At 43.1% G+C, this 144,179-nt stretch overlaps 3 protein-coding genes across 31 annotated transcripts in view; all 3 read right to left on the bottom strand.

The window, feature by feature from the left end:
- hmgcl (3-hydroxy-3-methylglutaryl-CoA lyase) overlaps nt 1-16,681 on the bottom strand; it is a 23,133-nt gene extending 6,452 nt beyond the window's left edge. For 2 of the 9 annotated variants that reach the window (XM_078237858.1, XM_078237859.1), the window contains exons 1-5: nt 14,922-15,035; nt 7,379-7,462; nt 5,659-5,766; nt 3,317-3,412; nt 1,470-1,618 (exon numbers count right to left, since the gene is read on the bottom strand). In XM_078237858.1, the coding sequence (XP_078093984.1) occupies nt 1,470-1,618; nt 3,317-3,412; nt 5,659-5,766; nt 7,379-7,462; nt 14,922-15,005 (521 nt within the window). In that variant the 5' untranslated portion in view covers nt 15,006-15,035. Of the gene's footprint in view, nt 1-1,469; nt 1,619-3,316; nt 3,413-5,658; nt 5,767-7,378; nt 7,463-7,630; nt 7,661-7,979; nt 8,196-8,313; nt 8,334-12,856; nt 13,241-14,921; nt 15,036-16,573 lie in introns of those variants that run through there. The other 7 variants (XM_078237863.1, XM_078237862.1, XM_078237857.1 and 4 more) reach the window with 7 other exon arrangements.
- Nucleotides 16,682-23,133: 6,452 nt separating this feature from the next.
- Nucleotides 23,134-97,913, bottom strand: LOC144509258 (bone morphogenetic protein 7-like). Its single transcript, XM_078237855.1, has 7 exons — nt 97,402-97,913; nt 55,137-55,329; nt 39,834-39,982; nt 36,606-36,803; nt 33,806-33,882; nt 26,564-26,674; nt 23,134-23,826 (listed from the first exon to the last, which is right to left on the bottom strand). The coding sequence occupies exons 1-7, from the start codon at nt 97,790-97,792 to the stop codon at nt 23,677-23,679; spliced, it is 1,269 nt and encodes a 422-aa protein (XP_078093981.1). The 5' UTR covers nt 97,793-97,913; the 3' UTR covers nt 23,134-23,676.
- Nucleotides 97,914-132,541: 34,628 nt separating this feature from the next.
- Nucleotides 132,542-144,179, bottom strand: part of macf1a (microtubule actin crosslinking factor 1a) — a 496,134-nt gene continuing 484,496 nt past the window's right edge. For 14 of the 21 annotated variants that reach the window (XM_078237840.1, XM_078237846.1, XM_078237833.1 and 11 more), the window contains 4 exons: nt 141,043-141,254; nt 139,153-139,263; nt 135,897-136,005; nt 132,542-133,665 (listed from right to left, as the gene is read on the bottom strand). In XM_078237840.1, coding sequence (XP_078093966.1) covers nt 133,418-133,665; nt 135,897-136,005; nt 139,153-139,263; nt 141,043-141,254 — 680 coding nt within the window. In that variant the 3' untranslated portion in view covers nt 132,542-133,417. The remainder of the gene's footprint in view (nt 133,666-135,896; nt 136,006-139,152; nt 139,264-141,042; nt 141,255-144,179) is intronic. The other 7 variants (XM_078237851.1, XM_078237849.1, XM_078237854.1 and 4 more) reach the window with 1 other exon arrangement.

The raw sequence follows: 144,179 nt of genomic DNA, 5'->3' as shown, positions 1-144,179 counted from the left end.
GTACAATTCTGTGTGCCACATTCTGCTGCCTTACAGCACCAAGGACCTGGGTTCAATTCTGGCCTTGGGTCAGTGTGTGTGGAGTTTGCACATTCTCCGTGTCTGTATGGGTTTCCTCAGGATGCTCTGGTTTCCTCCCACACTCCTAAGATGTGCGGGTTAGGTTGATTGGCCATGCTAAATTGATCCTAGTGTCAGGGGAATTAGCAGAGTTAATATATGGGGTTACGGGAATCGGGCCTGGGTGGATTGTAGTTGGTGCAGGCTTGATGGACCAAATGGCCTCCTTCTGCACTGTAGGCATTCTACGATATTAGGAACGATATGAAGGCATTGGAGATGCAGAAGAGGTTTACGAGAATAGATTCAGGTATGAAGAACTTTAGCTATGGAGGTTAAGATTGGAGAAGCTGGGATCTTTTCCTTGGAGAAAAGAAGGTTGAGCGATTTGATAGAGGTATTCAAAATTATGGGGAGTCTGGGCAGATAAGAGGGGGCAAAACCGTTCCACTTGTAAAAAGGATCAAGAATAAGAGGATACAGATTTAAAGTAATTGGCAAATGAAGAGGAGAAAAAAACTTTTTCTGCAGAGCGAGTGGCTGGGGTCTGGAATGCCCGAGTGTGAGATGATTATTCTGCAAGGTTATGGAGAGAAGACAGGAGAATGGGACACGGTGAAATGCTCATTTGGAGAATCAGTACAGACACAATAGGCCAATTTGCCACCTTCTGCACTGTAACAATTCTGTGATTCTGAAGTACTGAGCTCACCACACCAAGAGGAGAATTCATAGAATTCCTATAGTGTGGAGAGGGGCCATTCCGTCTATTGAACCTGCACCGACAACACTCCCACCCAGGCCCTATCCCTGTAAGTCCACGTATTTATCCTGCTAATTTCCCTGACACCAAGGGGCAATTTAGCACGGCCAATCAACCTAACCCGCACATCTTTGGGCTGTGGGACGAAACCGGAGCACCCGGAGGAAACCCACGTAGACACGGGGAGAACGTGCAAACTCCACACAGACAGTTGCCCGAGGCCAGAATTGAATCCAGGGCCCTGGCACTGTGAGGCTGCAGCGCTAACCACTGTGCCGCCCTGTAAATCTTCATCTGAATTTAATGTTTCAAGCAAAGCAGGACCATTTTGGGATGATCTACCAGAATTCAAAGGACCATAAACATAATTCACAATACACATTATTTCATAATTGTCTTCATTCAAGGGAAATAAAAAAAGACTTGTAGCAAAGGGTGGATTACCAGACCTCAACAACTTTCCTGGTATATTTTCAAATCTTCACCTATATCAGCTGAGGATGTACATCTGATTCATTTAATTGCTAAAACATTTGGGAAAATAAATTAATTTGCAGCTCCCCTGTGATGCAGTGCATAAACTCACCAACAGAAGAATGCAAAAAATGTTTTGCGACATAAGAATGAGGAGGATTTGCAATCATACCCTCGGACTGGAATGCTTAAATCCTTTGCTGCTTTCATCACCTCTTCAAATCGCCGTAGACTCTCATCAATAGAACAGTTAATGTTTCTTTTGCTGAACATTTCTGAGGCAGCTCCGAAGATAGCTACCTCTTTTGCACCTGCTTGGAGCTGTGAGAAACAGTACATTATGGTACTCATGACAGAGATATACTAAAACAGAGCAAACACCACCTGATCCCAGTGAAATATGAATCCACAGAGTTCAGTGATAAAGAAAATTAGTCACATATGATAATCTAATTATGAAAATTGGGAAGAGGCAGTTATAGCAATACCAAATTCTAATAATTGACTGTGACAGGAGTCACAATAGTCAACTCTACGCCCAATAGTTTTTGCTTGTCCCTTTTTTTGTTCAGTCCTGCAAGATCTAAAAGGGACTATCTAGTTTCTAACCACAAGTATTAACCCATCCCTTGACATTTCAAAATTTAGGAATGTATAATGCATTTCCAGCATTTTCTGAGATCAAAGCTGATCTTGAATTTGTCAAATATTTAAAAAGCCATAACCATCATCTAAGTAAATTGCATTTTATGGATATTTATAATCCAGGAATGATCTTGAATAAGATTTTACAATGTCACAGCTGAACACTGTTTGCATTTGGTAGTTCTGCAGCAGCTTCTACTGATCTGAAATCTACATCTTCCGCATAATCTGCCTTTAAATCATAGAAACCCTACAGTACAGAAAGAGGCCATTCGGCCCATCGAGTCTACACCGACCACAATCCCACCCAGGCCCTACCCCCATATCCCTACATATTTTACCCACTAATCCCTCTAACCTACGCATCTCAGGACACTAAGGGCAATTTTTAGCAAGGCCAATCAACCTAACCCGCACATCTTTGGACTGTGGGAGGAAACCGGAGCACCCGGAGGAAACCCACACAGACACGAGGAGAATGTGCAAACTCCACACAGACAGTGACCCAAGCTGGGAATTGAACCCGGGTCCCTGGTGCTGTGAGGCAGCAGAGCTAACCACTGTACCACCGTGCTGCCCCATGATTTGAATGTTGGATTAAAGAATAGAAGGCTTACCTGAAGGCTTGAGCGCATAAGCTTAACAATGCAAGGCAGGTTGCTATTTTCTATCCTATACATACCTGGCAAGCTATACTACTGAACCAAGTGCAGTCCCGTATCACAGAAATTGCTGGAGGATACAGATTTTAGGCATCGTTTTAAAATCAAATGTCAAAGTTTGCAGATGGTTTGATAGGAAGCAATCAGGATTGAAATGACTTTTAGCACACTGTCTAAATTCACCACTAACCCGAATGAGATTTAACTCAGACAAGGAACAAATCTTTTTTTGTCTGAATCGTCAGTGCCTTATGATGATGCATTTACTCACTGGCCATAATAAAAGTGCTCTCACAAGGAGCCCTGAAGGAATACACCTGAAATGTAAACTTGTCTTTCTCCTCGTGCATTCTGATGGTACTGTTGTGTTATTCTAGCATTGCAAGATATTATTCCACTTAATTTAGCAAGCATTTATCTAAAAATGTTTGCACCTATCAGAATGATCAGTCTATAATCAGAATTCAAAATATCTAACTAATCTAAGTGTTTACTGTGTCAAATATGCAAACATTTGTATTTTACTAACAAAAAAGGCTTAAATTAATTTGCACGATTAAGTTTATCAATAGAAAGGATTATTGTACAAATCCTGTCATGTATAACTTTAGGCTATGCTTGTGGCCTAGAATTCTCTTAAAAAGGTGTTAACAAGGAGTTTTGCCCATTAAATAAACAATGGAAAAGTGCAAGTCTAGGAATGGACACTCACCGCAGTCTCAAACCCTTTCAGGTTTGGAGTCAGCACCGGGTAGCTCACATTTGGATATTTCCGGATTCCTTGCATCACTTCCTTCTGGTCAGCCATCTACACAGAAAAAGGCAATGGGTACATTTCAACACAGCACGTGTAGAACACTTGGGTGAATCATCAGGGCTTCAGTCCAACACTAACTGACTAACGTCACAAAGTGCCATGTCCAAAGTAAAATAACGTAACAATAACAACAAGGAATCAATAAAACGACTTGCACGTTTAATGCAGCAAATAAAACATCTCAAGGCACTTCACAGTATCAGAATTTAACACCAAGCCACATAAGGACAGGTGATTAAAAGCTTGGTTAAAGAGGTAGGTTTTAAAGGAGCATCTTAAAGGAAGAGGAGAGGGGGCACAGATTCAAGGAGAGCGAGAGAGTGGGGGGGGGGGGGGGGGGGGGGAGAGAGAGAGAGAGAGAGAGAGAGAGAGAGAGAGAGAGAGAGAGAGAGAGAGAGAGAGAGAGAGAGAAGTGCAAGGGAGATGAGCTGGGGAAGTTTTTCACGCAGAGAGTGGTGGGTGCCTGAAATGCGCTACCAAAAGGTGGAGGTGGAAGCAGGCACATTAGCAACATTTAAGAGGCATCTGAATGGGTACATGAATAGGGAGGGAATAGAGGGACACGGATTGAGTAAGGGCAAAGGGTTTTTTTAAGTTTAGTTAGGGCATCATGATTGGCATGGGCTTGGAGGGCTGAAGGGCCTGTTCCTGTGCTGTACTTTTCTTTGAATAGGATTGAGGTAGCTGAAGGCACTGGGAACTTGTTTATTTTTTTAAAAACGACAAAGTGATCAACATTGGATGTATTTTCTCCCAAGTTCTAATGAACTCAACGCACGGTAGCACAGTGGTTAGCACTGCTGCTTCACAGCTCCAGGGTCCCGGGTTCGATTCCCGGCTCGGGTCACTGTCTGTGTGGAGTTTGCACATTCTCCTCGTGTCTGCGTGGGTTTCCTCCGGGTGCTCCGGTTTCCTCCCACAGTCCAAAGATGTGCGGGTTAGGTTGATTGGCTAGGTTAAAGAAAATGCCCCTTAGAGCCCTGGGATGCGTAGGTTAGAGGGATTAGTGGGTAAAATATGTGGGGGTAGGGCCTGGGTGGGATTGTGGTCGGTGCAGACTCGATGGGCCGAATGGCCTCCTTCTGCACTGTAGGGTTTCTATGATGATTTCTATATATAAAATGGCTAAATCCATTTTATATTTACACCAACTTTTACATTTATATTAACAACTGGACAAAAATATATCCAAAATCTGTACCCTCCAGCAATATACTGAGACACTGGACAAAAACCTGAGTTTACATAATACCTTTAAATTAATAAAATGTCCCAAGGTGCTAAAAACTCAAGTAACTGTCTTTCAGGTCAGCCAATTGCCTCAAGTTTAGTCAACGATCTCAGACATATGGAAACAAATTAAATACTGAAGATCTCCACACAAAAACAGGGGTCAAAATCTTGCTGTTGTTTATATCAATGGGATCTTATGGTTCTACCGAAGGTGCACCCCTACTGCAGGTTTCCCAGCAGCAAAGGGTGCATTCAATGGGAAATCCTGTTGACAACGGCGGGACCATAAGAAGGTAAACAAAACACAGGATAGTAGTAAACAAATTTGTTCACTCGCTCGCCACCACTCGCCCAGCCCACCGCCCCCCCTCTACTCCTACCCCCAAAACAAAAGAAGTGACAACATTGACCCTTATCTACATTGTAATGAACATTACCTTTAAAACAGTGTGGCAATGTATTTTTATTTGCAAGTCTGAGCTGAGGTTGTGATGCCACCAAGAATAGATATCTCAGGGCTGATATTCAGGATACGGCCATGGTCTGACTCGGATGACCATAGTTACTACTTGAGCTGTTTCTCATGTCACACTTTGGAACAAGCGGTCACAACTTTCCTGGCCTGTCCTCAAGCAGTTGAGGTTTGTCTAGATTTTCAGTGGAAGATTGAAACCCGGGACTTCACCATTTTGGTCAGTTACCAGATTGTGGTTGATGGTGCTTGCAGTTAGTCAGGAAGGTGCACCATCAAGAGATGGAGCTATTGTCTGTTTGTAGTATTGTGTGGAGTGTGTTCCAGTTGGCACTACAGGATTTCAGATGAGTGCATGAAGACTTTGAGGTCCTGCATCAAAGGGAGTGCTTCATTAGCTGTCAGTGTAGCATATATCCTGCATCATGATCGTATCCCTTGTGAGTCTATGTCCACAAGCTGCTCAATACTCAAGTCTGACAAACAGAATTGCAAATTATTCAAAGCTCGTTCCAATTTCTAACCTGCTTACCTGAGGGACCCATTTTGGAGAGACAAAGCTTGTGGCTTCCACAACAGATAATCCAGCCTCAGAGAGAAGATTAATTAACTTAATTTTCACATCAGCTGGAACAATGACCTGCAAACAGAAGCATTTAAAGTAGGCAACTTGCAGGATAAAAAATTCAGTACTAAAATGATACACAAAATCCAGAAACAAATATCAAGAGGTTTTAAACAACAAATCCATCAACAATAAGACTTTTCCTTTGCTTGCAGGTTGAATTCTGCTCAGTTATCAAGCCAATTTAATTTCAAAAACGGTCTCCAGATTTTTACTGAACAGAAGTGAGACTTTGTAATCTCTATACCATATTTCACACTCAGTAGGACCAATGCAATCTTTGGTAGTGTTAGTTAGTACAAGAATGGTTTAATGCTTCATAAACTAAATTAGGCCAAAAATAATCTACACTTTTTGCATGGAGACAAAACATTTTTAATAATAAATTAAGACTTTCCATCCAATTTCTGGACTATCACTTATCCTCAATCCAATGAAATTAAAAATCTTACGTCCAAAGGCTTGGTATCATTGGAGTTAGATGCCAAACTCAACTGTGAATGAGAAGACTCACAAAAACCTGAGTTTATATAATGCCTTTAAATTAAATGTCCCAAGGTGCTAAAGTCTCAAGTAACTGTCTTTCAGGTCAGCCAATTGCCTCAAGTTTAGTCAACTACCTCAGCCATAAAAAATAACCAACAATTTACTTACAGTAAGTTTTAATTTATAGCAGTTTAGTTTTATTGACCTGATCGTTAACATTTCCAGAGCTAGGGAACAAACACAATTCTGAAAATGCCAAGTTGGGGTTGATTACTCATACATGAACTTTGAGAAATCAATTTCATCAGCGGCATTCATCTCTAATGAGCATTACAGCTGAATCTTATTTTGTCCTTATCTAATTTCCACACCCTTACACTTAAGTAGAACAGGAAGAGGCACAAAAAAAGGGCTAATTGTTAATTATCAGGAGCAGAGACTGTGGACAAGGCTCTTCTTTCTTACCAAAGGAAACAAGGCCATTTATACTGCACCCTGTTCTAGTCGGAATAGAACAATAACTTACTCGATCTATTTACTAAAGTGCCGAAAAAGTTGAAATGGACATTTTAGAATATGATCTCTAATCAGGCCTTATTTGTAGCGTCTCTGTTGATAGTTATTAGAAAGCACAGAAATTCCTTTTTCTATGATCTTTCCTCAAACTGGCGCAGTATTGGATTAATTCTGCCCGATGGCAATTCTTCCCCATTACCTCGATTAACTCCTAATCAAATGGAAAAGGTGAATTTCCAAACGCTTACTGTCTGTTGTTAGAGCTAAAATAAAACAATTTATTTGCAATTGAAAGTTTGAATTTGGCAACTTTTGTAAAGCAAGCTCTTCACACTAAGCGAGTCGGATTCTCCCAGTGCCGTTTTAATGGATTTCCCAAAAAAATAGGATGTATCGAGATTAAGAAATTGAGAAATAAGATTTGCGTGCTGCAAACCGAATTGCAAATCAACCATAGAAATGGAATAATATTTAAAAGCCATTAACTGTTGATTGTACATCTTTTGTTGAGAAAATGGCAACACAATTAAGTTCAGCTTGGAAGGCAGTAAAGCCACTTTTGGAAGAAGTAAACAGAATAAACTGTTTCAAATCTGTATAAAGTTTTGGTACATTGTGAATTTACCTTCTCATTCTGCAGTCCATCTCTGGCTCCAACTTCCACAATTTTCACTTCCTGAGGCAGAGAATGCACCACAGCCACATTCGTCTACATAACGTTAAGAAAAAAAAAACAACTGTCAATATCTCCAGTGTTATTTACTGCTTAGAAGATTTTAGCATTGCTTGTGTCACATCATCATAAATATCCCAACAAAAAAAACAACCAATTGTCAAAACAGCCTCCAAGCATAGAATAGAATCATAGAATGATTACACTACAGGAGGTCATTTGCCCTGTGCAAGTAAGTGTTCTCTGACCCATCTGCCAAGGGAACTCAATAGTCCCATTCCTCTGTCCTTTTCCCCATAGACCTGCAAACGTCATTCTTCAGATCACACCCTCAGGCAGTGCAGTTCATATCCTAACCAACCACTGCATTAGGAGATTTCCCTCACATTGCCTTTGTTTCTTTTGCTATTCACCTTAAAAATCGGTGTTCTTTGACTCATCTGCCTAAGGGAACAACTTCTTTCCATCTACCTTGTCTAGACTTTTCCTAATTTTGAACACTTTTATCAAATCTCCTCTTTAAAGGCAGTCTGTTGTTCCATTACTGTTTTACCTGCTAATCTTTGTCCATCTGTATCTTTCCAATAGTTGGTAGCCTATAGAGTATACTGCACTGTGCCTCTTTAGTTCTTGGCTTTAACCAAATACATTCTGTCCTTTACTCCTTTAGGAAATCCTCTCTCTCCAGAACAGCAATGCTCTCCTTAATAAATGCAGCCACCCTGCTTCCTATCTTTGCTGAATACTTGGTATCCAGCAATATTTAGTAGCTAGTCCTGCCCCTTTTCAATCCAGATTTCTATTATCACCACAACATCATATTCCCACGTCTGCTTCCTGCGTCCATAGCCCACTAACCTTATTTACTACACTGTGTGCTCACTTACATGCACAGTAAACCTAATCTAGACTTATTGCATTTCCTCTTACTCTGACCCTACCCAACACCTTACTGCTATCGGTCTTGTTCAATTCTTTCTGCACCTGTTTTTCCTCTTTAAAAGTTACCTCATGGTTCTTATTCCCCTGCCAGCTTTAAACTCTGCCCAATAGCACTAACAAACTCACAATATTTACTCAGGTTTGAAATTACACAAAAAATTGTTCCCCTTCGAACTCCAACATGCACTTGGTTCAATGCCATGTTTTAGCCACCAACCATTATGTGCTATGCAAAGAAAACAAGAAATTAGCTAACACACAAATATGCGTTATATGCTCAAGGGTTTGTAAATGTGTGGTGGTGAAGGCAAGCAAAAAGTGAAACTTCAGACAATTATTGAAATATTAATTATTGAAATATTTTTAATTTTGGCATAATGCAGGATAGAACAACAATTTTACATTGTATGTTAAAATAATCCAGCACTGGTACCTGCCCAACTGAACATGTATCTTGTGCCAATGAGCCAATTTAAAAAAAAAATCAGTTTTGTACAAGAACAAACAGTGACACAATTCAACTTTGTAACAGAGGCGTATCTGTCAACAGGGTCAAAGTCACGGTTGCTACATTTTCTTTACTTACTGCTCAGATCAGCCGCTAGCCTGTTTTTGGTTTTGAACCACATACATCACAGAAAGGGGCCATTCAGCACATCTTGTCCATGCAGAACAAAGGACACCCAGGTGCTCTTTCTAATCCCATCTTCCTGCGCACAACCCATAGCCCTGCAGCTTGCAGCACTTAAGGTGCAGATCCAGGTACTTTAAAAAAAAACATTTAGGGTCTCTGCCTCCACCACAACTCAGGCAGTGAATTCCAGACACCCACCACCCTTTGCATAAAAAAGGTTTTTCCTTGTGTCCCTCTAATTCTTCTGCCACTTAGCTTGAATCTATAGCCCCTGGTTTTTTGAACTCTGCCTTGGGAAACAGGGTCCTCATGTCTACTCCATCTCTACCCCTTAATCATGTCACCCCTCAGCCTTCTCTATTCCAAGGAAAACAACCCCAAGCTCTCCTCATAACTACAATTCCCCAGCTGTGGCAACATACGAGTAAACTAGAACAATAACGTCCTTCCTGCAATGTGACGACCAGAACTGCACACAATACTACAGAATAATATTAGCCACCCTCCAGTCTTCCGGAACTGACAAAGTTCTGGAAGACTGGAGGGTGGCTAATGTTTGTTCCTTTGTTCAAGAACGGTAGGAAAGACAAGCCAGGGAATTACAGATCGGTGAGCCTGACATCAGTAGTGGGTAAGTTACTGGAGGAGATTCTGAGGGACAGGGTCTACCAATATTTGGATAGTCAAGATCTGATTAGGGACAGTCAGCACAGCTTCGTGCGTGGGAAGTCACATCTGATGAATCTTTTAGAGTTTTCCCAAAGAGGTAACCAAGAGGATGGAGGAGTGTAGGGGAGTAGATGTTGTTCATCTGGACTTTAGCAGGGCCTTTGACAAGGTCCCGCATGGCTGGTTAGTCTGGAAGGTTGGGTCACATAGGATCCAGGGAGAGCTAGCAAATTGGATTCAAAATTGGCTTGATGGTAGGAAGCAGAGTGTGGTGGTTGAAGGTTGTTTCTTGGACTGGAGGCCTGTGACTAGTGGTGTGCCCCAGAGGTCAGTGTTGGGACCCTTGTTATTCGTTATTCATATAAATGATTTGGATGTGAATGTACAAGGCACGGTTATCAAGTTCACAGATGACGCTAAATTAGGAGGCAACGTTGATAGTGAAGGTTATCAAAAATTACAGGGGGATCCTGATCAGTTAGGGAAGTGACTTTTGATTTTAATGGTTTTAGTGTGAGGCTTGAGTTAAGCTACGTTGACAGGTGAATGTGACTTTATTTGTGGCTTCTCTGCAGCTGGATTGAAATGTGCATCTGTTTAATGTAAGCTTCTGGATTTTATGACCCATAAAGCAGGGGTTGTTGCAAAAGTGGGGTGACATGAGATGAATTACGTCCTAAAGCTAATAGCAGGAGTGAATTTGGACCATCACCAAAAAAAGAGGAATGGAAGACTGAGGGATAAAAGCTGTCTTCGCTGCTTGTTATTAGGTACATGTAAAACATTGCTCAATAAATTACACTTGATTCATAAAATACTAGTTACTCACACCTTGTAGGTCAAGCACAAATGAGGACCCTGTTAGAAATTAAATACAGTAAGTCTCACAACACCAGGTTAAAGTCCAACAGGTTTATTTGGCAGCACAAGCTTTCGGAGCACTGCTCCTTCATCAGGTGAGTGAGGACTTGTGTTCACAAACAGGGCATATACAGACACAAACTCAATTTACAAGATAATGGTTGGAATGCGAGTCTTTACAGGTAATCAAGTCTTTACAGGTACAGACAATGTGAGTGGAGAGAGGGTTAAGCACAGGTTAGATATATGGATTTCAGTAAGGCATTTGACAAAGTCCCACATGGCAGGTTGGTTAAGAAGGTTAAGGCTCATGGGATACAAGGAGAAGTGGCTCGATGGGTGGAGAACTGGCTTGGCCATAGGAGACAGAGGGTAGTGGTCGAAGGGTCTTTTTCCGGCTGGAGGTCTGTGACCAGTGGTGTTCCGCAGGGCTCTGTACTGGGACCTCTGCTATTTGTGATATATATAAATGATTTGGAAGAAGGTGTAACTGGTGTAATCAGCAAGTTTGCGGATGACACAAAGATGGCTGGAATTGCGGATAGCGAAGAGCATTGTCGGGCAATACAGCAGGATATAGATAGGCTGGAAAATTGGGCGGAGAGGTGGCAGATGGAATTTAATCCGGATAAATGCGAAGTGATGCATTTTGGAAGAAATAATGTAGGGAGGAGTTATGCAATAAATGGCAGAGTCATCAGGAGTATAGAAACACAGAGGGACCTAGGTGTGCAAGTCCACAAATCCTTGAAGGTGGCAACACAGGTGGAGAAGGTGGTGAAGAAGGCATATGGTATGCTTGCCTTTATAGGACGGGGTATAGAGTATAAAAGCTGGAGTCTGATGATGCAGCTGTATAGAACGCTGGTTAGGCCGCATTTGGAGTACTGCGTCCAGTTCTGGTCGCCGCACTACCAGAAGGACGTGGAGGCATTGGAGAGAGTGCAGAGAAGGTTTACCAGGATGTTGCCTGGTATGGAGGGTCTTAGCTATGAGGAGAGATTGGGTAGACTGGGGTTGTTCTCCTTGGAAAGACGGAGAATGAGGGGAGATCTAATAGAGGTATACAAGATTATGAAGGGTATAGATAGGGTGAACAGTGGGAAGCTTTTTCCCAGGTCGGAGGTGACGATCACGAGGGGTCACGGGCTCAAGCTGAGAGGGGCGAAGTATAACTCAGACATCAGAGGGACGTTTTTTACACAGAGGGTGGTGGGGGCCTGGAATGCGCTGCCAAGTAGGGTGGTGGAGGCAGGCACGCTGACATCGTTTAAGACTTACCTGGATAGTCACATGAGCAGCCTGGGAATGGAGGGATACAAACGATTGGTCTAGTTGGACCAAGGAGCGGCACAGGCTTGGAGGGCCGAAGGCCTGTTTCCTGTGCTGTACTGTTCTTTGTTCTTTGAAGGGGGGGAGGTTTAACACAGATATCAGAAGGACATATTTCACACAGAGGGTCGTGGGGGCCTGGAATGTGTTGCCGGGCAAGGTGGTGGAGGCGGACACACTGGGAACGTTTAAGACTTATCTAGACAGCTATATGACCGGAGTGGGAATGGAGGGGTACAAAAGAGTGGTCTAGTTTGGACCAGGGAGCGGCGCGGGCTAATTGTTCCTTGTTTCTCGTTTCAAGGCTTCATTCTATGATCATCTTGCTGGTGCCAGTACAGAGCGAGACTGCGGATAGTTGGGAACCTGTCTCGGGGGCAGGGAATTCATATGGTGTTCATGGAAGTGGAAATGACTAGGGTTGGGAAGCATTTTCCGATCAGGGCCATTGTGATCTCCTGGACTCGTTTCGATCGCCTCAGGGGGTCGGAGAGGAATTTCCCAGATTTTTTTTTTTCCCCATATTGGCCCTGTGGTTTTTCACTCTGGGTTTTCGCCTCTCCCTGGGGATCACATGGTCTGGAATAGGGGGGTGGGGGTGAGTTAATAGGTTGTAATGAACAAAGCATCGTAGCTGTGAGGGACAGCTCGGTGGATAGGATATTGGTATGTAGATAGGCTGGAAAATTGGGCGGGGATCCTGGATTCAGGATTCAATCCTGGACCGGGGAGCGGCGCGGGCTTGGAGGGCCGAAGGGCCTGTTCCTGTGCTGTATTGTTCTTTGTTCTTTAGAGAGATGTGTATTGTCTCCAGCCAGGATAGTTAGTGAGATTGTGCAAGCCCAGGCAAGTCATGGGGGTTACAGGTAGTGTGACATGAACCCAAGATCCCGGTTGAGGCCGTCCTCATGCGTGCGGAACTTGGCTATCAGTTTCTGCTCAGCAATTCTGCATTGTCATGTGTCGTGAAGGCTGCCTTGGAGAACGCTTACCTGAAGATCAGAGGCTGAATGCCCGTGACTGCTGAAGTGTTCCCCGACTGGAAGGGAACACTCCTGCTTGGTGATTGTTGAGCGGTGTTCATTCATCTGTTGTCATAGCATCTGCATGGTCTCCCCAATGTACCATGCCTCGGGACATCCTTTTCTGCACCATATCAGGTAGACAACGTTGGCCGAGTCGCGAGTGTATGTACTGTGTACCTGGTGAATGGTGTTCTCATGTGAGATGATGGCATCCGTGTCGATGATCGGGCACGTTTTGCAGCGGTTGCTGTGGCAGGGTTGTGTGGTGTCGTGGTCACTGTTCCTAAACACGTTAAAGAAGCCATCCGTATACACAGGATCTGCTCAGATGAGGAGGATCGCAACAGACACCTACAGACGTTGAAAGACGCCCTCATAAGAACAGGATATGGTACTCGACTCATTGATCAACAGTTCCGACGTGACAGTGAAAAACCGCACCGACCTCCTCAGAAGACAAACACGGGACATGGCGGATAGAGTACCCTTCATCGTCCAGTACTTCCCTGGAGTGGAGAAGCTACAACATCTTCTCCGTAGCATTCAACATGTCATCGATGAAGATGAACATCTCTCCAAGGCTATCCCCACACCCCCACTTCTTGCCTTCAAACAACTGCACAACCTCAAACATACCATTGTCTGCAGCAAACTACCCAGCTCAGGAGAACAGTAACTATGACACCACACAACCCTGCCACAGCAACCTCGGCAAGACGTGCCGGATCATCGACATGGATGCCATCATCTCACGTGAGAACACCATCCACCAGGTACACCGGACATACTCGTGAGTCGGCCAACGTTGTCTACCTGATACGCTGCAGGAAAGGATGTCCCGAGGCATGGTACATTGGGGAGACCATGCCTACGCTACGACAACGAATGAATGAACACCGCTCAATCACCAGGCAGGAGTGTACCCTTCCAGTCGGGGAACACTTCAGCAGTCATGGGCATTCAGCCTCTGATCTTCAGGTAAGCATTCTCCAAGGCGGCCTTCACAACACACGACAACGCAGAATCGCTGAGTAGAAACTGATAGCCAAGTTCCACACACGAGGATGGCCTCAACCGGGATCTTGGGTTCATGTCACACTATCTGTAACCCCCACGACTTGCTTGGGCTTGCACAATCTCACTAACTGTCCTGGCTGGAGACAATACACATCTCTTTAACCTGTGCTTAACCCTCTCTCCACTCACATTGTCTGTACCTTTAAGACTTCATTACCTGTTAAGAATCACATTCCAACCATTATCTTGGAAATTGAGTTTGTGTCTGTATATGCCCTGTTTGTGAACACAAGTCCACACTCACCTGATGAAGGAGCAGTGCTCCGAAAGCTTGTGCTGCCAAATAAACCTGGTGTTGAGACACTTCTTACTGTGCCCACCCCAATCCAACGCCAGCATCTCCACATCAGAAATTAAATATTTGGAACTGAGGGTTTATTTTAATTAGAAGGGTTTTATAGCTCAAAACGTTAAACCTTAAACAAGATCAACAATGATTGTATTGACTTGATGGGCTGCCTGGTCTACTCCTGCTCCTGACTTTTGCGTGCCTCAGCTTAATATCTCATTCAAAGCAGCTGCCACAATATAGTTATACCTCACAGATACACCCAGTTTACGTACTCAAGTATTGGGTTGGTCTTAAAGGCCAAATCTTGAGTAAAGAAAGAAAGCACAACCATCGAAGGTAGTGAAGAGAACAATAATAAACAAATATAAAAACTTTAAAAATGCCGGGCAACCTTAGCAGGTCTGACAGCAGCTGTGGATAGAGAAAACGGAGTTAACGTTTCAAGTCCATGTGACGCTTCTACAGAAGTCTCAGGTCCCTTTTTAATATTTTACTGAACTCTTTGCACCAGGTAAACAACGCAGCCTCACCTTTCTCCGCCCTCACTTCCCGTCAAAGGCACCATGAACAAAATAAACTTCCCCCTTGACAAACAGATCACAAATACAACACCCCTGTCCCCTACAGAGTGCTTAGCCTGTGGATTTATCCGCCGTCACTCACCGTTGTAGCCAGTGCTCGGTGGAAGGCAGTCGCTGCAAAGATGGGCAACCGAGGCACCAACATGGCTGCCGCCCGCGCCGGCATTTTGACCCCCCCCACAGCTCGGTCTGGATTGAACCCTGACCCCCGTCAGTGACCTCCCCTCCCCGATCTCGGGCCGCTCCGGCGGGCTCTCGCGAGATCTAATAGCTCTGGTTCACAGACCACCCACGAGGATCGTGACGTATTTAGCCACGCCTCCTCTCAGCTGGAGCCAGCCCCCCCCCGAGGGCGGGTATGCTTCTGGTGAGTCTTTACAACGTGTTGCAAAGTGGAGTGGGGAATGTCACAGTATCTATCTCCTTCTATGCCTTAGCGTGGTTTAATTTCACCCCTGTGAAGAAGTTTTACTTAGTTAAAGGCACTATATAAAATTCAAATTGCTGTTGCATCCTGAGAAAAAAATGGGATAAAATTGAGTTCAATAATTTAAGTTACTCTACTCCCAGATGTTGTCTTTACAGCGCAATAGCAACAACTCACTTCATTCAGAGCCCCACAATTTACAAAAAAATTATAACAGACCTCATAAGGACCCAAGTTAAGTGCATATGAACATTGCAGAGACATTTAGAAGGAATAGTGGCAGAATATTTTGCTGCCACCATTGTCTCGTTTGACTGAATCAGGTAGCTTGATGTTCAGTAGATGGTATACCAGAAAGTGGAGTGAGCATTCAGCCCAGAAAATTCCTGTCAGAAAGTGCAGGGTTTGAAACCCCCAACCCCAAACTGAATGGAGACTCCAAGTCCAGATCTGAGTTCTGGCTTCATGTTCCATAGGACACTTGGGTCTGACTGGCCATAAAACTCTCTTTTCACAGAAGTCTAACCACCATTTCGGCTGGTTGGTTATGGCCATAGGGAGCATTCATTGTTGGCCTCTCATAAGCAGCCTGTGAATTTTCATATTCAGACGGTGAAGCAGAAAGTCACGCAAAAGGATGGGAATGTGTCAAAAGCAATTTCTAATATTTTTTTCTGACATATCCCACCCCCACTACCGCTAGAAAACTAACGTGTAAAAAGAATAGCCTCTCATATTTCTAAAACGTAATTTCCTTCACCGACAACGACGTTTGCATTATAGCAAAGTCGAACAGACTTCCGCTGTAGATAATTCCTTCAATATAAGTGGTGAATGAACTAGTCCTGCCGCTTTATTACCCAGCGTCATAGGGCATTTAAATAATTTTACAGCAAGACCAACACACGTATCGGAGAAATGAAATACTATATACAACCCACCCTTCGAAATTGACTAAATCTAACTGTTTATTTTAATGCAAAACGGGAAAGAAACACATTCGAAATAGCTCAGATGAAACAGAAGTAGCGGTGGAAATATTTTGGCAGCCATTATAAGCTATTTTCACTATAAATGATAATAAAGTGGCAAAGTTAGTTCTCCAAAGGAATGCTAACAATTGTCTAAAGTCACAAATATGTAATTATAACCTCGTTCTCCAGCAACCTACAATGCTACATCCACTTGGTGCTCACTGTCAAATGCAGTGTATGTCTGGACTCCATAAATGCCAGTGTTGTGCCAACTCGATGTAAATGTTACCTCCTAAAAAAAATCTCCTTCTCGGGGTTTTCCCGTTTCCTCACCTGTGTACAGATCGCTCCCATCCTTCCCGCCACATTATTCCGGCCGAAAATTAAACACCATGTAACACCCGCCCCAGCAAACAATTAAAAACAGAGGTCCCTGACGTCAGGGAACTAAATCAAGCACTTCCTTCCTATTTCTTCACTCGCACGAGTAGGTCGCCTTTTCTTTACGTTCCTGTATTTCCCTCGACATTTCATCAAAAGTATTCTTCTGTTAATTGGTCAGACACGGTACTTTGAGTTGTTCCCTGCTTTTCACCGAATCGGTAAAATGTAATAGAAATACAAATAAGGTAAATGTTTATATAACAGCATGTGAACTGGAAGGCAGAAGCCTACTGGAGACGAACAAAGCAGACATATTATCATGACATGTCAAGTGAAGTTTTCATTGTTATCGAGAAGTTGACTTTTGTAAAGTTTTCTGCAATTGTTTTTAAGTCACCTTTAATTAAAAGTTTCACCTCTGAGTGCAGGTCCGGAATATGAAACCTGGCAACACAGGTCAAAATAGAACATAGAACATAGAACATTACAGCGCAGAACAGGCCCTTCGGCCCACGATGTTGCACCGACCAGTTAAAAAAAAACTGTGACCCTCCAACCTAAACCAATTTCTTTTCGTCCATGAACCTATCTACGGATCTCTTAAACGCCCCCAAACTAGGCGCATTTACAACTGATGCTGGCAGGGCATTCCAATCCCTCACCACCCTCTGGGTAAAGAACCTACCCCTGACATCGGTTCTATAACTACCCCCCCTCAATTTAAAGCCATGCCCCCTCGTGCTGGATTTCTCCATCAGAGGAAAAAGGCTATCACTATCCACCCTATCTAAACCTCTAATCATCTTATATGTTTCAATAAGATCCCCTCTTAGCCGCCGCCTTTCCAGCGAAAACAATCCCAAATCCCTCAGCCTCTCCTCATAGGATCTCCCCTCCATACCAGGCAACATCCTGGTAAACCTCCTCTGCACCCTCTCCAAAGCCTCCACATCCTTCCTGTAATGTGGGGACCAGAACTGCACACAGTACTCCAAGTGCGGCCGCACCAGAGTTGTGTACAGTTGCAACATAACGCTACGACTCCTAAATTCAATCCCCCTACCAATAAACGCCAAGACACCATATGCCTTCTTAACAACCTTATCTACTTGATTCCCAACTTTCAGGGATCTATGCACACATACACCTAGATCCCTCTGCTCCTCCACACTATTCAAAGTCCTCCCGTTAGCCCTATACTCAACACATCTGTTATTCCTACCAAAGTGAATTACCTCACACTTCTCCGCATTAAACTCCATCCGCCACCTCTCGGCCCAACTTTGCAACCTGTCTAAGTCTTCCTGCAAACTACGACACCCTTCCTCACTGTCTACCACACCACCGACTTTGGTGTCATCAGCAAATTTGCTAATCCACTTCGCTCTACCTCACATCACCACTCTCGACCCTGCCTTTGGCTGGTGGTAGCAGTTGGTGCACAAGAATGGACCCTGAGTCTTGAATGCTGAGTGGGGGTTGGGTGGATGGGAAGAGGGGCATAAGTATGTGTGATGAGGGGAGAGGGGCTTCACTGAATCTCCCCTCAACAGGGAATATGGAGAGAAAGGCTGAAACCTACACCACTACCCAAAATACTTTTTAAAAATAAGTACTTTAAAAAGATGTTTTATATTTACACACAAATGGTAGTTTTATGATCCTTTGGAGCTATGTTTTATTTTAATTCCTTTTGTTTTCAACTTCATTAAATATTGATTCCTCCCAAATAGTTTTTGTCCTTTATTTTTAATATAGTGTATAAAGAACCACAATTAAGATTCATTTGACCCATTCAATCTATGTCTCAAACTGCTGATGGTCATGTGAGGTGCATTAGCTTGGAAAATGACTGAAATAGGAAGTATATGTGAATTAAACCATTCATTATTTGATAGCTGTGGGCTGCAGAATTAATTTGTGTGTATTCCTCTTGTTGCACAGTTGGACATTTGGAAGTCAGTATCCTGATTTGTTCATCAACAGTCACTTTCAACAGAAGTATCAAGGGGAAAGAAACTTGAAATTAGCGGAACAAAGCCCAAGAATGCCAGTGTGCTAATTGCTTGCAATTCATTTTTAAAAGGGAGTGCAGATATGAGACTCAACCCCAACAAGTTATCTTGTGTCAAATACAATTTTAATTTTGGAAATGGAGTATGGGAGACTTACCTACAAAAAGAAATTCTAGATTTAATATGTGTAATATATAATTTTTCATATTTGTGCTATCTTATTTATCTAAAAAACATAGAAAAATTCAACAGAGATGCAGAAGGTGATGTTACCTATGTGACTGCATCACCTAATTAAGTTAATGAGAATGAAAAAGGAAATAATACCAAAAAGTAGCCACAAAACCACAAAGTAACTCTTGAGAAAATCGCACAAAGAGCCCTCATAAAAAAGGTATTTTTAACCCCTGATTTATACATTGTTTTCCTTTCATTTGGGTGGGATTTCAAACCGCTTGTCGTTTCTTGTGACCTTCCAAAAAAAAAATAGAATGCATGGAATTATAGCACCTTATTGCTTCTATTTCAGCTAGGGTTCTATGGTGTTTACCACAACAATTTAGCAAATTCTAATTTCTTGAAAAATAAGGAGAATTATCATAGAAATCCTACAGTACAGAAAGAGGCCATTCGGCCCATCGAGTCTGCACCGACCACAATCCCACCCAGGCCCTACCCCCATATCCCTACATATTTTACCCTCTAATCTACGCATCCCAGGACACTAAGGGGCAATTTTAGCATGGCCAATCAACCTAACCCGCACATCTTTGGACTGTGGGAGGAAACCGGAGCACCCGGAGGAAACCCACGCAGACACGAGGAGAATGTGCAAACTCCACACAGACAGTGACCCAAGCCGGGAATCGAACCCAGGTCCCTGGAGCTGTGAAGCAGCAGTGCTAGCTACTGTGCCACCCCTAATTATACTCCTATCTGCTGTGCTATGCAGAAGGTTAATAATCAAAGGGTTGACACTAGTTTGTCAATTAATCCCTTTGAGGACAATTAAACAGCTAGTGTGTTGTTGGAGTGGTGTATTTTTATAAGAAACTCGCAGTTCTATTTCCATAATTTGGTAACATTAATCGGTGCTGAATACTCAGTTATGTACAAACTGAAAAGTGTCTGTCAATCGAATATCTTTCAATTTTATCTCCTGCAGACGAGAGCACTTCAAATTGGAAAGCGCCCTTTATAGCGCACACATGGCCTGTGAAACAGCAGGTAGTTGTCATAGTTTACTTTAGAAGTGTTTTCCCGCAATATTGTACAACATTGGATACATGTCACTGTTACTATTTGAACTATTTTTGGAAGAGTGCAATGAATGCTCTTCAAAGTGATACAATTCAGATTCACCGCTGTATTTGAAAGTTGCTGATCATGGCGAGGTCACTAGGACTGGGAAGGGAAGCTGTTCGAATAGTTAAAGTGCTTGTCACAGGGAGGGTTAGTAGGTGAAAGTTGGTAATGGCAATTTGCCATTATCCACAAAGGACAATCAACATCTTTTTCCTTTCAAGAAGTCATGCTTATCTACCTATTAGAGGGCACTGGCAGAGCATTCTACCAGTACTTTGGGAGTTTCTGGGGTGTGTTACATAAGGTGAGGAGTTTAAAGAGGGGAAGAAAAGTAATGATCGTGACCAATGTACAACAACAAAAAACCTACATTTACATAGTGCCTTTAAAGTCCTAAGGGACTTCACAGGGGTATTTTCAAACAAAATTTGACACCAAGCCAAATAAGAGACGTTAGGACAGATGACCAAAAGCTTGGTCAAAGAGGTAGGTTTTAAGGAGTGACTTAGAGGAAGTGATAGAGGTAAAGAGACAGAAAGGTTTAAAGGTCTAGGGAGCTGAAAACATGTCCACTGGTGGAGCGATGAAAATAAATGATGTGCAAGCAATCATGATTGGAAGAGTATGGAGATCTCAGAGATTTGTCACGTTGGAAGAGATCACAGAGAAAGGGACAGCTGAGGCCATGGAGAGATTTGAAAACAAGGATGAGAATTTTAAAGGTGTTGCCAGACTAGGAGTAAATGTAGGTTAATGAGAACAGTGGTGACGGGTGAACAGGACTTGGTGTGAAGTAGGTTATGGGCAGCCAATGGGTGAACTTGTTTACTTAGAATGGAACATGGGATTCCAACCAGGACAGTATTGGAATAGTCAAGTCTATAGATGATAAAGGCATAAATTAAGTTTTTTAGCAGCAGGTAATTTGAACAGGGATAGTTGTGTGACATTATGGACATGGAAGTGGATGATATAGAAAATTTGGGGTCAAAAAAAGTCAACTCAATTAGATACCAAAGGGGTGATTCTCCCAGCCTGCTGTGCTGCTCGAGCAGTGCAGTGAGCTGGGAGACATCAGCGGAGGCTGTTTCGCAGACTTCCAACTGGATGTCAACCTCTGCGAATCTCCCAGCTTAAGATATCCAGTGTAATCAGCTCCGCACTGGAAATCGGTGCAGAGCAGATTACAATATGGAAATCATGATTTTCATTTCATTACTGGGCCCAGGACTGAGGCCTCTGGGCCTGCTAGCGTCTCCCTCCCCTGCCAGGAGTGGTTCACTCCAGTGGGGTTTATTACTGCTCCCCACTAATGGGGAACAGGCGGCCAACCCAGCTGGAGGGAAGAGAGGCCATTGAGCCCCACCCAGGAGGTCAAGGATAGGGGGTGCCCCTTGGACAGTGCCAACCTGAATGCCAGCCTGGCACCCTGTCACTGCCCAAGGGGCACTTTGGCACTCCCCACTGGGCAGTGCCAAAGGGATGGGGCCTATTGGGGGTCCAATCGGTGGGGGGGGGGGAGATCCTGCTGCCACTCTGCCACTTTGCACTGGGATCACAGGCAGAGGGAGGGAAGAGTGATCGGGACATCCAAGGAAGAGACAGATCAATTGAGAAGTTTGATTGAACAGTTGAACTGGTTGTGCACTCAGACTAGACCTGATGCTAATTGTGATATGTTGGAACTGAGTACTGTTTTGAAGCATGCTACAGTTGAGGAAGTTCTGAGAGGAAATAAAACATTAAAGAAATTAAATTCAGAGAAGTGTACACTCAAGTTTGAGAGTTGGATGAACTGGAAGATGTGGTTGGTCATTTTTTTAGTGATGCTTCACATGCCACTCTTCCAGATTGATATTGCAGATTCTAGCGCAATGGGGCTTATCATATTCTTGGTGGAAAAGAAAAATAAATATTGCCCATTGGTTTGGGAAGCTAAGAAAATAAAAAGTGTAGTGAAAACTGCTGAAACACTGGCATTAATAGAAGCAATAGATATGGGGTCTACTCATTCAATATACTGGCAGAAATACGATGTAAGGAGCAAAATGAGAAACATTTGCCCATAGAATGTCATGACAACCACCAATCTCTTTCGGAAAATGTTTACTCAACAAAAGGTGTCGCTGATAAAAGGCTAAAAACAGACTTAGCTAGCATTAAATGTTAGATGCAAGGGAGATCACTAAGATAAGATGGGTTGATACAAGTCACCAATTATCAAACCTTTTACAAAAATAAATGCCTGCTCCAAGAGATTACTAAATGTATTGGAAGAAGGACATCTTCTGTTTTAATTATGAAATGGAAAAACATTTTTTTTGCTTTGTAATTATTGTGGGATCAATAATGTGAAATACATTACGTTGTTTCCTTTTGTTTGGGTTGAAAAAAATGTTCTTGAATTTTTCAAAAGCTTTAATTTAAAACAAAAAGAGGGGAATCTGTCAATGTACCTGCAATTACATTGTTAAGCCAATTGTGTTGTTAAAAACAGATAAGGATAGGCTCACCTAGAAATAGACAGCTGTAGTGGGGGTGGAAGGGACTGAGAGAGTCTGTCACTCTGTTGAGATATCTCAAGAATAAATCTGCTTGAGATAAGACTAACTTTAGACTCATTCACCATATATACTTATTGGAATTAACACTTGATGCTAATGGAACACTAAGAAAAGACCCAAATTAAAGCTCTCCACAGAGTCTATAATATGTGAAATAACAGAGTTCTCTTACTAGAGAAGTGCTCTTTTAGAATGTTTTCGATTATGTGATAAACTCAAGAAGTTTGATATGCTGAAAGTAACTTCTATCCACTTCTTACCTTTTATAAACCAAAACTAAAAATGTTACTGTTTCTTGATGTGCATGGTGATGCTCGTGGTGTGAATTTTCTAAATACCATTTTAGGCAAAGCTACTGTATTTACATTTCTTGCTGCAAGTCATCAAAAGATCAGTTTGATTCCATAAAATCACAATGTCCTGGGCACTAAAGTTCAAGATGGCAAAGTACTTGTGATTCCATGAATATGGAATGGGAAATATCCAAATAAAACATAATAAGAAGCAATGATACTTTCAGTTATGAAGATCTGTTAACTCATGAGTAACACAGCTCGTAGTAAAGTCAGTAATGCTACTTCAGGGCCCATCCAGTTTCTGATATAAGCAAAAATTAAAACGCAAAGGTGAGGATTAAATTTATTAAAAAGTTATTTTAAGTTATGTTTTTTCAATCAGTAGTGCTGTGTCAAAGTAATACATGAAATGTCTGTTGCATACGAGAATGTACATAAGGAAAAGTAGGGTGTGCCATTTTCTCCACCAGTGGGTTATAGAGTCTTAGTCACCAGTAGGATAAATCACCGTCTCCTTTCTCCACATTATCTATTTTGTTTATACATGGGCAAAAAATAATCAACGTAATCTGGCATAGTCACAAATATTAGTTAAAAGTTTTCTTGTCTTCAGTGTCGAAGTGCACGTGCTTTGGTATGTTTGGGTACATTATTTTGAACCACAAAAAATACCCCTAAAGGCTTTAAAGATGACGTTCTATAGTAAAGACTAAATCAAATTGTGATATATTAAATATGATCTCATTAAGCCAAATATGGCAACCTGCAGTGTCCTGTTCACACTGTGGCTCTTTTTTTCCAATGTTATTCTTCCAGCTGCATGATGTCTTGAACATTAGACCAAGCACAATTGCACCACACATGGATACATTTTATTGACAGCCACATGACTTTGCCACCATGTTCCGGTATTTTTTTAATATCACATTGTTTTTCTCGTCAAAGTAGAGTACTGAAGTTGCACTGAGTTTGGTTGGTGCACAACATGGTTTTGGAACTGCTTCTGGCTTCAACAGATGAGCCTGTTGAGAGAATAAAATAGCTTAAATCTGTTTTTTCTCCCCCAGGTTTTTTTCTCTCAATATGCAACAATCCAATTTTCTTCTTTCCTCCAGTTAGTTTTGTGCATCAAAACTAACCTTCATGTTCTGAACAGCAGGATGTTCATCAAGGCTACTCTTTGGCCAATACTTCAGAAAACTTGCTTAATCAGTACCTCAGAAAATTTTCCATTAATTCTATCAAGTCCTGCCTGAAATGTCAAAAATCAATGCCTAGAAAAAAATCAAATATGAAAATACCTGAATTGTATCGACATAAAGTCACCCATATCTCAGTCAATATTAGAGGACTTCGGGGCGAGAATTGGTTCCACAGAATCACAGTCCACTTTTACGGTTGTTTCAGAAATCACACTGGGGCAAAAATGCTGCTTGTACCGACTAGGTTTACCCAGTGCTCATCTCAGATCAGGAGGCATGATTGGCAGGATGAAGTCACCTACCATAAGACCTCTCAGTTCCACCTCCTTTGCCTTCAATTGGAAAGCATGTCTGAATGATGCAGGGCCACACTGCTTGCGAGGTTGGCAGAACGGGGAGACCCACATGACCCACATTTGAATTGAATTTTATTGTAGAGTGATTGTAGGTTCTTTGATCTTAAAATATTGACCCCAGTTTGTAATGGTATTGACAACAAAGCCGTCAGCATTTGCTATCATATTATCTGCACTCCTGGGTTAAATTACATGGAGCGATTACACTAACCTGACAACAACTTTGAGCATCTGTGTCAATCCGGATCAATTACATTGTTAAGGTTTGTTAATGCCAATGACATTGGTAAGGGAAACAGGTGTTGGGTATTTGAACACATATAAATAGGGGATAGATGGAACACTGTATAGAAGTGAGGAATGTTGATGTTGAACAAAGCCAATAGCAAGGAAAGGCTCTGTGCCTTAGTTTTGACTTTACCAACCAGTGTGGGTCCTATTAACAACCTGCACATTGCACAGCATAACACAGGAATCCAGATGTTGCTATCAGTGATTCTAAGGTTCTCTAGATTTCCAGACTGCAATCAATGGGAAATTTATGAGTTAACAAGAACTGCTGATCTTACACTGTTAATCGCACTCTAAAGATCGTTGAAAAAGTTCTAGCTTGTTGAATGAGATGCAACTTAACAGTATTCTAACTTCATAATTACTGCTAAACACCCTCACTGGTAATGTTCCCACTAAAATGTGCAGCAACCCAAAAGCTTCAGCATAGAATGAGCATAAACTGAATCCTTTAAGTCAAAAGTCCGACACACATAAATTAATAGGCCGTGCACAACACCAACAGAAAAAGCAGAGCTGATGCTTACTGGTCCTAAAAAGTTAAATTTATATTTGTGAAATGACAAATTTCACTCATGATAAAATTTTCTTGATTTTAGCTTTTATCTGAATCATTTATTTAGCTATCTGAACTGTTAAATTAAAAGTGAAGTTTCAGTTGTTTTTACTTCCTCTTTTGCTTCAATGCCATTGGACAAATTTTCTTTGCTGATATCATTGCTGTTGCAAGGCTGGAGATCCCCGTGAGCTGGTTCCAGGTTTAAACTATCCCCAGGGAAAGGAAATAAAAAACAGACCGCAGAGACCGCTCGATCATTGTCGGCATCTTTCTTTGAGATCAGTGGTGAGCACTCCACTGACTGTAAAATCCAGGCCATTTTCAACATTTGGACCCCTCCCTTCACAGAACAGTAAGATGTTCATATCCATCCTGTGAATTGGGACTGTATCAGCTCTAGGGCAGGCTAGCAGGAAGAAGTGATGCCCTACTGCACTTCTGATGTTAATTGCCTGACAGGAATTTCCAAGCTTTCCATTTATTAGCTCGACTCGGTTGGTAGTGGATTCAAACCCCATTGCACGATTTGAGCATGTCATCCAGGCAATACTGAGAAAATAATGCAGGACCAGAGGTGCTGTTCTTTGGCATAAATGTCTTTGCTCTTTGTTGGATCATTGTGTGTACAAAATGGCTGCAGTCCTTATATACATAAAAGGACAATGCCAAAATAATTCGCTCTATGTGAAAAAATTTCAGGAATTTCTGAAGAGATACAATAAGTGCCATTTGAAAATGACTTTTTCCTTTCATATTCTACACAAAAGAATCATCTCTAATTTAAAATCCCTTTTAACCAGCAGATTCTGTAATATGCCTTTATGGTGTAACAACATGCTATAACTAGGAGGGAAAGGGTGTCATATGATCCAGCCTCAGTTTCACTTTGGCTGGTGAGCAGAACACATCACACACAGCCCTGCTGCTCTGACGAGGGATCATCCAGACTCTCTCCACAGATGCTGTTAGACCCGCAGAAATTTTCCAGCATTTTCTGTTTTTGTTTCAGTCCCGCTGCTGACGTCTTCAAGCTTTTTGCTTTGTATTGCTGTTCTCATGTGCTTAGTTTAAATGAATGAACCCACAATGTGTTTACCCAATCCCTTAAGAGTGACTGGTGCCTTTAGATCATTATAAAAACGTGACAGCCATGTTTAGTCACTCATAACTGAGCTGGATTCACAAACAGGATGTATTTCAACACTTGTCAACAAGTGCATTCTTTTTCATATTTAATGCATGTTTCACCTGAGTGACTGTCGTAAAAATGATATATATGACAATACGCATGGAAAAGCAGTGCAGTATGCAAGAACAGTCTGTTCTGGATCAGGGAGACCCATACACTTACCAATGTCTGAACAATTGCATGATTGGTTGCATTCATGTGGGAGTCAAGTGGAAATGAACATTCCCCATCACAGTAAAACGCAGCATAGCCCTCTGGTGCAATTATCCAGTCCTACATTTGGAGACAGAAAAAGTTAATCCACACAGACCAACACAATTCCTCAAACATGGTCAGATTGCCTTTAATGAATAAAATTTCTACAACATCTTTATTCATTGCACAACTTCCAATTAAAAGGAATTCCTATTCATCAGTGGAATGTAATCCAGGAGACAGGGATCTTGCCTGTTGGCTAGCAGCCAGTGAGAGCACAGTGTCACTCCCTTTGGGCCAGCCATACTACTTGACAGTCAGGCACGTAAATAACCAGCAGATCCTAGGGTGGAAAATCTATGCCCCCCCCCCTAAAGCTACCAGCCAGAGAATGGGAACTCCTCACTGCTGTCAGCATCACTGGAGCTGGCAATGCATCCACCAGAGGCCCAGGATTAGAGGGACCAAGGCCTCAGACCCAGGTGAGGGAAGGATGGGGGTTGCAGGGTGGCAGCTGGAGGAGAAAGGGAGATGGAGAGTCAGAGACAAAGCCCTGGGAGTGGCTTTCTGGATGTTCCCCTTCCTCACGCCGGGTCCCTCGATCAGGCACTTAGGCCTAACAACAAAGCCCAAGAGCCTACAGGCAAACCCAACAGGGTTTATTTTCAGGCTTTCAGTGTAATGACTGCCCTGCTCACTGTTGGGATAAAATCCTTAACTGGACATTAATTCCCCACTTGGGTGCTTCATTTGGTGTCAGGGCAGGATGCTTCCAGCCTCTGACTTAATCTGGTATGATGTTAGTGTACCTTTAAGAAGTGTTTTTTAAAAAAAATCATGGACTCTGCAGTTTTAAGCAAACTTTTTCAGTTTGTTTTTCTCATTGTTGCTGGGCTGTCTATGAGAGTCTTTTTATTGTTGCTGAAACTGAAGTTTGTTTATTTTTACTGGGATGACTCTGCATTGTTAGGAGAAAAACTGGTTGGCAGGTCAGGTGATAGGAGTTTTTTCCCATTTTCAGTTTGGAACTGCAGTTTGAGTTTTAGTTTTAGAAGGAGCATCAAGCTGAAAAGAAATCTCTCTCTCCCTGGTTTGGAAATTCTGCTGGTTAGCTGAAAGCAAGGTTTTGCTTTTCTGAAAGGAGGAAGTCAGCTGTTGGTGGCTTGTCTGGGGTCTCTGGTGTTTTGAAAAGCCGTTCTGATTTCAAACTGTTCTGAGTCTATCCAGAGAACTGCAGATTTCATCCAAAGGTCTCAAGTCCAGTATCACGTGAGCATTGGCCTTTGTTGTGGTAAAGCTGTGCAAAGGGTCTTTTGTCTATGGGATTGGTTTGACTGGAACACATTAGGTATAGTTGTTAAAGGTTATATATTGTCTTGGTTGTCTGTTTCTTGTTTATAATTGATAAGAGTTCTTGCTAATTTTCTTACTATACATGTTAATTATATTGTTAAATAAACTTTGTTTGATAAAAGCTCCCTAGTGGGTCATTTGAATCATACCTGAAGTGAAACCTATCATGCTTATCCTAGCCAAATTCAAAATGATGCAGATGGGCTCCATAAAACACTTTGGAGTTTCTGACTTGAACCATAACACTGGGCAGTGACGGGAAAGCACCCTCTGGCTAATTAACTGTCCTACCACCCCCAAAATAGTCTCAGGAAGGACATTAAATTCCACCATTAGCCTCTTGGAATTGACAGTGTCATTTTTGTACAACAGCTTAAATCCTAAGATGATAAATATAATTGATATTGATGAGAGATAGTTACCCTGATATCCATCCCAGCTCTTTATTCAAGTTTGACCATCTGCTTCAGACTATTGGCAGGTCCAATAAAATGACTGTGTGCCTTGGGCTGGCCAGTTTTAAGAATTTTCACCAAACATTGAAACAAACACTGGTCACATGTAACTATATCATTGTAATATTAACCCCAAACTACAAAAAAGTATAAATCACAAAAATGTTAGCATCCAGGTACAGGAAGTAGTTGGAATGGTAAATAAAATGTTGCCCTCCATTAAGAGAGATGGAATATAAACATAGAGGTGTCTTTGCTGTACAGCTAGGCATTCGTGAGACCACGCCTGGAATATTGTATACAGATTTGGCTTCCTTACTTATACTTGCATTGGAAACAGTTGGCTGATTCTTGGGATGAAGGAGTTGTCTTATGAGGAAACATTGAGTAGTTTGGTCCTATATTGAGGATGCGAAGAATGTAAGGTGATTTCATTCAAACATATAAGATTCTGAAGGGATTTGGCAGGGTAGATGCCGAGAGATTGTTTCCTCCTGTGGGGAATCTAGGCCTAGGGGACACAGTTTAAAAATAACGCACTTCCTATTTAAGATGGGGCTGAAGAGGAATTTCTTCTCTCAAAGGGTCTTTTGGAATTTTCTTCACCGCAGAGCAGTGGAAGCTGGCTCACTGAATATATTTAAGCCAAGTTGGACAGATTTTTGATTGACAGGGGGTGTCAAAGGGGGACAGACAGGAAAGTGAAGGTGAGGTCACAATCAGGTCAATATTAATTGTATAGCGAAGTAGGCTTGATGGGCTGAATGGTTTACTCTCAGAATCTTTACAGTGCAGAAGGCCATTTGGTCCATCATGTCTGTACCGGCTCTCCAAAAAAGCAAATATCAAAACCTCCCTGAATCTTTTTGTTTCCAAACAAAACAGTCCCAATTTTCCCAATCTATCTTCACAACTCAAGTTTCTCATCCAAGGAACCATTCATATGGATCTTTTCTCTCTTCAATGCTTTCACATCTTTTGTAAAGTGCAGTGCCCAGAACTCTATGCACAACTCCAGCTCAGACCAAACTAATGTCTTATACAGTCTTAATTACCTCCTCTTTCATCATGGTCTGGGTAGCACCTTCTTCCTTGGTAAAACCTCAGTTAGGAACTCCGTAAATTCCCTATTGGGCCCCTGTAGTAACTGGTGGTGACTCAATATGGCTCCAACAATAAAGGATTTATTAACCATAGGGCGGCACGATAGCACAGTGGTTAGCACTGCTGCTTCACAGCTCCAGGGTCCCGGGTTCGATTCCCGGCTCGGGTCACTGTCTGTGTGGAGTTTGCACATTCTCCTCGTGTCTGCGTGGGTTTCCTCCGGGTGCTCCGGTTTCCTCCCACAGTCCAAAGATGTGTGCGTTAGGTTGATTGGCCAGGTTTAAAAAATTGCCCCTTAGAGTCCTGGGATGCGTAGGTTAGAGGGGTTAGTGGGTAAAATATGTGGGGGTAGGGCCTGGGTGGGATTGTGGTCGGTGCAGACTCGATGGGCCGAATGGCCTCCTTCTGCACTGTAGGGTTTCTATGATTCTATGATTCTAAACCAATATAAATATGTATACTAAATAAGGGTCTGACAGAACTCTCTCACAGGTCTACTGTCTTCTCCTCTCTGGCTCCAACTGAGGTTCCTCCCCACTCCAAGACACGCACCCTTGCTCATGATTGGCCTGACTTCCCATGCAGTCGCTCCATAGGGTCTGGCCTGATCACGTAGCCTTCAAAGGATCACATCTTAAAGGGGCCATGTTATCACACTCCCCCCACCCCCACCAACTCGAGTTCACCTATGAGTAACAAAAGAGAAATAATGTTATACATAGTCACAAAGACACAATATCACATTAGGGAGACCAAGGGAAAAGTCCAATCACAAAGTCAATTGGTCTGGAGACTTCTGGACTCTTGTGGAACACCTCAACTCAACACAGGGTCCTTCAGCTAGCAATGAATCCAGGCTGGCCGAAGAGAAAGGCAAACTCATCAGCCCACGGTCGGCATGCTCCCTAGTGATTCCTTCCTCCTCAGCTACAGAAACTGGAGGCTGCCAAGGCTCAACAGAGGCTGCAGTTCTCCATATGGTGATGCATTGGAAGTGACCACCAGCGGTTTGGTTGGATCAAAATGAACAAATAGTGTTGATGAGTGCTAGGTTTGTTTCACTTTAACAAATACATTTTTTGCACCGCTCCCCACTTCCATCGTTGGTGCTTCTTCAGAAGCTGGTGTAACAGGGCCCGAATCATAGACATGTTCTGGAGGAAGCTCCTGTAATAGTTTACCATCCCTTGGAATGATTTTAATTCCGTCACATTCCTAGGCTGTGGTACTTCTTTGATGGCTTTCACTTTGTCCTCTAGGGGATGCAAACCCTTGGCAACGACTCTGAAGCCGAGGTACGTAACTTCATCTGCCTGAAAGATACCTTTTGTCTCGTTTTAAGCAGATGCTGACTTCTTTAAATCTTTTTAGGACCTCATCTAGGTTTTCCTTGTGTTCCTTAGGGATGCTCCAGAGATTAGGATATCATCCACCACTCTAGGTATTTCCTGCAACAAACTTTCTATAGTACACTGGAAGATGGCAGAAGTCGATGAGACCCCAAATGGCAGGCGAGTGTACTGATATAACCCTTTGTGGTGTTAATGGTGACCAACCTTTGGGAGTCTTCTTCCAGCTCCAGCTGCTGGTATGCATGACTAAGATCCAACTTGGTGTACTTAAGGTCCTCTGCTAATTTTGCATTGAGCTCTTCTATCCTCGGAATGGGGTATTGATCTATCCGGGCTCCTCAGTTCATAGTTAACTTGTCTCCACAGATTCTCACAGTGCAATCAGGGTTAAAAATAGGGATTATACGCACAGTCCATTCAGAAAACTAAACGGGGTTTTATGACACCCAAGTCTTCCAATCTTTTTAACTCCATTCCCACTTTATGATGAAGTGCATAAGGCATTGGGTGGACTTGAAATAATTTTGCTCTAGCCCCTTTTATTTGGCCTGGTTCGTTTTGGAAAATTTCTGAGTAACTGTACAGGAGCTCTTGAAAAACCTCCATCCTGAACATTTAATGTCTCCAAACAGTCCAATTTAATTTGTTTCAACCAGTCTCGACCCATGAGACAAGGTCTGTGAACCTCAATCACTAAAGCTGGTAACTGTGTTGTCTGGTTCCTATACGATACCATTACTGCAACTGACCCTACTGTCTTCAGCATCCATTGATAAAATGGCATCGAACAACTCAACCTCAAGGGTTGCAGACCTTTCTGGAGGTTTCTGGCTGTTTGTTCACTTATGACTGTGGCCATGGCTCCAGTGTTGACTCCCATCTTAAGATATCTGTGGTTGACCAACAGGACTATCTTGATAGGTGGCACCTTGTTGAGTTGGACCTGCTTTAAAGTATAAATTTTGGATCTCTTGTTGGGTTCCTCAGCCAGTTGTTTTAATGGTGTTGCCTTAACTATCTTTTTTTTGTGTGTTCTGTCCTGCCTGCTTTACTCTGCACCAAGCCTGCAAATGACCCTTCTTCTTGCAGTGAAAACACATATAATTTTTACACCAGCACCGTGCTCTCCATGCTTCCATCCCGGGTGCTGCACTACCCCTCACTCAGACTGTTCCTCACAGTAGCCATTTCCCACCACAATTGGTTCACCTCATTGGGCATGCCTTGTACCTTGCTCAGTGCAGTTACCTGGGCCTTCTCTATGGCTTTTCAAAAGAGCTTAGTCTCAGCCAACAGTTTTCTTTGTATTGTGAGGCTGTTAATCCCGCAGACCAAATGTCTTGCTGCATCTGTACAGGGCATTGGTGAGGCCGCAGCTGGAATACTGTGTGCAGTATTGGTCCCCTTATTTGCGGAAGGATATATTGGCCTTGGAGGGAGTGCAGAGAAGGTTCACCAGGTTGATACCAGAGATGAGGGGTGTTGATTATGAGGAGAGGCTGAGCAGATTGGGTTTGTACTCGTTGGAATTTAGAAGGCTGAGGGAGGATCTTATAGAGACCTATAAGATATTGAAGGGGTTGGATAGGGTAGAGGTGGAGAGATTCTTTCCACTTAGAAAGGAAGCTAGAACTAGAGGGCACAGCCTCAAAATAAAGGAGGGTCAGTTTAGAGGGTGGTGAATCTCTGGAATTCTCTGCCCACTGAAGTGGTGGAGGCTACCTCGTTGAATATGTTTAAATCACGGATAGATGGATTCCTGATCGGTAGGGGAATTAGGGGGGTCAGGCGGGTAAGTGGAACTGATCCACTTCAGATCAGCCATGATCTTATTGAATGGCGGGGCAGGCTCGAGGGGCTAGATGGCCTACTCCTGCTCCTATTTCTTATGTTCTTATGTTCTTAAATGGATCAGGATATTGAATTCCATGATCAGCCACGATCAAAATGAATGGCAGAGGCAGGCTCGAAGGGCCGAATCATAGCAATCATAAAAACTCTACAATGCAGAAGGAGGCCATTCAGCCCATCGAGCCTGCATTCACAACAATCCCACCCAGGCTCTATCTCCGTAACCCCATGCATTCACCCTGTTAATCCCCCTGACATTAAAGGGCAATTTAGCATGGCCAATGCACCTAACCCACACATCTTTGCACTGTGGGAGGAAACTGGAGCACCAGGAGGAAACACACGCAGACACGGGGTGAATGTGCAAACTCCACACAGACAGTGACCTAAGCTGGGAACTGAACCCAGGTCCCTGGCACTGTGAGGCAGCAGTGCTAACCACTGTGCCACTGTGAATGGCCTGCTCCTGCTTTATGTTTCTAGGCCAACTTCGTAGGCCTAGTTGAAGTCATTACAGGACTTTAATATTTATTTCTCAAACAGGAAATATATCCGATTGTTATTAATGGAAGTAGTGGCTATTTAATTAAAAACGCTTGGTGATGTCAAGAATTTATGAGCTACAATATTTGATAAAAAGCAAATTGTAAAGCAAGTAATGGCGGCACGGTGGCACAGTGGTTAGCACTGCTGCCTCACAGCGCCAGGGACACGGGTTCAATTCCGGCCTCGGGTCACTGTCTGTGTGGAATTTGCATATTCTCCCCGTGTCTGCGTGGGTTTCCTCCGGGTGCTCCGGTTTCCTCCCACAGTCCAAAGATGTGCGTGTTAGGTTGATTGGCCATGCTAAATTGACCCTAGTGTCAGGGAATTAGCAAACTAAGTGTGTGGGGTTACAGAAATAGGGCCTGGGTGGGATTGTGGTTGGTACAGGCTCGATGGGCCGAATGGCCTCCTTCTGTACTGTAGGGATTCTATTCTAAGTAAACCAAGTGTTCGAAGTGAAAGGTCTACAGTAACCATTCCCTCACAAGTGAGCACAGTAAAAAAACACATACACACACGTTGTGAACATTGCTGTAAGATCACCTTACCTGCCAGCCAAGGTCTCGGAAGCTAACATACATATCATGCCTTTTGCATACTCGTCTGTGATCTCCAGAATGATGGGCTGCTCAATGTGCATAATTTAAAAAAAAACAAAAGAGAAGTCATATTGTGGTAACTAACCTATTTGTCTTTGAGGTTAGATTAGCAACGCGGAAATAATAGCCAGACCTTTGTGATGCTTCACAGGAAATTCCTTGCTTGGGTGGAGATGGAGTGCATTTTCATCCAGGTAATGGGAGTGTTAAGTCGAGGACCCCCGAGGGTGGAAACCCCACCCCAAAGCGCTGCTGGCAAATTAGAGGCCAGCAGCTCTCCACTGGCGTCAGTGGCACCAGGAGTGCACCCACCAGGGACCCAGGGTCCACCAGGGACCCCAGGTCAAACGTGTTAGTGTGGGGAGAAGAGGGAATAGGAAGAAAGGGCAGGGGGCGTAGCTTTCTGGTCTCACCCCCTTACAATGCCAGATCCCTTGATCAAACACTGAGTGGGAGCCTGCAAGAAGAACCAATTGAGTTTTTATTTTGGGTTTTGTGTGCGACTCCCCTACCCGCCGCTAGTTGAATACCAGTGGCGACGGGATTAAGCTGTTAAATGGATCCCAATAGCATCCGGGTGGGAAAATAGTCCAACTTGTGAGTGAACCTTAATCAGGAGAAGGCAGCGGGATCCCCATCTAGTACCTTCTCGCTTAATTTAATGCCCCCCCCCCCCCAATCTCCACGGTGGCACGGTCACACAGTGGTTAGCACTGCTGCTTCACGGTGACCAGGGACCTGGGTTCGATTCCTGGCTTGGGTCACTGTCTGCGTGGAGTTTGCACGTTCTCCCTGTGTCTGCGTGGGTTTCCTCCGGGTGCTCCGGTTTCCTCCCACATTCTGAAAGACGGGCTGGTTAGGTGCATTGACCCAAACAGGCGCCGGACTGTGGCGACTAGGGGAATTTCACAGTAACTTCATTGCAGTGTTAATGTAAGCCTTACTTGTGACTAATAAATAAACTTTAAAACTTTAAACCCACCTCTGCAGATGGGACATCAAACTCTGTCCTATTTCTCCCGTAACATTTCTCATTGTGTTATTGTTTAAAGTTAGCATTCTAAGATTTTTAAGGTATCTTTATAATAAGAACATAAGAACATAAGAAATAGGAGCAGGAGTAGGCCATCTAGCCCCTCGAGCCTGCCCCGCCATTCAATAAGATCATGGCTGATCTGACGTGGATCAGTACCACTTACCCGCCTGATCCCCATAACCCTTAATTCCCTTACCGATCAGGAATCCATCCATCCCCGCTTTAAACATATTCAGCGAGGTAGCCTCCACCACCTCAGTGGGCAGAGAATTCCAGAGATTCACCACCCTCTGGGAGAAGAAGTTCCTCCTCAACTCTGTCTTAAACCGACCCCCCTTTATTTTGAGGCTGTGTCCTCTAGTTTTAACTTCCTTACTAAGTGGAAAGAATCTCTCCGCCTCCACCCTATCCAGCCCCCGCATTATCTTATAAGTCTCCATAAGATCCCCCCTCATCCTTCTAAACTCCAACGAGTACAAACCCAATCTCCTCAGCCTCTCCTCATAATCCAAACTCCTCATCTCCGGTATCAACCTGGTGAACCTTCTCTGCACTCCCTCCAATGCCAATATATCCTTCCTCATATAAGGGGACCAATACTGCACACAGTATTCCAGCTGCGGCCTCACCAATGCCCTGTACAGGTGCATCAAGACATCCCTGCTTTTATATTCTATCCCCTTCGCAATATAGGCCAACATCCCATTTGCCTTCTTGATCACCTGTTGTACCTGCAGACTGGGCTTTTGCGTCTCATGCACAAGGACCCCCAGGTCCCTTTGCACGGTAGCATGTTTTAATTTGTTTCCATTGAGATAGTAATCCCATTTGTTATTATTTCCTCCAAAGTGTATAACCTCGCATTTCTCAACGTTATACTCCATTTGCCATATCCTCGCCCACTCACTCAGCCTGTCCAAATCTCTCTGCAGATCTTCTCCGTCCTCCACACGATTCACTTTTCCACTTATCTTTGTGTCGTCTGCAAACTTCGTTACCCTACACTCCGTCCCCTCCTCCAGATCATCTATATAAATGGTAAATAGTTGCGGCCCGAGTACCGATCCCTGCGGCACGCCACTAGTTACCTTCCTCCAACCGGAAAAACACCCATTTATTCCGACTCTTTGCTTCCTGTCGGATAGCCAGTCCCCAATCCACTTTAACACACTACCCCCAACTCCGTGTGCCCTAATCTTCTTCAGTAGCCTTTTATGGGGCACCTTATCAAACACCTTTTGGAAATCCAAAAACACCGCATCCACCGGTTCTCCTCCATCAACCGCCCTAGTCACATCTTCATAAAAATCCAACATGTTTGTCAAGCACGACTTTCCCCTCATGAATCCATGCTGCGTCTGATTGATCGAACCATTTCTATGTAGCCCCTTCTCCAGATTTACTGCTATATCCTTACTCTCCCTTCCAGTATGCTATCAATTCTTTCACCACCCCACATTATCTATCCACTTATCAGTAATTTGAACCTAATTGTAGCCTCTGAGGACTGTCACAAAACCCCTGCACCAAAGTCAAAAAATAAACAGCATTGCAGCATGCAAAATTTCTGTTCTAACTCAGCTTCGATTCACGGCCAAGTAATTTTGCCTTTCATGACATACGGGGGAATTAAGAGAATAAATGTGATGAATGGTTTAGTTCAAACTTAGTCCAGACATCATCTTTACAATGCATTTGTGTTTCCTGTGTTACCTGATGTGCTGGGCAGTCTGTCACAGGATTCCTGTAGCTGGTTGTGTTTCTTACGACCCCTGCGCGATTTTGTAGCTCGTGTTGTGCGAATAGGTGCCTGACTTGCTCTGAAAAAGGTCACCATGAATGGCTGCTTCGAGCGGACCCCTCTTCGTCCAACTAACCCAATAGAGTCAGGGTCTAGACTGCGTCCAGGAGCTTAGACAAAAAAAAACAACTTGCAATCAGTAAATGAACCGGTTTCATTTGTCTGCTGCGTTAGAATATCATTTGGATAGATAACAAGTGGTGTTTCTTTATTTTAATATTTTCTTTCTCTCTGTATCAGTGTGAGCACCGCTCCAACCCGGCATATAGACTGAACAAGCAGACTTCTGCTAGTTGGTTGTCTATGGCACTCTGAAACCACAAGGTGGCACACTGCTCTGGCAATGTAAAATGGTTGGCTGAGTTTCCCCTCCCTCACTGAACTACATTGACTCTCCACAACCTTCAATCTGATGTTCATGGCAGCATCAGCGTACAATCAGCTCCTGCAGAGTTAATTTCATTTGCCAGAACTTTCTAACATATAGCCGTAAAATATATAAAATTAGGATTCATAGCAGCAAAATGGGGCCATCTACAAACTGAGCCTTGCAGCAGCGGGGGACATTATTCTGTTGTTGGGTTGGAGTAGTTTCAGTAACTCCTGAACACTGTTAGTTGCAAACACTAATTGTATTGTAGCATATTTACAATTTTGCGAACATTCTTTGATGCTAGGTCCTAGAATCTCTCAGATCACATGAATATATGTTACTTCCTCCTATGGCACCACACATTATTACAGTTATTTGATTCGATTTATTATTGTCCCATGTATTAGTATACAGTGAAAAGTATTGTTTTTTGCATGCTATACAGACAAAGCATACCGTTCATAGAGGAGGAAAGGAGAGTGTGCAGAATGTAGTGTTACAGTCATAGCTAGGGTGTAGAGAAAGATCAACTTAATGTGAGGTAGGTCCATTCAGAAGTCTGATGGCAGAAGGGAAGAAGCTGTTCTTGAGTCAGTTGGCACGTGACCTCAGACTTTTGTACCTTTTTCCTGACGGAAGAAGGTGGAAGAGAGAATGTCCGGGGTGTGTGGAGTCCTTAATTATGCTGGCTGCTTTTCCGAGCCAGTGGGAAGTACAGACAGAGTCAATGGATGGGAGGCTGGTTTGCGTGAGCTTCATTCACGACTCTTTGTAACCCTTTATGTTAACCCTTTCTGGGACTTAGTCTAACATATTCCATTATACTATTCAGGCTACAAGATCCAGAAGGAGTATTGTCAATTCACTTAATTCTGGGAGGAAAGCTAAGAGGATACATTTTACCGGGTCACTGCGGTGTGCCTCCTTGTGGATAATTTCAAAGTTGCACTGACAGCGACCAACCAGCAGTCTGTCTGCTCTTAGTGATGATGTGGAGATGCTGGCGTTGGACTGGGGTAAGCACAGTAAGAAGTCTCACAACACCAGCTTATGGTATTATGGTACCATATGGTAAGCTTATGGTATTTGCTACCAAATAAACCTGTTGGACTTTAACCTGGTGTTGTGAGACTTCTTACTGTGCTCTTAGTGAGACAGATACAGCATGCGGAGTGAGGGGGGAAATAAAAAGTAATACCTTTTTAATATGCCACAGTAACAGTGACTTTGTAGCACTTATATAAATTCAGCATAATGTTTTGGTAGTACTTTTTGACTCCAAGTGAATTAAATGTAAAATCTTTGCCAGGGTAACATTGGCAATTAATTGGCTGGGATTTTCCACGCCTATTCATGTTGGGTGGGTTCGGTAACGGGAGCTGAAAGTATCGCAAGGCGGCCAAAGTCACGTTTCACGGTGATGTGAAAGCTTGTGGCAAATGTCCCCTTCCCCTGTCAGTGACAGGTCGTGTTCCCGACAGTTAATCTCAGGAACCTCACTATAATAAATTAACATTTCATTATCAGGCCCATATGCCGGAATCATGCCGCCCCCAACATGATGTGGAGATGCCGGCGTTGGACTGGGGTGGGCACAGTAAGAAGTCTCACAACATCAGGTTAAAGTCCAACAGGTGTATTTGGAATCACGAGCTTTCGGAGCACTGCTCCTTGTTGCTGCTCCATAATAACCTGTTGGACTTTAACCTGGTGTTGTGAGACTTCTTACTGTGCCCACCCCAGTCCAACGCCGGCATCTCCACATCATGGCTACCACTGACACTGCAAACCGCCGGCTCAAAGTTGAGAGGATCTCCAAGAAGATCGTGCATACCGACGCAGATATCAAGTTTCTACAAAGGTGCAAGAAAGCACTCACCTGAGGAAGGAGCAGCTCTCCGAAAGCTCATAATTCCAAATAAGCCTGTTGGACTTTAACCTGGTGTTGTGAGACTTCTTACTGTGCCCACCCCACGTAAAAAAAAACACATCCATGGCCACATGATGTAAGAACAGCGTGAAGCACAACTGGTCTCTGAAGGTGCAGAGCTGGCGAGCAGTACACCCAAAGCGGCTCAGGAGAGTGCAGTGTTCACCAGGGGGAGCAAGAGAGAGAGAGGGAGGGTAGTTCCTGGGTAGTGCTGGGGGGTGTGCTGGGCCACTACCGAGAATGAAAGAAAGCTAAAGCTATTTATAAAGTACAGAGACATACGGTTGACACCTCTGCTGATTTTTATTTGGTGTGCTTTTAAAACATAATTAGGAGAAGCCCAACTGGCGGTAATAACTGTTGAAAATAAATTAGGAGAAGGAGACAGAATCACTGTTACAGCCATGTTTCCACCCGTCAGTGCAGTGTGAATAGACAGCTTTAGGAGTTAGTTCTTCCTGACACTCAGCTCCATTGCTAATGAGTCAAGAGAGATAATCTGGTGTAATTACATGTTAATAAACCAGATGTATAGTTGGTTAAGAACTATGTGCATCCTAAAATCACCTGAGAGACCATGACATTTTCATATTGGAATAAATGAGGATTGAATCAATGACAGATTCAAGCATTAACTTTAAGCGAACATTTCTATTACAGGACTATTCCGGGACAAGGGCCGACAAGATCAAGTTTAGAGATGTGTGTGGGCAGAGAGCTGGCAGGGAGGTTTCTTAAGACAAATGCTCAATAATAACAGTGCAATTGGAGAGGAAAATAGCGTGTGTTATTAATAGGTGACTGGAACATACTGTATGTGACACTTAAATACAATACCTTCCTCAGTCTCCACACAAAGACGCAGGCCCAGATTATAATGAGGATTCATCAGCCAATCATTACTTGTTGCTGTGATGTCAAACTCCAGCCACCCCTCTTCTGTCGGCCAAACTTCCTGATCGTCCAATAGGAGGAGCTCTGGTTCTCTGCAAGTGATTGAAAACGAATAAAATAAATTTGAGTCAGTCATGTAGGATCTTAAATAATAAATATCTTGATCTGTGACATCATAAACAACAAACAACTTATACTCATTTAACACCTTTAATGTCATAAAATATCCTCAGGCACTTCACAGGAATATTATACAAGATATGACACTGAGCCACATAAGGAGACATAAGGTCAGATGACCAAAAACTTTGGATGGGATTAACCAGCCCCTGCGCACCATGGTTTCCAGCAGTGGAGGCAGCTCTCCCATTGGCTGCCAGCAGGATCTTCCAGTCCCGTCGACATCTACAGTATTTAATAAATGCAAAATGCGGCGGATGCTGAAATCTGAAACAAAAACAGAAAAATGCTGGAACATCTCAGCAGGGTGAGCCCCGACGAAGGGTCATCTAGACTCGAGATGTTGGCTCTACTCTCTCTCCGCAGATGCTGTCAGACCTTCTGAGATTTTCCAGCATTTTGCTGTCTACAGTGCTTTGTGTGGTTCACCTGTCCCGCTGCCAGGGGACCAGCTGAAGGGGGGGGGGGGGGGGGGGGGGGGGGGAGGGGGGTGCGGGGATCACCTTCGCCAGGTCTGGAAGGTACTCCATGCAGGAAGTGCTGGAAAATCCTAACCTATAGGTTTCAACAAGCCCCTTAAAGGAGGAGTGAAGGGGGAGGGAGGTTGTAGGGGAGTAAGGAGGGATGCAGGGGAGCAAGGGTGGGTGCAGAGCAGGTAATGGATAACACACAAGCGTAACACACGATCTTTCCATTTTTCTGAGAAAGCTTTCCCGAAAACACAGTGTATAGACACACAGAGGGATCTGGATGTGCAACTCCACAGATCCTTAAAGGTGGCAGCCCAGGTGGAAAAGGTGGTGAAGAAGGCACATGGCATGCTTGCCTTTATTGGACAGGGCATAGAGTATAAAAGTTGGCATATGATGTTGCAGTTATATAGAACGTTGGTTAGGCCACATTTGGAATACTGCGTCCAGTTCTGGTTGCCACACTACCAGAAGGATGTGGAGGCTTTGGAGAGAGTGCAGAAAAGGTTTACCAGGATGTTGCCTGGTATGGAGGGTATTAGCTAGGAGGAGAGATTGAGTAAACTAGGGTTGTTCTCCATGGAAAGACGGAGGTTGAGGAGCGACCTAATAGAAGTTTATAAAATTATGAAGGGCATAGATAGAGTGAACAGTTGGAAGCTTTTTCCCAGGTCAGAAATGACAAACACAAGGGGTCACAAGTTCAAGGTAAGGGGGGCAAGGTTCAATACAGATATGCGGGGGACGTATTTTACCCAGAGGGTGGTGGGGGCCTGGAATGCACTACCAAGCAAGGTGGTTGAGGCAGACACGCTGGGATAATTTAAGACTTATCTAGATAGCCACATGAACAGACTGGGAATAGAGGGATACAAACGGATGGTCTAGTTAGGAACACATGATCAGTGCAGGCTTGGGGGGGCCGAAGGGCCTGTTCCTGTGCTGTATCGTTCTTTGTATGTCGTTCTGTTCAATTTGCTGTTTATTTAACAAATAAAACATGTTACAGATGGGAAATGAAAATTTTCACGTTGAAATTTTGAACTGTTCAGTTCTATATTTTGAACACTTAACGTCATCTGTCCTTTTACTTAAGCTCATTTCATAATTATTATGAATAGTGGAAATTCTGGTAAACTTGTACCATGATTAAAGTTTGGAAGGAGGTCCTAAATAAAATGCATCATCTGAAGTGTAATTATTTAAAGAAAACCTTGTAGCAACATTATTAAATGTTGCTGTAAAAGTGCATACAGCAGGAAAAATGCAAGTTAATTGATCCTGTTAGGATTTAGGTTGCATATCATTTTTTTGACCTTCACTCATTGTCTAAACAGATGGGCTTTGAAGGTGTTCAGCCGTGATACCATTGCGAGGTTATAGGGTAAATTTTGCAAAGCTTCACACTCAATGGTAGAGAGGCAGCCAATACATTCAAATGTGCTCAGCTGCTACGAGGCCCCATTGCAAGCATCATTTATCCTGGTCTGTCTGTCCACCTGTACTTATTTATTTTACACGATGCAACAACTGAGGATTTCTGAGGAAATCCCTTACAGACATCTTTCTCACTTTGTTAGTGATGTACACTCCTCCACAACTATCCAATTCAAGTAACCTTTACCATTAGCCCAGCTTCTGCCTCACTCTGGTCAATCCACTTAGACACATTCTCGATTTGTAAACCTTAGAAATTGCATCAACAATGAATATATTTTCAACTTTAAACAATATTTCATTTTGCAACCCCCTGAAATATCTCTGCTCCTTTAATTCTGGCCCCCTAGATTTTAATTATTCCACCCTAAGTGACCAGTGACCACACTTGCAGTTGCCTGAGGGAACAAGAGAGAGACATATAGAGGAGCTGGGGAGAGCAGGAGCATAACTAGCCAAACAAGATGCGATCAAGGATGATAATTAATACATTTGAATGGGCAAAGACTTTGAATTCAATTCACTTGGACAGTCCAGAACAATAAATGTGAGGAGCTCATGGACTTTGTTGTATTCAATATTGAAACCATCTGTTCAGCTGCTTCCTTCCCTTCCCAACTCACAGAGCCAAACCTCCCCAAATACTCCCCATCCCTAGTCCTGAACGAGCTTCCCTCTCGCCTATCACCCTTGATGCCTGCTTCAAGCTCATCTTGTCCACAAGATACAACTCCTGCTGCTGTGAATCTATTCCTGACAAGCTGCTGAGCACCAACATCCCTTCCTGGCCTTCACATGGCGGCACGGTAGCACAGTGGTGGGGCGGCACGGTAGCACAGTGGTTAGCACTGCTGCTTCACAGCTCCGGGGCGGCACGGTAGCACAGTGGTTAGCACTGCTGCTTCACAGCTCCAGGGTCCTGGGTTCAATTCCTGGCTCGGGTCACTGTCTGTGTGGAGTTTGCACATTCTCCTCGTGTTTGCGTGGGTTTCCTCCGGGTGCTCCGGTTTCCTCCCACAGTCCAAAGATGTGCGGGTTAGGTTGATTGGCTAGGTTAAAATTGCCCCTGAGATGTGTAGGTTAGAGGGATTAGCGGGTAAATATGTGGGGGTAGGGCCTGGGTGGGATTGTGGTCGGTGCAGACTCGATGGGCCGAATGGCCTCCTTCTGCACTGTAGGGTTTCTATGATTTCTATGATTTCTATATTGTTCATGGTTCCTTCTCCTCAGGTGCTGTTCCACACCCTTTCACATCTGTTCTCATGGCTATCTTCCTCAAAATGTTCTCACTGACCCCACAAACCATGCAAACTACTGTCCCATCTCCAATTGTCTCTTCCTCTCCAAAGTTCTTGAACAAACCCTGGTCACATCCCAGATTTGTATCCATCTTTCCCTCAACTTGGTGTTCGAGCATATCCAATTAGATTTCCACCCCTACAACAGCAATGAAACAGCCCTTAAAAAAGGTAACCTCTGTCTCCTAAACGCGGCAAATGATTCTCGTAAACATGGTAAACGATACTCCTGAAAGTGGTATAATTATCCCTCAGCCTTCTTAACCTGCCTGTCACATTTCATATGGTTGATGGCATAATTCTGCTCCGTCATCCAGTTTGGTGGGACTGGCCTCACCTGCTTCCATTCTCATCTCTCCATTTCTAGCTGGTAATCCTCGGCAATGTCTTCTCTTTCTGGTCTTGTGCCGTTAACTCCCGGGTCCCCCAATAATCCATTCTTGACTTCCACCTATTTCTTATCTACATCCTGCCCTCCAGCACCATCAGTCGAAAATATAAATTCCACATGTACGACACCCAGCTTGGTGTCATCATCACCTTGCTTTACCTTTCTGTTATCTCTGATTTGTCACACTGCTTAACCAACGAGAAGTCATTTTCTCCAACTAAATACTGGGATAACTGGAATAATTTCCTTCAATCCCTATCACCATCTCACTTTCTAAGCCTGCTGGTCCACCCCTCTCTCTGGAAACCGTTTGAGGCTGAACCGGTGATGCGCTTCTCAAACACGAGGCCAGATGCTCGGTAAATGAAAGGCTTTTATTTACTATGAATGAAGCAGCCAGTAATTATATACACGATCCCAGACTGAAGGGGTCCCGGCCAGAGCAGGGACTTTTATACCTCTCCCAGGAGGCGGAGCCCGACTGGGATGTACCACAACACTACAGTACAAAGGTGTAACAACCCCACCCTAACCCCAACAGCAACAAGTAGCACAACCCAACAGTAACATATGTACATCCTTGTAGTACTGGCCAGACCCTGGCTCAGTACTATCCAGTGGGAACCAACGATGGTTCACCACATTCACCCCTCCTTTGAGAACAAAGGCCGGCGGGGTACAAAAACAGAATAAAGTGTCAGCAGTCTATAAGTTCAGACGGTCAGGGGGGCCGCACCGTCGTTGTGACCTCCTCAATACCGGCGGTGACACTGGAGTAGGCACTTGCAGTGGCGTTCTCCCCAAGGCGGCGTCCAGCTGTTCTTCCACGGACTCACAGGCCGGTTGACCCTGAGGTGACGGTAGTCCATGGGATCCTGACACACCCTGCAGTGACGACCATCTTCTGGGCTCAGGCAAGCTGTACACGGGAGTAAAGGGGTTAAGTAATGGTCCCGATGCTGCCCGCGCCGTGTCCGGGGAAGAAACAAGAGTTAAAGGGTTTGTAACAGGGGGTATGGGAGCGACAGGGGTTGCTACGTCCCCTGCTGGCGCCAGGTCTCGGATCGAGACCGTGTCCTCTCGCCCGTCAGGGTATGCCACATAGGCATACTGAGGGTTGGCATGGAGGAGATGGACCTGTTCGACCAACGGGTCGGACTTGCGGGCCCTTACATGTCGCCGCAGGAGGACGGGTCCTGAGTACGTCAACCAAGACGGTAATGAGGTCCCCGAGGAAGACTTCCGAGGGAATGAGAACATCCTCTCGTGGGGAGTAGCATTGGTTGCCGTACACAGGAGGGAGCGAATAGAATGGAGCGCATCAGGGAGCACCTCTTGCCAACGGGAGACTGGAAGACCTTTTGACTTCAACGCCAGTAAGACAGCCTTCCAGACTGTAGCATTCTCACGTTCCACCTGTCCGTTACCCCTAGGGTTGTAGCTCGTGGTCCTACTAGAGGCAATCCCGTATGAGAGCAGGAATTGCCTCAAGTCATCGCTCATGAACGACGAGCCCCTGTCGCTATGGATGTAGCCGGGGTACCCGAACAGGGTAAAAAGATCACGGAATGCCTTGATAACCGTGGCAGCGGATGTATCAGAGCAGGGAACAACAAAAGGGAACCGAGAGTACTCGTCAATGATATTGAGGAAGTACACATTCCGATCTGTTGAGGGAAGGGGGCCCTTAAAATCGACACTCAGTCTCTCGAAGGGACGAGTGGCCTTGACTAAATGTGCCCGATCAGGTCGGTAAAAGTGCGGTTTGCATTCCGCACAAACCCGACAGCTTCTTGTTACTGACCTGACGTCCTCCACCGAGTAAGGCAGGTTGCGGGCTTTTATAAAGTGGTAGAGCTGAGTGACCCCAGGATGGCATAGGTCATTATGGAGGGCCTGCAAATGGTCCTCCTGTATACTGGCGCATGTTCCACGCGAGAGGGCATCCGAGGGCTCATTGAGTTTCCCTGGACGGTACATGATGTCGTAGTTATAGGTGGAGAGTTCAATTCTCCACCGCAAGATCTTGTCATTCTAGATCTTGCCCCTCTGCGTGTTGTTAAACATGAACGCCACGGACCGCTGGTCCGTGATCAGGGTGAACCGTTTTCCCGCCAAGTAATGGCGCCAGTGCCTGACGGCCTCCACAATGGCCTGGGCCTCATTTTCCACCGCTGAATGCCGAATTTCGGGGCCTTGGAGGGTGCGGGAAAAAAATGCGACGGGCCTGCCCGCCTGGTTAAGTGTGGCGGCCAGGGCGGAATCAGATGCATCGCTCTCCACCTGAAAGGGGATGGACTCGTCTACAATGTGCATCGTAGCTTTCGCGATGTCGGCTTTCAGTTTATCGAAGGCCAATCGGGCCTCTGGCGTTAGGGGAAAAGTCGTGGACTTAATGAGCGGACGGGCTTTGTCCGCGTAATTGGGAACCCACTGCGCATAATAAGAGAAGAAGCCTAAGCATCTTCTCAGTGCTTTTGCACTAGCAGGCAAGGGAAGTTCAGAAAGGGGGCACATACGGTCTGGATCAGGACCAATGACCCCGTTTTCCACCACGTATCCTAGGATGGCTAAACGGCGCGTACGAAACACACACTTCTCCCTGTTGTAGGTCAAGTTCAGGCGAGGTGCAGTGCGTAGGAAGTTCAGGAGATTCGTGTCGTGGTCCTGCTGGTCATGGCCGCAGATGGTGACATTATCCAGGTACGGGAAGGTAGCCCGCAGCCCGTTCTGGTCCACCATTCGGTCCATAGCACGCTGGAAGACCGAGACCCCGTTGGTGACACCAAAGGGAACCCTGAGAAAGTGATACAAGCGACCATCCGCCTCAAAAGCCGTGTATTGTCGGTCCTCTGGGCGAATGGGGAGTTGGTGGCAGGCAGACTTGAGGTCTATGGTGGAGAACACCCGGTACTGCGCAATCTGATTGACCATATCAGATATGCGCGGGAGAGGATACGCATCCAGCTGCGTATATCGACTAATGGTCTGACTGTAGTCAATGACCATCCGGGGTTTGTTCCCGCTCTTGACCACCACGACCTGCGCTCTCCACGGACTAGCGCTGGGTTGTATGATCCTTTCTTTGAGGAGCCGCTGAACCTCAGATCTAATGAAGATCTGATCCTCAGCGCTGTAACGCCTACTTTTAGTCGCGATGGGCTTGCAGCCTGGCACAAGATTCTGGAACAAGGAGGGAGTGGTGATCTTCAGCGTCGAGAGGCTACAGGCGCGTTGGGCAATTTGGAGGCTGCTGCTGTTTTCCCACTGCCAGTGAAGGGAGTGGCCCACCGTACTGTAGGATTACACTCCTCAAGTGGACCATGAAGTTTAGTCCGAGAAGTATTGGCGCGCAAAGATACGGCAACACTAGGAGCTTGAAACGATCGTAAACTGTGCCTTGCACCTTCAAAGTTACCACGCAACTCCCTAGCACGGCGACAGACCGGGACCTCGATGCCATAGAGATTGTCTGTTTGGCAGGTTGAATCTGGAGTCCACACCGCTTCACAGTGTCTGGGTGGATAAAGCTCTCAGTGCTCCCGCTGTCAAACAGACAATAAATCACGTGGTCATTTACCTGGATGTTCATCTTAGATTTGTCAAGTCTATGAGGCTTGGCCTGGTCCAGGATGATCGACGCCACCGTTGGTTCATGAGCGCCACTGCAGGCAGCTGAAATCGATGAGGAGGACCCCTGCTGGTCGTTCGCGGTCAGTGTCGACCAACATGGCCGCTCCCATGAGTCGCACGTGGGTGAGGACGCCAAACTCAGCGACCCCTGGTGGTCACACACCTCCGACTCCGTCGACCGCAATGGCGTCGTCCTGGCCTTGCACGTGGACGAACCCCTCGATGACTTCGACGACGAAGACCCGAGCTCTGAAGAATCGCAGGCCGCACTGCCGTTCCTGGGTTTAGATCGGCACACTTTCGAATAGTGCCCTTTCTTACCGCATGCGGTGCACAACACAGCTTTAGTGGGACACCGTTGCCGAGTATGCTTCGCTCCCCCACAGAAGTAGCACCGCGGGCCGCCCGGGGCTGCTGCCGTCGTCTGGCCCGAGTGTGAGCACGCCATTACGCAGCATTTCGAACCCGAGGGACGAGGAGGGATTGGCGACTGCTCCTGCCACGTTGTCTCCACATGGTCCTCCGGATATAATACTAAGCTTTTGGAGGCCGTCTCGAGCATCTCCGCTAGCTCGATGGCCTGGGTAAGATCAAGGTTACCCTTCTCCAACAGTTTAAGTCGAATGTACGACGATCCGACTCCCGCCACAAACACATCTCGGGCGAGGTCGTTCATGCTCTGCTCAGCCGATGCAGCTTTGCAGTTACAGCCACTGGCTAGCTGTAGGAGATCGTTCGCATAGTCCTCCATCGTTTCACCAGACTGCTGTCGTCGAGTGGCTAGGAGGTAACGAGCGTGTATTTCATTGGGTGGTTTGATATAGCGCTTCTTCAGAAGCTCGAGGGCCTTAGTATAATCGGTGGCCGCACGGATCGCGAGGTAGACAGTGTCGCTTACCCTCGCATGGAGGACCCGGAGTCTGTCATCATCTGTGGTGACCGCTGCGGAGGCTGCCAGGTAGTCTTCGAAGCACTTCAGCCAGTGGTCGAAGGTGTTAGAAGCGCCCACCGCACGTGGATCTAGTGTAAGGCGTTCCGGCTTCACGATCTGCTCCATACTCTCTTTTTTTTTCTTTGACGAGAGTTTAACAACAGTAAATAAAATTGATGCGCTTCTCAAACACGAGGCCAGGAGCTCGGTAAATGAAAGGCTTTTATTTACTGTAATGAAGCAGCCAGTAATTATATACACTATCCCAGACTGAAGGGGTCCCGGCCCGAGCAGGGACTTTTATACCTCTCCCAGGAGGCGGAGCCCGACTGGGATGTACCACAACACTACAGTACAAAGGTGTAACAACCCCACCCTAACCCCAACAGCAACAAGTAGCACAACCCAACAGTAACATATGTACATCCTTGTAGTACTGGCCAGACCCTGGCTCAGTACTATCCAGTGGGAACCAACGATGGTTCACCACAACCGGACTGTTTGCAACTTTGACGTCTACTTTGGAGTTGGGACGAGCTTCAGGCTATCTATTCAAGACTGCCTGCTGCATATCACCTGTCTCTACCCTTGTCTCAGATTCTCAGCTGCTGAAACCATCATCCATGCCTTTGTTACCTCTGGTCTTGACCATTTCAATGGTCTCCCATTTTCTGCCTTCCATAAACTTGCACTCATCCAAAACTCTGTTGTCCATATCCTAACTCACTTCAAATCCTGTACACCCACCACCCCATGCTTGCTGACTTATATTGGCTCCCAGTCTGGTGATACTTCCATTTTAAAGTTCTTGTCCCTGTTTTCAAATGCCTGCATGGATTTCCCTCTCCCTATCTCCACCATTTCCTCCAGCATCCTCCAACCATCCAAAATCTCTGTGTACCTTCAATTCAGGCCTCTTGCACAACTATGATTTTAATCTCTCAACCATTGGAAACTGTCCTTTCAGCTGCCGTGACTCTAAGATCTAGAATTCCCTCTCTAAACATCTCCTGCCCCTTTCCTGTTTTAAGACCTTTCCTAAAATCTACCTCTTCATCCGTTCTTATCCAGCCAAGTGTCAAACGTTTGGTTGCACTTCTGTGAAGTGCCTTGTGATGTTTTACTTTGTTCAAACCGTTATACAAATGCAAGCAGTTGGTACTGGAGGAACAAATGGAAGTTTAGCACCAATTAGGATGTATGTGTTAAGAAAAACAAATCTAAAAAGGCAATCCATTGGTTTGAAAATTAGAAAAATGTATGGAGGTTAGAGTCACAAATATGCTTTTGTGAGGGTTTTCTTGAAAATTCTATTGTGCTTTCAAATCAGTATTCAGTTCTGAAAGATACATGATCAAATCCTTTTCAGAAGGAGCTCTGAACAACCGTGCACGTAGGTAGAATTAACTGATGGATTCTGATTGTTGCTATTTGCAGCGTTCTAGGTTCAAGTACTGACATGAAGAAATAACAGAAAGTGTTGAGTGTGGCACCTCAGATTAAAGCATGCTCTCTTGCAAAGCATAGATTGGCAAATGAATGGAATCTCTCATATAGTTAACACAAGCTGTCAACTGGAGACTGAGATGAGTCCAGCAATATTCCAGAGACACATTCACTTGCTATCTAAAGCTGAAGCTTTTCTGACCTATAGTACGTGCAATTATGCAGGTTCAGGGTGATCCTGTTAACATTGGAGAATGTGTTTCATAAACAATATTTAGCAGCCGCCAGTGTTTTTTTTTTGAGGGGGGGGGGGGTGCCGGAATTGAAGGGAGACTATTTCTCCTTCTTACCTCAACTTGTTGTGAGCTAAAAATATTTTGTTGAAAAAAGGAAAGAACTGTCTCCCCCATGCACTCCCCTATTCCCCATAACAACTGCCCAGATTCCAGTTGTCAGAATCTTGCCAAGTTTCTCCCAAGTAGCAATCTCAAGCTATAGAACTCCCGAGTCTCTCCTTCGTTTCAATTCTGCCCGTGTTTCATCCTCAAACCTCCAGCAAAACCCTGCTCTGCAATTGACAATTCTTGGCATTACCGCCAGCCATTTCCTCGCAACTATTTTTAAACTCACTGCATTTTTACATACAACGTATTTCATTGTAACAAACTCCAAGCACACAGTTTTTAATTGTCCTTTCTTGACTAACCCTCGAGGAGTTTAGCAATGTTTTGATGTGAACTAAAAGTCCAACAAGGTTGCCCTTTTCTTTGGCTAGTTCAATAATTAAAATACTTTAATACTCAAACCTTATTGGAACAATTGGGCCAGATGTGCTCTCATCTGAACTTTACTGTTTTAAAACAAGGATTTTAAAAGCCTTCATCATAATTCAGGACAGTGTCATGGAGACATATAATTTTATTTTAAAGTGAATCCTGATTTATTCAATACCAAAATAAAAGGACAAAAACAGAAAATTCTGGAAAATCTCAGCGGGTCTGACAGCATCTCTCAGATGAGCTAATGTTTCGCGTTTCAGATTCGAAATGTTAGAATCATAGAATCCCTACAGTGCAGAAGGAGGCCATTCGGCCCATCGAGGGTGCATCAACTCCGCATCTTACCCAGGCCCTTTTCCCATAACCCCGCGCATTTACCATGGCAAATGCACCCAACCTGCACATCTTTAGACTGTGGGAGGAAACTGGAGCACCTGGAGGAAACCCACGCAGACACGAGGAGAACGTGCAAACCCCACACAGACAGTGACCTGAGGCTGGAATTGAACGCAGGTCCCTGGTGCTGTGAGGCAGCAATGCTAACCACCGTGCCGCCGTTCTCTCCCCACAGACGTGCTGAGTTTTTCCAGCATTATCTGTTTTTGTTTCAGATTCCAGCATCCACAGTAATTTGCTTTTACCGAAATTAAGGGAGTTCAGTTACTGCAAACTACATACAAGAGGGATCATTTCAACAAATAAAGATAAGCTGCCAATTGACGTTCTTGGTGTGAAGCTTCATTCCTGTGGGAGTATGCATCAGGAAATGAGGCACAGACAATCTTGATCTCCTATTGATGTCAAACCAGAGTCGGAACCCATTTCCCAAACATGCAGCCCCATTGGGCAAGGTTTTCTTCTGGAAAGCAAAAGTGAAGATTTTATCCCCGAGCGCCAAGTAGCATGGCTGCAGACTGTTGCTTCATGACACAAACAAGTTTGACTCGGGGGGGTGGGGGGGGGGGGGGGGGGGTGGGTGGGGGGTGGGGGGAGTGACCAAATATTTGCTGACACAGAATCCCACACCACACCACACTATTCAAATTCTGGCAGGAGTGGCGTGGGAAGCAGCTGAAGAGAGAACAGCTGATTTCATCCATTGTCACAGCCTGTGGGAAGTCAGATTGTGTGTGGGAGTCCTTTTAAGAATGGAAATCCAAAGAGAAATATCAAATAAATGTTGATTTTCCATATTTTACTCATGTTTATATTTGGGTTTACATCATTCATGGGCTTTCTGCTCTTTCAAATACTCCTCTGTGCAACTGACATAACCCCTACCAGTGCTGTTGGGGTAAGGTTATCCCTCACTTTAGAGGTGGACACTGCCATACGAAATGGTGAACTGGACATCAACCTACGAGAAAGAAAAACAGCCTGAAAACTCATCCAGGCGTTAGATAGCCCTAGGACTTGAACTCTTGACTGTCTGCCTGTCAGACCAGCTTTCAGCACGAATGACTAGACTGCCTCACTGAGACTCCTTTGATCCCATGATTTTATCTCTGCCGCTTGCTCTACCCAGGAAACGCTATTTTCAATAAACGTTTTGTTGGTCTCCTGAGGGGAGGTAACAACTTACTGATTAACAGTTATAAAAAGAAACAAAAATGCAAATAACAGCTCTGATGAAGAGTCCCACCCAAAATGTTAATCAAGCCTTTTCTTTCAGATGCTTGCCATGTATTTCTAGCTTTCTATGCCTTTATTTTTGAAAAATGAGCTATGTTCACATCACTTAAATGTTGGTATGCTACTGACCAATTTTTCCTCCCAGTAGTTTTGCTAAATATATTCAGTTTTGACTTTGTATCAGCTTTGCTGACCTCTGGAACCAGCTGCTAAAACATGCATAATACGGGATTAGGTTGGCATCCTTCACTTTGAATCCGTTGCTATGAATAAGCATCTTTTTCTCTGTTTACCATCTTGACCCAATGACTCATGTCCTGACTCCATCTCTGTGTTCTCCTGCACCAATCTAACCAATAGGCCATCAGCAACACACCTACTCTTGGGAACATGAAGGTTACATCAATAAAACTTACTCACTGAAAGATGCTCTGAAATGGGACAGCCTGGTGGCTTAGCTTGTCTGTGCAATGGGTTCTGGAGTAGAAAAGTCCCAGGTTTAATCCCCAGCATGTTTGGAGTTAGCTGATCTAAATCAGAGTTAAATCAGTTGTTATAGGCAATCTCACCGACACAGAGTCGGGAAGAGAAATACTGACTGCAGTCCCCATTCCTCAGTGGGCTCTGGATTGCAGCCGTGCGCAGATGTCAGATGACATCAGGATCAGACTCACCTTTTGGTTGAAGAGTTCACTCACACTGAGGATAATCCTGGGATTTGTGTGATGGTGTAACTTGGTTGATAAGACCATAAGATATAGGAGCAGAATTAGGCCATTTGGCCCGTTGAGTCTACTCCGCCATTCAATCATGGCTGGTAAGTTTCTCAACCCCATTCTTCCGCTTTTTCCCTGTAACCCTTGATCCCTTTACCAATTAAGAACCTATCTATCTCTGCCTTATATACACTCAATGACCTGGCCTCCACAGCCTTCTGTGGCAATGAATTCCACAGATTCACCACCCTCTGGTTGAAGAAATTTCTCCTCATCTCAGCTCTAAAGGGTCGTCCCTTTACCCTGAGACTGTGCTCTCGGGTCTTAGTCTCTCTGACTATTGGAAACATCTTCCCCATGTCCATTCTATCCAGGCCTTTCATTATTCTATAAGTTTCCCCCCCCCACCCTTCTATATTCTATCAAGTACAGACCTACAGTCCTTAGACGCTCCTCATATGTCAAGCTTTTCATTCCTGGGATCATTCTCATGAACCTCCTCGCCACCCTCTCCAAGGCCAGCACATCCTTCCTTAGATATGGGGCCCAAACCTTCTCGCAATATTCTAAATGTGGTGACATCAGATCCTTATAAAGCCTTAGCAGTATATCCTTGCTTTTGTATTCGAGTCCTCTCTAAGATTCCCAAGTCCCTTTGCGCTTCCAATTTCTGAATTCTCTCCCCATTTAGAAAATAGTCTACACCTCTATTCTTCCTACGAAAGTGCATAAGCTCACACTTTCCCACATTGTAATCCATCTGCCGGTTTTTTGCCACTCTCCTAACCTGTCCAAGTCCTTCTGCAGCCTTCCTGCCTCCTCAATACTACCTCTTCCTCCACCTATCTTTGTATCAGCTGCAAACTTAGCCACAATGCCATCAATTCCTTCATCTAGATCATTTATGTGTAGAGTGAAAAGTTGTGGTCCCAACACAGACTCCACTGGTCACTGACTGCCATTCTGAAAAGGACCCCTTTATCCCCACTCTCTGCCTTCTACCAGTCAGCCAATCTTCTATCCATGCTAGTACCTTGCCTCCAGCACCATGGGGGAGTTATCTTACTCAGCAGACTCTTGTATGGCACCTTGTCAAAGGCCTTCTGAAAATCCAAGTAGATAACATCCACTGGCTCTCCTTTGTCTAACCTGCTCATTATCTTCTCATGGAGTTGTAACAGATTTGTCAGGCATGACCTCCCCTTGATGAAATCATGCTGACTTCACCATATTTTACCATGCACTTCCAAGTATTCTGAAAATTTATCCTTAATGGTGGGGAATTGGCAGCTTATTCTACATCAGTCTGGATTTTATTTTCACTTCCAGGAAAGGTGTGAAATGCATTAGCATTTCATTATCATTAATTCATTACTGACATTTATCGGGAGTCCTTGTTCAAGATTCTCTTAAGGTTAATGTGCAGGTTCAGTCGGCAGTTAGGAAGGCAAATGCAATGTTAGCATTCATATCGAGAGGGCTAGAATACAAGAGTAGGGATGTACTTCTGAGGCTGTATAAGGTTCTGGTCAGACCCCATTTGGAGTATTGTGAGCAGTTTTGGGCCCCATATCTAAGGAAGGATGTGCTGGCCTTGGAAAGAGACCAGAGGAAATTCACAAGAATGATCCCTGGAATGAAGAGCTTGTCGTATGAGGAACGGTTGAGGATTCTGGGTCTGTACTCGTTGGAGTTTAGAAGGATGAGGGGGGATCTTATTGAAACTGACAGGATACTGCGAGGCCTGGATAGAGTGGACGTGGAGAGGATGTTTCCATTAGTAGGAAAAACTAGAAACAGAGGGCACAGCCTCAGGCTAAAGAGACGATCCTTTAAAACAGAGATGAGGAGGAATTTCTTCAGCCAGAGAGTGGTGAATCTGTGGAACTCTTTGTCGCAGAAGGCTGTGGAAGCCAGGTCATTGAGTGTCTTTAAGTCATAGATAAATAGGTTCTTGATTAATAAGGGGATCAGGGGTTATGGGGAAAAGGCAGGAGAATGAGGATGAGAAAAATATCAGCCATGATTGAATGGCGGAGCAGACTCGATGGGCCGAGTGGCCTAATTCTGTTCTCATGTCTTATGGTATTATCACTTGAATCACACTCAGTTACGCTTATTGCCTGGATTTGCATAAGTAGTGGGAGTATCTGTAAAATGTACCTCACCAGTGGCCTTCAGGGAGATGGGAGTAAAACTACTTGGTAAATAATTTTATGAAAACGTTATCAAATAATGTAGCATTTTTAAGTTGTGGGCAGGAGGGCACAATTAGTCTCAGTTGTAAACTGCAGGTTATATGACTGCATAAACACCATGTAATAAACACTAACCTGTCCTGGGGCACCTGCAACACTTGGTAAATTGTGATGTGGAGGGTCATGTTTCCATGGAAATTGTCATTTGCTCCTTTGTAGATCCTAAACTCTGCTGCAGTGACGATTTCACCTTGAGGAATCTGAGTTAAATCGAACTTAAATTCTTTCCACTGCGCCTTATGGTGAAAGACGTCTTCATTGTGCTCCACTGTCAAAGCAACAACAAAAAGAATAATTGATTAAATGTGTGCAGTTCCCAATCCTTTACCAATACTACTCTATAATTGGACACTGTATGTAATGGGAGAGTCTCCAGTTCGGCTCTAAATCCTGTCTGAAATCTGAAACTCTGCACATGGAGAACCGTGGATGCGAGTCTGTGTCCTACACCAAGCATGAATTACCACTGGAGCTTCATTTTATGATTAATTGCAAATTCCTACATGGGAGAGAATCCCAATCTTTGGTACAGAAATGCCTTTGTTATGCACACTGTGTTAACTCTCATCTTGTTGAATAAATTTGAACTCCATATAAGAGACACAGCAAAGTGACTAAAGTGTTACTTGATCAATGCATTTTAAAGGGAAGATGCCACTTTCTTGGCAAAACCTTTCACTGGAAATAGTTCTCCTATTAAGAGCTTTTGATTTGGAATAGAACTTTGTTTAATGTCAGTTCATTAGTACATAATTAGTACACTCCTGGTACATAAATCACTGTGACTGAATCCTAGATTTCCTAACCCACAGACTGCAATCAGTAAGGATAGGCAACAACACCTTCTCTACGATTGTCCTCAACACTGGTGCCCCACAAGGCTGTGTCCTCAGCTCCTTATTATACTCCTTATACATCTATGACTGTGTGGCCAAACTCCCCTCCAACTTGATTTTCAAGTCTGTTGGTGACACCACCATAGTGGATCGGATCTCAAACAATGATGAGATGGAGTACAGGAAAGAGATAGAAAATCTGGTAAACTGGTGCAACGACAATAATCTCTCCCTCAATGTCAACAAAATGAAGGAGATAGTGTATAGGGGGACACACCCCTGTCTGCATCAACGGGGATGGTGGAAATGGTCAAGAGCTTCAAATTTCTAGGTGTCCTGATCACCAACAACCGTTCCTGATCCCTCCACGCCGATGCTATAGTTAAGAAAATTCACCAACGCCTCTATTTTTTCAGGAGGCTAAGGAAATTCAGCGTATCCGCTACAACTCTCACCAACGTTTACAGATGGACCATAGGAAGCATTCTTTCTGGTTGTATCACTGCTTGGTATGACTTCTGCTTTGTCCAAGACCGCAAGAAACTACAAACGGTCATGAATGAAGTCCAGTCCACCACGCAAACCAGCCTCCCATCCATTGATTCTGTCGACACTTCCCGCTGCCTTGGAAAAGCAGCCAACATAATTAAGGACCCCACGCACCCTGGACATACTCTATTCCACCTTTTTCCATCGGGAAAAAGATACAAAGTCTGAGGTCACAAACCAACCAACTCAAAAACAGCTGCCAGACTTTAGAATGGACCTACCTTATACTAAGTTGATCTTTCTCAACACCCTAGCTATGACTGTAACACTACATTCTGCACCCTCTCCTTTTCTTCTCTATGTACAGTATGCTTTGTATAGCGAGCAAGAAACAATATTTTTCACTGTAAACTAATATATGTGGCAATAATAAATCAAATCAAAATCGAATCAAGTTTTCAGTAGCCTTTTGACTCTTGATAGCTGGAGTTCACTGATTGAAGATTGGAGTATGACAGGAGAAGTGAGAAGGCCTGTATTAGAAGATTCAAACTCCTCAATCGTACTTTTCTATGCTTTGATAATCATTTTACACAGTGCTGAATAACAGTATCCTCACCTTGCACTGATTCTATTTTCTTTCATATAAAGCAAAGGAAGGGTAGTGGTTTCACAAACCAGAACGAAACACAGAGACATAATTATAGGAGTGCTCAGCTTTTAAAAATAACCTCCTGAAGAGAAGGAATTAATTAGAGGGCAAAAAAAAAAACAGGGCGTGTTTGAGCAATAAAAAAGTTACTGAAGATTTTGTGTTTTCCAAAACCACGTGTCCCATTCTGAAACAGTTGGGACATTTTAAACCTTGGTCTTACTCCAAAGCAAAATGAGTCAGGGACAGGACTCGTCATCCAGGAAGATTTTGTGAACATTCTTTGATGTGACTGTTCATGTTTCTGATACGTGACAAAGTTTTCACATTGATCAAACCAGTGGAAAAGATTGAGGAAATTCAGGCCCAAGTTACAGCAAATTCCAGGATTATGTATGCTGTCTTAAAAAAAACATTGCACGGGGAACCTGCCTCACTCTCAAAACTGGCCATTCCCCCATCAAATTAAATCAACATCATCTTCTGCTAAATGCACCTGCTTGCTTTGAAAAAGTTCTTAACAATTAAGCTTTTCATTTGTAAGCACCTTTTTAAAATCTACTAAATGTTTAAGGTGAGAGATAAAAGGCTAAGAGGGGAGTTGAGGAGAAACTTTTTCAGCCAGAGGATGGTGGGAGTCTGGGACTCACTGCTTGAAAGGGTGGTGGAGGCAGAAACTCTCATAACATTGACAAAATATTTCGATATTCACTTGCATTGCCATAACCTCTAGGGTAATGGGCCAAGTGCTGGAAAATAGGATTAGTGCAGTCAGACCTTCGTTGACTAGTGTGGGCAGGATGGACTGAATGGCCTCTTTCTGTGCTACAACCATCTATAAATCTATGAATCTAAGTATATGATATATGGTGGTTAACTCTAATGGGATGTTCATTTTTTCCCCAGAAGTATTCAGATTTCTATGCATTCGAAATGTTCTGAATCTTATTAACACTCAGCTTGGTAGTACTTTGAAACAATATTGAATGGCTGCATTTGAAAACAAATTAATTATATATTTCACAGAATCCCAGAATTGTTACAGCATAGGAGGCCATTGGGCCCATCAGGCCTGCACTGGCTCGCCAAATGAAGAATTCATCATTCTCCTGCTCTCTCCCCATAACCCTGCACATTCTTCCTTTTCAGATAATGACTTGCGTTCCTAATTTTTGACGTATTGGCTGCTTCCGGATCTCCCAAGAAATCAGCACAGTTATCTAAACAAACACTGATTATACAAGGGAATCATTAAAATGTAACCCTCAGATTTCAAGATGTGCTTGCGCAGAATGTTTATACGATTAGGAAGGGGGGAAGAGGAGCAGAGCACTAGTCATTGGGGACTCCATAGTTAGAGGGACAGATAGGAGATTCTGTGGGAACGAGAGGGACTCGCGGTTGGTGTGTTGCCTCCCAGGTGCCAGGGTCTGTGATGTCTCGGATCGTGTTTTCGGGATCCTTAAGGGGGAGGGGGACCAGCCCCAAGTCGTGGTTCACATAGGCACCCAAGACATAGATAGGAAAAGGGATGGGGATGTAAGGCAGAAATTCAGGGAGTTAGGGTGGAAGCTTAGGGCTGGAACAAAGAGAGTTGTTATCTCTGGTTTGTTACCCATGCCACATGATAGTGAGGAGACGAATAGGGAGAGAGAGCAGTTGAACATGTGGCTACGGGGATGGTGCAGGAGGGAGGGATTCAGATACCCGGACAATTGGGGCTCATTCTGGGGTAGGTGGGACCTCTACAAACGGGATGGTCTACACCTGAACCAGAGGGGTACCAATATCCTGGGGGTGGAAATTTGCTAATGCTCTTTGGGAGGGTTTAAACTAATTCAGCAGGGGGATGGGAACCTGAATTGTAGCTCCAGTGTACAGGAGGTTGAGAGTAGTGAGGTCATGAATAAGGTTTCAAGGTCGCAGGAGTGTACTGGCAGGAAGGTGGTTTGAAGTGTGTCTACTTCAACGTCAGGAGCATCCGGAATAAGGTGGGTGAACTTGCAGCATGGGTTGGTACTTGGGACTTCGATGTTGTGGCCATTTCGGAGACATGAATAGAGCAGGGACAGGAATGGTTGTTGCAGGTTCCGGGGTTTAGATATTTCAGTAAGATCAGGGAAGTTGGTAAAAGAGGGGAAGGTGTGGCATTGTTCGTCAAGGACAGTATTACGGTGGCAGAAAGGACGTTTGATGAGGATTCGTCTACTGAGGTAGTATGGGTTGTTAGAAATAGGAAAGAAGAGGTCACCCTGTTGGGAGTTTTCTATAGGCCTCCGAAAAGTTCCAGAGATGTAGAGGAAAGGATTGCAAAGATGATTCTGGATAGGAGTGAAAGTAACAGGGTAGTTGTTATGGGGGACTTTAACTTTACAAATATTGACTGGAAAAGCTATAGTTTGAGTACTTTAGATGGGTCAGTTTTTGTCCAATGTGCGCAGGAGGGTTTCCTGACACAGTATGTAGATAGGCCAACAAGAGGCGAGGCCACATTGGATTTGGTACTGGGTAATGAACCAGGCCAGGTGTTAGATTTGGAGGTAGGTGAACACTTTGGTGATTGATGCGCGATTGATTCACACGGGAGGCTAGGACGTACCCGGGAATAAAGGCTTTTATTCACAACAAGATTGGAGCACACTACTTAACAATATTATCCCAGACTAAGGGCTACTAGGAAGTAGCAGTGACCTTTATACTCCTGTAAGAAGGCGGAGCCGAACGGAGTGTACCACATAAACAATAATAACAGGTGGAACACCCAAACTCTAACCCCAACAGTAACAAGAGTAACATATGTACAAGTACCCATAGTGGTAACCATCTATGGTTCACCACAGTGATATTGACCACAATTCGGTTACGTTTACTTTAGCGATGGAAAGGGATAGGTATATATCGCAGGGCAAGAGTTATAGCTGGGGAAAAGGAAATTATGATGCGATTAGGCGAGATTTAGGATGCATAGGATGTGGAAGGAAACTGCAGGGGATGGGCACAATTGAAATGTGGAGCTTGTTCAAGGAACAGCTACTGCGTGTCCTTGATAAGTATCTACCTGTCAGGCAGGGAGGAAGTGGTCGAGCGAGGGAACCGTGGTTTACTAAAGAAGTTGAATCTCTTGTGAAGAGGAAAAAGGAGACTTATGTAAAGATGAGAGGCTCAGTTAGGGTGCTTGAGAGTTACAAGTTAGCCAGGAAGGACCTAAAGAGAGAGCTAAGAAGAGCCATGAGGGGACATGAGAAGTCTTTGGCAGGTAGGATCAAGGAAAACCCTAAAGCTTTCTATAGGTATGTCAGGAATAAAAGAATGACTTGGGTAAGATTAGGGCCAGTCAAGGACAGTAGTGGGAAGTTGTGCGTGGAGTCCGAAGAGATAGGAGAGGCGCTAAATTAATATTTTTCGTCAGTATTCACACAGGAAAAAGACAATGTTGTCGAGGAGAATACTGAGATACAGGCTATTGGACTAGACAGGATTGAGGTTCATAAGGAGGAGGTGTTAGCAATTCTGGAAAGTGTGAAAATAGATAAGTCCCCTGGGCTGGATGGGATTTATCCTAGGATTCTCTGGGAGGCTAGGGAGGAGATTGCAGAACCTTTTGCTTTGATCTTTATGTCATCATTGTCTACAGGAATAGTGCCAGAAGACTGGAGGATAGCAAATGTTGTCCTCTTGTTCAAGAAGGGGAGTAGAGACAACCCTGGTAATTATAGACCAGTGAGCCTTACTTCTGTTGTGGGCAAAGTTATGGAAAGGATTATAAGAGATAGGATTTATAAGCATCGAGAAAGGAATAATTTGACTAGGGATAGTCAACACTGTTTTCTGAAGGGTAGGTCATGTCTCACAAACCTTATTGAGTTCTTTGAGAAGGTGACCAAAGAAGTGGATGAGGGTAAAGCAGTTGGTGTGGTGTATATGGATTTCAGTAAAGCGTTTGATAAGGCTCCCCACGACAAGCTATTGCAGACGGAGGCATGGGATTGAGGGTGATTTAACGGTTTGGATCAGGAATTGGCTAGCTATAAGAAGACAGAGGGTGGTGGTTGATGGAAATGTTCATCCTGGAGTTCAGTTACTAGTGGTGTACTGCAAGGATCTGTTTTGGGGCCACTGCTGTTTGTCATTTTTATAAATGACCTGGATGAGGGCGTAGAAGGATGGGTTAGTAAATTTGCGGATGACACGAAAGTCAGTGGAGTTGAGGACAGTGCGGAAGGATGTTGCAGGTTACAGAGGGACATAGGTAAGCTGCACAGCTGGGCTGAGAGGTGGCAAATGGAGTTCAATGCGGAAAAGTGTGAGGTGATTCACTTTGGAAGGAGTAACAGGAATACAGAGTACTGGGCTAATGGTAAGATACTTGGTAGTGTGGATGAACAGAGAGATCTCGGTGTCCATGTGCATAGATCCCTGAAAGTTGGCACCCAGGTTGTTAGGGTTGTTAAGAAGGCGTATGGAGTGTTAGCTTTTATTGGTAGAGGGATTGCGTTTTGGAGCCAGGAGATCATGTTACAGCTGTACAAAACTCTGGTGCGGCCGCACTTGGAATATTGCGTACAGTTCTGGTCACCGCATGATAGGAAGGATGTGGAAGCATTGGAAAGGGTGCAGAGGAGATTTACCAGGATGTTGCCTGGTATGGTGGGAAGATCGTATGAGGAAAGGCTGAGGGACTACAGGTTGTTTTCGTTAGAGAGAAGAAGGTTAAGAGGTGACTTAATAGAGGCATACAAGATGTTCAGAGGATTAGACAGGGTTGATAGTGAGAGCCTTTTTCCTCAGATGGTGATAGCTAGCACGAGGGGACATAGCTTTAAATTGAGGGGTGATAGATATAGGACAGATGTCAGAGGTAGGTTCTTCACTCAGAGAGTAGTAAGGGCGTCGAATGCCCTGCCTGCAACAGTAGTGGACTCACCAACATTAAGGGCATTTAAATGGTCATTGGATAAACATATGGATGATATTGGAATAGTGTAGGTTAGATGGGCTTTAGATTGGTTTCACAGGTCGGTGCAACATCAAGGGCCGAAGGGCCTGTACTGCGCTGTAATGTTCTATGTATATAGAATTGCTTTACATACTGTCAGAAGCTATAACTAGGCGTTGTGCTGCACATCATACTCAACACTAATGGATAAAATAATTAAAAGAATGCGATTAATACCTGATGAAATGAGGTAGTCCATATGCAGAACAGCTTTGAAACACCTAACAAAATCCTAATACTTATACCTGTGCACAATTATTGAAAATCACAGAACAATGACACTATTAAGATTTGTTTGTGGAGATCAGTATGTTGCTGAGGTTTTTAATTTTTTTACATCAGCCAGTTTGCTCCAAAGGAGGGGAAGCCTCTTTCTTTCGCTAAGCCTTTCGAATGTGTGAGTGCAGCAGCTGATCTGGAGACGGAAATGGAAGTGAATATTTTCCAAGCCGCAGACACATGGTGAAAGGCTGAATCAGAAAAGGGTGGCTTGGCAGAAACTGTAAGAGTCTATACATTGCTGTTCGCTGATTGATTTTATCCAAACAGGATTATATTTTTACAAACTTGTCAGAAGGTGAGAATAAATAGCAAGTTCAAGCCGGCAGAGCCAGGAATGCAGCTTTACAGCATTTTGGACAAAATTTACAGCCTCACAGCCTCAGTGAGAGAAAAAAACATAAACATTCCTCGCACTAAGGTATTTCCTGATTATTGAAATATTCTTAGAAAAAAAAATACGCTTTGGCACCCCAGACCTAATGGGTAAAGTCACAAGATACTTTGTCTTGAGGAAAGCCATTTGGCCCATCTTAATTCACCTATCCAGCACTCTGCAGAAATGGGCCAATCGGCTCAACTGGACAATGCCCATGTTACTACTCAAAATGTTCCTGTCCCAGTCTATTGGTTTCTCCCACCCTCTTAATTGTCCCTCAAATGGCTGCAGGATGTACTTACAGTCCAAAAATGCGCTGGTTAGGTTGATTGACTATGCTAAATTGACCCTAGTTTTGGAGGGATTAGCAGGGTTAATATGTGAGGTTACGGGGATAGGGTGGGATTGTTGTCGATGGAGGCTCAATAGGCCGAATGGCCTCCTTCTGTACCTTAGGGATTCTATAGTTCTATGATTAAGAATATTTATTGGCCTTTGCTCTTCTCCCACTTGCATCTTGAAATATTCTCACCTCTTCCCTCTCAGTTGTTTTGCTATTGTTACCTCTGTCACTGAAGATGGGTGGAGGTAATGTCTTCACCTGTTTGAATATATCTCAAAAACTAACCAACAAATTTCAATAAAACTGGGATCATGAGGGTATGGCCCAAGGAAGAAGTAAACTGTTTTTGTGGTGAAGATGCAGATCCAGATCAGGATCTTGGAATTTTTTAAAGGATCCATTAAAATGGGGAAATGGAGCCAATTAAGGTTTATTTAAAGAATGTTGTGGGTTGTTTGATTTAGAATGCTGCTGTTGTGCAATTTGCCACAACAGTCAAAACGTGAGCAGAGTTTTCCGAACAGGTTGTTGGGTGTGGATTGATCTGAAGCCTCCTCAGTGAGAAGGAAGCTCTGAATAAGATGATTTTTTTTCAGCTTTGTAATTACCAAGCATCAGGAAAAAGCCTCAGTGAAGGGCTGTGCCATTGTAATAATGCTGAGTTAACACAGCGTGGCACAAGTATTCACTCTGAATGCCCTCTTCACTTGTTATCTCTGCCACTGAAGGAAAGAAGAGATAATAGAACATAGAAAAAATACAGCACAAACACGCCCTTCGGCCCACAAGTTGCGCCAGTCATGTCCCTACCTACCTAGGCCTATATATAGGCTTACCTATAACCCTCAATCCTATTAAGTCCCATGTACTCATCCAGAAGTCTCTTACAAGACCCTATCGAGTTTGCCTCCACCACCACTGACGGCAGCCGATTCCACTCACCCACCACCCTTTGAATGAAAAACTTACCCCTGACATCTCCTCTGTACCTACTCCCCAGCACCTTAAACCTGTGTCCTCTCGTAGCAGCCATTTCAGCCCTGGGAAAAAGCCTCCGAGAATCCACCCGATCTATACTTCTCAACATCTTGTACACCTCTATCAGGTCACCTCTCATCCTCCGTCTCTCCAAGGAGAAAAGACTGAGCTCCCTCAACCTATCCTCATAAGGCATGCCAACCAATCCAGGCAACATCCTTGTAAATCTCCTCTGCACCCTTTCAATCATTTACACATCCCTCCTATAATGAGGCGACCAGAACTGAGCACAGTACTCCAAGTGGGGTCTGACGAGGGTCTTATAAAGCTGCATCATTATCTCCCGACTCCTCAACTCAATCCCCCGATTGATGAAGGTCAGCACACCATACGCCTTCTTAACCACCTCCTCTACCTGTGAGGCCGATTTAAGAGTCCTATCGACCCGGACCCCAAGGTCCTTCTGATCCTCTACACTGCTAAGAGTCTTACCCTTGATATTATACTCCTTCATCCCATTTGACCTGCCAAAATGGACCACTACACATTTATCCGGGTTGAAGTCCATCTGCCACTTCTCCGCCCAGTCTTGCATCCTATCTATGTCACGCTGCAGCTTCTGACATCCCTCCAACCTATCCACAACACCACCAACCTTCGTGTCGTCGGCAAACTTACCAACCCATCCCTCCACTTCCTCATCCAGGTCATTTATGAAAATGACAAACAGCAAGGGTCCCAGAACAGATCCCTGGGGCACTCCACTGGTGACCGACCTCCATTCAGAAAAAGACCCGTCTACAACCACTCTCTGCCTTCTGCAGGCAAGCCAGTTCTGAATCCACAAGGCAACAGCCCCTTGGATCCCATGCCCTCTCACTTTCTCGAGAAGTCTTGCATGGGGGGACCTTATCGAACGCCTTGCTGAAGTCCATGTAAACAACATCTACTGCTTTTTCTTCGTCAATGTGTTTAGTCACATTTTCAAAGAACTCCACCAGGCTCGTAAGGCACGATTTGCCTTTGACAAAGCCGTGCTGACTACTTTTGAGCATACTAAACTTCTCTAAATGTTCATAAATCCTGTCCCTCAGGATCTTCTCCATCAACTTACCAACCACTGAGGTTAGACTCACCAGTCGGTAATTTCCTGGGCTATCCTTATTCCCTTTCTTGAATATAGGAACCACATCCGCAATCCTCCGGAACCTCTCCCGTCTCCATCGGCGACGCAAAGATCATCGCCAGAGGCTCTGCAATCTCTTCCCTCGCCTCCCACAGTAACTTGGGGTACATCCCATCCGGTCCCGGCGACTCTGATGCGCGTTATCACACACGAGGCTTGAGAAGCTCAGGAAATAAAGACTTTTATTTGCTGTAACAATGCAGCTACTAATTATATATACGATCCCAGACTGAGGGGTCCCAGACAGAGCAGAGACCTTTATACCTCTCCCAGGAGGCGGAGCCCGACTGGGATGTACCACAATAACTATAATACAAGGTGTAACAGCCCAACCCTAACCCCAACAGCAACAAGTAGAACAACCCATCCCTAACCCCAACAGCAACATATATACATACTTGTAGTACTGGCCAGACCCTAGCTCAGTACTATCTAGTGGGAACCAACGATGGTTCACCACAGACTCATCTATCTTGATGCTATTCAAAATTTCCAACACATCCTCTTTCTTAATGTCCACATACTCAATCTTTTCAGTCCGCCTCAATCCTGTAGTACAACCACCCAGGTCTTTTTCCACCCGTGGATACCGAGGTAAAATATTCATTGAGCACCTCTGCTATTTCTTCCGGTTCTGTACAGACTTTCTCACCTTCACCTTTTATAGGTCCTATTCCTTCACATCTCATCCTTTTACTCTTCACATATTTATAGAACGCCTTAGGGTTCTCCTTAATCTTACCTGCTAATGTTCTCACCCCTGTTACTCTGTGTGTTTGTAAACAATATATCTGAAAAATTAATGGATGAATTTCAACAAAACTTGATACACAGAAAGGAAATGGCCCAAGAAAGAAGAGATTAGTTTTTGGTGAAGATGCAGATCAGATCCTGGAATTTTTTAAAGGATCTATTAGCATTGGGAGATGGGATAAGTTGACAGGTTTTTTTTTAAAAGAGTGTTGTGGGTTGTTTGATTTGGAATGTTATTAATTGTTTTCGAATGTTATGGATTATCTCAGCTACTGTGGTGAAATTTGTCACAGTTGTCAAAATGTGAGCAGAGTTTTCAGACCAGGTTGTTGGATGTGGCTTGGTCTGAAACCTCCTTAGTGAGATGGAAATTCCAAATAAAAAAATATATTTTTCAGCTTCGTAGTTACAGAGCATTAACCAGGCAGGGACAAGCCTCAAAGAAGAGCTGCTGAATTGGAATAATGTTGAGTTAACACAGGATGGGAGAGGTAGGTGCTGTGATTCCCTTTTTCTTTCTTCCCATAGGTTTTGTAGAGGCAATTTTCCCTTACTTCATTTTTAACTGTTTGTATCATAAGGATTCAATTAGTCCATGGAAAGGAACAAGGAGCAATCCAGAGCAGGGATAATTAATTGGGAGAAAGCCAAATTTGATGGGATGAGAATGTATCTGAGTTGCGTGAGTTAGAAGCAAATGTTGGCAGAAAAGATGATAGCTAAATAATGGGTTACCTTCAAAGAAAGAAGTATTGCAGACAATGTCAAGGTACATTCCCTTGTAGGGGAAAGGTAGGACAAATAAATCCAGAGGATGATGAGATATAGAGGCGAAGATGGAAAGGAAGAAGTATGCATATGACAAATGTCAGGTACAAAATATAATGGAGAATCAGGATGAATACAGAAGGACCAGAGCAAAAGTGAAAAATCTGATAAGAAAAGCAAGGAGAATTAATGAAAAAATACTGGCAGCTAACATAAAAGGGAATCCCAAGGTCTTCTCTAACAGGTCCTGGAGGCACCTGGCCTCCCGGACATCCACATCTGTGAGGGGTGTGTCGAGCTGCGGTTCCTGAGGAACCGTGTTAAGGAGCTGGAACGGCAGCTCGAGGATCTTAGGCTGTTAAGGGAGAATGAGGAGGTGATAGACAAGAGCTATCATCAGGTGGTCACACCAGGGCCATGGGTGGAGGCCAAGTGAGTGACGGCCAGGAAGGGTAAAGCTCGGGTGATTGAGAGCACCCCGGTGGATGTGCCCCTACACAACAAGTATTCCTGCCTGAGTACTGCTGGGGGGGACAGCCCGCCTGGGGGAAGCAGCAGTGGCTGTGTCTCCGGAGTGGAGTCCGGCCCTGTAACTCAGAGGGCTAAGGAAAAGAGGAGGAAGGCAGTGTTAAACGGGGACTCGACAGTAAGGGGGTCGGACAGGCGTTTTTGCAGAGGCAGGCGGGAGTCTCGGATGGTGGTCTGCCTCCCTGGGGCCGGGATCCAGGATGTCGCTGGTCGAGTCCCAGAGATCCTGAGGTGGGAGGGAGAGGAGCCGGAGGTAGTGGTACATATTGGTACCGCTGATGTGGGTAGGAAGGGGGAAGGGGTCATGAAAAGAGTGTATAGGGAATTAGGGAGACAGCTGAGAAGGAGGAAAGCAAAGGTAGTAATCTCAGGATTGCTGCCTGTGCCACGGGAAGGTGAGGGCAGGAATGGAGTGAGGTGGAGGATGAATGTGTGGCTGAGGGACTGGTGCAGGGGGCAGGGATTCAGGTTCCTGGACCATTGGGACCTCTTTCGGGGCAGGTGTGACCTGTACACAAAAAACGGGTGGCACTTGAATCCCAGGGGGACCAATATCCTGGTGGGAAGGTTGGCTAAGGCTACTGGGGAGAGTTTAAACTAGATAGGTTGGGGGGAAGGGATCGAGACGAGGAAACTGGGAGTGAGGAAGTTAGCTCGCAAACAGAGAAGGGTTATAGACAGTGCAAGAGGGAGGATGGACAGGGGATAGAGAAGGGGAGAACTCAGGCCAAAGGATTGAGATGCGTTTACTTTAATGCCAGGAGTATAGTGAATAAAGGAGATGAGCTCAGAGCGTGGATCGATGCCTGGAAGTGTGATGTGGTGGCCATTACGGAGACTTGGATGTCTCAGGGTCAGGACTGGATACTCCAGGTGCCGGGATTCAGATGCTTCAGGAAGGACAGGGAGGGAGGCAAGAGTGGAGTGGAGTGGCACTGTTGATCAGGGATAGTGTCACAGCTGTAGAGAAGGTGTATGCTGTGGAGGGATTGTCTACAGAGTCTCTGCGGGTGGAAGTTCGGAGTGGGAAGGGGTCGATCACTTTGCTGGGAGTATTCTATAGGCCGCCCAATAGTAACAGGGAGGTGGAGGAGCAGATAGGGAAACAGATCCTGGAGAGATGCAGTCATAGCAGAGTTGTTGTGATGGGAGACTTTAATTTCCCAAACATAGATTGGAATATCCCTAGGGTAAGGGGATTGGATGGGGAGGAGTTCGTTAGGTGTGTTCAGGAGGGTTTCCTGACACAGCATGTGGGCAAGCCTACAAGAGGAGAGGCTGTACTTGATCTGATACTGACCAATGAACCTGGACAGGTGTCAGATCTCTCAGTGGGAGAGCATCTTGGGGATAGCGATCATAACTCTATCTTCTTTATGCTTGCATTGGAAAAAGAGAGGATCAGGCAAGCTAGGAAAGCGTTTATATGGAGTAAGGGGAAATATGAAGACATAAGGCAGCAAATTAGAGGAGTGAATTGGAAGGAGGTATTCTCGGGGAAATGTACTGAAGAGAGGTGGTAGTTTTTCAAGGAATGTCTGTCTAGAGTTCTACAGGACAACGTTCCGAGCAGACAGGAAGGAGTTGGTAGGTTAAAGGAACCGTGGTGCACGAAAGCTGTGCGGGACCTAGTCGCGAAGAAAAGGAAAGCGTACAAAAGGTTCAGAGAGCTCGGCGAAGATAGGAATCTGGATGAGTATACAGCTTGTAGGAAGGGACTAAAGAAGGAAATTAGGAGAGCCAGAAGAGGTCACGAGAAGGCCTTGGCAGGTAGGATTAAGGAGAACCCTAAGGCGTTCTATAAATATGTGAAAAGTAAAAGGATGAGACATGAAGGAATAGGGCCTGTAAAAGGTGAAGGTGGGAAAGTCTGTACGGAATCAGTAGAAATGGCAGAGGTGCTTAATGAGTATTTTGCCTCGGTTTTCACAGAGGAAAAGGACCTGGGTGGATGTACTGCAGGCTTGCGGTGGACTGAAAAGATTGAGTATGTGGACTTTAACAAAGAGGTTGTGCTGGAATCTATGAATGGCATCAAGATAGATAAGTCGCCAGGTCCGGATGGGATATACCCCAGGTTACTGTGGGAGGCGAGGGAAGAGATTGCAGAGCCTCTGGCGATGATCTTTGCGTCGTCGATGGAGACAGGAGAGGTTCCGGAGGATTGGAGGATTGCGGATGTGGTTCCTATTTTCAAGAAGGGGAATAGGGATAGCCCAGGAAATTACCGACCGGTGAGTCTAACCTCAGTGGTTGGTAAGTTGATGGAGAAGATCCTGAGGGACAGGATTTATGAGCATTTAGAGAGGTTTAGTATGCTCAAGAATACTCAGCACAGCTTTGTCAAAGGCAGATCGTGCCTTACAAGTCTGGTGGAGTTCTTCGAAAATGTGACTAAACTCATTGACGAAGGGAAAGCGGTAGATGTGGTTTATATGGATTTTAGCAAGGCGTTCGATAAGGTCCCCCATGCAAGGCTTCTAGAAAAAGTGAGAGGGCATGGGATCCAAGGTGCTGCTGCCCTGTGGATCCAGAACTGGCTTGCCCAAAGGAGGCAGAGAGTGTGTATAGATGGGTCCTTTTCTAAATGGAGGTCGGTCACCAGTGGTGTGCCCCAGGGATCTGTTCTGGGACCCTTGCTGTTTGTCATTTTCCTAAATGACCTGGATGTGGAAGTGGAGGGATGGGGTGTTAAGTTTGCCGACGACACGAAGGTTGGTGGGGTTGTGGATAGTCTGGAGGGATGTCAGAAGTTACAGAGGGACATAGATAGGATGCAAGACTGGGCAGAGAAGTGGCAGATGGACTTCAACCCAGATAAATGCGTAGTGGTCCATTTTGGCAGATCAAATGGGATGAAGGAGTACAATATAAAGGGAAAGACTCTTAGTACAGTAGAGGATCAGAAGGACCTTGGGGTCCGGGTCCATAGGACTCTAAAATCGGCCCCGCAGGTGGAGGTGGTGGTTAAAAAGGAATTAAAAGCCTTTATCAATTGAGGGATTGAGTTTAGGAGTCCGGGGATAATGATGCAGCTATATAAGACCCTCGTCAGACCCCACTTGGAGTACTGTGCTCAGTTCTGGTCACCTCATTACAGGAAGGATGTGGAAATGATTGAAAGGGTGCAGAGGAGATTTACAGGGATGTTGCCTGGATTGAGTGGCATGCCTTATGAGGATAGGCTGAGGGAGCTCGGTCTTTTCTCCTTGGAGAGACGTAGGATGTTGAGAGGCATAGATCGGGCGGACTCTCAGAGGCTTTTTCCCAGGGTGGAAATGGCTGCTACGAGAGGACACAGGTTTAAGGTGCTGGGGGGTAGGTACAGGGGAAATGTTAGGGGGAAGTTTTTCACACAGAGGGTGGTGGGCGAGTGGAATTGGCTGCCGTCAGGGGTGGTGGAGGAAAACTCAATAGGGACTTTTAAGAGTCTCCTGGATGAGTACATGGGACTTGGTAGGATGGAGGGTTATAGGTAGGCCTAGAAGGTAGGGATATGTTCGGCACAACTTGTGGGGCCGAAGGGCCTGTTTGTGCTGTAGTTTTTCTATGTTTCTATATAAATAATAAAAGGGTGGTAAAAGAATGTGGAGGACTGATTGGGGATTAAAAATAGGGACTTGCACATGAAGGCAGGAGAAATAGCAGAGGTATTAAACAAGTATTTTGCATCTATCTTTACAAAGGAAGAAGATGCAAGCCAGGCCAAGGTGAGAGAGGAGGTGACTGGTACACTAGAAGAATTTACAATTGAGAAGGAGATACAATTGATACAATACCAGGACCAAGTGAAATGCATCAAGGGTATTGAGGGACGTGAGAATGGAAATTGCAGAAGCATTAGCGATAATCTTCCAGTCTTTCTTTGACCCAGGGGGTTTGCCAGAGGACAGGCAAATTTAAAAAGGGGTGCAAGGAAAAATCTGGCAACTACAGATCAGCCAGTTTGACTTCAGTGGTAGGGAAACTTCTGGATACTATCGTTCAGAAAAAAAAATCAATCGTCATTCAGACAAGTGCAGGATAATTGAGGAAAGCCAGCATGGATTCATTAAGGGAAAATCATGTTTAATGAATTTGCTAGAGTTTTTTGAGGAGGTAACAGAGAAACTTGATAGGACCTTTACAAAGGATAACGCGGTTGATGTGGTGTATATGCATTTTCAAAAGACATTTGTTACAGTGCCGCTCCAAAGATGTGAGCAGAATTCTAGCTCATGGAATTAAAGGGAAAGTAGGCACTAAGAAATTGGCTGAATGACAGGAAACAGAGTAGTGATAAATGGTTGTTTTTCAGATAGGAGGGATTGTTGTAGTGGAATCCACCAGAGACCCTTTGACCAGACTTTTCTGGCCATTCCTGCTGGTGGGATCTTCCAGTCCCACTGATGGCGAACCACCACCGTGGGGTCCCCAGCGGCAGGGGATGCAAACAACAAGACACCAATGACAGGCCGCCTCTGCCACCATGAACCACACAGCAGAGAGCTTCGAAAATCCAGTCCTTGCTCTTCCTGATATATATTAATAACCTTGTGTTCAGGGCATGATTCCAAAATTTTCAGATGATATGAAGATCAGAAACATTGCCAACTCTGGTGAATTTCAAAAAGGACATTGACATGTTGGTGGATTAGGAAGACAAGTGGCGGATGAAGTTCAATGCAGAGAAGTGTGAGGTGATTCATTTTGGCAGGAAGAATATGGAGAGACAGTATAAAATAAAGGGTGAAAGTCTAAAAGAAGTGCAGGAACAGAGGAAACTCGGTGTATATTTACATGAGTCGTTGAAGATGCCAGGGCATGCTGAGAGAGCAGTGAATAAAGCAGCTAGTATCTGAGGCTTTATTAATACGGGCATTGAGTACAAGACTAAGGAAGTCATGTTGAACTTGTATAAGACATTAGTTAAGCCTCATCTGGAGTACTGTATCCAGTTCTGAGCACCATACTTGAGGAATGATGTGACGGCATTGGACAAAGCACCGAGGAGATTCGCAAGAATTATTCCAGGGAAAAAGAACTTTAGCTATGAGGGTAGATCGGAGAGGTTGGTAGTGATTTCCTAGGAGAAAAGCAGGCTGAGTGGAGTCTCAATAGAGGTATTAAGATCCTGAGGGGTATGGACAGGGTAAATAGTGAGAAACTGTCCCTACTCAAGAGAACATCAAGAACTAGAAGGCACAGATTAAAAATTTAGGGGTAGCATTATGGCACAGCTGCACAGTGATTGGCATTGCTGCCTCACAGCGCCAGGGACCTGGGTTCGATTCCAACCTTGGGTGACTGTCTGTGTGGAGTTTGCACGTTCTCCCCATGTCTGTGTGGGTTTCCTCCGGGTGCTCTGGTTTCCTCCCACAGTCCAAAGATGCACAGGTTAGGTGGATTGGCCATGCTAAATTGTCCCTTAGTGTCCCAGGATGTATGTGTTGGGGGATTAGTAGAGTAAATGTGTGGGGTTACGGGGATAGGGCCTGTGTAGGATGTTCTGTCGGAGGGTTGGTGCAGACTCAATGGGGCAAATGGCCTCCTTCTGCACTGTAGGGTTTCTATGGATTTTCTGAAAATAATTAGCAAAAGAGGTAAAAATGCGAGGAATTGTTTTCTCACTCGGGGGATGCTTGGAGTTTGGAATGAACGTCAGGAGAGAGTGGTGGAGAGAGGTTTGATTAAAGTATTCAAAGGAGAATTGGATTGTTATCTGAAAAGAAAGAATGAACAAGGTTACAGGGATAAGGGAGGGGATGAAGAAGAATGCTCTTTCAGAGAGCCAGTGCAGACTCAGTGGGCTGAATGGCCTCCTTCTGCACTGTGATTCTGTTTGTTAATCCAGTTATAGTTAAACCTATTTAGTCACAGGTTGCTAATTTGGATTTATATTAGGTCAGCATATCAACAGTACCAAGAAAAAGGTACTCAATTTGTCTTCAACTGAAATCTTGACAAACATCCTTCTCTTCGCAATTTGTTTAGACCATTTAAAATTAGAAACCTAGTTCCTGGTCTTTGATGTCTGTGCTCATCTAATTCTGGCCTCTTGAGCATCTTTATTTTAATCTCTACTTCAATGGCGGCCTTGCCTTCAGCTGTCCAGGCCCGAAGCAGTGGAGTTTCCCTCCTTAAACCTCTCTGCTTCACTGTCCTCCTTTATCATGTTCCTTATAACCTACCTCTCTGACCAAGCCTTTGACCATCTGCCTTAACCACTTGTGTGGCTGGTGTTCACAGTTCTGTGAAGCATCAGGAGATATTTCATTATCTTACAGGTACAAAGTAAATACAGTTTGCTGTTAGTATATCTGGGTTCCCTATCATGTAAAAGCTCATCATTCTGTGATTACTAAACGCAAAGGGATGCTATGTCTTCTATTTTCAGTGCTCCACCTCTGTTGCTTACAAGTACCAGTTGAAAATGAGCTTCGTTTCTCATGGGTTACCTTCCACACTGATCGGCCTTTCACAGTGAAGTCAATGGACAGGAGAATCAGGCAGGGGATCTTGGAGGCAGCCTTTCTGCCATAGGGCGGCACGGTGGCAGAGTGGTTAGCACTGCTGCCTCACAGCGCCAGGGACCTGGGTTCGATTCCGACCTTGGGTGCCTGTGTGGAGTTTGCATGTTCTCCCTGTACCTGCGTGGGTTTCCTCCGAGTGCTCTGGTTTCCTCCCACAGTCCAAGAGATGTGCATTGACCATGCTAAATTCGCCCTCAGTGTACCTGAACAGGCGCCAGAATGTGGCAACTAGGGGATTGCCACAGTAACATCATTGCCGTGTTAATTTGTGCAACACTAATGAATAATGAATATTGAATATTCAATAATGAATAATGGGGCGGCACGGTAGCACAGTGGTTAGCACTGCTGCTTCACAGCTCCAGGGTCCCGGGTTCGATTCCCGGCTCGGGTCACTGTCTGTGTGGAGTTTGCACATTCTCCTCGTGTCTGCGTGGGTTTCCTCCGGGTGCTCCGGTTTCCTCCCACAGTCCAAAGATGTGTGGGTTAGGTTGATTGGCCAGGTTAAAAAAAAAAAATTGCCCCTTAGAGTCCTGAGATGCGTAGGTTAGAGGGATTAGTGGGTAAATATGTGGGGGTAGGGCCTGGGTGGGATTGTGGTCGGTGCAGACTCGATGGGCCGAATGGCCTCCTTCTGTACTGTAGGGTTTCTATGATGATTCTATGATTTCTAAACTTTAAAAAACTTTATCCCCCATTGGGGTTCAAAATTTTGTCCAGTTTGTGCAAAAGACTTTATTGCTGGCAGCCACCTCAAGCCCACATGGAGAAGAGGAGCCTGCGGCCTGATTACAAGGGCCACCATCAACAATGGGCTCTTTACTGTCTCCATCCACAAAGTGAACAGGCCACTGGGTGAGGTGCAGTATCGGAGTGCCTGGCAACTGGAACCTTGAAGAAATCAGTTCCTTCAGGAGCAGAGCCGGAAAAATAGAACAGAAAAGTTTTACCACAGAGAGAAAGAGAAAAATGCTGAAATTTAACACAGCTATGTTTCATAAAACATCCTGTGAATGGCCAGACATTTCGGTAAAACAAGCTGAAGGCTGGGTGATTGCAGTTACACACCAAGAATGTTCTCGGCAAGTGAAGTATCTGAGGCTCAGTCCATTCATAACCGTGAGGAAACACTCCTCATGAGTGAAGGGAACAATAATATTTGCCATCTGCGTGACAGCCTCTGCAGAGACCCCGATGAAGTGCTGACCACATTAAAAGAAACGGCCTTACAATTACACTGCTTTTCATCCATATTTACTCAAAGTATCTTCTGAGATCATCTAATCAGAATTCTGTGACAATCACGCACAGGGATGAGTTCCGACTCCAGTGGAAAAACCCTGGCGAAAAACAGCTCGAATGAAACATTTCCTTTGCTCACCCAAGATTTTAAGCTTGAGACTTTAATTATAATCAGAAGCAGGAATAAACACAGACCAAATATAAATATGCAAGAATCATTATCTGTAAGTCTAGCAGTTGATACAAAGGAACTGTTTTCCATTGGGCTGCCCTGCTGCAATCAAGGCAGCTTTGGGGCAGGCAACTAGAGTTTTGTTTTTGATGTTGTGAACGACTAAATTTAAAAATCAGAGACCAGGAGGGAGATTTTCAGATGGAGTTTTCTGCCTGCCAAGGGCCAGAGTGCATTTCTATACCGCCAGCGAGCTCCCACTGCCAAATGGGTACTGGGATAACTCACCAGCTTGAGAGCTAGCCCAGTATTGGGCCATGTGATATAATATATACACCCTGGATCCTGGGCTTCATTAATAGGGAAATAGAATACATAAGCAAAGAAGATATGATGAACCTTCATTAAACACTGATTTGGCCTCAGCTGGAGTAGCGTGTTGTTCTGGGAACTGCAATTTAGGAAGGATGAAGGAGGCTTTAGAGAAGAATAAAAGATTTACGAGAATGGTTCCATGGATGAGGGGCTTCAGTTACAAGGATAGATTAGAGAAACTGGGGTTCTTCTCCTTCGGGAAGATTGATCGAATGGCGATGTTCAAAATCATGAGGAGTCTATACACAGAGAAAGTTGAGTGAAATAGTTCTCAGTTTTGGAGGTGGGCGGCAAAAGGACCCGCAGTGACTTGAGGAAAAAGTTTTGTTTTTAAACCAGCAAGTGGTTTGAATCTGGAATGCACTGCCAGAGAATAATGGCTTACAAAAGGAAACTGGATAAGCTCCGAAAGAGAAATATATTACAGGATATGGAAGGTTGTGGGAGTGGGAATAGCAGTCACTGAGCTGCTCTTGCAGAAAGCTGGCAGAGACACAATGGACCTTCTGCCTTGTAACTATATGATTCCACACAGAGGCTGACAGGTTGGAGGTTAGGAGTTGAGGTGGATGGGCCAGGTGGAAGGGGCCTGCAGAATTTTTGGATCCTGAACTCCAACTGCTCCTGGCCCTACAAAAATAGTATTTTTAAAACTAGACTGTTTTTGATGCCTCTTGTGCTGTTCCAGCTGGTAAATCCAAGCAGAATGTCCGTGATTGTTTGTTGCTCGATTGGGTGCATTGGTTGACTGTTCTCTGTGCTATTTGTCCAGCCTGCGGGTATAGTTGCAGAGAAATAGAAACTGAAAGCTTTTGGTTATGAACATTTTGAAAAAGCTTTTGTACTAAAGACCTGATCACATGGGCAGAACCTCGGTGGCTGCCTCGCTTGTGGGTCAGAAAGGCAACAAGACACTTAAGGAGGACCCACTGTATCTTCTGCCCATCAGGCAGTTGGTGGACAGCAGTGAGCCTTCTTCCAAGCTGAGGACCCCAGAAGATGACTTTCACCCTTCAAGAGCTGCTGGCCAATCATGGCTCTTGCACCATGGAGGGAGGGGCATGGCTGCTGCTGGAACAATACCATCTCAGACCCAGAGTCACGAAGGTAAGTGCTTTGGGGGGGGGGGGGGGCATTGGCTGTTCTGTGGGTTTAAGAGGCGAGGGGGGCTTTGGGGTTGGCAGCAAGTGCAGGGGGTGGTGGGTGCCTGTCAGCTGCCACAAGCCTGCCTCATGGCAATGCCCTCAATTGTGCACAGATTAGTGCAGATTGATGGACAACTACGACTGGCATGTAGCCTGCACAATGTTACCAGCTGTTCAGGCAGCATGTCAGCCAGCTCACCTGGAGCTGGGAAGATTGCAGTGTCGGCAGGAAAAGGCCCTGTGGTCATTAGTTAACCACTTAAGGGATTCAAATGAAGGCAGGAAGGTCAACCATGGGCCTTCCCACCAAGAACTTAATACCAGCAGAGGTGGGAAAGTGTTAGGTATCAGCCCCGACGCCAACCCACCAAACTCTCAGGCCCACTCACCTCCTTCCTCGCCTCCTACAGAGGCCGAAGCTCCCAGCCCTAGAGCCTGTTGAGAGTCATCTCTGCGTATCTCCGTGGCTCTGAACACAATACCATCTCATTTTCCCCAAGTATAATTGCATATCATCCGAGCCTGGTGGGTAATGTGCCGGCCTAATGGTAACCCACCCCCATGGCAGTTACAGAAACAGCTCATAAACCACCTTTGCCCATATTCACCAGGCAACCCCTTAAAGTCAAGACCCCGATATCTGATTTTTAAAAATAGGATTTTATTATTTTCCTCATTTACTTCTCAGTTGCTTGTTTTGAAAATCCCTCGTGAATTTTATCGATGACAAAACAATCTCCGGCCTCAAACCTCAAGCCAGGCCAGTGATTTATTGCAACAGATAAAATCTCAGAGTGGGGAGCTGTGCCGTCTCTTAGGCCCAGCCACTACACTTGCCTTCCATGCTGAGAATTCACATCTATATTAAACTATTGAGTCTGCACATTGTGTGCTGAAATTGCCCTTTCTCAAGGCTTCTTGAAGCAAAATTGTTTCATGTTCAACAATTTCCATTGTTTGTTGTGTATAGAAAACTTTGGGATCTGTTGCATCATATCCCGTGATTCCACACCTGCCCTGACTTAGGTTGGGTTTGGGCTTGTGAAACAGTTGCCGGAATTGCTAACAAAAATTATTCAGATGCTGGAGGGGTGCAAAGCTAAATGACATTTTAAAAATAACACTGTACTAAAAAACATTTTGAAGTTACCTTCTATTTTTCGTTGTCCTCAGCCACCCTGTTCCGCACACTTTCCTCCAACTGACTTCTGTTCATACTGTTGGAAAGTCAGCTGACAGGAGGTACATGGAGGGCAGCCGAGTTGGTATGCCCTCATTCTGGTTCTCATGATGTGGAGATGCCGGCGTTGGACTGGGGTAAACACAGTAAGAAGTCTAACAACACCAGGTTAAAGTCCAACAAGTTTATTTGGTAGCAAATGCTACCGGAGGCATGGTACATTGGTGAAACCATGCAGACGCTACGACAACGGATGAATGAACACCGCTCGACAATCACCAGGCAAGACTGTTCTCTTCCTGTTGGGGAGCACTTCAGCGGTCACGGGCATTCAGCTTCTGATCTTCAGGTAAGCGTTCTCCAAGACGGCCCTCACGACACACGACACCGCAGGGTCGCTGAGCAGAAACTGATAGCCAAGTTCTGCACACATGAGGACGGCCTCAACCGGGATCTTGGGTTCATGTCACACTATCTGTAACCCCCACAACTTGCCTGGACTTGCAAAATCTCACTAGCTGTCCTGTCTGGAGACAATACACATCTCTTTAACCTGTGTTTAATGCTCTCTCCACTCACATTGTCTGTATCTTTAAGACTTGATTAGCTGTATTAGCATTGATTAGCTTGATTAGCATTCCAATCATTATTCTGTAAATTGAGTTTGTGTCTCTGCATGCCCTGTTTGTGAGCACATCTCCCACTCCACCTGACGAAGGGGCAGTGCTCCGAAAGCTAGTGGCATTTGCTACCAAATAAACCTGCTGGACTTTAACCTGGTGTTGTTACTCGTTCTGGTAGGCGTGTGTCTTCGGCCCAATTGGGTAGATCTTGGGGTAATGCGGGTGTTGGCAATTCAACAGCCCATTTTAGATCTCTCCTCTTTATTTCCAGTGACTCCGTGGACTGAATTTTCTGGCCCATTGGAGTGTGGCTGGAAGGCTGGCAGGAGAAGGCTTTGGGAGACAAGCCTGAAGCCTTCCTGCCACTATGGCATATTGTCAGTGGTGGCAACCTCAGCGATGCAGCTGCCCCCAGACAATGACCAATAGTAGCTCAATTAAGGGTGACTCCACAACCCGCCCCCAACAGACATCTTGGCCCACTGAGGAGACAACCAGGTAAATCCTGGCAGCTTGCCAGTGGCTTGTGGGGTGGGTGGGCAATTTTATGGGCACTCATAGTCCATGGAAGGCCCTCCAGCACCACTGCTGCACCATGACCCCACCCCTGCCCCCTACCAATTGCCAGGCTCTTTCTCTCTGCCCCTGACTTCTTCCCTAAAAGTCAGCTTCTCTTTGAATCTGCCTCACCATTGCAGTGCCCTCATCCTGGAGAGCATCTTCCCACTTTCCATTCCTATCGGTTAGGGAGTACAAAGCGCAGTGTGTAAAAGGGAGCGGGGAAATTTGCTCAAAAAATAGATGGGGTTGATGAATTGACTCTTTTTTCTATTATAGGAATAAGTAAGGACATTGGGGAAGTAGTTTCAGTCAGAGTTAATTTATTTATACCAAATTGATTAAATAATTTTGTAGATAGGCCACCTTGTAAACGAAACATCTTTATATAGTGCATTTAGTTAATAAAACATCTCGAGACATTTCAGAGGAACATTTTGAAACAACATAAGTCACTGAGCTGCACAGGTATTGGGGGGAATTTTCCTGTCCTGCCCACCACAGGAATTGTAGCGAGCAGGAGGCGGGGGGGGGGGGGGGGCGGTCAGACCATGCGAAGGCCCGTAGACCTGGGGTGGGATTTTCTGGTTTTAGGGAGAGCAGGGCCAGAAAAGCCCACCCAGTGGAATTTTACGAGATTTTTTCTAAGTATCCAGCTAGTCTGAAAATGGGAGGGTTGCTGATCAGTTTTTTGGGCGAGTTTTCATGCCTAACCTTATGCACTCTGCCTCTGGAATTTTGGACTAGTCTGTTTCTGGCCAGAGAGGCTATTGGATAGGCTTAACTGGCTAGACAGCCTGTAGAGGGAGGTGTTGCGCATGTGCAGACCTCTGATGCTACACATGCGCATTAGCAGTAGCAGGGGTCTGACAGACAGAGAGAGCGCTGTCAGGCCCCTGCAACTGTAGGCAGCCTCAAAATGCAAACCCCTCCCCCCAAGCAATTGTGGGGGCCTGCAGCTCAAGATGCAGCCCCCTGCCGCCACCCGCCCCTCCTCTCTCCACTGATTGCACGCAAAGTGGCAGCGGGTCCCTCTCCTGCCACAGGCCCCGCCCCCATTGGCCCCACCCCTAGCACTACCTGGTGGGCATTGCCCAGGTCCCAGTCTGGCACTGCCCGAGGGGCACCCTCACCTTGCGATCGGCCTCCCTGAGGGGCCTCAATGGCTTCTGGTTCCATCGGCGAGGCCAACGTGACTGTTCCCCGTTCAGGGGGAGCAGGTGTGTTCCTTGCCGGAGAGAACCTCTCCCGGCGAGGCCATAAAGGCAAGCGAGCCTGGACGATTGAACACCAGGCTCACTAAACACATTTAAAATTTAAATAAATTAATCAGCCTCTCGCCCATTTCGGGTAAGAGGCTGACTGTGTCGGAAATCCAGGTGTCATAAAATCGAGCTGGTCACGTAAACCGGCGCCATTCGCGCTAGTCGCTTTACGCACAATTTTACGCCATTTTCCTGCCGCAAAACAAATGTAAAGCGGCAGTAAAATCCTGTCCATTAGGTCAGATGACTAACAGCTTGGTCAAGGAGTTAGGTTTTAAGGAGTGTCTTAAAGGAGGAAAGCGAGGTAGAGTTGCAGAGAGGTGTAGGGAAGAAATTCCAGAATTTAGGGCCTAAGTGACTGAAGGCATGACAACTAATAGTGGAGCGATTAAAATTGGGGATTCTCAAGAGCCCAGATATCTCGGAAAGTTGTGGCATGGAGGAGACCACAGAGATGATATAAATGAATAATATAAATGAATTGATTCCCGTCTTTGTGACTGGGAGGAAGCCACATGGAAGGTTGGCAGCTTCATCATGTTAATGTAGGAACCACACCAGAGACACTATACAGCCCGATAACCACAGAATAAACTTGAATCAAGTTTGTACAAAACCAAGCCTATCTAAATGTTCTTTTTTAATATTTTCCCATAGGATGTGAGTGTTGCTGGGAAGCATTTGCTTCCCATCCCTAACCACCCTTGGGAAGGCGGTGGTGAGCCGCCTTCTGAACTGCTGCAGACTATGTGGTGTATGTACACCCACAGTGCTGTTAGGAAGGGCGTTCCAGGAATTTGACAGTGAAGAAACTGCGATATAGTTCCAAGTTAGGATGGTGTGTGGCTCTGAGGCGACCTGGCTAGTGTCGCTGTCCCCATGCATCTGCTGCCCTTAGCCTTCTAGCTGGTAACAATCATGACTTTGAAAGGTGCTGTCGAAGGAGACCTGGTGAGTTGCTGCAGTGCATCTTGTGGCTGGTACACGCTGCTGCCACTGTGATTGATGGTGGACAGAATTGTACGGTAGCACAGTGGTTAGCACGGCTGCATCACAGTGCCAGGGACTGGGTTCAACTCCGGTCTTGGGCGAATGTGTGGAGTTTGCATGTTCTCCCCGTGTCTGCCTGCGTTTCCTCTGGGTGCTCCGGTTTCCTCCCACAGTCCAAAGATGTGAAGATTAGGCGGATTGGCCAAGGTATATTGTTCCTTAGTGTTCCAGGATGTTTGGGGTAAATATATGTGGCTACAGGGATAGGGCCTGCGAAGGATGCTCTGTCAGAGAATCAGTGCAGACACAATGGGCTGAACAGCCTCATTCTGCACTGTAGGGATTCTATGATTAAGACGATGGATGGGGTGCTGATCAAGGGGGATGCTTTGTCCTGGATGGTGTTGAGCTTCTTAAGTGTTGTTGGAGCTGCACTCTTCCAGGAAGGTGGAGGGTATTCTATCACCCTCCAGACTTGCTCTTTATAGATGATGGACAGACTGTGGGGAAGTCGTCCAAAGTATAACTTGTTGCATTTTCACCATTGCAAGATAAAACGAGGGTAGAAATTTGTTGTAAATAGTAGGGAGATTCAGGCTGTATCACAGTGAGCATCCACTATATCCCGCCCTGATGGCCAGTTTCAATTAGCTCAGAAGAATTAATTATTAAGTGGGGCAGGTAATAGGCAACCAAGGTGATACTTTTGTTTGATGCTACTGCCCAAAGTGAATTTCTACCCCGACATCACTTTGCCCACTTTCCACCCCTCACATCTGCCTTATTGTAGCCACATGGAACAGAAAGGTCCTCCATGTGCATCATTATATTGGTTGGTTGAAGACTGAGGAATGTCACAAACCTGATGTAGCCCTAGAACTGTCACTTGTTGTTTGTGTTATTAGGAATGCATTCATTCACGCCTCAGTGAGAGGTACAGGCGCTGGAGAATGGAATCTACATTTTGTGCCCAAGAACCTTCAAGAACTCCCAGTTCAGCACTGCACAGGGTTAATGCAGAGCAAGGCCCAGATTCTCGCTATAACGGAGAGGCTCTTCATCATGACACAAATCTCGGAAATGGCCAGAAATCCTAAATCCTGTCTCCAAAGATGGCATTTCCTATATTCTTGGGTGTTGGGCTGTGTTGAGCAAGGGTTCATGCCTGTGTGTTTGCAGAGGCAGCTGGCCCTTTAAACCATCAGCTGCCTCCACTGAAGTGGAATTTTGGTAGGGCAAAAGTGTGAAACCTGAATTGTGCAGATAAGACGAGGTAAGATTTGGAGGAGCTTGGTGGATTCGATTGAATACCTAAGCTACTCCTTTGGAGAGATAAGGTATCCCTTTCGCTATAAGTCCTCAAAACCTTTGGGAGAGGTAAGGTATCCTTTGGGACTGTTAAAAGTAAACATGATTGTACATACAAAGTGTCTAAATTCATTGGAACTGTCAAAGAACTGTCAAAACATACTAGATGAGTTGGTATGGAGAAGCTAAGGACAGACTGTAATGGATGGTTTGCATGAATTGGCACTTAGTTGGCATTGAGGGTATGAAGGACATGGTTATGGGGTATGAGGGTCCATGGGAAATATGTAGAGCAACATGAATTGATATGGGGGTCTGAGGGGCCATGGAGGGTAGGTGGTGGCATGAGATGGCATAGGTTAGCATCGATGGGGCATAAGGAGTCTGTGTTAGGGGGTGAGGGCTGGGTGGCTACTTTTAGTTTAATCTATAAGCAACTTAAAGTGCTGGAGCATAGAGGCAGATCTGTCAGCCTGCCTCCGCACCCAGCAGGTTCTGCACTTATTCCGGGCCCAACTTCCATACAGGCGCCACCCCCAGGAATGAAGTTCCCAACTGCAGGTGACCATTGTTCAAGGTCGGATTCGCAGATACCCCCCCAAATGTTTCGGTTGACAACCAGCACCAACGAGACAGAAATTTGAACAATCTCCCACCGTTGTGTCTGGGTCAAGATATAATTTTGTAAATTACCCCTTTTTCACGATTCGTCTGGTGAAGTATTTATTTTCTTACACTGTCCTGGCCACATTTGGACAGGCCTGTGATTGCAGCCACACAAATGCCCATTACTAAGATGATGTCTGTAATATGGTACCTTCTGAATAGTTGGCCACCCCACCCCATGCAGTATTCCACATTCAGTGCCAAGTGGCTTGAGTTTAAAGTAGTTTCTGCCTGGCACATCCTCAAAACTTGGGAATAATGGGAAGAAAGTGACTGTGTCAGTGGAAAATGCAACTGAACCCTAACTCTGGAATTCAAAAAATATATATCTGAATAGACATCATTTAATTCATTGCAAAATATTTTTACTGATATCACATTTTCCTGCGATTCCTGGATGGGATGTGATTAAAATGTTATTTTTGGTAGATTTCTAATGGACTGTGTTGTGCTGCAGTGAAACTTCCACCTTAGTCGCACGGATGATCTCATGCAATGATATGAAAATATTAAAAACAAACTCCCGCCAAATAAAACAATATAGAAATGCATGCAGATCGTTCTGCATCTGAAATTGTAGAGTTAATATTTTAAGCCTGACCATTCAGCAACAAATACAAAAAGCTTGAGTTCTGAAATTCCACAGAGCTTCTCCACAGAAAGCTGTCAAAACATCCCAGGAAATAATATAACCTGTTGAAAACAGCTGTGTTTCTTTTTTTCCCCCTATGGAAAGAGGTCATTCAGCCCATCAAGCCTGCACCGACAAAAATCCCACCCAGGCCCTATGCCCGTAGCCCCCTGCTAGTCCCCCTGACACCAAGGGGCGATTTAGCATGGCCAATCAACCTAGTCCGCACAGGTTTGGAGTGTGGGAGGAAACCGGAGCATCCAGAGGAAACCCACACAGACACGGGGAGAATGTGCAAACTCTACACAGTCATCCGAGGCTGGAATTGAACCTGGATCCCTGGCGCTGTGAGGCAGCAGTGCTACCTACTGTGCCACCGTTCAGCCTCATTTCTCTGGATGATTGTGTTGGTCCTCCCACTGAATGTTATAGCAAGAAGCCAAGAGAGGGACTTCTGTAAAATGTCAGGGCCTGTGACTTTATTTCATATACAGCTAGTCTTAAAATGGAAGCTGTCCTTTCTCATCGAGATTCAAATGAAGGACCATAGGTAGTGTGTCTTAGCAAAAGGAGCAAATACGAGCTTATTAAATACTGTGCCAATTTATTTTAGCTCATTGAAGCTGAAAATAAACAATTGGACAATTTGATGCTTTGGTCTTGTAATGCGCTATTTTCTACAATGACAGAAGAATGTGGTGTGGACATCCTGTCTTGAGTGATGTACTGCATCAAGCAATTTATTGTTAAACCCAGTTATTGAACATACTACAGTGAATACGATACAAATTTTGATTCGCGAAGGAGCTCGCTCTGCTTAATTGGTAAGGGATGAACATTGGCCGGAGGGAGGTTGGGGATTGGGGGCACGGGAGGCAGGGAGCATCAAAAGGATCTGGGCAACTGGGTGAGTTCAGGAAGTGGGGCTTGTTGGCAGGTGGGGAGAGGGATGGTTGGGTTGGCAGGAAGAGCATACGATAGCAATTGGACTTTATTTGCAGATCCCAGGGGAACAGTCGTGTTATCCTGGCCACGATGTAATTTTTAATATATAAATTTATCTTTGAGATACTCACTGGCTTCCCGGCAGCTTCACCTGATGGAGAAAGCTACAATAAGGTGCCTCAGTCAGAGCGGGTTAATATTCCATTTGGGTTTTATATGTACTGCATGTCATAGGACACCAATTCTCACTTATTAACGAGGGTCCCAAGCAGAGTTTAGCAAGAGCCACAGCTGCCACCTCTTCCTGCTGATCTGAGATTTTAATGCACTGGTTTTGAAGAATCCTATTTCAACAGCTTCCCCCGTTCTCTTCCTGCGCATTTGTGAGAGTTAAAATCACTACTTATCAGGTTTCCAAATGCTCCATCATTATTCTTCTGTCCTGTTCTTTTATTTAATGTGGGCCACATGGGATCTCCCGGTCCCACTGAAGTCAATGGACATTTGAATGACTTGCTGCATCTGTCATGAGAGGGGGATGGGGGGAGGATACCACCACAGCAGGGCTGGAAAGTCCCAGCCTAAGTGACTGTTTCCCCACACAGTGCAAACTTCTGACTCCCATCTGAGCCTAATGCCAGGGTTCAGACAGCCACAGGGCGAATCTTACTCAATGTTGAAATAATGGTCAAATGATGCAACAATGTGATTTCCATGTCAATTAACCCTTCAACCATCACCTCCTTAACTGGCTCACTATGGACACAATGGGTTAAAGAGTGGCCACTCTGTCCCCACAATAAACTGAGTATCATTTTTCTCACAAGGACATCTCTTCTTTGGGACACGAGTCAATCCATATCACTCTGACTTCATGTCTGCTTGCATCTTTCTTATCAGTTTGTAAGACAGTAATTAGGATTGATACTGTGTAGCTTTTGTAACATAAGAGTTTGTCTCTACTACATAACTTGAAATATTTTTTGCATACGAAACAGTAGCACTTGTTCAATTCCAGTTATTCAGCTGTATGTAGATTAGAACCCATGATACAATAACTGCCCATTTGATCCCGGCATGGCAGGTGGCACGATGGCACGCTTTGAAAATAGTCTTTTCTGCATCTTAATGAACTGCTTTTGTCGTGCCCAGCCCTCCAGCTGCAATAACAGGAGGGAAGCTCCCGCCTGTCCCCGGGTATTGCAGCTGAGAAATGATCGTCATTCGTTTGTGAAACTCCAGGGAAGCAGAAAACAGGGTTGTGCCCATGTCACGCCGCAGCAGGGTCCCCAGTCTCGGCCTTCAGGGAATGTGCTGTCCAAAGGAAAGACGTCTCCACAGGAACAGAAGACAAATCAGCAAGAAAGTCTCCTTCGTAATGCCCCCTTCAAGTTTCACGTCTTTAAGCAGCAATTTGGAAGCTCCCAAAATCGACCCCTTTTAGCCACTGCGCTAAAAACTTAAAGGGCCCAACTTCAAATGAATGAACCATGCACTATACCAAAAAAAAATCAGAGGGTTCATTGTTTCTGTACTTTCCAAAAGGACTTACTACATTGCTTGATCAGAGGTTTGACTCCTCGTATCACAAACTCAGGGCAGCACGATGGCACAGTGGTTAGCACTGCTGCCTCACAGCACCAGGGACCCAGGTTTGATTCCCGGCTTGGGTCACTGTCTGTGTGGAGTTTGCATGTTCTCCCCATGTCTGCGTGGGTTTCCTTCGGGTGCTTCAGTTTCCTCCCACAGTTCAAAGATGTGCGGGTTAGGTTGATTGGCTATGCTAAATTGACCCTAGTGTCAGGGGGATTAGCAGGGTAAATAAGTGGGGCTATGGGGATAGGGCCTGGGTGGGATTGTGATTGGTGCAGACTCGATGGGCCCGATTGGCCTCATTCTGCACTGTGGGGATTCTATGATTCTATGAAATTCTAATGGCCCAGGGAAATTAAAAAAGGACCTAGTCCTATTGTAATTAAAAAAGTAGGACTTTTAAAATTACAAGGGAAACTTGTAAACTTTAAAACAAAATGTGTTGCAAGATTCTCTCCAAAGTGACTTCCCCCAGTTTGGTCACCTGTATCCTGGGCATTACTGAGGCAGCCAATACAGGTGAATTGGGCAGAAAGATGTCAGAGGGACCGGGCATCCTGTGCCGCTATATTCTCACCTCACTACATGCAAATAATACGTCTGCCAGTGCGGGGCTGCCAGTTTTGGTCAGGTGTATTCCTGGTGACCTCCCAATCTGTCAGACTTCAGCCTTTTTTCTTTACCTCCAGTACTTTTATGCCAGATAAATTATAGTGTTTAAAGAAAATTAAGATCATGACTCTTTTTGAAACATCCCCATGATTTTTCTCCAGGGTTGCCCGTAGCAGTGCCTAACAGATCAATCCTGAATATCTGGCCATCTGAATTGTTGGAAATCTTACACCAGTGCATCACGGGAAGGGGATTGGCACAGTGACCTAGAATGCAGTTTTGTTAAAATTTGAAGTTTTTCTTATTATTTTAAAGACTTTTAAAAATAATTTTTGACGTTTAGTTTGTTTCAAACTTTAAGCTCCTTTAAATACTTTTAAAGAATGTTGAATTGTTTTGAATATTATGACCATATTTTAAAGTTGAGAGTTCTGCCATTGGAATGAATGGAGTCTCCTTTGTTGCACTGCTCTGACTAGGAAGAGGAGGATCAGTATGGAATTCAGGCTGAAAAGACACCATATGTTGTCTCCACTAAACAAAAGTTGAGTTATGCCAGCTGCCAGACAGCTGCAGGCGTAGCTCACAAGAAAGACCTTGAGCTGACAAAGATCCAAGGCCACTTTAAATGAACCCTCCCTATAACAGCCCCTTTATTGACAACAAGTTCAACTCAGTTCTTGGCTTATTCTCATCTTTCACGGCTGCCACTTCGAGGTCATTCTGCTGTTCCTTTAAACAGGCATTCGTCACCTTGCCCCAAATGATTCAGCTCATATCTGTCAGTGACAAAAATATCTTGCTGACAACAAATCTGAGATCCTTCCTACTTTGCACATTTTCTTGTGCATCGTTCTCAGGTGGCTGGCTGATGATTTGCTTAAAGAGTTTTGGAAGATTCAGGTGCTATAGCCTGGGTGCTCTTGGATCATTGGGCTTCTTCCCTTTAAGAAGCATGAAGCATCAATATTATGAAATTGGATGTTATTTTCTTTAATATTTTTGAAGAATATTGTGTTATTCTGTGAAGAAGGGTGTGAGTGAGTGAATGCATGCACGAGGGAATGCGTGCACACCAGCATGAGTGTGTCTGTGTGTGAGCGAGAGAGAGAACGTAAATAATTCAATTAAGCTGGGGAAAGTTACTAGTGACAGGTTGTCTGGGAGGTTTAAGATATGAAAGGATAAAGGTGTTAAGTTTGTGCATTTGTAATGGATGTTATGGTGGGTTTGAGATGCAATTATACAACTGGCAGGATTCTCTCGCCTCCCAGCGGCATGTTTCTCATGGCAGGAGGCAGCTCGTCTTTGGAATTTCCCATTGACTCCACCCCACACTGCCAGGGGAGCTGTGGTGGGCTGCACCGTCGGCGGGACCAGAAGATCCCACTGGTATAGACAGCTGGAAAGTTCCGGTCAACATTTACATTTTTCGGTAAGTTGAGAGTTCATTGAATATCAAAGGGAAGTCAAAGGTGACAAGAAAGATTTTGCACCTTACATGGAGTTCCATGGGTGAAAGAAGAGGGTACATTAAATTTTATTGATCCAAAAGCAGAGACAAAGTAGAAACATGAAAGAATTCATATCTGATAGGATGTGAGTTTCAAAGAGGTGTGAGAACTGTTGTTTCAGAAGGTTTCTTGGATTTACACAGCAGAGTGGGAGTGAGTTTGAGACGTCATGTGGTATCCAAAGTCCCGTCCACCTGTGCTACCTCCCATGAAGCAGCCAGGGAAGGCGATGGCCTAGTGGTATTACCGCTAGACTATGAATCCAGAAACTCAGCTAATGTCCTGTGGACCCGGGTTCGAATCCCGACATGGTAGATGGCGGAATTTGAATTCAATAAATTAGAAACAAAATCTGGAATTAAGAATCTACTGATGACCATGAAACCATTGTCAATTGTTGGAAAAACCCATCTGGTTCACTTATGTCCTTTAGGGAAGGAAATCTGCCATCCTTACCTGGTCTGGCCTGCATGTGACTCCAGAGCCACAGAGATATGGTTGACTCTCAACTGCCCTCGGGTAACTAGGGATGGGCAATAAATGCTGGCCAGCCAGTGACGCCCATGTCCCACAAACAAATAAAAAAAAATTAAAGTGACAGTAGTTTGTCTTGGGTAATTATACTGGATTTTCATAGTTAAACATCCATAAGGGAGTGTTACCTGGTAGATATTTACTTGTTGGTCTGACCACGTAGGGAGTCTTTTGGGGGGAATGTTTTGAATGACTAATTTTAACCATGTAACTATAATCATGTGTGCTCAAGTTCTCTTTTCTTTTTGTTAATAAAATTTGTACTTTTAATTCTTAAAATCCCAAAAGTGTTACCAGGTTCCTTGCTGAGAGATTTATATATTTTCTTCTCATTTTCAGAATGCAAAAAAAAGGTGATGGTCTACAGGCCAAGTTTCTCTCTGGGATTTGGTTTGTCCAGCAATTAACATGTGCTGTGACCATAACACTATACCAGAAAGCATTCTGCCAAGGCCACCTTCTTCCAAGGGCCCCTGTATTGCCTCTTTCCAACTCACCTAATGACTCCTTAAACCTGTGGGCTATATATTCTGAAGAAGCACCAGCCTCAGTGTTTGCATTGAGCTGATTTGTGTGGCCACATGCAATGGGTGGAATCTTCCCATCTTTGAAAATATGTTTCCATTGGGAACAAAGGTGAGTCCCGACACCGAGTGTCAGTCCCGCCCACCTGTACTAGCTCTAATGGAGCAGCCAACAAGGGCCATGCCCCCAGGACAGCAGACATGCTCCATGGATGGGAGAACCAGAGAGCCCAAGGCTCTGTGCAGTGGTTGGCAATTATACCAGACCAGGTAACTGGGGGGCTGTGAGGGGTGGAGGGGAAACACTTCCACAGGATGGTCAGTGGATGCAGGTGTGTCCCTCTAGAATCTGTTGCTCTTAGAGTTGAAGCAGTGGGGTGGGTAGGGAATTAAAGGCAGCCTCAAGTTACTAGCTTTTGGCCTCAGTAGATGACTCGTCCAGAACCACAAAGTCCTTGATAGTATCTCCAATTTGCCCCTAAGAGAGCACTTAATTGCTAATTAGACACTCACCTGTGTCAGGTGTATAACTTATGTGGTTTCACCACATCTCCAGCAACAGTGCACAGAGGCAGGAATGCATTGGGGAATCAACCTAATGTGGACCTTTTCAGCTTCCCTCCAGGTCCCACTCTCAACCTTACATCCATGAATCCCATAGGATTACACGCAACATACCTGCCTTGACCCCTCTCAGCTGCTGTCAATGGAATTTCCTCTGCCAGGTTTACAAATAGAAGGCCGAATAGTACTTAACGGCTGGAATTAATCAGTAAAAGGTTGCAATGAGGAAAATTAAGCTGGATCTTGGCCCTCTGCGACTGGCGGGTTTAAAATACTTTTATATAGTAGCTCTCATGACCTCAGGATATCCTAAAACATTTTACAGCCAATGAAATATTTCTGATGTGTTGTCATTGTTGTAATGTAGGAAATTCAGCAGCTAATTTTGCAAACAGCACACTCCAACAAATAGCAATGTGATACTGACCAGATATCTGCTTTTGCAATATTGGGTGAGGGATAAATATTAGTCAGGACCCTGGGGAGAACGTCCCTAACTTTCTTAGGAATAGTGCCATGGGATCCACCACACCTCTGACATTGCAGAATGCCCTCAGTACTGCACTGAGGTGTTAGCCTAGATTTTGTGTCCTTGGGCAGTACTTTGCTTTGAGGGCAGTGAGCACATCGGGGTCAAATACAGGTCTCGACATTGCACTGTTGGAGGCAGCAACCCAACAGTGAATTGATTGGCAAATTGATGTCCAGAGGCTATGTGTGCCATCCAATTAAGGATGGTGGGTGGACTCTTGAAGCTGGAAGGCCAATAGGAAGCTCTCCAGCAGGGATGGAGTGGCAACCTGCTGTTACAAGGAAGGGAGACTGGTGCCTTCTCGGCAACTTGAACAAATTTGAAATAAAAAGTGGTTTCAGCTGCCAGACCACCATTCCCTGCAACCAGGATGCTGCGTCTGTCCAGCTCTACTTCCAACATTACAGGGACCCACATTGGAAAATTACAGTTGACCTCTGACCCATTGCCCAATGGGTCCCTTGACAGGGAGCTGTTTCAACACCTAACCCTGGCCTTCCCAAAATGGCTCACAGTTGGAATGGTGCTCGCAAATTACACACCCACTCACCTCCATTCCTGCCCACATTTTCAGGTGAAAATCCTGTCCTAAGATTCCAGAGTGGGACATTCTAATGTACCTTTGACAATAAACCAGCCAATGAGACAAATCCAGTCCAGGTAAGCTCAAAACAAATTCAAATGGAGAGACCATTTAACCTATCACATCTCATCCATATCATCTAATTGAATCAAAGAATTTCATTGCCAGCTGTCTATCAGGAAGCTGACTCCGAGTGTGAAAGAGCTTCCCTGACATTTGCCCTACATTGCCTGTTTGCTCCTTTGCCCTGGTGTCTTGGCTTCTCTACGCTACATGGTCATTCTAGTGTTACCCGGATTGAGAATGCAATTAGCCAATTTTCTGATTTTTGATAGATTACAATCTTATGATGATTAAAGGATAAATAACCAAAATAATGTTTCACCCAATTTGATATGAAAGATGTTTTTGAAACCTAAGTTCTTTATCTTCAATGTTCTCATTTCATTTACAAGGAAGACATGTACAAAAGTATAAAAGGAAAACGAACAAATACTGGGAAGAAAATGTTTGAATGATTCAGTTAAAGGCAATTAATTTTAGTCCATTTTCCTTCTGTGAGGACATTCAGATACAATATTATTTAAAAGTAATTATTAGTACTGAAAGGGCACATTTTCTCTTTTAAAATTGCTGTCACAATGTGGCCTAGTGTCCATTGGAACTCCTGGACACTTCATAAAATGAAACAGAGGCTATTTAAATGCATCAAGAGAATGGATACACGCTCGATGCTTTTGAAATTTACCGTACTGAAACAGTCATATCCTTGGGTCAGTGCAGAGCTGCCTGTGTTGCAAAATGTATCTTGTTTCGTGCCCACGAGACCCACCTTGAACCTCAACTCTTTGCTCACTGAAGTGTGGAACACTCAAATCCCCTTTCTAGCTGAGATTGTAAATGGTTTCCGCTCCTCGACTTCAGTCCTGCTCCCTTTCACATCTTCCATCACACTCTGCTTCGAAATTGTCATGTCATTGCAAACTACCACCCCCATCTCCAACCTCCCTTTTCTCCATGGTTGTCAAGTGTGCCTCTTCCACCCAAACCTTTCCCATAAATCTAACACTTGCAAATTTCCATCTGAAACAACTTTATAGCATTATTTTTTGCTCTATGTCTGGAAACGATAAACAGATTCCACAGATCCTTACTGTGTAACCTCAATTTAATAATTAACACCAGCCATAAACCTGCAGCCACATTTATAGATAATTTTTCATAAATACAAGGTTGAAGTGATTAGTCTGAAAATCAGGTAATTCAGCACTCAAAGTACAACTGAGAAAATGATAGTTCGTCTATCATAGTGCTACACTTTGAGTCCTCATTTAAATCTATTTAAAAATACAACCAGTTTACAACAAATTTGAGGAAAGGAGGATTATCTGATTCTCATCCCTCTGGGTCACGAATACTGCAATGTTTCAATGTCACTCATATGTATTGTCCAGAGATTCAGGGAAATGAATGGTCAGGGATATACTTCAGAAGAGTGTGCCTGATGTCTCAAATTGTTTTGGATGGTGCTACTTGCATACAAAGGTACAAATCTACGACTTGATAATTCCCTAACTGAGAAGAAAATAGCTTATTCACAAAGTAGATCAAAAAGGTACTTCATAACTGCACCTAAAACTTGTCCATGTTCAGACCACAGCCAGAAGAGTTTCAGAGCACAGTGTGGGTTGTAGAATCATATAATTATTACAGCGTAGAGGCCTTTGTCCATGCTGGCATAACTCATCTACTTCCAATCTGCGGTCTTTAATTATCACTAAGGTTTAATGTGCTGCAATTGGAGTAGACACTCATGTGAGAACGTGAGATCATCATAGAAAGAAATAAGAATGAAACATTCTCATTTGCATTGAATTGTTTCCTGTAACTCTCTGTTTGAATCTCTCCAATCAGGTTTCCTTCTCAACACAGATCTGAAACAGTCCTTAAAATCACAGGTAACATCTTCTATGCACGATCAGTCCTCATCCATCTCAACTACTCTGCAGCTTTTGATGAGGTCAATCACACAATTCACCTTCAAAGCCTCTCCCAGCTTTTAACTTAACAATCATAGCAATAACATCTTCAACAATGTCTTCTTTTCATGTTCCCCCATCTTGACTTCTAGAGTTTCCTCCACTTAAGCATCTATGTGTTGCCCCTAGCAACATCAGTCATAGACACAGGCTGGAATTTTCTAGCCGTTCTTGCTGGTGGGATCTTCTGGTCCTGCCAACGGTTTCCCAGCAGCCGGGGGTGAATAGAACGGGAAACACTGTTGACAGAGGCCATATCAGAAGATCTTGTTGCCAGCTAATGGTGAGCCTCCTTCCCCTGCCAGGGGGACATTGAATATCCCACTCAGTGAGTCTTTTTGCCATTGGCAGACATTAGAATCAACTGTTTGTCTGAGATCATCACTGCATGAGCTGCAATTTCTGTCACTTAAATATTGGGAGGCCCAAAGTTATCCTCCCTCATCCACCAGTACAAATTTTGTATCCTTGCCAATAATTCCATTCCCTCCCCAGTCTAATTCTGAATCAGACCAAGAATCATAGAATCCTACAGAGCAGAAGGAGGCCATTCAGCCCTTCGAGTCTGCACTGACCACAGTCCCACCCAGGCTCTATCCCCATAACCCCATGCATTTACCCGAGCTAATCACCCTGACACTAAGGGGCAATTTAGCACGGCCAATCCAACTAACCTGCACATCTTTGGACTGTGGGTGGAAACCAGAGCACCGGAGGAAACCCACGCAGACACGGGGAGAACGTGCAAACTCCATATAGACAATGACCCGTTTACAACCTCAGCATCCAATTTCATCTTGACTAAGGTTGCAACCCCATGTCCCCTCCATCACAAAGACCAACCCAATTTCATCTTCTTCATTATCATCTGCCTCTGCCTTAGCCCACCTGCTAACACAGCCCTCATCCATACCTTTTACTGTATGAGGGAACCAAAAAATGTATTAAGGGGTAGAACATAATGTAAATAAACCAATGATGTTGAACAAATAAACAGAGCTCAAGAGAGACAAATCTCCAGGACCTGATTATTTCCAATCCAGAGCATTCAAAGGAATAGGTGAAGAAATGAATTTTCTAAAGCTTTCCATTTGGAATGGAAAAATGCAAATGTCATTTCATTATTTAAGAAGAGTGAGTGGGAGAAACCAAGTAAGTACAAACCTGTCAGTTTAATATCAGTTTTGGGGAGGTTATTGGAATCATCAGAAACTAAGTGAATGATCAAATTTCAGCAGATTTAAGTTATTCAGCAAGAATGTGTCAAACGCTGATCATTTCTGGTCTAATTGGATTTTCTAAGTAGGTCACTAGCATTTGTATAGAGGGAACTGTCTATGGATATTGTCCATATGGGCTTCCAGAAGACCTTAGATAAGGTTTTACACAAGAGTGAAATCAGAACATTTTTCACACCAAGGGTAGAGGAAATAGAATCATAGAATCCCTACAGTGCAGGAGGAGGACATTCAGCCCATTGAGTCTGCACCAACCACAATCCCACCCTATTCCTGTCACCCCACATATTTACCCTGCTAATTTCCCTGACACTAAGGTCAATTTACCATGGCCAATTAACCTAACCTGCACATCTTTGGACTGTGGGAGGAAACCAGAGCACCCGGAAGAAACCCACACGGACATGGGAAAAATGTACAAACTCCACACAGACAGTCACCCGAGGCCAGAATTGAAATCGGGTCCCTGGAAACTGTTTTCTCAAAAGCTGTGGGTGCTGGACCAATCAAAATTTCCAAGATTCAAATGAATAGTTTCAGTAAGATATTAAGAATAAAGTTGGGCAAATGGAATTGAAGGACAGATCAGTTGTGAACAGGTTTGAGGTGCTGAATAGCTTATTACTGCACCTACTTTCCTTTGGAATCTACAGACTCAATTATTCCAATGCTCTTCTGGCCAATCTCCCTCAATCCTCCATAAACTTCAGGTCCAACACTCTGTCCATATCCCACCGTGCACCAATTCCCTTCATCCATTACAGCTGTGCTGTCCAACTTGCATTGTTTCCCAGAACACACAAAATTTATAATTCTTATCACTGTACTGAAATCTCTTTGGTCTTACCTGCCCTAATTCTTTCACCTTTACCAGAACTACAACCCTCTGAGAAATCTGTATTCCTCCAACATTGACATCTTGTGTGCATCTTTACATCCCTTTACATCCATACTCAATGGGCTGAATGTCCTCCTCCTGCACTGTAGGGATTCTACGATTCTATTTTCTATTCTCCGAGGACTTTAACCTGGTGTTGTTAAAACTCTTACTATTGAAATGCATTGAACGGCTTGAAGTTGTCTTATTTGCATGGTAGCTAAGAACTAAACTCAGCATAATGTTTCCAGTTATTCAAATCTTTTACTTACATGTTGCCAGTTAAACTGACTACCAATTAAAATTAACTGTTACAAGTGTGGATACTCACTGCTTCAGGTTTTAATTGTTGGAGATATTTTCTACTCTATTTTCCCTTCTTATAGCTGACACGGCAATGAATTCACCCATTCTAATTTACACTTCCTTCTCAGCCTGTGAGCTAATAATTTCACAAACCTTAAATCTAAATAGTTCAGGAAATGCAGTTGCTTTCACTATTCTCTCAGATACCAGATGCCCTTTTCTCCACAGTGTAACGTCACCAGCCCACACTTTCAGCAAGTTGTCACACACAAGAATGTTACAAACTGAAACATAAAGGGCAAATTAAACTAATGGCAAATGCCATTAAATGGCTGGCGACAGCAAATTCTGGCTCATTGCTGTGATGCGCTTTAACATTGTACCTGACAGTACGTCATAAAGATGGAAAAGTGCAATAAATAAAAACTTTCTTTGGGATGGGGCATACTTTGGCACAAAGACACTCCATGCTGTAGGATCTCAGTATTTTCTGAAACTTTTAAAAACAATATGGCAACATCTAAGGCTACAATCAGGCATTTTGCAGTGAGTTATATGACACTATAAATTCCCGTCATGTTCTTACACAAAGAATTAAATTGAAAATGCAGCTCAGACACAGACCATATGTCATGTTTCACAGTTAGGAAGGTGTTAAAATTGAGGCTGGATTTTGCCCAGTGTTGACAAAACCACAATCATTCAGGTCCCCAATCTAAGCTAATTATCCAGCAAAGGTTTCTTCATTTGATGATGAGCTACAATCAGTACAGGGGCAAATTCCAAACATCAATCATATAAACCGGTTTTACATCTCAATTTTTAGTACATCTCCTAATCATTGGAAAGAACCTTTTGTTGGCACAGAACTAACCATGAGATTCCCATGTCATTTGGAAATGTATTCCATAAGGGATACATGGAATGCCCGGGATAGATACTGTGGCAATAAACTTTTGTTAATCCAATTAAAATTGGAATCATAAACTTTAATGAATCAATTTTTAAGAATTAAAGATAAGGCCTGGTGCCTAGATACTTTTATGAGCTATACTTAAAAAAGGACACATTGTTAAAGGAAATTAACACAATGGCATGCAGGACTACTTTTGACTTTTAGTTTAAAATCTTTTCTCACACTCAGACCCATAATTGAGAATTCACCTCAGGTCACCATTAAGTTGGCTGTTACAGGTGGGCTTACAGGGGTCATTGTACAGAGGGAAGCATCACATATACATTGTCCTCTCTGCTTCAATGCCTACCTAAACTTGCACACCAGGCATGTTTTCAGCATTGATTGAATTCAGCAAATCTTCATCAGGACAATAGATTTGTGCCACATTTCATTCCCGTTAAGTGTGCAGTAATGTTGTAGCTGCTATGAAGCCAGAGTACTTTGGGATTATTTCAAGCAGCTAGTCTCACACTGTTTGCTGAAATGTAAAACACCGTTGACAAAGTGACTTCATGCTCAGGTTATACAACAGGCAGCTCACCAATGAGAAGCCAAACTCTGCACTGCAACTTGTCTATAACAAGTGCTGGCAGAGGATCACGTCTGCATTCAATCCATTAAAAATATGTAGACCGTAATGTACAAGATTTTTTCTTTTCAAACTTACCTACATTAACAAAGCTCATAATGGTGTCGGCTTGAGTGAGATAGGTGTCTTCCAGGGGCCTCTGAGTGCTCTGGAACACATGAAAAGGCAACGACGCTCCAGGCCACCTGTCTGATTCTTCATTGGCCACAGTGCGGTAAAGATCCAACATGAAGACTGGGGCTGATGATGAGCGTTTGAAAGACAACAAAGGCCTGGGACGCCGAGGTAAGCCCAGAATAGACAAGATCTCTTTCTGCATTTCTCGCCTCTCCCTGCTGTTCAGCCTCCGATGGATAAAACTTGAATGAGGCCGTTGCTTCATCAAGCTCCCATTAACTAAATCCAGAAACAGTCCCAATAAGCAGATCAGAAGAAAAACTGTCTTGTCACACCTCCGCATTCCAGCCATAACCGATAATTTCTGCTCTTTTGAATGATTTGATCGTTATTGATAGGAAAATTCAACACTTAAAAGTATCAAAAATTCCTCCAAAATTCTCCGCAGACATGTAACTAGGTATTCAGATTGTGAAGATAAAAAAAAAATCTGCTGCAATTAAAATACAAATTTATAAGGAAAAAAAATGCAAGAGACTTTAAAAATGCTGCAAGTTTAGTGCAGTTTTTTGATAACCATGGTTACCAGTCACAGCTTAAACGATTCCATGAGTTTTAAATCCCTTCATAAAATATGACAGTTGAATTCAGTTGCAGACTTACACTTTCAGCCCCTGAGCCTCCAGAGTCTGTATTTATTGAGTCTCAAGCTGTTTAAATGACTCAGGACAATTCCCCAGGGTTTGTTACTATCTGACTGGTTTGGCTGTTGTTGGATGATAGGTACAGCCCTAGGCCATTTAAACACCACAGTATCCGCATACTCCAGACTTGAGCCATACCATCTATATATAGACTAATCACAGCATATTCACAGAATCCTGAGGTTATACACTGCCCAAATCCATTCGCCCATAGCAGTCTGTCATTTGAAATAAGCCTTAACCCTTTCATTTATTTTATTTTGTTTGTGCTCATTTTTTTTTCATTTTTAGATAGTTAATTTCCGAGTGTTTTTAAGCCACGTTTGAATTTTTGGCTTGTTTGTAATTTGACTGTTTATTTTGTCTTATGAGTTCTATAAAATTCCAGCTAAACTTCATCTGTTTCACAGCAGCTTCAGCTCAGAGAACCTGCAGATGAAAACATTAATCAACTGTGCAAAATTACAAGGTACTGGGAGAACTGTAAACATCAGTTACTGCTGCTCCAGAAACAGCTTCCTTAGACCTAAATATCTATTTGTACCAGTAAATAAGTTGGAACTTTTATACTTGTCTGCTTCTATCTTCTGGGATATTTTTCCATATATGTGTGTCACTGTCCTTCTAGAGGACAGGCAGTTAGCAGTGTACAAGTGTTTGGGAAATGGGGCAGCATGGTGGCACAGTGGTTGGCACTGCTGCTTCACAGTGCCAGAGACCTGGGTTCGATTCCCAGCTTGGGTCACGGTCTGTGTGGAGTTTGCACATTCTCCCCGTGTCTGCGTGGGTTTCCTCCGGGTGCTCCAGTTTCATCCCGCATTCTGAAAGACGTGCTGGTTGGGTGCATTGACCTGAACAGGAGCCGGACTGTGGCGACGAGGGGAATTAACAGTAACTTCATTGCAGTGTTAATGTAAGCCTTAGTTGTGACTAATAAATAAACTTTAAACTTTTTGAAATAGGAGGACTCACTCATGGCACAGGTGTAAGATGAAGGGGAGAGCAAGTACATCCGACGCAGTTTGGAAATAATTGCCTGATCCTTTTCCATGCTGTGAGCATTCCAACAGCAAAGAGAAAACCCTACATGTCACTGACAACATCAACTCCCAGACACTGTAGAGATTGGGGCTGAGATTGTTGATCAGACAGGATGGGTGAGGCAGGCATCAGAAATCCACTGGGTCGTCATTCCCTGTCTCAGCTGCCAGCCCTGCTACAGATCTTCAATCATCCGTCTCATGTCAGCTCCAACCACTTCAGGATCAAAAAAAAGAAAACAATACAGGAACTTTGCGAAGTAATGGGTTACAGTAGTTGCTAAGAAAAAGACAACATGCTAATAGCTACGTTCTCAGAGGAGGTAATCTGCAGAACAGATCATAAATAAACTATCTGCATTGATTTTGCTATAAATCATTGCAGGGTTAGTGACTGTTTTTAATGACCCTGGATGTGCTAAATTGCCCCTTAGTGTCCCAAGATGTATAGGTTAAGGGATTAGTGGGGTAAATGCATGGGGTTAAGGGAATAGGGCGGGGGGGGGGGGGGAGAGGCATGGACCTGGGCAAGATGCTCTGTCAGAGGGTCAGTGCAGACTCAATGGGCCAAATGGCCTCCTTTTGCACTGTAGGGATTCTACCTCTTGCTTGTCCTTTAAGAAGCCCTCCTCTTTGCTCAAACTTTTCTCATCTGTCCCAATGCATCGTTGTGCAGCTTTGTGTCAACATTTCTGTCTGATAATGCTTATGAAGCACTTTGGAACATATTACTACATTAAGGGTGCTATTTAAAAGCAAGTTGTTGTTGCTATATTGATCATCATGAGGTGAAGAACATTTGCACTGCCCTTGTTGTTTAAATGGAGGTTTTCTGTTATACTCAGATTCTCCATTCCCATCCTGTGACCTTCTGCCACTCCGTCCCTATCAAGGACAGTGAATGCTGCAGCTTAGACATCCACTTCAGCACCAGACCCAAGTCCACTTGGAGCTTTTCAAAAACGCTATTGCTGAAAATAGATAGAACAGTTGCTTTGAACGGGGGCTTCAAGATTGAGACAAAAGCAAAACACTGCAGATGTTGGAAATCGGAAATAAAAACAGGAACTGCTGCAGATACTCAGTAGGTCTGACGGTATCTGTGGAAAGAGTGTTAAAATTCTGTCCAAACGGTTACAGTTCTGAGGAAAGGTCATCGACCTGAAACGCTCACTCTTTCACTCTCTCTCCATTGATGCTGCCAGTCCCATTCACTATTTCCAGCATTTGCTTCAATATTTAAATTTCAGTATTCAAAGTCTCAGAATCACTAAATACGTTGCTACAGACTCCAGAACTCCCCTACTGCCAAATTGACAGCTTTTTTACATCATGGATTTCTGTTGTTCTGTCTAATCTTTTCCCCGGTGTTTTGTACCCATTTCAAAGCTCAGAATGGGAGGAAATGTTGACTTTGATGAGGTTGCCATAAATTGTATTTTTAAGATTCTTTAGGTCATACCGGTGCTTTAGTTCCTATCTGAAATGAGGGATAGTGGTGCAGGGATAACGTTACTTGACTAGCGATTCTGGAACCCAGGCTAATGCTTTGGGGACATGGGTTCAAATCCAACCACAGCAGCTGGTGGAATTTAAATTCAATTAATTTTTAAAAATGGAATATAAAAAGCTCGGGTGATCATGAAATTATTGTTGTAATAACCCATCTGGTTTACTATTGTCCTTCAGAGAAGGAAATCTGCCGTGTGACTCCAATCCACAGCAATGTGGTTGACTCTTAACTGCCTCTGAAATGGCCTCGTAATCCTCTCAGTTTAAGGGCAATTAAGGATGGGTAACAAATGCCAGTGACACTCGCATCCCAGGAAAGAATTAAAAAATTGTATAGAAAGCATGAAACTGCATCAAGGTGTGAATTACACACCATACCATACAATTAAAATGCACTTTTGTTCATGAACTAACTGAATATTTCTTTGGCTTCTGTTAGGTATATCTGTGATGCTGCTTCCCAACTTCCCTTCCTCCCATCCTATTTCAACTGCATAGAGAGCAGTAAGAAGTTGGCTTATACTATGCTACTTTTGGTACTGTTTGTCAAAATGGGTGTGGTTATGGATTATAGGAACTAATTTAATAAAGGTCTATATTATTAAAGATTGTCGCTCTGTGAGCATCCATCCATTTTCTTCTCCTTCACTCGTCAAGGCTTTGGAGAAATTCGGTAGGGTCACACAGGTCCCATTTTCCAGGACATTGTTCTGTGCCTCAAAAGCATCTGAAATACACCAAACACCTTAAGTGCCTTCGGAAGATATCTCAGGCGATCAACATTAAGCCTCTTGAAGAAGTTAATAAAGGTTTTAATGCTTTGATTAAAGGTCACTTCTTGAAATTGGTCAACAAAGTTCCCACAGGCTCGGTTTTCTGGTTCCTAATATAGCTGGAAGATAATTCAATTTTTAAAACTTCTGTTATGTGAACCGGAGGACCAAGAGTGCACCTCCCGGCTCCAAGCCACTTCTGAAGGCCACTAGCTGTCAGCCAATGATCAGCCTCCCCACGCTTGGATCCTGAGACTCCAGATTTATCCGACAGCTGCTGCCAATGAGTGTGTCAGCCAACTTCACCTTCGTCAAACCAATGACTTCTCTCCGGATGCTGGCTTGGTATCTGCAACTTGCTGCTAATATGCTGATGAGGCCCAAGGACTTTCTTGGTGAGTTTCAGATCGCCACCTCTGGTGTGTACTCCGATAGTATGCTGCTTTTTTCAGGCCTGAAATCAAACTTAAACAAATTCCTATCCCTTAGTGTTTTCCAGTGAGCTACTTTATACTTTTGTTACTTGCTGTGCTTCAAAGAAATACATTATATTTGTGAAGTTCTTTAAGATGTTGCTGAGTGTTATAATAATGTATTATATACATTAGTGCTCCTGTTTCTTTTCATATTCTGTAAACCTTTCTGCACAACTAGATTGTGTCAAACAATTCTAATCGATCAATCAATTAATCATATTAAAGTGAAATAATATCTGTAGCTCTGGTGCCTATGCTTCCATTCTCAAGGCCTGAACCTACCTCGGATAATCATAGGAGAAACAGGGTGGAAGTGAAAGAGAGAGAGAGATCAAGCGAAATAGAGACCGAGCGAAAGAAAGAGTTGCAAAGCAGTGCAGAGATAGTCAAATTAGCAGTGAAATTTGATGCACAGGATATCACTACAGGTGAGAAGTAAACCTCTTAACAATAAAGCACAGATTAAAATGGATGGCAATCTACAAAATAGCAATCAAAAGAATGAAGCAGGAGTGGGAAGAGTTTTACTCTCACTGTTAACAGCCTTTCAGTATTACAGCTAAGTTTTTCTCCTTTCTTATTGTAATTATTAAATTAACGGGCATTGAATAAATTAATGGAATGGACTGAGATGGTGGATTATAGTTTGGAAAGATAGATTGAGGTAACTACAGAAGTCCATAAACAGATAGGATTATGAGTTCAATGCATTGGGAGCCAAGTGGCTGGTGATGGAAGTGGTGATGGGCAGCAAGATTTAGAGAGGATGTGGACTAGCAGAGCTTTAGATGAGTTGAATCTAAACCTTGGGATTCTGCAAAGAGAATGTGACATAAATTGAGCCTCAGTAACAAAGTAAGACTTTTAATGTGATTGGGGTGAGGTACAGATCTAGACAATGTTGCAAAAGCGGAAATAAAACAGAGTCAATAACAGGGCTGTTCCATGAAAAATGAGGTTTGGGGTCTAATAACTTAAATAATTCTGTTCCTAAAGATTCCTTATTCGTTCTTATAATTTATAATGTGTAATTACATATTTCTAATTATATAGAATAGGGTATAATCAAACTCAACTTTTTCCTGTTTTTGGATACAAAAGTTTGCAAAGTTTTTTGGTTTTTGATGTGTGACCATTTTAAAGTGATTTTTCAATCTATGGATATGGATGGGGAGTGGTAGATTCTCTCCCATCAGCTGAAGTGCTTTCAGATATCAAATTCATAAAAAAATGGGTATCTAAGCTGCTGATTATAGGGTACCATTTGACCACTAAAAGAAGCTATGATATTGACTCTTGATGACATCAAGGCTACTAAACAGATTTAATTCAACTACATTACTTCCATGTGGTCTTCCTTCAAATATCCCAACATATGTTTATGAAAATTGTTGACTGAACATTGAAGATAATTACAGATTCACAATGTCTCAAGTTTAAACTCTCTCTGAAGGTTTGCATCACTTAAAGGGCCGACTGCTGGAAATTCTGGAATGCTTCTTTCTTACATAATTTCCAGATTACTAACATAAAACCACAGATACATTTATGAAATTCATCAAGCAACCAGCCTTCTCATTCATGGTGCAACCCAATATGGGTTTCCAGAGGCAGGCTACCCTTTACACATGTTCTTGGAATTCCAAGAGGAAGTAACAGCATTGATTAGACAGTCTCTCTCATAGGGAACAGAGGTTCGAAAGGAAGCGAAAGGTATTTGGCCAAGTTGAATTTGCAAATGAGATTATTATTTATTCAGATAACTGGGTATGGAAGGTGATTATTGCAACAAGGATTTGAATTTATATAGTGCCTTTAATTCATGAACATGTCCAAAGGAATGTACTCAGCAAAAAATAAACTGAGACCGAACCAAGGAAGTGGGTACTGGGGCAGGGGTGATAAAAATGATGGTTTTAAGGAGGGTTATAAGGGGAGAAAGATGGAGAGGTCTTTCATTGGCAGTTACAAGTCATTTGGTACAGATCAAAGAATCAGACTGAACATTGGCGGTAATTTTGATTGACAAAGTAAATGTCTGTCTTTTCAGTGCAGTCTAGGAGTATTTATGCTTTGTATAGCAACAACCCGCTTTGTTTTTCCAGACTTCAGCAGGGTTGTTGCAAGGATAAATTTTGCGGCACTTTTACTACAGTCAATAACAGAAACAACTTTGTCTACTGCTTCTCTCTCTGGAAGATAAAGGAATTTTACCTTTCTGTCATTCTTCTCTGCTTAATTTTCCTGTTAATTTTGTCAAAGTTTTTAGCACAAGAAATAGGAGCAGAAGGCTCTACAAGCCCAGCAAGCCTGCTCCATCAACCAATAAGAGTTGAACTTTTATATCAACCCCACTTTCCCATCCTATTGCCATATTCCACAATTCCATCAATGCCCAAAAATCTATCAGTCACTCTGAGCCTCCACAGCTCTCTGGGTAAAGAATTTCAAAGGCTCACAACATTTTGAATCAAGACATTTCTCCTCACTGCCATCCTAAATGACCAATCTCTTATTCCGAAACTATGAGCCCCTTGTTCTAAACTCTCCAACTAGAGAAATACCTCCCAGCATCTACTCTGTTAAGCCTCTAAGAAATTTCCACATTTCAAAATTACAGAGAATGTGGGCTCATTCTGCTCAATTTCTCCTGAAAGGACAACCCTCTCATCCCAGGAAACAATTGTGTCGACCTTTGTTGCACCCTTCTCAAGCACACTTATCCTTCCTTAGGCAAGGAAATCAAAACTACACAGTATGCCAGGTGTAAAATCTACAGGTGGTTGGGGGCCACAGATACCCCAAATAGGCAGTTGACTAGTCAGAAGGAATTTTAAGATGGTTTATTAAGAAACAACAGTTTTGATACGATACATTAGTTAATTAGACAGAAAAAGTATGCGGCCTGTAACAATTGGCACAGTGTGTTGATCTCAGCTGAAGGGCTAGGAAACTCTTCCCTTGGCCATCCTCCTCTTCCTCTGGTCCATCTTCCCTCTAAAGGAGGCTACTGCCCAATGCGTACAGTCACCTGCTCAACAGTAACATCCCATCCCACAGCAGGACATCTCCATATATACCCTTTATTGATTTTTAGTTTAAGTCTTGCTAGGGGTCATAATCTTAGTCTTTTCTAAATACTTGCATAGCTAAGGGGCCACACAAGATGCCATTCTAACAGCTTAGGAACATCAACATGGCAGCCTGAACTAAGACTTCTTAGAAAACCCGATGAAGATTTTTATATTATGCAGAAAATACCTGTTTATTCAAGACCCCAATTTCTTACATAAAACCCTACATAATTTTAGCTAGCCTTGCTTGCTCGTGTACTCCAACCCTCTTGAAAAGACAAACACACCATTTACCTTCCTAATTACTTGCTATTTTTGGTATACTAACCTTTCTCTGATTCGCTTGCATTATCTCCAAAACTTTACAAATACCAATATTTAATGTCAGTTTTTCAAACAAATTCAGATTTTTCATTCTTTCTACCAAAGTGGATAATTTCACACTTCTGTCTTCCATCTCCAACCTTCCCATTCACTTACCCATCGACACCCTTTTGTGGCCTCTCTGTCCTCCTCACAGCCTGCTTTATCTCCTGGCTTTGTAGTGTCAAAAACTTAGATATATTACACTCGGTCCCTTCATCCAAGTCATTGATTTAGATTAGCAATAGCTAGGGTCCAAACACTGATCCATTCGGTATTCCATTAGTTACCTCCAGCTATCTTGAAAATGACTGATTTATTCCTACTCACTATTTCTGTCTCTTAATCAATCTTCAATTCATGCTGACAGCCTCAAACCAATGAGCCCAAATCTGAAGGAACAACAACTTTTATTGCATTTTATCAAATGCTTTCTGAAGATCCAACTACCTTACATTCACTCTGCTGGTTACACCCTCAAAGAACTTCAGTAGATTTGTCAAGCATGATTTTGTTTTTGTAAAACTAAGCTGACTCTACCTAATCATATTGTGATTTTCAAGTTCTCCTTTTACTACACCCTTAATAACAGATTATAGCATTTTCTCTACGATTGACTAGTCAAACTAACAGCCCTACAGTTCATTGTTTTCTCTCCTTTCTTGAACAGCAGGATAACATTTCTACTTATCAAAGCACAAGAACTAAGCATTGAATTCTAATTGAATCCAAGTTGACTCTAGAATTCAAGGGAGTCTAAAAGATTAAAACTAATCCATCCACCATCTCCGCAGCCACCTCTTCCAAAGGCCACAAGGCTCAGGGAATTTGTTGGCTTTTAGTCTCATTAAGTTCTCCAGTAATTTTTCTTCACTAATATTAATTAAAGTTCCTCACTCACATTAGACTCTTGGTTGACCATAATTTCCATTACGTTCTTGTGTCTTTTAGTGTGAAGACAGATACATTTATTATTCCTCATTATAATTTCTCCCGTTTCTGTCTCTATGGTATCCATTTTTGCTTTCACAAATCTCCTCCTTTTCACAAACCTGTATAAGCTCTTAAAACCTCTTTTTTATATTCCATTTTAATTTGTTCACATTCCATTTCCTGCCACTTTGTCAAATCCTTGATCATCCTTTGCTGATTTTTAAAATGCTTCCAATTCTCAGAATGCGACCTCCAATGGGAAAATTGTAATTTCTTCTTGTAAGTTAATATCATGAACTTATCTATTTAGCTTCTGCTGTACCACTTTTCCAGTGGATATTTTATCCCTTCATGGAATGCACATTGAGAATTAATTGTTTATTTTAAAATGTTAATTATATCCACTGTTTTATGTTTTAATCTAATTTTAGCCAACTCACCACTTAAATCTCCATAATTGGTTTTATTTAAATTTAAGAACCTAGTTTCAGATTTAACCACATCATTTTCAAACTTGCTGTGACTTTTTAAAGTCCATGTTATGGACACTCTTCACCAGAAGATCATTTCCTTTAAGATTACTTATTAATCCGGATCACACAACACCAGACTTAAACAATCTGTTTCATTGATTCATTGATATATTGTTCCAGAAAACTGTCTCAAATTCATCCTATGAATTCATTCTCTAAGCTATTTTTGCCAGCAAGGTTTGCCCAGTCTATATGGACATTGTGGCATGGTGGCACAGTTGTTAGCACTGCTGCCTCACGGTACCAGGGATCTGGGTTCAATTCTCGGCTTGGGTCACTATTTTCAGTATTCAGCTTCCTTGTGAACATCAGCCTCCTCCTCGTGTCTCATTTTCACCTCTCTATCTTGTCCAGGCAATTCTAGCTTTAGGTATCCTTTCTTTCCTCCTCATCAGCATGTGTCTTTCTCAATCATCTCTTCTGTGAAGCCCTCCCGGTGCACGATTCCTGCTTTGCCTCCCAGTTATTGATCTCAATCAGCCTGGGCCAGATCACTTTTCAGCTCACTCAGCCCTCCTCCAGTCAGATATTTTGTGCCTGATTACCCATTGGCCAGGATTTTCTGCTCCTTCTCTTCTCGGGCAGGTTTGGTCACTGGAGCGGAAAATCTTGCAAGAGGCCCAAATCCCAATTTGTGTCATTGGAAGTCTCATCATGATTGTTCCTGCCACCACCCCCTGCGCCCCCCCCCCGCCCCCCCCACCCCACCCCCCCACATTCCCCTTCCACCAGTGATGTAATGGGAATCCCAATGTTCAACATATTATAATAAATTTGCAGAGTCTGCACATTCTCTGTGTCTGCATAGGTTTTCTCCCACAGTCTGAAAGACGTGCTGGTTGGGTACATTGGCCGAGCTAAATTCTCCCTTGGTGTACCCAAATAGGCGCCAGAGTGTGGCAACGAGAGGATTTTCACAGTAACTTCATTGCAGTGTTAATGTAAAAGCGGTGTTGAGCATGATCAGGTGTAGAGCCTGATAGTGACAGGTAAATTTATAATATGTTGAACATTGGGATTCCCATTACGTCACTGGTGGAAGGGGAATGTGGGGGGGGTGGGGTGGGGGTGGGGGGCGCAGGGGGTGGTGACAGGAACAATCATGATGAGACTTCCAATGACACAAATCGGGATTTGGGCCTCTTGCAAGATTTTCCGCTCCAGTGACCAAACCTGCCCGAGAAGAGGAGGAGCAGAAAATCCTGGCCAATGGGTAATCAGGCACAAAATATCTGACTGGAGGAGGGATGAGTGAGCTGAAAAGCGATCTGGCCCAGGCTGATTGAGATCAATAACTGGGAGGCAAAGCAGGAATCGTGCACCGGGAGGGCTTCACAGATGAGATGATTGAGAAAGAAACATTCTTATGATGAGGAGGAAAGAAAGGATACCTAAAGCTAGAATTGCCTGGAGAAGATATAGAGGTGAAAATGAGACAAGAGAAGGAAGCTGATGTTCACAATACAGTGGAAGCTGAATACTGAAAACAACAAGGATTCTAAAAAAAGAATAAGGTAGGCAAAGAGTACAAGAATAGATTAGTGACTAACATAAAAGGAAAATCAAAAGTGTTTTATAAATGTATGAATAGAAAAGGAGGCCCATTAGCTCAACTGGACAGAGGATATTGCTTAGTAATGGCAACTGTGTGGGCTCAATGCTGGCACCCAGCTGAAGTAGTTATTGGTGCTTCTTTTCCATCCCCATTGTGTTATCACGACAGAGCCATGATAAGCAACTCTTGGACAAATTAGGACGCTACACGAAGAGAGAGAGATAAACAGTAAAAGATCAAAGGAATGGTAGAGATTAGGGACCAAAACAAGGCAGTTGGCACGGCTTAAATTATTATTTTGCCTTTATTATAGAAGTGGATGCTGCCAATGTAACAGTAAAAGAAGTAGTAGTCAGATTGGATTGGATAAAAATAGACAAAAAGGATGTACTTAAAAAGTCAGCAGCCCTCAGTGAAAAATCATCCATTACAGAAGGAATTCATCCGAGGTACTGATGGAAGCAATGACATAAATTATGGAGGTTTTGGACACAATCTATCTTGGATATGGGCTGCTGCCAGAAGGATGGAAGATTTCAAATATTACACCTCTGTTTAAAAAAGGAAGAGGATAAAACTGGAAACCACAAGCCAGTCAGCCTAATGTAGGTGGTGAGAAACATCGAAAGGCAATTGGCAGGATTCTCCCAAAAAAATTCCAAGGCCGAATTCGCGTAAAAACTAGAATAAATCCTAGTTTTTTTTTTAAAGCAGGATTTTCAACTGAATCTCCCACACTCTGAGCACTGCAGAGTGCCTCAGGGAGATTCACGATGAAAAGCTGGGAGTGGGGCCTATTCCTGGCAGCATAGCGCTGAGTGAGCCACTGCACATATGCCAATCTGTCATAGCGGAGATCGACGCAGTAGCCCCGCACTGCCGGCCTCCTGATCACTGGCCAGACTCGCAACCACGCATCGCTGCCCCTCCTACCCCACTCTCCCATCGTTGGCCCCCCCCAGACTTCTCTGGGTTGGCCCCATGGACATCTCTGAGCCAGCCCCCCCCCCTCCCCCCCTCCCCCCCCCCCCCCCCACTCCCCCCCTCCCCCCCACTCCCCCCCTCCCCCCCCCCCCCCCACCACCTCACCCCGACAGTCCTGACCCACTACCAGTGGCTTGGAGACTTCACATTAAAATGCCGATTTAAATACTTAAACCAGCTCCATGCCGATTTCCAGTGCGGAGTTGCGACGCTGGAAATCCGGGCCCCGGAGATGCGCAGAGGCCGTGGGGCCCCCTGCGGGGAGCCTGCTAAACGGCCTCTGCTGATGTCTCCCGGCCTGCTGTGCTGGGCTCGGAGAATCGCCCCCAATAATTTGGGGCAAAATAAATTGGTATTTGGACAAGCATGGGCTAAAAAAATGAAAGTCAGCACAGATTTGCTCGAGGCAAATTGTATTTAACTAACTTAATTGAGTTCTTTGATGAAGTTATGGAGATGGCTGATGATGTTTATGTGGAAGGGATTTGACAAAAAGGCACGTAATAGACCTGCTAGCAAAATGAAAGCCTGTGGGATTTAAGATAGACTGGAAGCATTGATACAAAATTGGCTCATGGACAGAGAACAGAGTGGTGGTGAATGGTTGTTTTTCAAATTGAAGAGAAGTATACAGTGGTGTTCTCCAGGGGTCAGTATTGGACAACTGCTCCTTCTTTCTTAAATTAACGACCTAGATTTAGGCATACAGGACACAATCTCAAAGTTTGCAGAGAATACAAAACTTTGAAATGTGGTAAAACAATGAGGAAGACTGTAACAAACCTCGGGTGAACATGGGCAGATTGATGGATTGGACAGATAAATGGCAGACGTAACTTAATGCAGAGGGCGGCATGGTAACACAGTGGTTAGCACTGCTGCCTCTCAGTGCCAGGGACACAGGTTCGAATCCTGGTTTGGGTCACTATCTGTACAGAGTCGGTATGTTCTCCGTGTCTCTGTGGGTTTCCTCCGGGTGCTCTGGTTTCCTCCCACAGTTCAAAAGATGTGATGGTTAGGTGCATTGGCTATGCTAAAATTCTCCCTCAGTGTACCCGAACAGGCACTGGAGTGTGGCGGCTAGGGGATTTTCACAGTAACTTCATTGCGATGTTAAGCCTACTTGTGACACTAATAATTAAATTTAAACTTAAGAAATATGAAGTTACATATTTTGGAAGGAAGAATGGCAAGAGGCATTATAAATTAAATTATATTTTATAGGGAATGCAGGAACAGAGAATTTGGGGCATACAACAGAGAATTTGCGTACATACACAAATCTTTGAAAGTGGCATGACAAGTTGTGAAGGATGTTAAAAAAGCACACGGTACCTTGGCTTTATTCATCAACGAATAGAGTACAAAGTAATGAAGTTAAAGCTAAACATTCAAAAATCACTGGTTCGGTCTCAGTTGTATTCACTTCTGAGTGCTTTAGGAAGGATATTAAGGTCTCAGAGAATGTGTAGAGGAGATTTACTCGAGTTACACCAGGGATGAGGAATTTCAGCTATGTGGCGAACTTGGATGTTCCCCTTAATGGAGAAAGATTTAAGAGGTGAATTGTTAGAGATTTAAATGCTGAATGGTTTTGATTGGAGTAAAGGAGAAGAAACTATTTCCACTAACTGAAGGGTCAGTGAGACAGATCTCAGGCGATTGCCAAAAGAATCCGAGGAAGCCAATTTTTAAGCATAGTGGGCAGAATTTCCCCCCAAAATTCTGAGTGTCATATTGGCGAGAAAACGGGAGTCCTCTGCCCTGGTCTTTTCGGCAAGCTGCGCACTGCAATCTTCCTGCACTCTGTCACTTCTTTTGACAGTTAAAAGCTTTGTGTCAGAACGGGGGTGGGAGCCCAAGAACGCCGGTGAAGATGCCTCGATGTGCTGGTGATCTGAGACCTCTTCCCCCCCCCACCCCCCTCTCTATCGGCAGCATTGTCACCCCTCCCCACACTGGCACTGGTCACTGGTATTGGGCATCAGGGCCCTTCCAATGGGTCCCCTGGCGGACCCCTGATATGTCCCCCTCATCATGACCACCTCGGCGACCTCCTCTGCATAAGCCCTCGTGCATAGCCCCTGCATCACAACTCCACCCCACCCAGGCCTTACCTCCTTGATATTGCCCTGGCACACAGTGCCCATCCAGGCACTGCCAGGGTGCCAGGTGGGTACTGCCTAGTTATGCCCCCAAAATACCCAGGGGCTTCAATGGTCTCCGATCACCCCGACGTGGCCTTGGCACCTGGTCTTCGCTGGTGGAGACTAGTGATTCTCGCCAGCGAGATGGGAAGCAGCCTGGAGGGGGGAAGCAGCCGTGCCGGACTCACTAATGATATGGAGATCCAGGCACTCTGATGCTAATGAGCTTTGCACCTTTCTGGGCGTGTGATGCACCATCAATCGAGCAAAGACTAGTTTGTATGCAAGAACAAATAGGCTTTTATTAGCAAAACACGTGGAGCACACCCATGCCAATGAACTGGTCCAGCCTGAGGCAGGGGGGTGGGGAGCAGTCGCCTTTATACCTGGACCGGGGGTGGGGGGGGGGGGGGGGAGTCTCGGGTAGGGCCAGCAGGGATGTGTCCAGGCATGTCACATATACAGGTAATAAGCTAGGGCGGCATGGTAGCACAGTGGTTAGCACTGCTGCTTCACAGCTCCAGGGACCTGGGTTCGATTCCCGACTTGGGTCACTGTCTGTGTGGAGTTTGCACATTCTCCTCGTGTCTGCGTGGGTTTCCTCCGGGTGCTCCGGTTTCCTCCCACAGTCCAAAGATGTGCGGGTTAGGTTGATTGGCCATGCTAAAATTGCCCCTTAGTGTCCTGAGATGCGTAGGTTAGAGGGATTAGTGGGTAAAATATGTAGGGATATAGGGGTAGGGCCTGGGTGGGATTGTGGTTGGTGCAGACTCGATGGGCCGAATGGCCTCTTTCTGTACTGTAGGGGTTCTATGATTCTAACAATGGTTTACCACAGCGTGAAGCTATTCTCGTCAGTAAAATGGGGCCAAGAAGATAGCAATTGGCACGAATCTGATTTTTGACTTCTCATGCCATCTTCCAGGCTCACCATCCTGATCGACGGGCATGGCGAGCTGGTAAGATTGTGCCCAATATCTTTATAATGTAGAATGCACTGCCTGAAAAGGTGGTGGAACCAAATGCATCTGTAACATCCAAAGCAGGTTGGATAAATACTTGGAGAAAAGAATTACAGGGCTATGGGGAAAGAGCAGGGGTGTGGGATTAATTAGATAGCTCAACCAAAGAGTATGTACTGACATGATGGGCAGAATGGCCTCCCTCGTTGCTCATCATTCTATGATTCTAACTGGTCATCCGTCTCATTCAGAAATTGTGGCATGCTGCCACTGTTCTTGGAGCAAGGTCTCCATCCCAATTTCTCAGCCAGAATAAGTGCAGATATGGCACAGGGACACTTTAATTGGCCAAAAGTTTGGATGGAGAGTTAGATTTCAAAGAGGAACACAATGTAGTGAGGCAGAGGGTTTAGGGAGGTGTCTCTAGAGTTCAGAGCCTAGGCAGCTGAAGACACAGCCACCAATGGCAGGTTGATGAAATTCAGAGTTGCACAAATGGCCAGAATTAGAGGAGCATAGATAGCTGGTAGATGTCACGTGAGTGTGCCTTTAAGAAATATCTTTTTAATCATGTTCTCTGCAGTTAGAAGCAAGCCCCGAGCTGCCTGCTTAGAAGTCCTTTTATTGCTGCTTAAATGGGGTTTCTGTACTTTCTGGGATTTTTATGACCCTGAATTGTTGGAGAAAGAATGACGGATAGATCAGGTGCCTTTGGACAGTTTGTTTGGTTTTACTTTCAGTTTTGGGCTGCTGTGTTTTAGTTAGAAGGTGTTTTCAACCTCAGGCTGGTTGCAGGTTCTCTCTCTCTCGCCCTGGTATTGTAAATTCTACTTGCTAGCTGGAAGCAGGTCTTCTTGCCTTCCTGGAGTGAAAATTATGCTGTTGGTGTCTCTGCCTCTTGAAGTGGTTTGCTGGGAAAAACTAGAGACCAGCAGTGGCATTATCTCTACCTAGAAGTCTGCTGGAAGTTACAAGGCTGGGAAGTCAGAGTTTCAATTCTCCAACAAAGGACTAAGTCCCAGCATCACGTGAGCGGTCATATTTTCTGTGCTAAACCTATGGCAGGAGTATGTTTTAAGGAGGTTGGCTTGGTTGGAACATTTCAAATATTTGTTAAGGTTTATACAATCACGTTTTTTTTCTCATTCGTAATTGGTATAAATTGTTGTTTTATGTTAACTGTATTCTTAAATAAACTTTGTTTGATAAAAGTTCCCTAGTGGGTCATTTGAATCATACCTGATGTGAAACATCTCATCCTTACCCTAATCAAATTCAAATTGCAAAACTTATGGTCCAGGCTGACTTCATGAAATACCTTGGAGTTTCTGACCTGGATTATAACATAGATTACAGAGATATTGGGAGGGATGAAGCCATAAAGGGATTTAAAACCTGGGATGAGCATTTTAAAATCAAGACATTGCTTAACCAGGAGCAAGCAATGCTAGGGGTAAGGACTAGGACACGGGCAAACACCAAATGGCATTAAGTGTGCCTGAGGATATGGGCAGCAGAGGTCTGAAAGATCTCAAATTTATGGAGGGTAGAATGTGGGAGGCCAGCAAGGTGTGCACTAGAATAGTCAAAAATTGGGATAAAAGCAAGACATGGATGAGGGTTTCAGCAGCAGAAGAGCTGAGGCAGTATCTTTGATGGTACAAATACATCTTGAAGGGGTTCATTTTTGGGTTAAATATTGTACAATTGCCAAGGAGTGAGATGTAGCTGGTGACTAGGGAGCAGAAGTTGTGGCAGGGATCAAAGGCTTTACTCTTCCTGTTATTTAGTTGAAAGAAAGTTCTTCTCATGCAGTACTGGGAGTCAGGCAAGCAGTACTGACAATTTCAAGATGGGTGTCAGCAGCTTACATGTGGAAACCAATGTTGCTGAAGGGTACCGTATAGATTAGAAATAGGAGGGACCACAGATAGATCCTCGGGGGAGATGAGATAACGATGCTGTAGGAAAAGGCGGCTTTGATGGCAATTCTCAGACTATGAAGGAATGGGATAAGCAAATGGTATCTGACCACAGAAGATGGATGGTTGATAAGAGAAATTCAACATGAAGGAATGCAAAAATTGAATCAGATGGAGACAACCAAGTGCCCGCAACACGGAATATTACAATTTTAACTCCAAGCCAACAAAGCTTGCCCAGACCAACTGAGCCTCCCAGTCCTCTGGGTGTAACCAGAATGAGACCTCAGAATTTTCAAGCCTCCAGACTGTCTTAATTTATAAAGTTAGAGACTGGAGGTGATGGTGAAAGAACAAGTAACCATACAGACTGTATTGTAAATATGCTGGGTGACAACTTGGGGGAGCTGTAGTATAAGGGTGTTCAGCATAGCCAAGGTTAACGTGAGACTAGACAACAGTACTGTCCACAGTGTGATGTGGATAGATACGTGACTGTAGAAAGGAGACAGAGTTGTATGGACAGACTCAAATAGAAGCAAACATGAAGTTAGTTCCCAGTTTGGGCAATACTTTGTACATATATATGTAGTTATGTCACCAATAAACACTTGTATTCAACCTTATGAGCCACTGAACAATTTCAGAAGACATACTTAAACTCTTACTACGAAACCATGGAAAACAGTAGGAAAAATTAGTAAAATAATTCTGTAATGTTCAATTGCCAACACAGTAACTTAGGAAATTGAATTCAATAAAAAGTTTATCATTAGTGACCTAGTATCAGAAAAGAAACCAGTAGAGGCCCCAGATGGTTCTACAAACTCAAACAGTTTACTAATATCCTTCCAAGGAAGGAACTTGCCACCCTACACAGCCTGGACTATATGTGCCTCCAATCCCACAGTAACGTGGTTGATTCTCAATGCTTTCTGAAGTGGCTGAGCAAGCCATATTGTTGTCAGGGAAACCTGGGACGGGCAATATATGCAGCCAGCCAACATTACCCACATCCTGAGAACATTTTTTTTAATCTGAAGGAATGGTACTGGCAGCACAACTGAAAAAAAATTAGCACTGCATAAACAAGGGTTATCCATGAAGAGTTGCAAGTATTAAATATTTAACATTAATCCATTCAAAGTTTGGATGCCCCTTCTAGCAACTTCATATTGAGAGGGTTGGAACCCTACGTTTGAAGGATAGAAAGACTCCTTGGTTCTGTCCAGTTAGAATTGGTGCTGGCAATGGTTTGGTGGAATATGGACTTGGTGGAGAACTGTTTCACCTTGTTTGGATTACTGAGTCAGGCTGGTTCTGGAATTCATTTTAAGACATATTTGTAGAATCACGATTTAACCATGGTGGAAGCGTTGTGCATGTTCTTTGTGAAGGTTACAATTAGTTTTAACAAGCGTCTAACTCTTTTGTCAGGAAACATTGTGTGGCTGGAAACAGAAGTAACACTGGCTCAGAATTTCATATTTGTGGTTAGAAAGAGTGCCAGGCCAGAATGTTATACCACTTTTTTATTCAATTCAGCCTCTCACCACACTTGCAACTTCAAATGGAAATCAGATGTTTGCAGCTGCATGCTCACATCAGCCATCAGTTAATCAAGATCTAAATTCATTATTAATTTGTTACATGTACCTGCTGCAATCCCTTTACAAGGATGGGAAAAAAAAACAATTTAACCTTCTTTCCAGATTTATCATTTACTTTTTGTCTATGTAATTACCAATATTGCAGCAAACATCCAATCATACACTGCCACCTACCAGTAACTGTCATACAATGAGCTGTCCTCAATGTTTCCTCATTAGCTATATGACAGACATCTGCTTTCAGTGTGATGGAGAACCCATATTGGACTTTGTGATATTCCTGGCACCTTGATGTTCTACATGTCTGTATCTAATGATGTGTATCAGGCTTACTTCTGATCAACTGCTCAATCCAAAACTTCATTTTGACTTTGGTAAAGAGTTTAGTCCACTGCGAGGTTGATTGCTGTTCTGGGGCTGTGTGGAATAATAATCTGGTGTGGGCCATTGCTCTTTGTGCTTACAACCATTACCCTTTTATCTCAAATTGAAGCTTTGCTTACGTGGGAAATCTAAATCATGAAGAAACACTGTTTGGATAGAGTGTTACATGCCATAAACTTAAACTTCATTGGGAGGATGCAATCATTGAAGGCAGATGAAAATAAAAGTTTTATTTTCCTTGCTTCTAAGAACAGTATCAAATAGCTGTGTCCAGATTAATGTTGGCATTCACCCTGAATAACGATATCTGTGACAAATGGTCCTTGTATCTTGCGTCAAGACTTGAGAGATAGATTTGGAATCATGACTATCCTCAGGGTAAGTCTCCCAACACCATAAAATTATCTGTGAGGGTGAGATAACAGCACCATTAGCTAATTATAGCCAAGCCATCTGTGAAAACCTCCAGCCTTCCTGTACAAAAAAAACACATCATTTGACAGCACTCTAGCAGAAGTGGTTCTCCTTATTAACTCACTGTTAAGTGCAGCTCAGAATAGAGATTGCAAAGTTGGCATCCTCTGGTCCTTTATCTGAAAAATTGTGTAAGATAATATGTGATCTCAACTTAAATGAAAGAAATGCATTAGCTTTATGTTTACTTTCCAAGTTCAGGGTACATTGTGCCCTCTTTGGATAATGAAAGGTGGGAATAGATATAATGGTTAGTTCAAAAATTTAAAACAAAAACATATTGCACGTAGCAATATGTTTTTAGATATGACCTTCAGAGAAAATCTGTCAACCACAAAGTACTTCCTAATTGACCTTGATGTCGCCCATTGCCATTTTTATTCTACTGAATTGGTTGCAGGTAATGGGGAAGAACATAGAACAGTATTGCACAGTACAGGCCCTTCGGCCCTCGATGTTGTGCCGAGCTTTGTCCGAAACCAAGATCAAGCTATCCCACTCCCTATCATTCTGGTGTGCTCCATATACCTATCCAATAGCCGCTTGAAAGTTCCAAAAGTGTCCGACTCCACTATCGCAGCAGGCAGTCCATTCCACACCCCAACCACTCTCTGAGTAAAGAACCTACCTCGGACATCCCTCCTATATCTCCCACCATGAACCTTATAGTTACGCCCCCTAGTAACAGCTACAACCACCCGAGGAAATAGTCTCTGAACGTCCACTCTATCTATCCCCCTCATCATCTTATAAACCTCTATTAAGTCGCCTCTCATCCTCCTCCGCTCTAAAGAGAAAAGCCCTAGCTCCCTCAACCTTTCCTCATAAGACCTACCCTCCAAACCAGGCAGCATCCTGGTAAATCTCCTTTGCACTCTTTCCAATGCTTCCACGTCCTTCTTATAGTGAGGTGACCAGAACTGCACACAATATTCCAAATGTGGTCTCACCAAGGTCCTGTACAGTTGCAGCATAACCCCACGGCTCTTAAACTCCAACCCCCTGTTAATAAATGCTAACACACCATAGGCCTTCTTCATGGCTCTATCCACTTGAGTGGCAACCTTCAGAGATCTGTGGATATGAACCCCAAGATCTCTCTGTTCCTCCACATTCCTCAGAACCCTGCCGTTGACCCTATAATCCGCATTTAAATTTTGAGTTTAGGAAAAATTTTTTTTTGGGAAGAGTTTGAATTCGGTTCTTAAAATTCAGCTATAACTTTAAAAATGACCTGAATTTGCAGAATTATGGCAAACATTTAAAAACAAAGCATGTTGAAATGAAATAAAGGATTTGGAGGCTGATGAGTTTAATTGGCTGCGTGAATAAAATAGTATAGAGGTAACTAACGCAGGAGACTGAGTGATTAAACACTTAGTCTGCAAACTTTATGCAAAACCACCCGAGACTGATTTATTTTAGCTAAAATGATCCATGGTTTGGAAATCCTTAAATTCTCGTGGTCAAGTCAACAGCACACAATTGCCACTCAAAATGGCTGTCCCACTCAAGGAATGCAGTTACAGGAAAAATAAAAAAGAAAATCACATGGTGTAGTTGGCAGTTATCTTCGAGGTCATGGTTGACCTGCTAAGGTTTGGCAAGGGAATTCTACAGGGCGCATATCTTGATCTTGGAGCCTTTAATGTGAACTAAATTCACCAAAAAAGGACCAACACATACATGTGGATTACACAAGTAAGGAAAATCAAATCCAAATGTAAGTTTGTATTTTTTACTGCTGAAACCAAGGCACTCAAATTTAACATTAAAATTTATTTATTAGTGTCACAAGCAGGCTTACTTTATCATAGCAATGAAGTTACTGTGAAAATCCCCTAGTCGCCACACTCCGGCACCTGTTCGTGTACACTGAGGGAACGTTTAGCCAATGCACCTAACCAGCACATCTTTCGGACTGTGCGAGGAAACCAGAGCACCCGGATGAAACCCTCGCAGACTTGGGGAGAATGTGCAGATTCCACACAGGCTGTGACCCAAACCGAGAATCGAACCCAGGTCCCTGGCGCTGTGAGGCAGCAGTGCTAACTACTGTGCCACCATGCCATCACACGAACAATTTGAAAAGAAGAAGGGGATATTGCTATATTGGAAAAACATTTAATTTAAATGACAAGTTAAAAAAGAAATATAGCTTCACTGTTTAGATTAAAATAGAAATTTCTGTGCAACAGTAACTTTTCTGCATCAATTATAATATACCGTAACTTACAGTACTGCATGATGAATGCAAGACTGGGATGTTAATCAGCGCAATATGTAATCTGTGCAGTGGAACAAGGTACTCATTTGGGTGAAACAGGCCTTGGGCAAAAACTGAACCACGCAAGATGCTGGACAATTTATCCACAGTTCCTTTATTACTGGATCCTGTTTGCACTACTGTATTCACTTCTTGTTTTGTTTTACCATTCAGAACTGAAAACATAGCTGCTAATCATGTTTATAATTAAGAGTTATGAGACAGGCTTAAGGCACATTATTCTGTCAATGTCGAGAGAGCTTTATCCAGCCACACTTCACAGAAGAGTACTTTGTAACAACACAGAATGACCAAGTAGAGAAATATTAAATGTACCAGACATTGCTCACTTTGATAAGCACACAGCAACAAATATCTAGAAAAGATTGCAAAGTAGGAAAATGTCAGGGTTTAGATGACTTAATGAACTAGAACAAAGTTTGCGCAAGATAATTATGATCTCCATTGAGATCGATAATTTTAAAAAAGAAATTCAAACTTGCAGTTAATTGTTGACAAAGTTGACGACAAGGTTTTGCATTTCAAAACTTTTTACAAGCATCTTAGACACTATTAGCTCAGCATTATCTTTGTAGATAACTATACTTTAAACCACAGAACAGAATACCCCGAATCAATCTTAGCCCAACCAAAAAATACACGTCACTGGTATACTTTACACTGCCCTTTACGTAGACAATTTTCCCAGAATCAATCCAAACTGAGTCTTAACTTCAGTGGGTTTATCCCTGTTCTTTTCTCAGCCTGGTAACTTGCAGTCTTACAGTGAGATTTTACTTTCCTAGGAACGCTTCCTCTCGCTCAAACTAAGTGATTCTTCCAGCCTTGTTATATATCCCCATGAATTTCTAATTCTTTATGTCTTTTCAATTTAAGTGAGAGTTTTCGTCTGTACCTTTATGGCCTCGAGCTGTTTTTCCTTGGATCTAGGCAGACTCCAAAAAACTGATATTCAGTGATATTTCAGGAAAGTTTGTAACCTGGTCATTATTACAGCTTTCTTTGCATCCTTCCTCATGGCAATGTGAATCACATGGACCTTGTATCTAGGTAGAAATACTAATTAACTATCTCGTTGAGTGCTCAGCTCTCTTTCATCTTGGAACTAAATGGACAGTTTAGATCACAACTGTTTACAACCTGACAGTCCCAACACCTTTCTGGGACTGTGGAGACGGTCAGTCCCCACTGTTGAGACACAGGCTGTGGCAATTGTCTCTAGGTGTAAATACCTTGCACCTTCTCTCCACTAGAACAATCAAAACCTTCCTCTGATATCTAAAAATTAAACCACCCAGAATTACTGTCAGACAAACTTCAGAGCAGGTCACATGACCACCTTCATTCTACCCTAAATTTAAAGAGAATTCCAAAACATAATCTTATAAACCTCAATTGCAATATTAGAACCTTACTGTAGATCGAACCATGCTCCCAAATAGGATTAATAAAAAATGCATCTAAAGTAATTAAGCAGCTAATCAGAAATAATCGCCAGTTACAGTACAAAAATCCAAGAATAACAGAGACCTTGTAATTAAGAATCTGGAATTAGACCACAAAGATAATTCAGTTAGCAGAATGAATGGGAAGCTCTCCCAAAGAAATGGTCAGGCTGATATTTTAAAAGGAAAACATATCTGGAAATACTTCTGGCAGCATACACAGGACACCAGGGATAACCCTCCTGCTCTTCTTTCAGATGGTGCCCTGGGATCTTTGTCATCAACCTGCGGTGGCAGATGGCGCCTCGGTTTAATGTCTCATCCAAAAGGCAGTAGCCACCCCTATCCCTGCAGTGAAGTGTCAGTGTTTATTTTATACCAAAGTCCTGGCATGGGGCTTAACCCACAACTTTCTCACTCAAAGATGAAAATGCTACGAACTGGGTAATGGCTGGCAGCAGTCTTCACAGAAGGAGCACTTTGTGATAACACAGTGGCCAAGTAGAGAAATATTTATTGCTCACCTGATGAGCACAAAACAAAAATGAAAATAAACTAGATATACAGGAAAAAATAAAAGCATTAGCGCCTGTCAGGATGTCGATGACAATAATGAACAAGAACAAAGATTGTGCAATTTCCTACCATAGTTTGAATCTTAGAAACTGACTGTACATCCTCAGTAAATCACCATTCATCACTTTTAAAGCTGGAAGGAGGGGGGACTGTGAGTCAGACCTGATGGTTCTAGAAATAGATTAAGTTGGAAAATTACCAAAAGCGTTTACAGTCATAGTTTCTACTATTTATCAACAACGTGGAAATTCAATCATTTTAGTTGGGAAGGATTGGAATTGGAAATAGCTATGTGGGCACTGAGTGAAGGGTGTGGATTGTTTGTTCCGAGTATGTACTGCATCACACTTGAGATATCAAATGTGCATCAGACCTCAAGTTTCCATTAATGTCTCTGAATCTCCAGCGAGTCACGTGAATTAATGATTAAAAGTTTCCTTGTGATGACAAGGACATTTAACTTAAGCCATGGATTAAAAAGTTACAGGAATTATTTAAGGGGATTGTCTTGGGGCATGAGAAACACTGAAGAGATGCACAAGTATTATGAATTAGGGTATAGAAGTAAGCACCACCATAGAAATGAAAAGTGGCAAGATCCCAATTTTGGCATTGTGCTTGGCAAACATAAACCAGGCCTCATCCAAAACTTGGTCTTTAAAACCAATTTGCCAAAAATTAGATCTGCATCACTGATATGAACTCTGTATGTATGGGTAAGTACCTCTACTGTCTTCCTTAGATCCCCGTGTGTGGACTGCTATGGACAGGATTGGGAGAGCACCAAAACCATTGTACCTTTTTCATTGAAAAAAACCCACTAATTGACAGTAAAGAATATGTGACAGTCAATTTAAATAACAGAAGCAAGCTTTTGTGGGATATATATATATATATATATATTTTCATGCTTTCACCTCGAAAGGCCAAATGCTGTGTCACTCACATACATAGACACACATACGAAAAAGATACAGTTCAAGAGAACCATGTACTTTGATAAGTTGTAAACAAAATAAAAAGGTTTGTAGTTCATGTAGGAGAAACAGTTGCAGGCCCATTAAAGATGACATTTTCACTCTGAAAGGGTAGTTTGGGTTGGTTCAATAGCTGGATATTAGGATTATTGCAGGTTTCCCTCTTAGAAAGGATGCTCAACAGGTCATGAAGTGTGTCACTTGTTTTCTTACCTGGAACTCAAGTGCTTGTCCTGATGGACTTCGAAAAAGGAACAAACTGGGGATACTTTTAAGAAACAATACTCTCCATGGGTTTAACAAGGCATAGATCTTACTGCCTTTGGCTACTGCTGTTTTCTGCAGATGGGGTTCCTGTGCCAACAAACTAGTTCTTGGGATAATAGATTTATCTGCAGCTGGTTTTGGTCACATGGTGGCAAGTATTAGTGCCACATAATGGGTTGGAGCCAGGGTGATTGATAGACTATAGGGAAATGATTGATAACCCATCAACATATCAGCTATGATTAGCTCCCTGTAAGACATTAATTGATATTCCATATTCATGGCTCCAACACATCATGCAGCCATTGTTTGTTAGATCTCTTCCATTGACCTGATAAGGATGGTCCCTTGGACTCGAGAAATACATTTACATCTGAGAACTTTCCAGAGGTATTTTTAGGCATGCATTAATCCTTAGTCTGTGTAGAAACGGTAAAAGTCACCTGATCCTTGGCAGCTATCTTAGACACCTTGTCCATTTAAAAAAAAGGCAGTTCCAGAAAATTATACACTGAATGCAGTCTATGCTTAAAGGTAAGGATAGGACATGACTTCATTAGGCATGTGAGGACAGATTAGAAAAGAGACAATTGTCATCAAAATAAAAAGCTTCTTCTCATCAAGCATGGACTAAAACATAAAAATTAAAAAAGTTTAGTTTAAAGATGTGTGAAATAGATTTACAAAGATCACAATGATCATGAAATCAGATATAATAGACCCAACAAGTTAAGAATGAGCTATCACATTTTTGCCTCATACTCAAAAAATGAAAGACCATGAAGCCTTAGGTTTCTATAAAAAACTTAACTGGTTCACTATTGCTCTTTAGGGAAAGAAACCTGTCTGGTTTGGCCTCTTATGACATCAGCCCCATGCCTGAGGCTGTTGATGCTTAACTACCCTCTGTAGTGTCTTAATAAGCCATTCCATAACATCAACTACTACTAGCTTGGTTCAAGAAAGCCCAAAATGCTTTCTTTGGGCAATTAGGGATGGGCAAAAAAAATGTCAGTCATGCCAACATCCAGAGACCAGCAACAAAGAGTGCAGATTGTTTCAGTAAAATTCAAACATTAAACAGATTTAGAAATTTTTGGTCAATACTTTTCTGTGCCCTGCACCATCCATAACGCACTCCAAATCAAGTCCTGATATTCGCTCGTCAAACAACTTTTTTTTTGATCTGCATTCATGGATGTTAGTAATTGAGACTGCAATGCATTTCCCAGAATGGACTCTGGTTTTGTCTTCACTAAATCTTATCCCTTAATCAGAGTTTGCCTGTAAAATGTATGTGGTTCATCATTAGCATAAAACACTCAATTCAGATATGAATTAGTTAGTTGCAGAGCTAAGTTCTTTACTCTGCCCTACCAATATCTCAGTTGCAAGCTGAAAAAAAATCCATATTTCACCAGGGTAATTATTCTCACTTACCACATCAGCCCTCATTCGATCATCTGGTTGGAAGTATATTCTGATGTGTATGAACTGCTTCATTGTGTTTTGAATGTTCACAGAAAAGAAGTACTTAAGAGGATAGGTGATGGCCATTCAACCCCTCATGTCTGTGCTAGAATGCCATGTTGAGGTCCACATTTTCAACTTTTATACATAATCTTGCAAGTTTCTTACTATAAAATACCTGTCCAACTCTCTATATGTAATCAATTTCCACCACATTTTCAGGTACAGCATTCTGGACCCTGATAATTCCAAGTGGAAAAAAAAAAATCTCATCTCCCCTCTGGATCTTTCACCAATGATTTTCAATGTATGATCTCTGGTCATGGACCCATTCACCAGTTAACTATGTAGAAAGAGCGTAGGAAATTATACGTGGCAGGAAAGTTGGGTAGAAGCCATTTCCACCACTAACACTTCTCCCAAATTTCTTTTTATTTTAGTCCCTTGAGTTCTGACTGCCCACATTTATATTACAGTGAGAGCCAGTGGTGCTGAGTTTCCTGCTTTCACACTTCTGAGGCATTCTAGGCAACATAGACTGAGATTTACGAAGTACAGCCAGTCTGAGTGACAGAAAAATCTTTAGAGTTTGAATACAAGTTTCTGCAGCTGGGAAACATTTTCTGGCAGTGATTTCTTTTTGCCATGTTCCACACATACCAGAACTTACTGATAATATCAGATCACTGGCAGAATTTCAGCCCTTCACTAGCAGTGGAACAGGTATGGCATTCCCCATGGGCATATACTTGAACGTTATGAAAAAGGGAGAAACAATCCCTAATAGTCTTTCAAACTCTGTCCTTTGTTAATTTCAGGGAAAATGATAATCCCCTCCAATTCAATTATTTCTGCATTTTCTAAAACTGAAATACTTCTTAAACTATTGAACGATTTAAGCATTCCGCAACATCCAAAGTACATGTCTTTGTGTGAAGAAAGCAGTGGTAGTTTTAGATGAGCTGTATTGTTAAATATGGCATAGATATAACGGAGTTAAATTAAGTGTTTGTACGTAAGGAAGGGCAAACCTATAGCGAGATTCATGTTGGACAAAGGTGTTTGCCTGTGTGGGGTTTTTGGTTTCAGTTAAATCTGTGTTTCTGTGGTGCTCAAGAGAAATTTGTGGTGTGAAAAGTAAATAAAAGATTGGAGAAGGAAAGATATATTGCTTAGCAACCAGGGCCACCTTTGGGGAAAATAATTGAGTTTAATTTTAACTGAAAGCCAGAGTAGAAGAAGCTTCACAGCTGAGTGGGAACATCTCTCTCAGCTCCGCTAGAAGAGCCATAACATGGTGTAAGGGGCAAAGAAAGCTAGTGCAAGAAACTTAAAGAACAGCTAGTTAAGGAAACTAGAGAAAGTAAGACAAGTTTCTGAGGAGTCTGAATTAAAGGAACAGAGGAAACTGGAGCTAGAACATATTGTTCAGTGCAGTCAGACAGCGGTGAGAAGGGGTTGGTTGGTGAGAAGCCAGAAAGATTCTGAAGTGGTTCAAAAGGTGTGTGATATCTTACTAGTTTGTGAAACGTTAGTTGAAATAATTTTGGAGTTTGTGTGGAAGCATTCAAGACAAAGGAATTCTGAAATGAGAGTTGGAAAATCCGGGGGTGGACCCTTGATGAACAGCTGATGGAAAGCATTGTTTGAAGGAAGATTTTAAAGTGTATCTTTTTGAGAGTGGAATTTGGAAGCACTCGTATGACAATCATCTGGAGGGAATTGGAGGAGAAATGCATGCAAGATCGATTGAGTGGCATCTGCCATTTGGTTGCACTGGGGATGGGGCGGTTTAAAGGGGCTATGTATTTACTGAAAACCTTGTAAACATAGGATATATTTTGTAACTTGTGTTTTCTCTAAAATCTGCATGCCTTTGAGAAGGTAAATTTAGGAGCAAAGGAGTATTGTATTATAACTAAACATTTCATATTTAATCAACTTTCGTTGTTAAAAGCTAATTGGCAGTCCTAGGACTCTGTTACTCCGTATTTTCAGAAAAGAAGTAAAAGTTACGGTCTTTGGAGCCAGGGTTCCATTCTGGGATCTTCCCACCCAGTAGTATCACTGGGATCGTAACACAGTTTCCAGTAAGTCTTTTGGTCTCTACCATCCCATCTAATCACTTCCTATGGTTCCATTACATACGTCCTCTTGTCCAAGGATGCCGAGTTGAGCGTGCCGAACTGGTTCAGTCATCCATTACTAAGGCTGGCTGGATCACATCACCCTCTCTTGCCAAAACTGATCACTATTCCCAGACCATTCTATGGAGCAAATATACCCTTAATCTCAATTCTCCACAACCAAAAGCTGCCTTAAATGGCTCTTGCTTTCCTCTTCCACCCACACTAAAAAAATGTGCGCTTGCAGACCTTGGAGGCTATTAATTCATTTGCATCACTCGCTGCACCTTGCTCAGTAGGCTATGTCTCTCCTGCCCTCACCTTTAACCCATCTTCCCCAGTTTCTTTGGCCTCCCCTCACGCCTCCTCTGAGTTTATCTTTTCCATCAGGCCACCAACCTGCTCTCACGACCCTCTACCCGTTAAAGCGGTCACCATTAACTTCCCTCCTTGAACCATGCTAGCTGTAGTAAACTGTTCCCCCTTCTGCATTGCCATCCCTCTTGGTTTCAAAACAACTGTCACCAATTCCTCTTTAGATCCCCCACCCGATCTTCCTCTGTCCTTGCAAATTAGACCCTGTCTCACACTCCAATTGCAAAGTTAAGTCCATATAGACCTCACCTGTTAACTCATCAAAACGCATTTAATTTGGTTAAACATGATTTGCCTTTAACAAATCCATGCTGGGCTTTAATTAATCTACACTTGTCCAGGTGAGTGCCAATTATGCTCCAGATTATTGTTCCTAAAAGCTTTCCCATCAAAGTTAAATTGACTGCCCTGCAATTACTGGGTTTTTGGTCTTTCTCAAATTATTCCAGCTGCCAAATGAATGTTCATCTTTCCTGAGACTGCAAACTTGAATCTTTTCAAACAAACTGCTGGCTCAATCCTAAACAAAGGACATGCCATGCACACTCAAGCCTAAGTCATTGATATTTTGATTTAGCATTCATTAGCAAAACAATGCTGTACATCCCTGGGGATTCCACTATAAACTTATGCAAATTACGAAGGAGATTGTCATCGACTTCAGAAAGCGTAAAGGAGAACATGCCCCTGTCTACATCAACGGGGACGAAGTAGAAAGGGTCAAGAGCTTCAAGTTTTTAGCTGTCCAGATCATCAACAACCTGTCTTAGTCCCCCCATGCCAACCATGCCCCCTAGTCCCTCCATGCAGTTAAGAAAGCCCACCAACGCCTCTACTTTCTCAGAAGACTAAGGAAATTTGGCATGTCAGCTACAGCTCTTACCAACTTTTACAGATGCAACATAGAAAGCATTCTTTCTGGTTATATCACAGCTTGGTATGGCTCCTGCTCTGCCCCAGACCGCAAGGAACTACAAAAGGTCATGAATGTAGCCCAATCCATCACGCAAACCAGCCAGCATAATTAAGGACCCCACACACCCCGAATATTCTCTCTTCCACCTTCTTCCTTTGGGAAAAAGATACAAAAGTCTGAGGTCGTGTACCAACCAGCTCAAGAACAGCTTCTTCCCTGCTGCTGTCAGACTTCTGAATGAAGCTACCTTGCATTAAGTTGATCTTTCTCTACACCCGAGCTATGACTGTAACACTACGTTCTGCACTCTCTCGTTTCCTTCTCTATGAATGGTATGTTTTATCTGTATAGCGCACAAGAAACAATACTTTTCACTATATGTTAATACATGTGACAATAATAAATCAAATCAAATGGTCCATTACATTATGAACTTTCAGTTAATCCTTTAAAATTGTGAATATCAACATACCATTAAAATAGTCACTGCAAATCAGTGCCCTTTGACATTTTGAGCTCCAGACACTGAGTCTCAAGCAAATATCTAATTAAATAAGGGTGTTCATAGTCATCTGGGGGATTTCCAAATCTCTGTTTAAAGATGGATAATCAACAAAAGAACAACAGCATTCCAGCCAGCTCTTCTTTCTGTTTCACCATGGGCAAAAGGGACATCAAAGCTCAATATTAGTCACAAGTAGGCTTACGTTAACACTGCAATGAAATTACTGTGGCAATCCCCTATTTGCCACACTCCGACACCTGTCTGGGTACACGGAAGGAGAATTTAGCATGGCCAATTCACCTAATCAGCACATCTTTTGGATTGTGGGGGGAAACCAGAGCACCCAGATGAAACCCATGCAGACACGGGGAGAACGTGCAAACTCCACATAGACAGGTGACCCAAGCCGGGAATTGAATCCAGGTCCCTGGCGGTGAGGCAGCAATGCTAACTGTGCCACCATACCTGGAGAAATGTTATTTGTTCTGAACTTTGAACTTCACATTATAATTATGTAGCAAAAACAGAAAATGCTGGAAAATCTCAGCAGGTCCGACAGCATCCGTGGAGCGAGAATAGAGCCAATGTTTAATGTCTGGATGACCCTCCATCAGAACTGGAATGTGGAATTCTGTATGTGTTAGACAAATGTGAATTTAAGGTGCCACACAACACAGGATATGTAATTAACAAACCACTCCTTTGTGGAAAAAGGAATTTGAACTTGTACAAATCGTATGCTGAGGAAGCCATTGTGTTGCCTGCTTTTAAAATAATAGGAAACTGTTTTGCAGACACTTACATCACTGAACCCTCTCTGTGTCTTCTAAACAGCCAAGCTAATAAACAACAATATCTTGAAAGTTGGAGGACTCCCCACAACCAGTTCCAAGTGTGACTTCACTTGAGAACCAACGTCCTCAACATTCAATTGCAACAAGCCTTATAGCTTATTGCGAATCCTTGTCTTTACAAGATCAACTCATCGAAGAAACTACAGGCTTGCCATGAAAGAGACAGTCAATCATTTTTACCTTCAGCTGTATTGAATTGTGCATTAGATAGAGAGAATGTATATGAGAGAGAGAGTGTGAGTGAGTGAGAGTGTGAGTGCGTGAGTATCGATTGAATGAGATGTTGCATTTCAAACACATTTTTTATAAACCTCAAAGCTTGTTGCTGGCACTGCTTAAATTGGGACCAACACTTGGAGGCTAAGAAAACACACATTTTGCACACAAACAGGATCACAGGCAATAAAAAAGCACAAATTGTGTTCTTGACAATACTGCAGCACAAAAGAGCAACATTCACCACTACACTATTTCCTGTCAGTCAGTCAACTTTATATTCATCCTGCCAATGTCCCTTTTATGTCATGAGCTTCAACTTCACTGCCAAGCACTTTATTAAACACCTTTTGGAAGTCAATATGGGCCCCATCAACTGCATTGCTATCATCATCCCATTAATTCAACAAAAATCTAATCTAATTTGGTTAAACATGATTTCCCTTTAACAAATCCATGCTGGCTTTAATTAATCTTGTCTAAGTGACTGCCAATTATGCCCCAGATTATCTTTTCTAAAAGTTTTTCCACCAAGGTTAAACTGCTCTGCAGTTGCTGGGTTATAGGCCTCTCCCACATTACTCTAGTTGCTCGACCCTTCCCATAGTATCATCAGGTTTCAATGCACTATGTTCACTGTTCTTTAAAAGATCCACCTCATGAGGCCAGTAATATATTGCACAAGTCTACCAAGCATACTTCAGAAACTCTTCTCCCTCTCTACTCTTTACACTATTATCCCAATCTATATTAAGATGTTCCCCATTATCACTACCCGTTCTTGCAACTCTCTTTAGTTTCCCTTCAAGTTTGCGCCTCTTTCCCAATACACAGGAGCTTATAGAATATACCTAGTCATGTAATGGTACCTGTAATTTTTTTTAACCTCTAACCCAATAGATTGTTCTTGACCCCTCTAGAATATCCTCTCGCTCCTGCACTGTAATATTCTCAATACTGCCATTAGGGTGGTACGGTGGTAGGGCACTGCTATCTCACAGCGCCTGGGTTCGATTCCTGCCTTTGGTCACTGTCTGTGTGGAATTTGCATGTTCTCTCCATGTCTGCATGGGTTTCCTCCAGGTGCTCGTTTCCTCCCACAGTCTGAAAGACGTGCTGATTAAGTACATTGACCCAAACAGGTGCCGGAGTGTGGCGACCGGGTGAACTTCGCAGTAACTTCATTGCAGTGTTAATGTAAGCCTTGTGACGAATAAATAAACTTTTTTTCCTCCTCCTTTCTTCCCTATCATTCCTGAACACCTTGTATCCAGGAATATATAGTACACACTTCTTCATTTTTTGAACCAGGACATCTTTATTGACAAATTATATTCCGATGCACCTATTTACACCTGCAGTTCAGCAACTTAATTTACATGCTGTGTTTTTACCCAGGTGCATTGTAAACCTGCGTTTGTTCTTATTTCAGCAAAAACAGAAAATGCCAGAAAACTTCAGCAGGTCTATCAGCATCTGTGGTGAGAGAACAGAACTGAAGTTTTGAGTCTAGATGACTCTGTCAGAGCTGAAGACAATAGAAAATAGGATGAGATTAATACAGTGGGCTGTGGTGGCTGGATAGAGTCAGCGGTTGGTAGAGATTGACAAAGATCTTATAAAAACACAAAGGAAATGTAAATACTACTGATAGCAACACATCAGAATGTGTTAATGGCCGAACAAAGGTGAGCAATGTCAAAGGATGACCTGAAACAGGTAACAAATGACCCTAGTAGGGTTGGGGGGAGGGGAGAAAAAGATGGAAAGTGAGATTTTTAAAAAATTGAAAAATTAAACAACGGAGAAATGAAAATACATTTAAAAAATAAAATGATGAAATGGGGTGAAAGTGGAGGTACAGAGATCATGGTCTGACATTGTTGAACTCAATGTCTGGATGGTTGTGAAGTGCCTAATTGGAAGATCATGCACTGGGCTTCACTTGAACATTGCAACAGGTCAAGGACAGACATATGGACATGACAACAGGATGGTGTGTTAAAATGGCAAGCAACAGGAAGATCTGGGTCATGCTTGTGGACGGACCAAAGGGGTTCTGCAAAGCAGTCACCCAGTCTGTGTTCAGCCTCTCCAAGGTAGACTGCATTGGGAGCAGCGAATGCAATAGACCAGATTAAAGTAGGTGCACATGAAGCGCTGCTTCATTTGAAGAGAGTTTACGTCCTTGGATGGTGAGCAAGGAGGTGGTAAAGGGGCAGGTGTTGCATCTTCTTACTATATCCCCTTAGTCTCATCCCAAGTATTTGACATCGTCTGCCTCTCCCAATCCCTATGAACTTTGTTTCTTCTTTCTAATGCTACATCTTGCTTCCCACCCCCCTGTCAAATTAATGTAAACCCTCTCCCACAACACTGCTCCATGAGGACATTTGTCCTGGCCTTGTTGAAATGCAACCCATCTGGTTTGTACAGGTCACATCTTCGCCAGAACTGGACCCCATGTCCCAGGAACATACATCAACATTTTGAAAGTCAATTAAATGAGCCAAATACTCTTCCTTACCTTGTTGTTCTCCATGATGAAGATGAAGGTGAAACCATATTTTAAAGGCTGAACTCCAAAGTACATCGGAGCCTCTTTTGTTCCAGTTGAGCAATCTCAAGTAATGAACAGGTTTGATAGACTAAAGACACTGCAGCAATGCAAGGTTAATTACTCATGGTCCTCAAGTCAGGTCCAGTTCACCATGAAGTTTAGCACTGTCGCATGGTTGCTTGTTATTTTCTTTGAACAGTGAAGTCTGTAAAATGAAATGTGTCGTTGCCACAATTTACTTGCCCATTTACTATTTAATTAATCTGGTCAGCAGCATTTATTCCGCCACATGCTGAAGACATGTGATACTGTATATTGAGTAAGCTGAATATGGTGATAAACATTTTCAGTTTGACCCCTGGGCTTACTAGAGATTACCTTCATGCTTTGCAACTAAAGTATACTCCAGAAATTCTCCCTTGGGAACATGGGCTCACTTATAGGTGCTGACAGAGACACTAAAAACTTTCCGAAGCAAAATTCCAAGCTCTAAGTAATTTTGGATTGGGAACAATTCTTCTCTACGTCCACCTCCATGTGTGGCTCAGTTAGTTACTCAGGGATGTCACCAATAATGTTTTCTTACTCCTTTTTGGTATTTTTGTTAATAGCATTTTAAACACTGCAGTAAAACCTGATCAACATGATGCATCAATGCATCTGATTCAGACTTGCTGCCGCATAGCACAGTGGAGTCTGAATCACTAAATGGTTTCAAGGAGATAGAGATATATTTTTGATTTTAAAAATGGGTTAAAGGGATATGGGAACAGGTTGGGGGGTAAATTTGAGACCAGAAAGAGATCAGCCATGATCTGATTGAATAGCGGAGCAGACTCGAAGGGCTGAATTGCCTACTTCCGCTCCTAATTCCTATGTTCTGTAAACTGGGAAGTTTACACTAGGATGAGTGAGATGATCATTTAGAGTCAAAAGCAGTATTCAGCTCAAATTGTCTGTGTTTTCTGGAATTGAATCCTGTCATCAGAAAGGTATAAGGTAAGCACCAAGTTCAATAGAAAATGTGTCTCTGGAACAGGGAAATTCTCCACGCCCTTGAATAATCAATACTGAGACAAGAAAAGCAGTACTTATTTTTTTAAGTTACTGAAAGCACATTTGTTTTTGAATACAAAAAATGAATGTTTGACTCATTGGTACAATTTCAGTTGAAGATTCACACAGCGACATGGTCAGACTAGATATCAATAGAATATAAATACGGCTGCTCATGTAGCCCCAGTGGTCAGTTCAAATGAACAAAAAGCAGCATAAAAAAGTGAGAGAAAGGCCCCGCTAGCAACTGCTGGTGTGGCCCACATAATAATCATCAGCTGCTATTAAAGTGTCCTTTATACTGCTTACAAGATAGCAATAGTCTTTTACAACTTGCATGTGCACTTTTTGTCATAATTATTTGCGTAACTTTCAGCAGGCAAAAATGAACAATCTTAAAAATAAGTAAAACTGTACATCACTCCATTTTTTTTTCCCACTTTAAATACTCCGTGAGGTATCCGTGATTTCTAACAAACACTGCAGCATTTGTCTTGCTTACACAGCAAGTCAAGTTTTCTTTTAAAGGGTTGTATCCTAAATGCAAGTTTGTTTTTAAAAAAAGCAGTAGTTCAAATATTCAATAGAACATGAACACGTTTAAATTTCCTTTCTTTTTAAAAGCATTCTCACTTCCCTCAGACACAGAGGTCATGGGAACAAAATATGGATGTTTTATCTACATAAATATTCACATGAAAAAACTTTTAACTTACAAAAACAAAAACAGATAAGGTACAATGATAAGGCAGCATTAGACCACAATTAATCTTTTACAATGGTGACAACAGTACTTTTTTTTGTAGAATATCATACATCTGGTGGCTTCTAAAACAGGGTGTGTAAGTGTGGGTGTGGGTGTGTGTGTGAAGTGACTATCTATTCCACAGTATCATTTATATTATCTTCTGGTGTTTGTATTTTTTGGGGTAGTTTTCTTTGAGGGTGTTGGGATTTTTGAAGGTTTTGTAGAACTCTTTCTTGAACTTGCTTGGGATCCTGCTGTGCTGGATTCAGAAATATCTGAACACATCGACTGTGTCTCCAAAAGGTCAAAATCAGATGCATCACTGCCTCGCCGACTGTTTGCTCTGCTGCCAGCACGACTCCCAGCCCGACTCGTCGGCCTACTTGGTGTCCTTTTAGAATCTGTAGATGGGAGAAAGACAAAAGAACGAACAAGTTATTCATGGAAGATGTTGCATTTAGTTGCTAGCACCATATCACTTAGACATGTTAGTCTTTGCCTGCACCCAAAGTAGTGTCTTTTACAGGACTTTTATCTTTGCCCTAAGAATTGAGAGATTAAAAGTTGTTTTCTATTTCTCCCTCCCAATCTTCTTCTCCCCAACATGCTGTGGTACAATTTCTCTGGACTTATCCTCTGGGCCCTGCCCAAGTACCACACTTCAAGTGTGAGTTCATAGCTTGAAGATGGGACAACTGAACCCAATGCTGACTCGAGTATTTCCAGAAATCTATTTTCACTCAGGGAGGAGGTGAAAGCCAATTCTGTACATGTAGTAACACAATAAATCAGCCATTTAATGCCAATGTCATTTCACTTTAAAGAATTCTCATCTGCTATCATTTTAATTACATAATTTGTCTCAAACGTCAGAGATTTGATAGCAGTCCTTTGTCACTTTCATAGCAACATTTTTGATTTTGATTGGTCACATGTTTTAGCATACAGTGAAAAGTATTATTTCTTGTGCACTACACAAAGCATGCCATTCATAGAGAAGGAAACGAGAGTGCAGAATGTAGTGTTACTGTCATAGCTAGGGTGTAGAGAAAGATCAACTTAATGCAAGGTAGGTCCATTCAAAAGTCTGACAGCAGCAGGGAAGAAGCTGTTCTTGAGTCGGTTGGTACGTGACCTCAGACTTTTGTATCTTTTTCCCGAAGGAAGAAGTGGGAGAGAGAATGTCCGGGGTGTGTGGGGTCCTTAATTATGCTGGCTGCTTTGTCGAGGCAGCAGGAAGTGTAGACAGAGTCAATGGATGGGAGCCTGGTTTGCGCGATGGGCTTCGTCCACGACCTTTTGTCATACCCATTCTGTTGGATTTCGAACTACAGACTGGTCCGATCCCTTCATGGAACTATCTGGTGATTCTATACAACATCCCACACGAGCAAGTACATGAATCAATTATCCCCTCACTGCTTTTAGGAATAAGCAACTAGTCCGGAAAATAATGATTGCTGCACTAAATTAAAATGTGATCAAACATATTTGACTGTATATCAGCCAACTGCATTTCTCTTTTGTACTGAATTTTTCTCAGCCAATTTTTCCTCTCCCATCTTCCGCTTGTTCAGGTACAATTCCATGGGAGCCAGGCGTCAAGTGGATATTATCTGTGTGTCGGCTATAATACTGAGTGTTGGAAGGGAATTTCATGAGGACACCTTAGTTGAGCCGGAATTGAAGGTAATTATCGTCTTACTGCTTTTAGGGATAAGCAGCTATGTCACACACGCGACAGTCATATCACAACAATCACTCTGAAGAAACAAATTGAAGCATCCAATGGCGAGGGGAGGCATTCTTATTAATCTGAATTACATTTGCTGTGGTTCAGATTGATGACAAAACTAGTTGTGCACTACATTTGCTCAAGTCTCCTTACTGGACGTGGAAGAGGGCTGGACCAGGGAGAATAATAACAAGGATGAAATGTTTCACTGGGGACAAGAGCATCAAAGTGGAAGTGAGCGAAGGGTTGAGCAGATCAATAAGGCATCATCTTGCTTCCATTGGATGCTGGAACGTAAATTGGTGAGGAAGGGGGTTGGGGGGACGACGACAATTAAATAGATTCTACTAAGAGCTTGTGGGGTAAATTTTAAGTGAATAATGAAATAAAATAAAATATCAAGGGTGATGGACTACAAGAGAAATGTGTAAAAAGATTAAAAATCACAGGGACAGAGAACTGAAGATTTCAAGTGTGAAGCAAACAAAATAAATAGAACTGCAGATCTGTGCTTTAATTGCCGATTTCCAAATTTTGCAGTTTGTAAGTATATTATTTTGCTAATAATTTATCCCACAATACATAAGTCATTATTCAAGTTATCTGCTGTTCAGTTCTGTGGGGTATATTTTCTTACAGCAGCACAAAGTCATATGAAATAGTAACATACATAAAATAATTACATGTACATATCAAAAAGAGCTATTCCAAAATGCTTTAAAGTGTCAACATTTTGAAGGGGGAGGAAATCTCCAGAGTCTCAAGAAAAATAAATCTTGCACCTCAAGTCATTTTGAATTTTTCAAATCCACGACTGCCAAAGGTTCCAACTCAAATACATAGAGGAACACACTGGAACCAACCCCATTAGCTTTCAGCATTCTCTTTAGCACTCACCAGTTTTGCTGGATTTGGTGGCAGGTGTGCTGCCGTTGTCTCCAGTGAGCGAAGCCTTACTGGAGTGGTAGCTTGGTCGTCTGAGTTTACTACCCTGTGCAGGTGTCACCTGGTTTAAAGTACAAAAATTTAAAAATGCCAAGAAAAAGCTGACTAAAGAACAGCAAAAAATAAATAAATAAAAATAGATCACCACATCATACATAACGTTATATTCATTTCCCAGTCAGTTATAAATGGTATCAGGTTCTTGGTAACAGGAATTATTCAGAGGAATAAAACATAGGGGGCTGAAGAAATTTTCAAATCTCTTTAAAATTGCACACACAAAACTCACACAATCTTAAAAGAAGTTGAAGATTCTTTTTGTTTGAGCTCTTTGTGATGCTTGATTTCACTGCTGTGACCATAGACTGAGGTTGGGAGGCTGATGGTTTCCCTGATCAAGTACCACACCACATGAACTTTTACCCTGAGCTATGAGACCTTACTGGCACGTCCAAAATAATAAAAATAAATTTTGAAAAATTTATACAAATTCAAATTAATTCAAAAGCTTACCCACTCACCACGCAAATAGATCATAATCCAGAGGGAATATTAAACACACAAGAACACAATTCACACTCAAAACTAGAACTTTCAGCAGCGAACCTAATGCAAAGTCAAAGCCCGTTCCAAACAACAAATTTTGTGTTCTTTGTTGGGGTCATTTTACACTGACTGTCCCATCATACGCTGAGATGTTTGAAAAAATGTGAAGTGCCAACTTGGCTTCTAAGTTAGAAGGTTATGAGTTCAAGCCCATTCCTCTGTTAGTTCACAGACATAATCTAAGATGACTTCAGTGTAGTACTGAGGGAATGTTGCACTTTGTGTTAGATTAGGTGCTCATCTGATGTTCTGCCCACCTATGGATCCCAGGGAACCATTTAAAGAGGAGCAGTGAGATCACTAACATTCTCTCCGTGTTTAACCCTCAACTGTCATCACCAAAATAGATTACCTAGTCATTTGGGGCGGCACAGTAGCACAGTGGTTAGCACTGCTGCTTCACAGCTCCAGGGTCCCGGGTTCGATTCCCGGCTCGGGTCACTGTCTGTGTGGAGTTTGCACATTCTCCTTGTGTCTGCGTGGGTTTCCTCCGGGTGCTCCGGTTTCCTCCCACAGTCCAAAGATGTGCGGGTTAGGTTGATTGGCCAGGTTAAAAGTTGCCCCTTAGAGTCCTGAGATGCGTAGGTTAGAGGGATTAGCAGGTAAAATATGTGGGGGTAGGGCCTGGGTGGGATTGTGGTCGGTGCAGACTCCATGGGCTGAATGGCCTCCTTCTGCACTGTAGGGATTCTATGATTCTATCCATTATGGAATTTTGCTGTGCACATAACAATATTTATGACATTTCAAACTCATTCTTTAGTCTTTCAGCACTTTGGGATGTTTTGAGGACAAAACCACCATATAAATATATAATCACACAGGTCACACCCATGAATGTAAAGTCATTTCTAAGTGCTACATAGATAACCAGCAGAACAGACACAGCACAAAGTTCTAGACTGTGATGCAAGTTCCGGCACACAAATTTATCCTGAAGAGCAATCACATTGAAATTTTACACGTTAATGAGAGCAGAGTTACAAAGGTTGCAGGTAAAGACATTCTATTAATTGGGCTGATCAATTGCTAACTTTGTTAAAGTATAGACGAGGAATCTTTTTGTATATCCTAAGTAGGTTTGGAAAATACCACAATTACTTCTGTTCCTCAATTTGATTGCTCTGCAGTGTGAATTAGTGAAAATATTTCAAAAAATATCAAGTCAGGAAAAGACCCTGATCTACTGAGCTATTCTGGAGGTAAATATATGTTAATGGATGTGGAGCGTGACAAACAAACATAGTAGAAGCAGAGTCTGCTACAGAGCAATGGTTATAATGTCAGTGAACCTGTTCCCTATTAAAAATTGGTGGCAGATTTTTAAAAAATGGAAAGATTTCAGAAAATTCCTTCACATTTAAAATTTCTGTAATTCCATCAAGACAGGCAGTCACCTCCAACTCTGCTTTGGTAGTTCTATTTTCCATACTCTCCAATTTTCCCTAGATTAGCCCATTCTTACCTAGGACTTGCAATTTCCTTCAGTTGTGAGGATTGAGCTGTCCAGGGAGGTAGGGAGCACTTCATGAGCACTGCCAATGTTACTCCGTGATCAGTCAACAGGAAGTGTGTTTTAGGAGGGTGAGATGGGACATTTCCTTCTTTCTGCACAAAGCTCAATCAAAACGAGACTCAAATGATTCGCAGCATTCGGACTCTACTAGGAATATTCCTGTTAGCAAACCTCAAGTTCACTGTCAGGAAGCCAACCATGTATATTTTAAGGTACCTGCTGCACCTCTATTACCAATAATCCATTGAGCATCTATTTTCCAATGCAAATAATCCGATTTATAATTAAAGATTCTTAATTTAAATGGTAATGTAGTGGGAGTAACTGTGGAATAGAAACTTACTCAGGTGGTCAAGACTAATTAATGCCCACAAATGATAAAGGAATTAAGAATCATATACTGAGATGTCCAAATGTTAGCAGTGCAACTGGTGATCTCCACAAGCATTTAACAGCCGCTATCTGTTACACATTTTCCCTGCTTTATTCATGAAAGACAATAATTCTAAGGCACAGAGGGGGAGAGAAGTGACCATGGATGGGTGGAGTAAGAAGTATAATTTCCTTTCACGTACATATTTCTCCTAAATTATATCTGGAAATAAGACTTTAGGGCTGGTTAACAATGCTTAATACCACAATACTGAATGAGATAAAGTTTACACCAAAGAATAGTTATTTTCTTAACCAAATTCAGTTTTTAGTTTTATTGAACAATTATTACTCAAAAGTGTGCGACTGTCTTTTCCCAGGGGTATACTGTTTAATAGAAATTTTCTACACATACTGCTGTGATGCCTGGTTCTGTTCAGTAAAAACATTACATGGTATTTTTACTAATTCTAATATGCAGCACTAGAATTTAGAGAGAACCTATTTGCAGAAAGTGCGATACATTTTGACAATAATTAAGCATTAATTTTCAAATAAATAATTATAATTGAGAAAATGGATACACCCACTTGAAAGTAAACCACCAAACTGTATTTAACTGGTTTAACTGGGGAACAAGTGCCACTCACTGACCACTGCTCTGTAAAATGTCAGCTGTCTCTTGTTATTAGCTCTTTATGTTTTATACTGTACCTCAATGCTTGGGATCTGGAACACATGGGAGTCTAGGCACTTAGTGGGAGTAGAGACTTTACTGTTTGTCAACCAAGGTTTGTCATAACAACGTGTGAAGGTCTGGGGTGTCTGTGGGGTGGAGGGGAAGGTAGGAAGAAGGAGGAGCAGATTAAAAACAAAATGGACAATGGATGGTGAAAGAAAAAGGGTTTAAAGGATGGGTAAGAGGGAACAGGAAGGATAGGGCAAATGTTAACAGAAAATTAACTTCAAACAATGAAATGGTAAAAAATGTAAATTATAAACAAAGGTAAAATGAAAACTATAACATCTGAAAACACATACTATAATGCAAACAAATTTCAAGGACAATGTGCACCCTTGTAAAACACTGAACAAGAAACACTCTCTTTCTCTAAATATTAAAGATCAGACATAAGGTTGTTCATGTGTTCAAAAAGATATTTACCGAAAGTTCCTGCCCCCTCTGCCCTTCACTCAAAAATTAAATCAAAACAGTTCCCACAGTTTTGAGTCTCTGCATTAATTACACATTTGACCTAATTGGGTAAATTTAGTTTTGCGTTAGTTAAAGAAAGCGGAGTCTCAAATTTAATTTACCAAAAAAAAACTTCACAAATGTTATGGCTCAAAAAGAAATAGAAAATTGCACTGGAATAAATGGAGAGGGGAGGAATCCAGAATCTGGAACCAAGTATCCAGCTGCAGTTTGGGCTTGATTCTTGGTTAATAAGGGGATCAGGCGTTATAAGGAAAAGGCAGGAGAGTGGGGATGAGAAAAATAGCAGCCATGTTTGAATGGCAGAGCAGACTCGATGGGCCGAGTGGCCTAATTTTGCTCCTATGTTTTATGGTCCTATGATTGTCCCTGGCTCTAGTGAAATCTTACTATTCCAAACATTCATTCTTGTCCAGTATAAGGGTGACATCGTCATTAAAAAAATGAGTACAACAGATAAAATGGCATGGGTTGAATACTGATGTGATAGACATGAGCTGCTCTTCTGAATAAGGAGCATTCGTACTGGGCAACACTTTCAGTTGTTTCACAGAAGGACAAAGGGAAGATTTTGTTGTCCTGAGCAGATAGTGTTCTAAATTTTCGTTGTTTCACAAAGTGGGCTATTAACTATGATTTCTTAAATTGCAAGCGACAATAGATGACACCGTTGAGATTTGTTTGCGGTTCCAATGTCTTACTTTGAAGCAATTTTGGATAAATAAGCAAATATTCCAACAATGTATCTTCTGCCATCTAGTGATCAACCAACCGTTCACAATTTAAAAAAGTCACAATTTATCATGAACTGACAATGAAAAAAGAGAAGTGAATACATTAACAAAGATGTCAAGTGCCATCTTCACTTTTGACCGATTTTTTGCATATTTGCTCTTCTTCATATTCTCCATGAAGTTTTAACTTAAAGACAACTGGCAAGTCTGACATCCTGCTAGTTTTGATTCAGTGTTATAAAGCCTTAGAGGATGTTCTAATTACTAAATGAATAGCAACAGCATCATGTTATTGAATTATATCTAAATAAGTACACCACAAAGTACTGTAAAAAGCTTTCAGTTTTATGGTTTCTGTCAATAAAACTTTTCCTCCTCTTTGTGGATCTCATTAAAAGTTATTACATTATTGTGTGAATATCATAGCACAATTTATAACCATCTCTAATGCTCCCACGACACTGTCTGCAGCAGTAGTGACTGTACTTAAATGATATCACATTCTTAGTTAAAAATGCAGCCAATATATAAATAATACATGGATATTAAAAGTTCATTCAATGGAAATTTTGGACAGCCGCCAGCTTTCCGATCTTGCCAAGTAAAATTGAAGAGTTACTGTTAAAACACCAGAAATACAAAACAAATGCTTACTCTGCTTCCACTGGCTGGAGTTGCAGGTGATGATGGCATGGAGGTGCAACTGTGGTTACTGTGGCTGGCACTGGAACTGGATCGGGTTGGAGATGCAGCCCTGGATGAAGGCTTTGATTTGCGCCCCTTCATCCTGAAGGCAGCCATACCCTGAGAGGCACCTTCTGGCAGAATAAACTTCTCTCGCAGTTCTAAGTTGGTTCTTCCTCTTGCTGAAGGAGGAAAAAAAACCAATAGAATATTGATAGAGTTTTATGCAGCACTTGGAAGCATGGGAACCAAACAAATCCATTCAAAATAGATACCCATGAAATCAATGATTTACATGACACACCGTACCAACATATGGAAGAATAGTTACAAAATTGTGGATGTATACTGTAACAAAACAGTTGATCATGCAAGCTTTTATTAAGTTTGCTTTTCAAAGCAATGGATTTTAACAATATCTGCCTTAGTTCATAAAGATATGATGTAATTTATATTCTTAAATTTAAGAGAGTCAAATATAGTCTTGTTGCTACTGCCCTGGGTTCCTACCAAGTCAGTCATAGGCTCATGATTAAAATCAATTGCTACAGATTTTCTAATTTATTCAGTTACTGGATAAGATAATGGGTGAATGATTTGTAACAAGAGACCTTATTTGAAAGGAAATGGATGAACGCCAGCCTGACAGTGTCATTCTTGCCATGCTACATGCACTTCTCTGATCTGATCACAAAGCAATATTATGATAATTCAAGAGATGTTCAGAGCCTGGGTTGAACCATCTTCTCAGCTGGAGGCAAGAATTTGAGATGGGGTTGCTCAGCAATGTACACACTTCTTAAATACATGCTCCAGTGAGACAAGCTGGGAGTCTGATTATTGCAATTATATTTAAAGTCTAGGAAAACATATTAGGCCCCTGGGTTATCATCCTGCAGACTTTTCAAATGGCTTGATGGAATTAATATCATCCCTGAGGAGTTGAGCTTTCTTCAAAAAGACACAGAACAAGAATATCCTTTTCAAAACTTATATTAAAGATAGGATCGAAGATAGATCGAAAGTCCCTTCACATCAACAGCAATGTATGCATCCAATCTTATTTTTAGCTCAGTTTTATTCGATGGAAAATAACCTAAATAGTTCATTTGCAAAGCTTAATGAAAGCTAGAATTTACAACTGATGTAATACTCTGCCACTTGATCTGCACATACAAATGAAATCTGAAATCAAACTATTAGTGAAATAATATTTCTGTACGTCACTTCATGAGAACAAATAATTACATTTCTGATCACAACGTAATGCCAAAATCAGTAATATTTAACATAAATACAAAGGTTATTGAAAAGTCAAGATTCAGTTTCACTGCAGAACTGAAGGTTTTGTCACAAATGGTGCTAGGGTGTAATTAGTACAATTAAATAGCCCCTAAAGAACAGGAACAGAAGCTCAAAAGGCTAGGAATTGGGAGTTGTCAATAATCTCATGGGAAAAGTTTATAAGTGATGTTTTGTTATAATAAAAATGTTAAATGTAGCAATAGCATGGATCTAGCTTAAATGAATGCTATAGGGCCAATGGCTATGGTTCAGTAGTTCCTGTGTCTAAATATCAAGAGTAAATGATAAAGAATTTGAGTAATAAAGAATGTGATTAAACTATCACAAAGAACAAAATACAAAGTGGAACAAATATTTATCACCAAAATTTCAAAGATCCTTTGACATATACTAGATAGAAAGCATGCATGTTATAAACTGGATTTTGTAGTGTACAAGTTATTAACAAAACCCCAGTATCTAAGTGAGGAAATTTCAATGTAAGCAACAAATTCCATTTTGAAGACCATGTGAACACACAATACATCAAAGAGGAGTGTAATAGACAAGAGAAAGACAAGGCATCTATTGATGAATTCTCAATACAATCTAAATAAATAATTATTTAAACAAATAAATAAATTTACTAATTTTTAAAAGTTTATATATCATTGCACAGGCAAGTGATTTTCTGCTCAAAATATACTTTTCCTCCATTGGTAGGGTGCATTACTAAGTCATGGACTTTTCTGTTGACAATGATGACAGTGATTAGTGGAAAAAAAATGCCTTTGAGATGATGTGCTTCAGATAGTTTCACCTTCGCTCAAAATGAGATTTATGTTATCCTGCGGTCACCTTCGCAGACTTAATTGGAAATTGATGAAGCACAAAATGGGTCAGGGGTCAAACATTTTGTAGAGGTTGGAGCCGATTTCCTCCTCTACTTCATTCATCCAAATAACTTCAAGATCATAGAGAATTTTAGAAAAGGAAGCTAAACAGTTATCACAATTCATACATGGTCAAAGGTGCAAAGTGATGATGTCAAACTACATCTAAGCCAAAATTCATTGTTAGCAAGAATACTCTGAGCATATCTACTTTATTTTTGGGCACTCATCTGCATCATTTGATTTGAAACAAAAAATATTTCAGTTCCTGAGGTAAGGGAAAATACAAATCAAGTGACGTAATTTTGCAACAGTAATAAAAGATGATAACTAAGGTTAAAGCAATATAACTACTTATAGAGACTTTGTAAAATACTTTGTCACACACATGTACCTGGGGACCTACTGATTGCAAATGGAATGCACAATGACAATCCATTCATGTGAGGGGGTAATTCAGTAAAATTCTGGGTTTTATTTTAATTAACCTGAATTTTGCAAGTGGCAGCAAAGTGATGGCGATCACTACTGACCTTGCAGAAAGCATCCCGCAAAGATCTAGCGATCTCTGCAGAGTATATTTCAACTTTCCCAACATTAGTTTCTTTCTGTCGCCAGCTACAGGGTATCATGGATATCCAGCAACAGCGATGTCATCATGGAGGCTAAGCAGCCAAACACACTGAAACATTCACACGGGTGGCAATCAGGAAGTGAAAAACTTTTTATCCCCCTTTTTAAAATAACCTTACAGAAAGCAGAATAAAGATAGGAACATATGCATGGGATTAAGCTGGGAGCTGAAATGTCAAACTTCAGATAGAATAATTTTGATTTAAATACTGCTGTAAAAAAGACATGCTGCTAAAACTTGTCAGGTCAACAAAAATGCCAAACAATTACAAAAATTTATGCTACAGGAGAAAAGGG

This window comes from Mustelus asterias, chromosome 21 (genome assembly GCF_964213995.1).
Source record: "Mustelus asterias chromosome 21, sMusAst1.hap1.1, whole genome shotgun sequence".
NCBI classification, from domain to species: domain Eukaryota; kingdom Metazoa; phylum Chordata; class Chondrichthyes; order Carcharhiniformes; family Triakidae; genus Mustelus; species Mustelus asterias.
This window is presented reverse-complemented; position numbering and strand designations above follow the sequence as displayed.

What these genes read in the sequence shown, in the direction of transcription:
- LOC144509258 (XM_078237855.1), bottom strand. Translation starts at nt 97,792, where the DNA reads ATGGCTGGAATGCGGAGGTGTGACAAGACAGTTTTTCTTCTGATCTGC. An exon ending in TTGTGTGGAGACTGAGGAAG is followed by an intron (nt 36,804 to 39,833) that starts GTATTGTATTTA and finishes TTTTTGTCTAAG; the next exon opens with CTCCTGGACGCAGTCTAGAC. An exon ending in ATGCAATTGTTCAGACATTG is followed by an intron (nt 23,827 to 26,563) that starts GTAAGTGTATGG and finishes TTCTCTCAACAG; the next exon opens with GCTCATCTGTTGAAGCCAGA.